The sequence below is a fragment of the Eubalaena glacialis genome, chromosome 6 (genome assembly GCF_028564815.1).
Source record: "Eubalaena glacialis isolate mEubGla1 chromosome 6, mEubGla1.1.hap2.+ XY, whole genome shotgun sequence".
In the NCBI taxonomy this organism is placed as follows: domain Eukaryota; kingdom Metazoa; phylum Chordata; class Mammalia; order Artiodactyla; family Balaenidae; genus Eubalaena; species Eubalaena glacialis.
In genome coordinates this window covers 3,276,283-3,408,206 of record NC_083721.1, presented here as the reverse complement: position 1 = coordinate 3,408,206, position 131,924 = coordinate 3,276,283, and the positions used below count along the sequence as shown (strand labels likewise).

The following is a 131,924-nucleotide window of genomic DNA, read 5'->3' as shown; positions in this document are numbered from 1 at the left end:
CTCCCTGTGGGCAGGTCTTGTGAGGAGTAAAGGCCAGAACCTGGGTCACCTAAAGGTCCTCCCTCCCTGGCCTTGGGGAAGAATGAGGTCCGGGGACATTTGTGCTGACCCCCTCTTCCCACCCCAGTTATTTCTGGGAGCCCGCTGGGGAGCACGGGTGCTCCGGAAGTGATCTGTGGGACACTGCCTTTCTCAGCCCCCAAGTTCAAGAGCCCCTAGTGGCTTTGCCATCCTACCGTCTGGAGGAAGGCACCCACCTAGGGTCACGGCCCTCGCTCCCAGAACTTCCTACACAGAGCCAGGCTGGGGGTCTCATCCTCTCCAAGTCCCTTTGTCACCTGGTCTCGGGGGCTCACAAAGGCCTACAAACAGCCCTAACGGCTCCTCCCACTCCATCAGACCCCCAGATCAGTCCAAGGAGCCGTGGCAGAGGAAGTGGGGAACAGAGGCGTCCCTCCCACCCACATGCAGAGACCCTGTACCCTCTGGCCATGCATCGAAAGCCAGTTGTCAGTACTTGCAGATGCTGGGACCATAAGCCTGGAACCCCAAGAAATGGACTGAAATCCTCGTACCCCAGGAAGAGAATTCATCAACATGGCTGAGCTCATGGGTAAGTTCAAACATCAATAGCTTTTGTTTAGGGCCACATCCTTAGGAGATATGACACAGAGAATGTCCCGTTTGCATGGCCATGACAGCACAACATGAAACGCCTAGGAATGCACTTACAGGACTCATGAGAACTTAACATACCACCGAGGGGCACAGAAGAAGGCTGGAATGGTTGGAAAGGCACGCCATGTTCCCCCATAGAAAGCAAGACTCAACATCACAAGGATGCCGTCTCCTAAATTCAGCCACAGGGTGATCACAATCAAATTCAAATCATGAAAATGACTTTTGAGGGAGAAATGAGTGGATTCTGAAGTTCATGAGGAAAAACAAACTTCCAGGAGGAATAACTAACAAAATCCAAAAGGGAGTGTTGGGATAAAGAGTGGAAGTAACCCCAACAGATATTAAACCCATTATAAAGCTACTGTAGTTAAAACAGTGTGGCAGAAGCGCTGGATTTTAGGCAGAGCGATCAGAGGTATAAATAGAAAGACAGGAAACAGCCCTGAAACATAGGTGTTTATATATGTTAAACTGGGTAATGGAATGACCGGGGTTGGGGGGGGGGCAGATGATTAAGTCAGTGATGTTGGGACAGTAGGGTCACCATCCGGGGAAGAGAAGGTTGGAGTCGTTCCTCACTCATTGCAAAACAAAAGAAAAGAAAAGAAAAGAAAAAAATCAAAGGTTTAAATGTAAAAAGTGAAATTGTAAAAGTACTAGAAGACACCATGTGAGAACTTTTAAAAAGTATCTCAGAGTGGGAGGTGGGGGAAGGCCTTTGTAACCATGACACAGAAATCTGGAACCATAAAAGGAAAAATAGATAAATTCAACTAAAATATTTTTCAAATCTGCTTTAAAAAGCACCTTAAACAAAGTTTAAAAGTACAAGCTGGGAAAGTACAAAATTTAAAAGTACTACAAGCGTAACCTTACCCCCAGCCCACCCAGCCTCTTCCCTCTGCACCCCAGGGACCCCGATGCCCTTAGCCATGCTCTGCCTCGCTCTGCTGTTTACTGTCACTTGTTTGTGTAGACATTGCTTATTTCAAAGGGTGCAACGGCGACCACGTGCCAAGTTCACCGCAAGCCCAGAACCTGGGCAGGGAGTGGCACCCGGTCACCTCTGTGACCGTGATTCACCTGCAAACCTGCTCCATTTACATGGTCCAGGGTTTCCCACCCTCGGCACTGTTGACACTGGGGAGGGATAATTGTTTCTTGTGGGGGCTGTCCTGTGCATTGTGGGCATCCAGCAGCATCCTTGGTCTGGACCCAGTAAGATGCCAGAAGCACCCCTCCTCCCCATTATGATAACCAGAAATATCTCTGGACATCGCCAAATGTGTCTGGGGGAGGAAAATCACCCCAGTTGAGAACCACTGACGTATCCCCTTCCCAGAGATGCTGAGAGCCTTGTCCCCAGGTGATGACACGTGAAGTCACCCGGGCTCCCCAGGACCTGCACAGGTGTGCCGGTGGAACCCCTGCTGGGTACATGTGCTATTATGGAGACAAATGCCTTAACCAATAGGTCCCTATCTTGAGCTGAGCAGCCTGTGTTGCTCTGAAGGGCAGGGCTTTGTGCATTACAGGACAGAGGAAGCCCGGGGGTACCTGTGAACAGCTGTGTGAGCCTGGGGGGCTGCACTGAGGGGTGGCCAAGACCAACAGGGGAGAGCTCTGTCAAATGGGTCTTTCTGTCCTGGTGGCCGAGACCTGGTGAAAACCCAGCCTTGTTTCTAGTCTTTTAGTCCATTTGACTGAGTCCCCCAACCAAATTCTAGAACTTGAAAGTCTGTTTTTGTTTTTGTTTTTTTTAATTTTTACTTTATATTGGAGTATAGTTGATTTACAATGTTGTGTTAGTTTCAGGTGTACAGCAAAGTGATTCAGTTATACATATACATATATCTATTCTTTTTCAGATTCTTCTCCCATATAGGTTGTTACGGAGTATTGAGTCCCCTGTGCTATACAGTAGATCCTCATTGATTTATCTATTTTATATATAGTAGTTGTGTATGTTAATCCCAACCTCCTAATTTATTCCATCCCCCACCTTTCCCCTTTGGTAACCATCAGTTTTGTTCTTAAGTCTGTTTGTTTTGTAAATAAGCTCCTTTGTATCATTTTTTTAGATTCCACGTATAAGTGATACTATATGAAAGTCTGCCATGAACACCCAATGGCTGTAGAGTCTTTGGACACAGTGCATGGTCCCAAATCAGAGTAATCTTCTCCTCAATCCCTATCCCGTACTTCCTCCCTCCCCCAGACCCCAAGGGCCAGCAGACAATGGATACACAAAAAGTAAATAGAATTGCAAGAAATAGTTTCCAATAATGAAGGAGACATTAATTATTCAACGTCACCACCAGCATTGTCCAAAGGAATTAAATTGGGTTTGGGAGACCTGGGTTTGAGCTCCAATTCTGTCCTTTACTCATGTGACCTCGGGTACCATTTCTGTGTGTTTTGGGTGTGCCACTGTGACCTGGCGTTCGGTAACAGCATCCTACCCTCTATTCTGGAGGAAATGTCACCCTCTTAGCAGTGAGCACTGGGGGGCTGAGCTGGGGTGTCTGTGGCATTTGCCAATTTCCATGATGCAAATGCTCCTCCCACCGTGGCTGATTCTGAGCCATCAACGTTTTAACAGTTGATTTACAAAATGCCTGAGCATTTCAAAAGCCGCTCTCCTGAGCTGGTGTGAGCCGGCTCCAGCCCACCACTGCTCTGTGGGGAGAGGTCAGGTTTAGTGAGAGGGGCTTTGACTGGCCTGCGGGCACCATCGCAGCCATGTGCTTCGGGCTGGTGCCCACTTCCTGCTAAAGAAAACAAGCCTCTTTCACAAAGAGGGGGAAGGGCAGGAGGAGGGGGCCAGATCAGGAGAGTGAGGAGACCATGGCCTTGGGCTGGGAGGAAAGACTTGGCAGAAGAGCCGGTCCAGGAGGTATCAAGTGAGATGCTGTGTGCTGGGCTCTGGACAGACGTTTGGCTCCTACGATCCCTCCAAGGTTGTGTCTCTTCCAGGTTCTGGGTCCAACCAGCGACTCTGGCGCCTGGACCCTGCCTGGAGGGAGCCCCACCGCTTGCCTGTACCCAGTCTCCCTGTTCAACTGGGCACCACCTGCTTCCACCCCCTCCTGACCTGCTGCTCCCCCCCACACACACACGAGAAAACCACACACTTCCTCCAAGGCAAGACAAAGCCTGCACACTCCATCCACTGAGTGAAGTCTGGGGGGTGGAGGTGGCAAACTACCAAGCTGAACTTGACTTTTACAGACTTCACAGATTTTACAGGATGCTCCATCACAAAGGGTAATAAGAACTCAGCTGTGTCGAAAGGTCTTTGCAAGTTCCCGCAGAAAATTTCCAGAATCCTTAGCTTCTCATCCCTGTTTGGTTCCAAGTAAATGCCACTTCCAGCTGTTGAATACCATTTGCTTCTAAAGCTGAAGCCCCCAAAAAAGCTAAGAATTAGACACACACACACATACACACACATGATCTTCTCAGTGAAGCAAAGACGTTCTTGAAGAAATCATTCCAAAAATGAATGATCTGGAAATGTCAGATTTCTCCTTCTCCCTCCAAAAGTGTTTCTTTCAACTAGTAACTCATTACCTTTCATTCTGTTCCACTCACAATAAGATGAGAATCTGCTAGTGCAATAAGCCAAAGTGTTTTCCAAAGAAGCTACAGCACATAAATCCCAAAGGAGAAATGCTCTGAGTGAGCTGCAGGTAGGCTCTCCCCCAAAACCCTTCCCAGAAAGGCAGTCCATCTGATTTTAGTGGTTGATTCTGGAAAGTCCACGTTTTACTGCCTTCAGTGATTCTTGGACCATTTTGCTCTCCTTGCTCGGGGTGCTGACGGAAGGGTGGACCCTGTACCTTGGCTCACGTTGACATTATTAAAAATGAGGGTCCCAGAGCTTATTATCTGGGAAAACACAACCAGCCTTTGAGGAAAAGCAAGGAACCCTGAATAAGCCATCTATCAGCTTGCTTCTCAAACATGCAGTGGGATGGGCATCACCTGGGAGCGTGTTAGAAATGCAGAGTCTCAGGCCCCTCACTCACCTGCTGGGTCAGAAGCTGCATTTTGACTCAGTCACCAGCGGGTCTGCATGAAGTGAACGTGAAGAGGTGCTGTCTGCCTTGAAGAATATATATTATGTCACGTGCCATGAGAAGATGAAGAGGGACACAGCAGAGATGGTGACACAGTGTTTGTGATAGAAATGTGCCACCATCCCCACGTCCTGACCCTCTGAGGTCCCAGTTGACTACTCTAACATCTTCCTAACTAGTTCTCTTCCTTTGTTTATTCCTTAAGATAAGTGAACCCAAAGAAGATGTGGTGCATGTACACAATGGAATACTACTCAGTCACAAAAAAGAATGAAATAATGCCATTTGCAGCAACATGGATGGACCTGGAGATGATCATACTAAGTGAAGTAAGTCAGACAGAGAAAGACAAATATCATGTGATATCACTTATATGTGGAATCTAAAAAAACGATACAAATGAACTTATTTACAGAACAGAAAGAGACTCACAGACATAGAAAACAAGCGTATGGTTACCAAAGGGGAAAGGGGTGGAGGGATAAATTAGGAGTTTAGGATTAGCAGATACACACTACTATATATAAAATAAATAAACAACAAGGACCCACTGTGTAGCACGGGGAACTATATTCAATATCTTGTAATAACCCACAACGGAAAAGAATCTGAAAAGAATATATGTATAACTGAATCACTTTGCTGTACACCTGAAACTAACACAACATTGTAAATCAACTATACTTCAATAAAAAAAAAAGATAAGTGAACCCATATTTTACCACTAGAGGGAAAGCTTTCTTCCGCCCTTAAGACCTCCTCGGAAGCCTCAGAGTTTATGTGAGATGAACATGGGCATCATCTACATGGGCAGCTGGAGGCCCTGGAGACAGAATTTTAGACTCAGTCCCCGCCCCGCAGAAGCTCCTGCCGTGCGCAGGACATGCGTGGGTGAGCGAGCTATGGGACATAGTCGGGGAGTGCGGGGGTCTGGGGAGCCCCAAGGAGACCGCCTCACCTGATCAAGTCTGCCTTCATCTCCAGTGCCCATTCACTGTCACATAAACGCCATCCCGGTCGTGTCCTCTGGCTCTGCAGCCCAGCCCCACCAAGGAGGCCTGAGAAGCAGCGGGAAGATGGCCAACCACGAGGCTGAGAGAAAACACTGGTCACTTCATATGAGCTAGAGATGAAATGAAGCTCAAAAAGAGAGTCGGCCCCCAAATTGAACCCCGGTGAACTGAGTACAGCTGTCCCCCCCAGGGGTTATAAAGAAAGAAAAATGGACCAAGCAGTCCTTGTTCACAGCAGACTGGCTCTCGACTCAGGATGTAAACCCAACCTGGTCCTGGGCCCTGCTGGGTGGATGGACTCATCTTTCAGGAGCAGTGCAGGGGGCGGGGGCTTGGTTATAACACCTGACAGTTGCCTGTAGAGGCTCAGGAAGAAGGACACACTGGAATCTGTGGGCTGGGTGGGTGGATGAGCTGGGCCAGGCCTGCTCCGGGGCTGGAGCGCTCACCCTGGGCTCTCACCCCGCAACAATCCAGGCCACCAGTCACCCTGCCAGCAGGCCTAGGGGACAAGGGAGGGAAGCAGAGCCACGGCCCGGCCAGGACCTCGTCTGGGGAGGACATAAATCATCTTGCCATGTCTATGCTTCTTGATTTTCCCGTTCCATCTGGCTTGTATAGAGCATGGAGCAGGACACTGGAGCTGGGGAACCTCTGTGGACTGTTTGCAGCCGTGATTGGTGTGGGTGACGTCAGAGCATGTGAAGTGGCCCAATCTGGTCTTTAGGTCGCTGTGGTGCAGAGGAGCTAAAAAGAGCACACGTTTCAAGTCAGAAAACTCTGAGTTAAGCCCAGACTCGACACTCACCTACTTTGTGACCTGGAGTCATTTAATTCTCTAAACTTCTATTTTCTCACCTAAAAAATGGACATATGTTAGTACCTCCTTCATAGGATTGTTGGGAGGTGAAGCTAACCAATGTTCTTTACATAAAATATTTAGCATAATGCCTAGAACACAGTGATCTCAATTTGTGTTGGAAGCCCTGTTATTTTTTATATTGTAGCTTTGATTACCAATAAAACCATTCAGGTTTTTTCTAGATTCCCTCCTCCACTTGGGTCCTGTGAGCATAGATGTGGAGTGTTTAAGGGATATTTACATGGGGTATTGTGAACGGAGAGGGAAGCAGGACCTAGAACTTGAGAAAATTGATTTAAATCAATTTTTCTATGCACTTGGATTTAAAAGAATTATATACAAAAAGGTAAAGTAGTAATTTGTTGTAATCAGAAAGTTAGAGCAATTTAGAAGAGAAAAGCAATTTGAAAAATGGCTCCTGAAAAGAGCCAGATGCCAAATAACAGTAGCTTCTACAGAATGCTTTTTATTTTCTTGAATCATTTTCTATTCTTTCAGTTTATGCTTTTAACACTTTATAAGAGGAGTGAGTAATACCATCTCAGTATTAGTGAAAAGGTGTGGCTTCTCAAGTCAAATACCCTGTAAGTGATGGAGCCCAGGTGAGAAGAGATGGGTCCAGGTTTAGAAACATTTAGATCCAGTATCAAAAGTGAAATTGGGTCCTGGAAGTAATTGCTATGGCACTTGCCTTCTGACCATGAACAATTAGAAAGCTCATCAAAAATATATGAAACAGGTTTTTTTCAGATGTTGGACAATGGGCAGTGCAACAACTGTCCATCTTACTGCCTGAAGAAAGGGTTTCCAGGTCAGAGTACAGAGAGGGAGAACCTAGGTAAGCCCAGTAGGCTGCCTGAGTAGGCGAGGAGGGGTGAGAATTTGTAGAGACAAGGCAGCAGGGATTCACCAGTACCAGACAAGAGAGTGGCACAGAAAGAGCTCCAGGGACATGTGGATGGTAAACTTCAATTATTCAGCAGAGCACTTACTTAAATCAAATTTCTTGAGATGAAAACTATAATGACTGAGACTTAAAAACACACTGGATAGAACTGCAGAAGAAAAGATTGGTGAATATGAGCACATAACAATAAAAACTAACCAAATTGAAACAGAGAGAAAAATGACTGACAATGAAATAAACAAAACATCGTGACTTGTAGGAAAATATTGAGCAGGCTAGTACATGAAGAACTGGAGTCCCTGAAAGGGATGGGGGAAGAAAAAATATTTTTGAAAAGCAATAGCCAAAACGTTTTTAAATCTGATGAAAACTACAAACCCACAGCCAAGAATCTCAACAAACTCCAAGCACAAGAAATAGAATGAAAATTACATGAGAAAAAATATAATCAGATTGTTCAAAACCAGGAATTACGAGAAATCTTAAAAGCAGAGAGAGTAAAAATATACAGAACATACAGAGACACAAATTTAAGAATAACAGCAGACTTTTTGTCAGAAACAATACAAGTCATGTGGAGCAACATCTTTAAGTACTGAAGGAAAAAACTGCCAACATAAAGTTCTATACCCAGGTAAAATGTGCATCAAAAATAAAAGTGAAACAGAAACTTTTTCAAGTATAAAAAGCTAAATAAATTTATCACCAGCAAATTCACATTACAAGAAATATTAAGAAAATCCTTCATCAGAAGGAAAATGATGCCAGATGGAAATCTGAAAGTACACAAAGGAATAAAGAGCATCTACAATGTTAACTGCATGGATAAGTATATAATATTTATTCTTATTGTTATTTTTAAGAGACCACGGGATATATACACAAAAATAATAACAATGTAGGATGGGGTTTGGTGTATCTGTAAATTAAAATATAGGACAACAGTAGCCTGGGAACAGAGAAATAGAAATAGGGTTCTTATACTACACAAGAACTGGTATACTATCACTTGAAAGCAGAGTGTGAAGAACTAAATATGTGTACTATAGACCCTAAAACAATTACTAAAAAATAAGACAAAGATTTATATCTAATAATCCAAGAACAGAGATAAAGGGAACCATAAAAACAATCTAAAAGAAGACAAAAAGGAGGGAGAGGGTAATAAAATAACAGTTGGTATTTAAACCTAGTCATATCGATGATACCATTAAATATCAGTAGTCTAAACATACCTATTAAACAGCATAGATCAACAGATAAGATAAATAATCAAGACCTAACTGTATGCTACCTACTTGAAACCTCTTTTGCCTATTTTTTAAAATTATTAGAAGTAAAAGAATGGAGAAAGATATACCCTGCTAACTCTATTTAGAATAAAGCTGGAATGGCTATATTGATGTTAAACATTTCAGAGCAAAGATTATTGCCAGAGATAAAGAAGTTATTTCATCATCATAATTAATGAGTCAACTCATCCAAAGAATATAGCAACCCCAAACATTCGTGCTCCAAATAACAGAGCTTCCAAAACATGAAGCAAAAACTGATAGAACTGCAACTGTGGAAAAATCCGCAATTCCAGTCATGGATTTCAATCTCTCTCAAAATAATTGATAAAAACTAGTAGACAGAAAATAAGTAAGTACATAGAAGTTTGACAACATTATCAACCAACTTGGCCTAATCAATATTTACAGAACACTCCACCAAAGCAACAGCAGAATTCACATTTTTTTCAAGTGTGCATATGGGCCATTTACTAAGATAGACCATACTCTAGGCTAAAACACAAGTCTTGGTAAATTTAAAAGTACTCAAGTCATTAAATGTATGTTTCCTTACCAAAAAGGAATTAAATGGAAATTGATAACAGTAAAATATCTACAATATTTGGAAACTAAATAACACATCTCTAAATAATGCATGGATTAAAGATGAAATCAAAAGGGTAATTGGAAAGTTTTGAACTGAGTTAGAATGAGAATACAAGGTATCACAACTTGTTAGATGCCATTAAGGCACAATTTGGAAAGAAATTGATAGCACATTGAATGCCGTTATTAGAAGAGAAGTAAAGTCTAAAAGCTATGAGCTTAGCTTCCACCCTAAAAACTAGAAATATAAGAGCAAATTAAACCCAACATAAGCAAAAGAAAGGAAATGATAAAGATCCAAGGATTTATCAATGAAATAGAAAACGGGAAAACTAATAGAATCAATGAAACCAAAAGCTGGCTCTTTGAACACATTCAAGAAAATGTATAAGCCTCCAACAGACTAACCAGAGGGAAAAAAAGAGAAAGAAAAGACAAATTACCTGTATCAGGAGAGGTGACATCACTACTGAGTTGGCAGATATTAAAAGACAACATTATGAACAACTTTGTGCCAACAGTTTCAAAAACTTAAATAGAAAATTTCTTAAAGATGCAAACTATCAAAGCTCAATCAAGAAAAAATAATCTGAACAGTCTTATATCTAATAACAAAATTGAATTTGTAGTTAAAAACCTTTCCACAAGGAAAAGTACAGGTCCAGAAGACTTCACTCGTGAATTCTACCAAACAATGAAGGAAGAAATAATACCAATTCTAAACAAACCCTTCCAGAAAATTGAAGAGAAGGGAATGCTTACCAACATATTCTATGAGGCCAGCATTACCTTGATAACAAAACTAGAGAAAGACAGTTCAAAAACAGAAAACTACAAATAAATATCCCTCATAAACATAGTTGCAAAACGTATTAACAAAATTTTAGCAAATCAAGTATAACCATATATAAAAAGGTGATATATCCTGACCAAGTGAGGTTTATCCCAGAAACTGCAAATATTCAAAAATAAAAATCTATAACTCACCATGTGAACAACTTAAAAAGAAAAACTGTATGATCATCTCAATAGAGAAGGAAACAAATTTTCAACAAAAATGCAACATCCTTATATGCCAAGAGCTCTGAGCAAACTGAGAAGGGAATTTATCAACTTGATAAAGGACATCTACAAAAAACCCTAGAGCTGTCACAATACTTGATGATGAAATACTAAATGCTCTTCCCATAAGATCAGGAACAATATGCAACATGGGACAGGAGATTCTAGCCAGTTCAATATGGCAAGAAAAATAATAATAAAAGGCATTCAGATTAGAAAGGAAGTAGTAAGATTTACTCTATTCATAGATGAAATAATCATCTGTGTAGAAAATCCAATGGAATCCACCAAAAAATCTCTTAGGATTAATAAGTGAGTTTAGCAAGGTTGAAGAATATAAGATCAATAATCAAAAATCAGTTATATTTCTATATACTAGCAATGAATAATAAGTAGTTAAAAATAATATCACTTAGCATTAAGAAAAAATGGAATACTTAGAGACTGTTGACTGAAAAAAAAATGCACGACCTCAAAGTTGAAAGTTATGTTTTATTCAGCAGACTTACTGAGGACTTAAGCCCAGGGGACAGGATCTCAGATAGCTCTGAGGGACTGTTCTGAAGAGGTCAGGGAGGACCAAGGGTATATAGGAATTTCTGCAACAAAAACCAGGCAGTCAGAACATCAAAAGATTACTGCTAATTAAAGAAAGCCAGACATCTCAAGTTATCGAATTTAGCACTTTTCTATGTATGGGAAGGTGCAAGAGTCGGGGCTCATGGAAATCATTCCTTTGATATGCACCTTAACCATCTAGGGCCAGTATCCTGCTTTTCTCCATCCTGAATCCCCTCAGGATGCACAGTCTCCGGTGGCTGCGGTGGCTGATGGTTTGATGGCCACAACATCCTTTGTTTACTAGTATGGCAGGGGACATTCTTCATTCACAAGACAAATCTGACAAAAAACATGCAAGACCTGTCTGTATACTGCAACTGCAAAACAGTGCTCAGGGAAATTTTAGAAGACCTAACTAAATGGATAAATATGCCATATTCATTGGCTGTAAGACTCAATATTGATAAAATGTCAATTCTTCCCAACTTGTTCTGTAGATTTAAAGCAATCCCAATCAAATTGCCAGCAGGGCTCTTGTATGTGTGTGCAGAAATTGACAAGATGATCCTAAGACTCATGAAAATGTGAAGGACCTAGAACATCCAAAACAACTTTGAAAGAGAAAAACAAAGTTGAGGGACTTAACGCTGCCTGAGTTCAAGATGTATTATAAAGCTGTGGTAATTGAGATACTTTGTTGGCACCCAATTAGAGAAACAGAAAAATGGAACAAAATAGCTAGTCCAGAAATTACCCACACACGCATTTGGAAAACTGATTTTTCACAAAGGTATAAGGCAATCCATTGGAGAAAAGATAGTCTTTTCAACAAATGGTGCTGAAAAAAATTGAATATCCATATGGGAAAAGATAAGACTTCAATCCATACTTTATTCAAAATTGCCCCAAACTGGAAACAACCCAAATGTCCATCAACATGTGAACAGAGAAGCAAAAAGTTGTAAAAGTTTTATATACAATGAAATACTACTGGCCCAGCAGCAGAAAGGAAAGAACCACTGACACGCACAATGATGTGAATGAAAACATTACGCTGAGCTAAAGAAGCCAAATCGATATATACCTCCTGATTCCATTTATATAAAACTTTAGAAAACATAAATCTAATCTACGGTGACAGAAAGCAGAACAGTGTCTGTGTGGGGCTCTGGGTGAGGGGGAAACTGACTGCTAATGGTCGTGAAACCTTTTTGGGGTAACGAAAATATTCTGTATGTTCACTGCAGTGGGGGTCACATGGTTGTGTACATTTCTCAAAGCTCATTGAACTGTTCACTTAAAATGGGTGTATTTTATTTTCTATAAAATATACCTCAAGGAAGCTGATATCAAATATTTTAATTTTTTAAAATGAAATTGGGATACATGTTAGGGTAAGGACTTGTAGTAACAGCCCCAAGGGCTAACCCTGGGCCAAGCAGGGTGCAGCTCTTGTCACACAGCTCCGAGCTGCCCTCTGGGGAAGGTGCAGAGAGGTTAGCGCTCCCTGATGGAGCCGTGTGCCTTGGGTCTTTAGGGCGATTACAGTATTCGCATGATTTTCTCTCTTTCTGAGGTGTCTATTTGGACAGCAGTTGGGAGCGACACTGTCTCCAGGTGTCCACAATGTAGGAACCAGATTCCGGAGTGGCACCAGGAGTCCAGGTTGTAATCACCTGAGCTCCAGGTGGGTTACTCCATCCTCAGCCCACCCCTCAACAGCCCCTCGGCCACCACCCACCCCTTGCTCTCCAGCCCCACTTGCACACACCCCGCTTCACTCTACGCCTTAGGGTTATTCTGACACGTGTACACATCGCTGTCACGTGGTAGGGGTGGACACGAGCCACCCACCCTTGCTGCGTCCACCACCCGCCCCCACTCCTGCCCAAGCCCTACTCCGAGCAATGTTTTGATCCCAGACTCTGTTCCATAAATCGTGGTCACACAAAAAACGAATAAAAGAATCCCCGGAGTAAAATGGCTTATAATTTTATTTCAGTAGCTGTTTATACTGTGGTGATAAACCTAACACAGCCCAGTTATAATACAGTTTATGACTTTAACATATCCTGTGACTTGTCAAAGTTCATAACTTTGTGGGATTTATGAAAAATATATTTATATTGCACTTGCAAAAGGCAATACAATCCAGTAATTTAGTGTAATCTGTTTTACATACTCTTAATAATCCAAATTCTAAATATTGTTTTCAAATAAATCTATTTTATTCTTCAGATGTGTTCTGAATCACTGGTGTAAAAAAGGAATTTGAGTGGACTTAATCACACAGCAGCAGTAAGCACCGTCCATCACTGTACATAACTACATTACCTACATTATCTCATTCAATCCTCAAGGCAACGCTCTGAGATCTACAATGAAGAAATGACATAACGTGCAGCAATCACGAAACGAGCTGGCTGCGAAGCTAGTGCCTGAATCCTGGCACGTGGGACTCATCCACCTTCGGTCCTGACCACGGTGACTCGGAGCCGTGGTATAAGTGCTCCAAGCCAGCGATTCTCAAAGCGCGGTTCCTGCACCAGCAGCACCTGCAATCCCTGGGAACTTATGACAAATGCACGCACTGGGGTCCCACCCTAGACTCACTGGATCAGAAACTCTACCGTGGAGCCCAGCAACCTGTTTCCACAGGCCCTCCAGGTGATCCTCCAGGACATGCTCAAGTTTGAGAACCACTGCTGTAAAGGAACTGAGCTTTGTAAAGGAATCGCACTGCAAGTCCATTAGGAAGGATGGCCCTTTGAAGTTGGTGATCAGCTGTTCTTTTCAGGATTGCTCAAAGGCAGGACACCCATAGGAGAGGAAGATGATCCCATGACTTTATGCATTCATTGCTGTATGCATAAATATGTATGTATCTTCTCCTTCTTACAATTTTGATGAAGAAATAGCAAGTCCTTCACTACACAGAAATTGAGAAACCCACACACCACCTTGCAGTCTGAGGCTCTGCATAGCAGTGACCCTCTCCCCACAACAGCTCCTGGGACCCCATCCTTTACGGGGGCTCCTGACTGTTTTGGGGCTCTGCCCGGGAGCTCACTAAGGACTCTGAGCGGTAAGTTCTTGTTGCCAAAATTCAGCTGTGGGAAAATAAACCACAGAATTCCCCAGAGGCAACATGGGAATTGCAAAAGCAGTGTTTGGTGAACACCTCTGCCTGCAGGTGGCCTGCTCGGCCATGTGGTCACGGTCTTGGCGGCAGGCCCCTCGGGGACTTCCCACATGTGGAGGTGCGGGGTGCAGAGCTTTCTGCTCCCGGAAGGGACTCCCAGGGGCGCAATGGAAAGGGGGGCTGCTTCGGTGGGGTCCTGAGCAAACCACTTATTCCTTTTTTTTTTTTTTTTTTTTTAAGCTCTCGGCAAAGTCAGACCCTGCATTTAGGGAAGCTAGAGGCATAGATAGCATTTCAACTAATGGTCATTTTCTTATCGTCCTCCAGATGGCGGGAGAAGAAGACAGCAGGACAGATGCCCGTCCAGGGCGGGGCTCAAGCAGCAGCACGGAGCCCGAAGAGCGCATGCGCAGCACAGCTTTGGGGGCCGGGCCTGGGTGGTGTGGCGCGTGCGCGATGGGGCTCCTAAAACTGGCAATACTTGCCCAAACCTCACCTTCCGGAAGTGTTCTTTTAAGGCTCATTGTTGCGTGCCCACATGGTGCCAGGCTCTGTGCTGAGGGCTGGGTGCGCAGGGATCGAGCTGGGTGTCTTTGATTGCCCCCTGTCCCCAGGCTGACCTGTGTGGACCCCACAGGAGGGTCCCCTCCCCTTCCTCTCCCCTCCTCTCCTTTCTCCGCCCTCTACCCCTCCCTTCCTTTCTCCTCCACTCCTCCCCCTGCCTCCTGCAAGGAAACCAACCTCTGTTATAAAAGTCTTTCAACACCTGCTCCCGAGGAAGTGGCCTCGTGATCTGATGCCCGTTCTGCCCAGGACCCACCCACCTCTCACCGCTCCAGCCCCAGAAGAGAGCTGAGACCAGCAGAGTCCAGGGAATGAGGCAGAAGACCCCCTCCCCCCAGGAGATGGCGCCCCCAGGGAGAGGATTACAGGTGCACCCGGTGCCACCAGCAGAGCCTGAGGGCAACGTGGGAGGGGATTCCAGGACTACTAGACCGAATGGATGGGAAAAAATCTAGATTCGGCTGAAATTTCTGACATAGGTGCTCTCACCTGGGGTTTACATTTGGCTCAAGCCCTGAGAGGGTGGTTAATAATCTACCAGGTTGACTCATGGAAGCCTGAACAACGATGGTTTAGAATTAATGAGGTGAAACTGCTTGAAATCCCTGGCCTGCTGTACAGGACAGAGGTCAAAGACTCAGGGAAATAGAACCGTAGAAATGGGTCTGCTGTTTGCAGCTGACACGGCCACCCCCTAATCACAGCCCTCTCCCCGGAGGGGGGCCAGACGACAGTAAAATTGCATCAGTGGGTCCTTAAGGAGCTCTGGGGGACTGTCCTCTCAGGGCTGAAGGTGAAGTTGGGGGCTCAGCACTGGTACTGAATTCCCCATCTCGGTGGGAATGATGGGACCCGAGAGGGGGAGTAGAGCCCAACCACCGGGGGCGAGGCCCAGGTGTCCCTGGACAGGGAAAGAGCCGTTTGCTGTCTCCTTGCTCATGGGGTGCCTGGACAGGGAAGAGATGCCTACTAAGCGCTGCTCGGCAGATTAAGCTGTGGAAATCCCACGTCTGCTACGAAGGAACCTGGCTCGCGGCTGCTGCCGGGTTCCCAGCCCTAAGCCACTTCCCTGCACCCCTCAAGATACTTCTTCATTAAGTTTGCCCTTGAATTCCCCTGTTTTGAAAGAACAATCTGTTTCTCACTGGCATCCTGATCTCAGAGGGCAGTGCACACATGGGCCTTTCATCTCTGTGGGGCCGATGGTCATTACACAGGCAGTTATTTTTAAATTCATCAGGAAGTTCTCCTGACCACAAAGACAATCCAGTTAAAATGGAAACCAAAATTCAAGTAAAGAGTGAAAAAGATAGGGTTTGATTTGGACTCTGGCTTGATAAACTAAAAATTATGAACATGAGTTAGTTTCATCTGGTTTTTACCAAAAGGTAAATTATGCAAAATTGCATTTCTGCTCAAATTCTTGGAATAAAGAATAAACCAGTGCTAATGATGGCAGTGGAGTTCTCATAATGTTTCTGGCAAAGTTTTATGAGAGCATCATGGGACATCATAGATCTCATGGTTGACCTACACAGTACGTGCACCAAGGTGATCGTTTTCGCAGGAATATTCATGGCCTGTAATTTTCGCAAGAACTCTTCATAGTCCTTTGAATTAAGCTGCTGTGTTTTGAAGCCCTTGTTATGTCTCCTTTGTTGACGTTCTTATACCCTATTGTTATTCAGTCTAACTTTGCCAGAACCTCTCCCAGTAGCTTTGTATGTGATTTGAGCAGTCATTCAACATAAATTTAATCAATTCCATGAAATCCTACATCTTTTGCAAGATTCAAATTTTCACTTTGCCATCTGTTGGTAATAGACTTGTATTGTACTGTGGAAAATTTGACAATCAGAAAAACTGATTGCCAGAAGTGTGGGCATGATGGTCAAGGACAGAAAGATGCCAGCACTGACCAGGGCTGGGTGTTGAGTGAGGATGCGTTCTGGAAGTGGCCAGTGCAGTGGCAAATGCGGTCAAGGAAGCCAGACCCCTTTTGCTTCACTGTGTAACAGGGGGTCCTAGGAACAAGCATCCCACTCTAAGCCCCACCTCCAACACACTACCTGGCAAGCAGCTGGCTTTCAGGAAGTATTTGTTGAATGAATGAATTGAAAATTATGAGAAATGGCATAAAGAAAAACAAAAGAGTGCTAGGAGATAGGACATTAGGAGGGGCCTAAAAGAGACTGGGTCAAAGAAGGCTTTTGTGAAGAGGTGAAAGGTAAGGGTGGTGTGAAATAATAGAAAATATATAAATTGGTCTCTGCTCCTGGCACAGAGCTCCTGAAACCCTAGTCATTTTCTAGGTGATAAGACAAGTTGAATTTGTTGACAGTTTGTAAGACAATTAGAATTTGTTCTTATATTTGGTCTTTGACCCCAGAGCTCCTAAATCCCTTGGAATTTCCTGGGTGATAGGAGTGTCTTTTGTTATAATGAGGTGACTCTGGGCTCCTGAATGGGGGCTGGTCTCACCAGAAAGACCAAGCCATGATTAGAACCTCGGAATTTTCAGCCCCTTCTCCCCAACATTCTCCAGAGATGGGACCGGGGCTGGAAATGGAGTTAATAATTGATCATGCCTTTGTGAGGAAGCCTCCATAAAATCCCCACAGTGTGAGGTTTGAGGAGCTTCCAGTTGGTGCATTTGGAGGGTGATGCACCCCAGTTCCATGGGGACAGAAGCTTCTGCACTCAGGAACCTCCCAGACCTCGCCTTTGTACCTCTTCATCTGGGTGTTCATCCGTATCCCCTACCTCATCCTTTAATAAACTGGTAAATGTAAATAAGTGTTTCCCTGAGTTCTATGAGTTGTTCTTGCAAATTACTGCATCCAAGAGGGAGGCAGTCATGGGAACCTCCGATTTGTAGCCAAGTCGGACAGAAGTTGTGGGTCACCTGGGGACCCACTCCTTGCCATTGGCGTCTGAAGTGTGGGGGGCAGTCTCGTGGGACTGAGCCCTTAGCCTGTGGGATCTGATGCCACCTCCAGGTAGGTAGCGTCAGAACTGAGTTCAGTAGTAGGACACCCAGCTGGGGTCACAGAAGTGCCGGGTGTGGAGAAACCCACACATCTGTGTCAGAAGTGCTGTGAGTGTGGCAGTCATGGAGAGTAAAGGAGAAATGCAGGAGGTAGATGGAGCTTTTCCTAACACGTGTGGCTTCAGAGGGGGCGCGGCAGGGGCTGAAGGGTCAAGATTCAGCGGGTACGAAGGGGAGACGGGAGGCTCAGGCTCCACTGGCGAGGTACCCCGGTGGCGTTTGTCTCTGTAACTCGCATGATGGCAGAGGAGACAGGGAACAAACACGTTGCACCCTCTGAACCAGCCCCGCACCCGTGGGTTCACATGCTGCCCGAGGAGAGTGGCTGAAAGATCATGCAGCATCCAGGGTCTGCAACCTTGCTGGAGGGTTTCCAGAATTCCGGTGCTGCATGCTCTTTTTAGGTACAGAAATAGATGCTTTTTGCTGGTGAGATTCCATTACTTTAGACATCCAGCAGCAGCTCCATTCACCCTCCATGCCTCTCTTTCTCCAATCCTTTCCACCCTCTTTCCCTTCTCTGCTTCCTGCTCATTCACAACAGCCTTGCTGGAGGCCCTCCTCTTCCCCTGTCCCCCTGCCTGCCCACCCCAAACCGGGGCCAAACCAAATCAACAGCCAAGAACCAGTGTGCAGGCACCTGGCAGGAGAGCCCGGGAAGCTGGACCCCCGGCTAGAGAGGAGAGGTGAGCTAGCATCCAGACCACCCCTCTGGGTTGGCGGAGAGAAGAATGGGTAGAGTGGAGGGCCTTCTCTGAGGTGGGCTCCCAGACACCTCACTCAGGAAGGCAATTATGCAGGGAAGGGTCAGAGCCCCGGGATGGGCTCCAGCAGAGGGGGCAGCTCTGAGGAGGTGCCCTGGGCTGAGGCCCAGGACACCAGAACCCATGGAGCTGGCCGAGGCCGGGGACAGCCCCGGGTGTCAGAAATCCTGAAATACGAATCACTCACATCTTGAGATCAAGATGAATGTCTTACTCATTTCATTTATGGTAAAGACATTTGGTGAACAAAACTCTCCTCTACCCAGCATTATGCACTGAAGGTTCCAAATTCGGTAAGCTCCTTCCAGACCTAGCCCTCCTGCAAATAACAGGAGATAAACTCTGGAGAAGTTACAAAACAACTATCTGATGCCAGAGGAGTGAACAAAAAGTGGCCAGGACCTGACAGAGAGCTGACACCTGGAGAAGAGATATAAGGGTGAGTTTCCATGATTATAACTTTAGCCTGGGGCAGTGGTAGCCACACAGAGTGACTAGATGCCGATAGAAAATGGCACGTCTGTGATCTGAAGAGCCAGAGGACCGGGTTCAGGGCCACCACAGCTGCTGGAAAGTGAGCAGAAAATCCAGGAGCAGAAAAAGCCAGAAAGGAGGAGCCTCAAATTCTGTGGATAAATCTGCCCAAATTATGTCATCAGAATTTCAAACTTCTTCTCGTCAAGGACACTGTCAAGAAAAGAGACAAGCCACAGATGGAAAGCAAACATGTGTCTGATGAAGGAATTACATCCAGAAGAGATCGAGAACTTCTACAAATCAAAAAATAAGGCAAGCCAGTTAAAAACTAGAAAAAATATTGAACAAACATTTCACAAAGAATGTTATGTAAATATCCAATAAGCACACGAATAAATGCCCAGAGTCATTTAATATTAGCTAAAAAGGACATTAAGGGGAAAATTGATGAAATTTACATAAGGAGTGGGGATTGGGGGAATCATATCAAATTACATCAAGGTGAAGTTTCCTGATTTGGATAATTATACTGGGGTTATGTAAGAGAATGTCCTTGTTTCTAAAAAATACACTGAAAAACTCAGACATATCTTACATTCAAATGGTTCTGAAGAAATAGTGTATATATATACTATATATGTATATATACTATATACATAGTATGTATATATACATGTATACATGTATATATATACACATGTATATAGTATATATCCAAATAATAGTATATAATATACTATAATATACTATTATATTATTAATATACTATTATATATATAATATATACTATATATAATATATATAATAGTATGTATATATATATAAACTAGTATGTGTATAGATATATATAGTATATCTATAGTATATATACTATAGTATATAGTATATATACTATATAGATACTATACATACTATTCTCTCTCCTCTTCTGTCTCTAAAGCAAATGGGGCAAAGATGTAAGTAACTAAGTAATTGCTGAGCCTGGTTAAGGAGTATAGGGGAGTTCCTTTTACTATTCTTGCAATGTTTTTGTAAATTTGAAATTATATAAAAATAAATTATAAAAACACTGAGGAAGATGTAATGAAATTTTCAAGGACTAACAGAGTTGTGCCCAAAGGACCAGACGCTAGCATGAAGAGCTACCACTGGCCAAAGTTGTGTCTGTTTCAGCATGATAAAGAATAAGAATTGTAGTGGATTAAAACACATGGAGTCAATGAAAATCCATGAGTCCATGATGACTGCTCAAAAAAGAGAGGTCCAGAACAAACTAATCTGTTACCATTTGAAGCATTTATTGAACTAATGTCTTGCTTTTAAAATTGGTAATTCAAAGGAAGGAATTAAGTATTTACCCTGGCTTCCCAGGAGGACTGTATTTCATGGAAACCAAATAAACGCATATTTTACAGCCTGATAAATGCAGAAGGAACAGTAGTTAGAAAAACCATTTTTTTAAACCGTAATTGTAGTGGGCTGAATGGTGGCCCCAAAGATAGCAGGTCCTAATCCCTGGAACCTGTGAATGTTACCTCATTCGGAAAAAGGATCTCTGCGGATGTGATTAAAGATTTTGAGATTATCCTGGATCATCCAGGAGAGCCCTAAACCTAATCACACGTGTCCTTGTAAGAGAGACAGAGGGAGGTTTGATACAGACGTAAAAGGAGGCATCGATGCGGTGACATGGCCACGAGTCAAGGGACATGGGAGCCACCAGAAGCTGAAGCGGCAGGAAGGATCCTCCCCGGGAGCCTCTGAGGGAGCACGGCCCTGCCGAGACCTCAGTTTTGAATGTCTGGCCTCCAGAACTGTGGGAGAATAAGTTTTAGTTGTTTAAAGCCACCCGGTTTGTGGTAATTTGTACAGCAGCCCTAGGAAGCCAAGACAATAATGAAATTAACTCAGACAAAGGTTATCAACTAGCGTTGAAACTGTCAGGTGAGTGACTGATGGGAACTGGACATGCACACAGAGCCAGAATCACACCAGGCACATAACTTTGAGCAGCAAGGGGACCAGAGAGGTAAGGGGACCAGAGAGGTAAGGGGACCAGAGAGGTAAGGGGACCAGAGAGGTATCGGCCAGTGTGCTAGACCGGGGTCGGCCATGACCGTGGTCAACCAGGTTCACCACACCTTCTGATCAATGAAGTGGGGAGTACACACGACCACAAACGGTGAATCATCACGCCTTTAGCTGTAACTTCTAGAACATAAGAAATACGGGGACAGAAGAACAAGCTAAGAGAATCCAGACACATGGAGAAGGTCAGATATTCTGCCAGGGAGTGGCTCAGTGTCTTCAAAACCAGTGATGCTAAAAAAAAATTATAAAAAACAAAACCAAAAAACCCCAGTGATGTGAGAGGGACTGTACAAAATAGAGTGTGAAGGGCAGAGGGGATTTATCATGAAGCTCACCAACCTGGGCCCTTCCGAGACCCTGACTGCATTCATGTGGTGACTTTTTTTGTGTAGTTGCGGAAGCGAAGTATTTTAACCAACATCTCCTGCGTCCTCCGTCTCTTTTCTCCCGGCTCATTCAGACACGTCCTCACGATGGGGTCACTTGAACAATCAGGGGCATTTTTAGAATCCATTTAAGGGAGCATTGAGTGAGCTGAATTAAGGATAGACTTAGGAGTTTGGGTTTGGTAGAATATATGTATCTGTGACAGGTTTGCAGTAACTTCCATGTGTAGTTCTGTCATTGCTAGCTGTTCTGGAAAAGCTTCCAGAAACACTCCTGCCAGCCATTTTGATAACTTACCCAGGCTTCTGACACCCCAGGGCGTGGAGTCAAAGGTCAAGTCTCAGTCTGAACTTGTCTGGTGAGTCCAGCACCATAGATGTGGGAGTGGAGAAGGAGTACAGGCTCCAGGCTATGGAAAATTATTTCAATCATCAGATGTGCAAAGCTATAAGGGAGGTTATTACTGATGCCAGATCAAAACAGAGTATCTCCTGTGGGGAATATGATGATACAATGTATACACTTTATTTTTTTTTATTGAAGTATTGGTAATTTACAATGTTGTGCTAGTTTCAAGTATACAGCAAACTGATTCAGTGATATATATATATATATGTTCTTTTTCAGATTCTTTTCCTTTGTAGGTTATTACAAAATATTGACTATGGTTCCCTGTGCTATACAGCAGGTCCTTGTTGTTTACCTATTTTATGTATAGTAGTGTATGTATGTTAATCGCAACGTATACAATTTTTGAGGGACTCACATGCAATGGGGTTTATCAGAGTGCTTGTTTGAAATGACAAGTTGGAGCAATTTCGTGAGCAGCAACGTGCCCGCAGGGGAAGATAAGTGTTTTGTGCCCCTCAACCACTGGTATTTCATAAACCACACTCAAGGAACAACTAATTTTCTTGCTAATGTCCCTATAGAAAACCTTACAAAATTACTGTCGTAAGAAGAGGCAATCAAAGAACATGCTGGCGAAAAAAATGTAGGAAAAGAAATACTAGAGAATTGTATTAGGCAATGAATTAGTAGCAATAGTCTGACAGTTTCCTAGTTGTGCTATATGTGGATTTGCCACCTTTTAGCTTATAATCATTTTGAAATTTCTCATTCTGAATAAATATTTGCTTCATGTAACTTTATACCCATAGTGCTGTGTGCTTTTTCTTACAGAGGCCCCAAGTTCAGGGGCATAACCACCAGATGCAGTGCATGACCTGGGGTTGGGCAGACCGGCTCCCAAGGACATTTTGGGGTGAGCTGGAGACCCTTGCCCTCTGAGTGACTCTGGGAACAGGGGAGGATGGGTGAAGCCGAGCTGGAGAAATGGGAGGCGGGGGCTCCTCCGGAGTTCATGATTTCAGAGCAGTGGGGCCTGAACTGGTGCTGGGAGAGAAAGGCGGGGCCGGGAGGGACCAACGCAGGCAGACCTCAGAGAGACTGCAGGTTTGGTTCCAGATGACAGCAATAAAGCGAACATCGAGGTAAAGCTGGTCACGTGAATTTTTGGTTTCCCAGTGCATATGAAAGTTACGTTTACACTATACTGCAGTCTATTAAGTGTGCCATAGCCCTAGAAAAACAATTTATGTTGGTGGGAATGTAAATTGGCACAAACATTATGGAGAACAGTACGGAGTTTCCTTAAAAAACTAATATTAGCAATCCCACACCTGGGCGTATATCCAGAGAAAACTATAATTTGAAAAGATACATGCACTCCAGTGTTCATTGCAGCACTATTTACAATAGCCTGGACATGGAAGCAACCTAAATGTCCATCAAAGGAGGAATGGATAAAGTAGATGTGGTACATATATACAATGGAATATTACTCAGCCATAAAAAAAGAACGAATAATGCCATTTGCAGCAACATGGATGGACCTAGAGATTGTCATACTGAGTGAAGTAAGCCAGACAAAGACAAATATGATATGCTTATATCTGGAATCGAAAAAAACTGGTACAAATGAACTTATTTACAGAACAGAAATAGAGTCACAGATGTGAAAAACAAACTTATGGTTACTGGGGGGGAAGGTGGGGGAGAGGGGCAGGGAGGGATAAACTGGGAGGTTGGGATTGACATATACACACCACTACATATAAAACAGGTAAGTAATAAGGACACTGATTATACCACAGGGAACCAGGGTCAACCATGTAGAGCACAGGGAACTCTACTCCATACTCTGTAATGAGCTATATGGGAAAAGAATCTAAAAAAGAGTGGATACATGTATGTGTATAACTGACTTACTTTGCTGTACAGCAGAAACGAACACAACGTTGTAAATCAACTCTACTCCAATAAAAAATTTAAAAAAAATTTTTTTTTTAAAATGTGTGTACGTACCTTAATTTTAAAATATTTTATTGCTAACCGTCATCTGAGCCTTCCACGAGTCAAAATCTTGTTGCTGGTGGAGGGTCTTGCTTGGATGTTGAAGGCTGCTGGCTGATCGGGGTGGCGGCTGCTGAAATTTGGAGCAGCTGTGGCAGTTTTTAAAGTAAGACACCAATGACGTTTGCCACGTCAGTTGACTCTTCCTTTCACGAATGATTTCTCTGTAGCAGCAGTGCTGTGTGATAGCATTTTGCCCACAGTAGAACTTCTTTCAAAGTTGGAGTCAGTCCTCTCAAATCCTGCAGCTGCCTTATCAACCAAGTTTATGTAACATTCTAAATCCTTTGTTGTCGTTTCAACAGTCTTCACAGCATCTTCACCAGGAGTAAGATTCCATCTCAAGGAACCACTTTCTTTGCTCATCCATAAGAAGCAACTCCTCGACTGATTAAGTTCTATCATGAAATTGCAGCAATTCAGTCCCATCTTCAGGCTCCACTTCTAATTCTACTTCTCTTGCTGTTTCCACCACATCTGCAGTTACTTCGTCCACTGAGGTCTTGAACTCCTCAAAGTCATCCATGAGGGTTGGAATCAACTTCTTCCAAACTCCTGTTAATGTTGATGCTTTGACCTCTTCCCATGAATCACGAATGTTATTAATGGCATCTAGGATGGTGAACCCTTTCCAGAAGGTTTTCGATTTCCTTTGCCCAGATCCATCAGAGGAACTACCATCTATGGCAACTACAGCCTTCCGAAATGTATTTCTTAAATAGTAAGACTTGAAAGCTGAAATTACTCCTTAATCCATGGACTGCAGAATGGATGTTGTTAGTAGTCATGAAAACAACACTAATCTCATTGTCCATCTCCATCAGAGCTCTCGGGTGACCAGGTGCCTTGTCAATGAGCAGTAATATTTTGAAAGGAATCTTTTTCTCTGAGCAGTAGGTCTCAACAGTGGGCTTAAAATATTCGGTAACCCATGTTGTAAATATATGTGCTGTCATCCAGGTTTTGTCGTTGCATTTACAGAGCACAGGCGGAGTAGATTTAGCATAATTCTTAAGGGTCCTAGGATTATCAGAATGTGAAACAAGCAATGGCTTCAACTGCAAGTCACTAACTGCATTAGCCCCTAACGAGAGAGTCAGCCTGTCCTCTGAAGATTCGAAGCCGGTCACTGACTTCTCCTCTCTAGTATGAAACTCCTAGATGGCATCCTCTTCCAATGCAGGCTGTTCTGTCTACGCTGGATAACAGATGTAGCCGCCTTCATTGATTACTTAGCTAGACCTTCTGGATAACCTGCTGCAGCTTCCACATCAGCACTTGCTGCTTTATCTCCTACTTCTATGTCAGGAGACGGCTTCTTCCTTAAACCTCATGAACCAACCTCTGCTGGCTTCAGACTTTTCTTCTGCAGCTTGCTCACTTCTTTTAGCCTTCACAGAATGGAAGAGAGTTAGGGCCTGGCTCTAGATTAGGCTCTGGCTTAAGGGAATATTGTGGCTGGTTTGATCTTCTATCCAGACGAGTAAAACTTTCTCCATACCGGCAATAAAGCTGTTTCGCTTTCTCATCATTCGTGTGTTCACTGGGGCAGCACTTTTCATCTCCTCCAAGAACTTTTCCTTTGCATCCACCACTTGGCTGTTTGGTGCAAGAGATCTAGCTTTTGGCCTGTCTCGGCTTTCAACATGCCTTCCTCACTAAGCATCATCATTTCTAGCTTTTGATTTAAAGTGAGAGACATGTGACTCTTATTTCTCTTGAACACTTAGAGGCCACTGTAGGGTTATTAAATGGCCTAATTTCAATATTGTTGTGTCTCAGGGAACAGGGAGGCCCAAAGAGAGGGAGGGATGGGACGAAAGCTGGTCAGTGGAGCAGTCAGAACACACACAGCATTGATCCATTTAGTTGGCCGTCTTACATGGGTGCAGCTCATGGTGTCCCAAAACAATGGCAATAGTCATGTCAGAGATCACTGATCACTGGAACTATCACTCAGCCATAAGAAAAGAATGAAATCATGCCATTTGTAGCAATGGATGGACCTAGAGCTTATCATACTAAGTGAAGTAAGTCAGACAGAGAAAGACAAATATCATATGATATTGCTTATATGTGGAATCCAAAAAAAAAAAGATACAAATGAATTTATTTACAAAACAGAAATAGACTCCTCACGGACATACAAAACAAACTGATGGTTACCAAAGGGGAAAGGTGGAGGGAGGGATAAATTAGGAGTGTGGGCTTAGCAGATACACACTGCTATATATAAAATAGGTAACCAACAAGGACCTACTGTAGAGCACAGGGAACTCTACTCAATATTTTGTAATAAGCTATATGGGAAAAGAATTTGAAAAAGCATGTGTATATATATATATATATATATATATATATATCTGAATCACTTTGCTGTACCCCTGAAACTGACATGATATTGTAAATCAACTATACTTCATTTAAAAAAAAAAAAGATCACAGATCACCACAACAAATATAAAAATAATGAAAAAGTTTGAAATATTGTGAGAATTACCAAAATGTGACCCAGAGACCTGAAGTGAGCCAATGCTCTTGGAAAGATGGTGCCAGTAGACTTGCTTGACACAGGGTTGCCCCAAACCTTCAATCTGTAAAAAAACACAGTATCTGCAAAATGCAATAAGGCAAAACACAATAAAACAAGCTGGGCCCGTACTCAAGGAACTTGGATGTGACCTAGGTGTCAGCCCCCAGCCCACCAGGAGGCCTGAAGAGTGTACACACAGGCCAAAGCCACCCCTGTGGTCAGCCCTGCCCCTCAGCCTTTTGCGGGGACCTCCCGGCAGGGAGCCCCAAAGCCCACTCCGAGATGCCAAAGGCGCAGAACGGACGGGAGTGCCCCCTCCAGCGGCACCTGAGGGTTTCTTACCCAAGCCTGACATGCATTTATTATGTTGTGTTTTATGAGCATTGCACACAGGAATTCTTATTTTCTAGGTGTTTTCCTGGCTCCCTTGAGGGTAATTTGAGAGAGGGACTTCACTATCTAGTCACTCAGCTAACTTAGCCAGAATCCATTTCCATTAACCATCTTCAGCAGAGTTACAGTTGTATGATATTTTTCTTTCTCCTAGGAGAAAACAGCACTAAAAAAATCATGGCAAAATAACCTGGTAACTTTTTTTTTTTTTGGCTGCGTTGGGTCTTCATTGCTGCACACGGCCTTTCTCTAGTTGCGGCTAGCAGGGGCTGGTGGCTTCTCTTGTTGTGGAGCACGGGCTCTAGGCACGCGGGCTTCATTAGTTGTGGCACGCGGGCTCAGTAGTTGTGGCACACAGGCTTAGTTGCTCCACAGCATGTGGGATCTTCCCGGACAAGGGCTCGAACCCGTGTCCCCTGCATTGGCAGGCAGATTCTTTACCACTGTGCCACCAGGGAAATCCCAACCTGGTAACTTTTAAAGAACTGGAAGCAGAGGCTATTTCATAAACAAAGGATAATGAAGAAATTTATTTGCAATTGTAAAACATCTTAACAAACAACCAAGTAACAAAGATTAGTGATAGATTAGTAATAACTACCCTGGTAACAGAAGCATCTTTAAGACTCAATCTCCTACCATTCTGGCTTTTGCTTCATTTTAATCCAGCAGTTCTGGCTGTCTGACTTCCTCTTCTTCAAAACTAACGTTTCCTGGGAAGAAAAAGGAAATGTGAGTGTATTACCTTTTTTCTATTTAAAAATGCATGATTTGCTAGCAGATCTTTTGCAATAGGTATTATAAATATTAAACATTTCTATTTATCAGCCAAAATCACGGAATGTTAAATTTTATCTTATACAGACTTTTATAGTTTTTCTTTTGGTGCCAGTAATAAACTAAGCAAAAGGTTTATTCAGAGTAAATGCTAAGACAAAGAATATCCATGTAAGTGAGAGTAAGGTCCAGCATTATCTTTTGCCTGCGCACACTGATCAGTAAATTAAATTGCTGGGCTATAATTTATAAGTAACACTGTTGAAACTCTGATCTCTATGGAAGCTGTACTCCACGCTTCCCACCCTCCTCCCACACCCCCGTAAGAGCATTTGTGTGTATTAATGCTGAAAAATTAAATGGTAAAAGGGTTTAAATTTTGAAGGTGTTTGCTCTATATTATTATACATGCATTATTATAAAGCATTATAAAGGTGAAAAACATGTAGTAAAATGAAGCCATGGGATCAATCGACTGGGACCTGCAGCCCGAGGCGTGCCGTATTGGTGAAATGCAGATTAGCAAGGACCGAGTTAGAGAGAACATGCATCGCACGGCTGTCCCTACCAGGACACCTAAGAAGGAGGACATTCCCAGGGTGGGTCCTCTGAGACGTCCCATCCCTCAGGCCTGGCCCAAGGACGGCCTCGGTCAAAGGCAGAGAAAACCCTGCGCCCACCCCGGTGTGCCTGGTGCCTCCCTCCCGCCCGCCATCCGGGCCCCCAGAGCGCAGGCTCACCCTGGTCTAAGCTGTCGTAGCGGAATTCCTCTCCATCCTCCCTGCTGGTGTCTCCCTCCTCCTCTCCGGGCTGCATTGAATCTAATTCCCCCTCTGACACGTCGGTCAGAGGCTGGACCTCCTCGGCCGGCTCTCCCCCGCCTGAGATGGAACAAAGGGAAACGGTATCAGCAGGCGCCTTGCCGCACCCACCCTGCTGACAGCAGTGCCCGCTTCTCCATCAGGGGACCACCCCCCAACTCAGAGTCACAGCTCCACCCAGGCCTGGCATCTGCTCCCTCATCCCCATCACAGTGATAGGTTCAGGGATGGGCATCACTGGTCTGGAACGCTAATTCCCAAGGGCTTGTTATTTTAAGTGTACAATATATATCCCAAGGTTTTGATGAGCACGTGGAGAAAGAAGCTCTCTGTTCCCAGGGTTCTTGAGCGGATTGGGTGGCAATCTGATAAAGTCACCGAGCTTTGGTCACCAAAGGGAAGAGGGTGCTGGCAGGCAGAGCCAGTGCACAGGAGAGTGGAGATCTGAGCGTGGAGGCCTGATCCAGCCACACCTGAGGCTGTCTCACCCCCACCGCTCCAGTTGTATGAACCAATGAATCAGTATCAGTATTTTTCCACTTAGGCCAATTGGAATTGGTCTTCAATCACTTGCAACAGAAGGGCTCCTGCCCAGTGTAACCTTCGACACTCCATGGCCCCCTGAGGACTTCTTAGGAAGTCCCCGGTGAGGGTCACAGAGAAATGCTGACCAGATCCCCTTTAGGAAGGACCTGTCACCCCAGCTGCTGTCGGAGCCTTGCCCAGGTCACACCCATGGCCAATCACTGACCAAGGGGAGGGACTCAGAGCCTGCTTCCCAGGGAAAGCAGCCTGCTTCTCCATCTGCCCCCCAGGGCCTCCATACCTTCAGCTCCTGGAGCGTCCCCCTGGCCTGGTCCATCCACAGCGGGCTGCTCCTGAGGGAGGGTTGGGGTCCACAAGGCCAATTCTGTGATTTTGGTCACTTTCCATTTTGGAACAACAGTTACCAGTGTCTCCTCCTCCTCTTCCTCTTCTCCTCTTTCCTAAGTTAAAAAATGTAACTTGACCAACATGCATGGGATACTTAAAGTGAGGGGAGACGGGACAGGTTTTGAATTGCACTTGGGCATTTTTATAACAGGATTCAGTGATCAGAGTAATTGCCAACTCTCCATAGTATAATCCAAGGGCTGAAAATGAATCTTGAAAGAACGAGGATGAGACACGAAGGTGAGGGCAACACAGCTCCTGTACTCATTCCACTGATGGCACAAAAGGCTTTCAGACGTACGCTTCCCAGTTAAGAAATGACCAGGACTAAGTGCCCTTTGCAACCGCTCAGACACATTTCAGCTCTAAGCTTCTTTAAACATAACAAAGCAAACATTGAAACTGAGCAGGACCTTGTGGGGCTCCTGGACACGAAAGCCTTTCTGTGTCCCCCGTTTCTTGTTTTAGGGAATAGGCCCCAGCCTCCATGACCTTCCCTGAGTTCCAAAGGGCAGGTTCCAGCAGTTACTAATCAGGAAAGGGAGGGGATGCAGAGATAAGGGGGGAGGAGCCAAGAAACAGTGGTGCAGCCTTGGGGCAGGGTCCTCTTCTGCCTCAAGGGATACACAAAACAATGTCTTTGAGCTCTTCTGCAGAACTAAAACCCCCAAGAAATGGAAGATGTTAACTACTTGATGAAACATTGTTCATTCCAGAGAGAAGGTCACAGTTTGATAACCTTGAGAAGCTCATCAGGAGACCACCTGAGGCCAGATTAAAGGAGTGCAGGCCCTGCACACACCCTGATCCTTATCAGCAACCCCACCCTTGAACCATTGCTATAAAACTCCTCACCAAACTCCAGCAGGTTGGAACACACAGTTTTGAGGGCATTAGCCCACTGTGTCCCCCTTTGCCTGGCAAAGCAGTAAAGCTATTCTTTTCTGCTTCACCCAAAACTCTGTCTCTGAGATTCGATTCAGCACAGGTGTACAGAGGCCAAGTTTCGGTATCAACATCATTGTAAGAAAAGGCCTAAAAACACCCAAAGACATCCATGTAATGACATGGAAGGGCATAAACCCTGAAGCTCTAGTCTCAAGGATTATGCAGAAAAAAATAAAATGCAGTGAAAGTAGACAAAGTTAATCAGTTCCAAATGTGGAATAATTTATAATAATGAATAATTCCGACACAGGTTAACAGCCAACACGTGTCAATCTTACCAAGCATATTGGTCTACTTCTCAGTTTTGTAACTATCACAAAACTCCCAAGATTGAACATCAATCTATAAATATGGAAAACTTCACTGTCGCAAAGATGATAATACCTGTGACAAAGAGTGACAGACCCCTGCCTATTACTTCCGTTGAGTCACTCAGAAATACACTGCTCTCCTCCGTGTCCAAATGTCTGAGTTTCTCCAGGACAGTGGTGCTCAAACTTGAACTGCACCAGAATCCCCTGGAGGGGTTGTTGAAGTCCAGATCGCTGGCCCCAGCCTGAGTTTCTGATTCAGGAAGAATGGGGTGGGGCCCAAAACTCTGCATTTCAAACAGATTCCCAGGTAGGGCCAAAGCTGCGTGCCAGGGCTGCTCTTTGAGAACCGTCCCCAGGGGTGTCTGCTCTCTCATTGGCTCCTGTGTGATCACGTGATCTCCCACGCCACCCCCCCCCCCCAACAGGCACTCACTCCTCCAGCTGCTGGGGGTGTTGGCAGCTGGTGCTCATAACAGAGTTCCTCCCAGGAACTGCCCTCCATCAAAGGAGGCCACATCGTCCAGGTTTCATGCCCCTGTCCACGGGCAGCCCACAGCCGGTGACTGGTCCACATGCGGGTCAAAGGTCCTGGCCTCCACTCAGGACACTTTGAAGGGTCATCCCATTTCAGAGCTCCCATGGGGTCCCGTCAGAACCCAGCTTCCCCTTCTGCCCAACCCCCTTTCCTATACTCCCCTAGGGCAATTGGTCCTGACACAGAACTGTAGGATCAGTATCACCGAGCAGCTCATTTGCCTGTGAACGTAGGAGTGATATAGACTCTGCAACCTACCACGTCTGTTAAGTGATATTCCCCGTGCTGTTCACAGCCAATATCAAACACGTACTTTCCAGGGCCAACGGGCTACGAGCAAAGAGAAACCAAGAAATACTTCACTCTTGAGCGTCAACACCCAGTAGAAAGTACAAAATGCTTTATAAATGTGACTTTCATAAAACCTACCCCAAATCATGGAACTGGGGAAAATTCAGTATGGATTAAAGATGCTATTGTGAACTAATGGCTAATGGAATGCAAAGTATAGGTCCCCTTTCGTTTGTTTTAAAAAAAAACTTTAACTACATTTTATCTCTTTATAAAAGTAATGTATTTATGACAAAAATTTCACTTAGTTGACCCTCACAGTCAAACTAGCTAAAAATAGTACTACTGATATTTTTAAAATTTTTATCTAAATATAGTTGATTTACAATATTGTGTTAGAACTACTAATATTTTGATGTAGTCTCTGTAACCTTATTTATAATACAGAGATTTTTTTAAAAAAATAAAAATCTGACTGTAACTACACGTGCTGACGCTTATTCTATTTTTACTTAGAAATAGGGCATGAATGACCTCCCATATCACAGATATTCTTCCATAGCATCAGTTGTCAATCTGGTATGTTATTTCATCAAAGAATTATAATCTGTTTTACTCACTTACTATTGTTGATATTTGGTATGCTGATACTTTGACAAAAAATGCTATGGTAAACATATTCTGAGTTAAATCTTTAGGTCCACCCTTGACATTTTCCTCCGGGTAAATTTTCAGAAGTTGAATTTCTGGACAAAAGTATGTGTTTTATATATACATATATATATACATTTTTTAACCAGAATAAGGCTCTAATAATTTTCTTTCCCACAACAGCACTTAAGAGCCTCTTGTCCGCAAACCCTTATTTTTTCTGGGCTTAACATTTGTTATACTTTTACATTTTTTATATATATGTAAAAAACAGGATCTCATCATTTTAAGTCACATCTTTTAAGTTATTAGTAAGGCTGAATTTTTTTTTCAACATTTTTGAAATTTAAATCACGTTGATTAAGTGCTTTACAAATTAAATGTTACAAATATCCCAACCCCATTTGTCAGATATCTTTTAAATGTTCTTTATGGTGTTCTCTAATCTATATTGGATTATTTTTATCAAGTGAAATCTCTTGGTTTTTCCTTTCTATTTCTGTATAGAAAGTCCTCTTCCTCATTCCAAAGGTCATAAATATTCTTCTATCTGTGACTTTCTTGTTTGCATTTAAATCTTTATTTATTCTAGTATCTTCATCTACATGCTGGAGGACAAACTTTGGTTTTATTTTTTCTCCCAAATGGTCATCAAGCTGTCCCAGCACCATTTCTTGACTTCTCCCCACCATTCCTTTTAACTGGAAATGACATCCTTTCAAGTGCTGAATTATTTTATATACTTTGATCTGTCTGTGGACTCTCTAACCTGCTTCACTGATCTATATTTCTCTATCCTAGTATCACACTGTTTTCATTATTGAAGCTTTATAGTGTGTTTTCATAACTTGTCAGCAAGGATGTGAACAGGTAATTGTCTGAAGGAAGAAAGTCAAACCAGCAATAAAAGTGTGTAAAGGTGCTGGGCCTCACCAGGAATCAGGGAATTGCACATTAAAACTATGAGATAACATTTTTTACCCATCAGATTTGAAAAGAAAATGTTAAAGACTAATACTATCCAATGTTGATGGAAGAAGTGATGAAGAGACTCCCACATCCTGCTGACCAGAGTATAAACTGGCTTAGCTTTTCAGGACAATTGGAGTATCAATCATCATTTAAAATATCAATACCTGTAGATTTCGCAATTCCAGTAACTAACCTATATAAAAACTTCTGAATGCACAAAAAGATAGCTGTTTCTTGTGGTATATTTTTGTGTCCTGATATAGTGTGGTTCTATTTATGTAATTAAAATCCCCATGCTGTAATTCTGTATAAATTGTACGTATAAGTCTGTGCCTTCGCGATGCTTGAGCTGGGCGGGGAGGATCCAGAGTCAGGGCGTTTCACAGTTGGAAGCTCTTGCACAACTTTAAAGTCTTTTTCTAACTAGCAGAACGAAGCCCCACTTCTGCTCTTATTCCTCAGATGAGTCTAGCTTCACAACATTCATTGGTTCCTCCCAATTAACTCGCATCAAATTCTCTTTCTTCCACCCACCTCCGTGTGCTGAAAAATATCTCATGAGATTTTGCTGGGAATGACATAGTCCATGTACAGATTTAAGGAGAACGTGCCTACACTTACAAAGACTAAAAGTAGAGTCTGCAATTAGGGCGTGAATTATATGGAAATGAAAACTGAGTTTTAAGGGTCTGAGGCTACTTTATTAAATCAGTTAAATGTTCCTCTGTCAAACTCTTAACACCTTTCATTTGCTCAGCAAACTCTTTCTTCGGGGAAAGTTTCTGCTCAACCCCTGATCAAGGCTACATGGCAAATGCAGGGTGGTAGGTAGGCTCCAAATTATTCAGGGTTTCTCTGCATCCCGTCAGGGCTCGGACAAGAAGGACAAGCAAGGCCAGAGAGTCCTCCAAACAGAAATGACCCATCACGGGTACTGCGAACCGGAAACCTTCAGACCCAAGGCCTCCAATCCCACCACCGCCTGGAGCAGGTGGGTGGGCGTGGGGCTCCAGGGGGAGCTGGTGGGTCTTCCTCCCTGCGGCTCCGGCTGCGGGCCTCCCAGGGGAAAGAAAGTCAAAACACCCACAGGCTCAACTGCAGGAAATGCTCAGTCGTTCCAGACAAATACGTATTTCATATCCGATTTACTCCTGAGACCAAGGTCAAGATGCCCCCAGTGCTATAATGATTCCCGCTGCTAGGAGAGAGCATGGATATTACGGAGATGCAGAGAAACTGGCTGAACTTCCCCCGCCCCCGCCCTGCCCTCTGTGGGTATCCGTGAGGCTCGGAGCTCAGCACGGCTGCCCTGTTTCCCTGTCTGGAGGGGGTGGGAGGGTTTGCCTGGGTTTGTCCTATTTTCTGCTCACACATTTACACAGGCTCAGGAAGGACGGTATTGCTTATTTCATGGGCAAACTTCGCTGCCCGTTGACTTACATTTTTGTTCAAGAACTTGCCCTGGTACCTGTGGTTCAGGTGGATGAGCTCGGCCACGCCCTTCTGCTGGCCGTTCACCCAGGTACCCACGTACTTGCTGCCCGTCTCCGCGTAGAAGTAGGTGCCTTGCCCGTGCCTGGTGAAGATGAGGAGTGCGATGCACTTGGTTCCGCTGCAGTGAAAACCCTTCCAGGTTTATGAGACACACATTTAAATCAAGGGGGGCCTAGGCTGAGGCCCGCTCACAAGTGGCTTCTATATCTGGGCCCAATCGAAGCACACCTCCTGCTCATGGCCCAAGCTGAGAACAGGCTTCCCTGCTGGACAGCGGCGGCCTCCTGCCTATCAGCTGGTTGGCTCGGGGAAAAGGCAGGGCTCCTGGGAGCTGCAACTCAGCCCCCAGAAGGTTCTCCTGTGCCCTCCGTGGCCTGGGGCCCTTGGGTGGGTTCCCGGGAATCTGCACCTGCGCAGCAGTACGTTGCTCCCACGCTGGCTGTAAAGCCATGAGCCGCAGGGCAGAGCTGGCCAGTAGGCTCTCCGGTCATGATTCTACTGTTTAGTCACCGTCATGTGCTCATGACATGAACTGATCTGTGGGCCCAGGGAGAGAACCGAACCTTTGGTGAGCAAACCACTCCCCGGTGTAGCTGTCATTGTTGACGTAGTAGTACACGCCGTGGCCATGCCTCAGGTCGTCCGCCCACTCCCCTGGAAGGACCACACGAAAGCAGCGGTCAGGAGGAGACAGCTCCGCCCTTCACCGCTGCCCTGCCCACTCTGACCCCACTCCGTCCCTGCCTCTTGGCCGGACCGATGGACACATGGAGCAGGGAGCCGGCGGAGGGAGGCTGAGCCGGGCCTCCCGGGGGACGGGCTGGCAGGTGTATGTACTGGGCCACTGTCGCCTGCACGTGCTAACAGCAGCTTTCCCACCTGGCCGGCGGCACAGCAAGGCTTCAAGCCAGGGTTTGCTGCCCTAAGGACAGTGGTCCCAGCTCCACACTCCTGCTGCCTTGCGTGCGTTCAGTGATCCAGCAACAACCTGGAGTCTCGGTGGTCTATTCTCAGCCACTTGCCAGCATCTCAGTCTGTTTCCCACCTGCACCTGCTCCAGCGCCTGGGGCCGCCCCACCTGCACACCTGTGCTGAGCATCCTCACCAAGCGGCCGGGAGCCGGTCTGCGCCCCTTTCGGCCAAAGCAGTGGCGAAGAAGTCCCATGTTAACTTGGGCTTTGGGCTGGAAGACCGTTGACTTACTGAGCTAAAATGGGTACTTAGCCTCCGACCTCGGAGAAGAAATCCCTGGGCAGTGACTGCGCCCTGCACCCATTAAGATACAAAACCATAAGGAGACACGACAACTTACAACAGCCTCCAAAGAAGTTTTATATGTTAACTAACCTTCACAGTAAAAATTCCTTCAATCCCCTATTCTGAGTGTGTATATATGTATCTCCCCATATGCATATATCTTATCATACATAACATATATAAAATATATAAATATATATGTTGTTCAAATTAGATTAACATCTACACTGAAATCAAAATGACAATAATGAGATTAGGTTCATCAGAATCTGGAAAGAATTAACTCCTAAATTAGATTGTATCAAGTTGATTTAAAAAGCAGATGGGTCCTACGTCTGGAGCCAGGCTTCTAAGATTTATGAAACAAAACCAAAGAGAAATTCCATCTCTAGTAGGAACAACAGTGACACTGCCCACCCAGGTGTCGGATTCCAGCAGAAGCCCTGTTTGAGGCTGCCTCGGTTCTGGTTTTATGTGGCCACCGGACAGGCAGCTCCAGCCCACACCCTCAGAGCGTGGAATCCGTGCTCAGAAGCGCTGCTATCACACAAGCTACGTTGTCGCCCGCCGACATTTACTGAACACACACGATCCATCCGGTCTGGTTCTGAGCATCTCACGTGTGTCCACTCCTCTGATCCTTGCACTGCAAGGGCGAAGGCTGAGGCAAGGGGGGATGGGGTCCCTTGAACCAGGTCACACCTACTGTCACACCAGTTCCAGGGTTGGGCTCACAGACCTTTTTGGAAATCTGATGAAAACTAGATAACTTCTTCCCAGAAAAGCAGCCCAGAACATAACCTTTGCACACCGTTTGTGAGGCTCACAACCCACCGCTGCTCGTCTCTCTCCCTGGGTTAGGAACTGCCTTCACCGGTCTTTGGGGTGAGACGTCACACTGTCGTCACACCAGGTGACAATGGTGGGTGGGGCGGCAGTGTGGTTCTTGGAAATAAGGGGACAAGAATCTTCCTGAGCCATAACGTTGGCACGTAACGCACCGCGGCAGAGGCAAGAATGCCAGTGTAACGAGGCAGAACGCCTCCCAGATCAGAAGCCTTCAGTGAAGGAACCACCATCTAAACCAACAGTGTGTTCATCAGAAGAGGGGCTGGTCAGAAATGGAAGAGAGCAAGAACAGTTCCAAGGAGGAGAACAGCACTGAGTACCAGTTGACCCGGGTCCAACCCACTCCCCGAGGTCCGGGCTCGCCCAGCAGCCTCTCTCAGCACACGGGCCCCCAGGAGGGAATGTGCGGGTCACAGGGACAGTCACGTGTCCCCCTGTGGATCAGTTCACTAATTACAAGGCTTTCTGGTTTCTGCATCAACCCTGTGAACACAGGAACATAGTTCGTATTTGTTGAATGACTGGGGAACTTGAAGCTTTCATGTGTGTCTCAGCATCCACAGAGAAGTTCCATCCCCAAGTCCTCCACAACACAGAAGTCTGCTTTGTGGTAATATTTTACCTTCATATCTTGATCCATCTGGATAGATAAAAGTGCCTTGACCGTGTTTTTTATTTTTAACATATTCTCCAATGTACCGCGCACCACTTTTAAATTTGTAGGTCCCCTGAAACACATTGATTATATAATTCATATCAATCCTGAATTTAATAATTGCTAACAGAGTATTAAATTGGGTAAACCACCCACTCAAGTCACCGATTCTGACCTGGCCGTGTCTTTTACCATGCTCGTATTTCCCTTCATACGTGTCCCCATTGGGCAGTCTCGCTTTCCCGTGTCCATGCCGCTCACCGGCCTCGTTCCGCTCCCCTTCGTATTCCTGGACCGAAGAAAACAAGATGATCACAGTTACCATTTATTAAGCACTAACCAGGGACCTCCCTGGTGGTCCAGTGGGTAAGACTCTGCGCTCCCAAAGCAGGGGACCCGGGTTTGAACCCTGGTTGGGGAACTAGATCCTGCATGCTGCAACTAAAGATCCCGCACGCTGCAAGGAAGAAGATCCCACGTGCCAAAACGAAGACGCAGCACAGCTAAAATAAATTTTTTTTAAAATGAATAAAATAAATAAAAGCACTAACTATGTGTTAGGCATTTTATAAATAGTATTCCATTGCATCCTCCCAATCCTTGACCTTGTATTACAGGTGAGGTAGGTACCAGACCTGGGTGACATGGACCATCAGTCCAAGGTCACACAGCTGGTACGTGTCCATGGTGGGACTTTCACTCTCCCTCCAATTTATTATGATTATGATAATCCTCTACGCTGTAAACAAAACTGACCATTTTGAGGAAAATGCGAGGTGCTCCAAGTTGAGTTCTTTATAGGAACACGTTTTAAGTAGCATTTGCGGGTGGAACATGTCCTAAACCCACCTTCCTCCAATAATACAGAACTTAAAATGCAAATCATCCCTGGGGTGTCTGTGGCCTGAAGACAGCTTTGACCTTCAAGGAGGCTCAGATGGTGGGAGAGGAGCAGGGGGAACTGAGGAATAAACTGGGCTCAGTTGTCAACTTGAGTCTCCTAACTCAATTTAGTTTATCTTATTTTTAAACTCCTTATCAAGAGACTTAAGGTTCTAACACTCATAGCTAAGATCGATAATTAATCTACCTTAACAGTAAATCAATAAAAAACATAATACAAGCTATTTTCTCGATCCTTCATAAAATAAACGTTTCTCAAGCACCTAATACATGAGTGTAGAGTGCAGATAATGAATAATGAAATGGCGAGGGCATAGAGCAATGATTTGACATGGCGTTGGATCTGGATAGACATTACACACAAGCTCAGACACATTAAGTCAAGGGCTTCAGAAACAAACATTTTTGCAGTTCTTGTGCCTTTTCTAGCACTGTTTGGCTCAGAAATTCATGCTCAGATTATAAGGCAGAATTTTATAACCTTACAGACTTGTTTCAGGGTTGCTCTAAATCAAAATGTACAAAAGGCTCTTCCTCCTGCCCCAAAGACCTCTCAATACACCCAACACTGAGATGCTGGGGTGCCTGAACAGGAAGAGAACCCTTGAAAATGACCCCAACTGTGAATCGAACCTGAAAATTATGGGCACTAAAAAGTTACAGATCAGTAGGGCCATTTGAGGGGACGAACTAGAAAGCTTACTGCGAAGGTGATGTAGCTTGGATTCCCCAGAAGCAGACCTTGGAGAGAGATTTTTTTTTTTAAGTGCTCCCAGGAGAAACCAGCAAAGGGGGTGCGAAAACAGATGTGAAAGAGGCGGCCGCCAAGCATGGGTGATGTCGGGTGATGTCCCAGACTCAGCCTCATCGCACAGGGGGTTCTGGAGTGTAGATCACTGCAGTTTGTCCTGCCTTTTAGCACTAGCTGCTGGCTGTCCCGGGATGCATACATCCCAGGCACTTCCGCTGCTCCCTACTGGCCAGGTGGCTCCAGTGCACAGAGGTGCTTGTCTTGAGCAGCAAACCAATCAGGCAGAAGCTGGAAGATGGGTGTGCAGAGCTAGTAAAAAGGTCTGAGCAAGCACATCTATCTCAGCGGGGGTGCTAGATTTTTCAGGTAATTCTGAAACTATTTCAACTCTGTACACTGCACACACACAGCAGATGAGGTTCCCAACCTGCCAGCCAGGCAACAGTCACGCTCTGGCTTCGGGCAGTACAAATATGCCCACGGAGCCCAGCTCACATCACTGAACGTGCCTCCCTTATCTCCTCTCTGCTGTCTAAACCAGGAAATATTTCCAACGACCCGGGTCAGTTCCAGCAAGAGTGAAGAAAGCACATGTGATTACAGGCCTGTATGGTAATACTTCAGGAAGCCTTCGCTGAGCCTGGGACCTCCTTAGCATTTCTTGAAGGCTGCCAGGAAGCAGCTTTCCCTCATCTTCCTTTAATCCTGAGGAGCCAAGCTCCATTACAGAAATAGTTTCAGAATAATATACAAAATACATTCAAGAATAGTATGGTAGCTTGGGATGACCCAGCCACCCAAGGAAACTGCCTCGATGGAGGGTAACAGCCGTGAGGAGGACGCTCCCAAAGCCTTGGATTTGGAAATCTTTGCCTTTAGCGAGAGGAAGAATTGGTGGAGTGGGGAGCGAGAAGGGATTCGGCAGGGGGACGTCATAACGTTTCACCTTTCACAGCCATCTTGCAGGACGCAGCGCCCGCTGTGGCCTGCGTGGTCCTTGCTCTTGGCTGGGCCTCCCAGTGGGACTGTGGCTGGCCTCCAGGCCACCCCACTCTCCGAAACCGGCTTCCAAGGGTCTGCGCACCCCCTGGGAGCCCCTCCCTTACCCGGAGCTCTCACCCCAAGCTCATTCTCTCCCTCCTCCTCCAACTCTTCCGAGCCCAGGTCCGACATGATCCCGCCCCAGTCTGGATCCCGGCTGCCGCCTGAGCCTTTCTAGTCGGTAGGTACCAGCTGCCTGCACCGCGTCCGCCGTAGCCATGGAGACGCGGCCAAGCCCGCCTCCCTCTCAACGTAGGGAGGCGTAGAAGCCGGAAGGCGGGGGTAGGAGTCACTGTTAACCGTCGCATGCTGTCATAGCAACGGGATGCATCCACCAATCGCCGCTTGGGACGGGAGAGAGGCGGGGCCTGGGGCGGGAAGGCGTGGGGAGAAGCCAATGGCAGCCTTCGGGGCTGTCATAGCAACGAGAAGGGGCGTCTCGGCCAATCGTCGCGCAAGAGGAGGGAGGGGGCGGGGCCTGAGGCGTACTGGGTACCCACTTGCTCGCTAACCTGGACACCACGTGGCTGGCCCCCCTTAACCAGCTGCTGGGTGATGCTGCAACGAGGAGAGGTGCAGGAAGCGCGTCGGGCCAGTTCTCTTGAGGCCTTCACCCCTGCCTAGAGCTGGGCACTGCCCTTTCCCAGCCCCGGCCACTGGTTCCTCGGGTCCCTCGGCAGGCCCTTCCCGCCCCTCCTCACCTTTCTGGGCTCTTCTGATCCTTCGGTGTTGGCGATCCACAGAGATGTGTTCTTCGAGATCTTTTCTCATGTTTGTAAACATCTCCTCCTGACTCAAGGAGTCAGCTCCGACCTATTAGCAGATGCAGTCTACCCTGATGCCCATCAGGGTTTGACGTCTCTCCTCCACCCTGGGTGTGAGTCCAGCCCCCTGGGGTTCCCATATGGAGCTCGCTCCCTCACACACGCCTAGACAGTCACTCACACGCGCGCGTGCACACATACACCTGCACATTCACACTCACTCCCACTCGTTAATGGGCCCCTCCTCCTAGCTTCCCTCCGGTCATCTGACCCTCGGCCTGCCCAGGGCCCCTCATGATCTCCTTCCCAACTTGTCTGTCACCAGCCCTGATCCCAGCCTGTAAGCTCTAGCAATGGCCTCTAATTCAGCCTCTCTATCTCCAGCCTTTGGTACTCTTAGCCACCTCACGTTCTCTTCTACTCCGAAGCCCAAATGCAGACCAGCCTTATCCACTGGCGTTCAGTCCCTCCATGTTCAAGCCCTAAGTCATCCTCTCAGCCTCACGGCCCACCATCCCCTTCCTATACTGGTTTAGATGCTTCAGACAAAAGAAAACCACACGCACTTGCCCCAGTACATCCTTCACTTCCCCACTTCTATGCCTTTGCCTGTGCCAGACTCTCTCCCTGGAAAGTCTTCCTTCCCCCAGCCTTGCCTATCAAAAGTCATAGCCACTCATCAAAGACTGGATAAGAGACCACTTCCAGAAAAAGCTCCAAATTCATGGTAAGGATGCCCTCGTGGAGGAAGAGGGGAATGGGGCTTAGAGAAAGAGGAAAGGACTTCAGCTCTCTGTATCATCTATCTGGCTATCATCCATCCATCTATCTATATATTTTAAAGGTCTGAGTGTGACAACACGCAAAATTTAATTTTAAGTAGTGAGTTGTTATTAGTATATATTAACCATATTTCTCTGTATTTTTAATTTTTTGCTCTAAATGTTGGACACCTCCCTCCTGCAGTTTCTATTGATCCTTCAAGTTAGCTGTGCTCACTGTCTCTCTCTTAATTCCCATCGTACCTTTAACCATCTTCATCAAATACACAAGACAAGTTCTGTCTCATGTGACAGTCATCTGGGTGGCTGTCTGATTTCTGGGTATCAGGAGCCATGCCGCCCTCATCTTCGTTCCCCCCTCAGCACCTCATGTTCTGCACACAGTGGATGCTCAACCAAGCCAAGGAAATCCAGTCCATATGCGCCTTTCGATCCCCTGGTGAGATGGAAGTATGTTTTTCCTTTATCATTTTTACTTAAAAGAATCTCTATTTTGTGTGTGGAAATTAACAAAGACCACCCAATGAGAACAAGCAAAGACTATTTATTCGCAGCTTGCTATAGCAAGGGATTCAGCCACCATCACTTGCATTTTGGCAGAGACTCAAAGGCAGGCAGAGGAGTGGGAAAGCTTTATAGTGGGAAAAAGGAAAGGGGTTGGTGCCCTGATCGCAGGCTGTGGGTGTGGGAAAGCTGCCAGAGGGCTCAGGAGAACCGAGACAGCCCATGTGTTTGGTTACGGTAAAAACTCAGCTTTCTCTGGTTGGTCCTAAGGGGGAAGGGGGGGCAAAAATTAGGGTGCCTCTCAGTTATAATCAAGTCCTGGCCATTTGGAGCCGATTGTTAAAGGGGTTATTGTTTGTTCCTGGATCAGTTAGTAGAGCTAGCAACTGACTTCCTGCCAGTCTGGCCCACAGTAGGCTGGCTTCTTGTGATGGCTACTGTAGATAGTGGGTTGGTTTCCTGGGCTTGTTGCTGCAACTTGTGGGTCAGAGTTCTATTTCTATATATGGTTTGGCAACCGTACATTTGTATATCCAATTTTAATGTGTTTTTGCAAATTATACAAATAACTGTGTTTCATCTTAAATCTAAATATTGCATGGTACTCTTAGTTGCTTTTGAGATTTAATACCTTCAACAATAATAATAACCCCAACTTTTTATTTATTTAAATCTAATATTTAAGTATTTTTAAAAATTGATCTAAATGGAGGGAAAACAGGTCTTAAAGTCATCATCATTTAGTGGAAATATTACTCACCTAGAGCCAGAATGCCCAACTTCAAATTCTGGGTTCCCATGGCCTATTAGTTTTGGTGACCTCAGGCAACTCACCTACCCTGAGCCTCAGTTTCCTATTCTGTAAACTGAGGGGAATAAACCCTTCCAAACTCAAAGAGCTGCCCTGGGGATCAAAAATGGTATTTTATTAATGTATTGTTATTTATTATGATAGCTATATAATGCCATCAATGAAGATCTAACAAAGAAATCACATATCATTAGTAGAAAGTTCTCCTCACACCCACCCACCCCCCTCCCAGGTGTGTTGTGTGATGTTGCTGGGGGATGGGGAGATGGGGGAGGGTAGCAGTGCCTGAGTAAACACAAAGGCCAAATCCATGAGGTGAATAGCTGAATAATCGACAGATCTTCCAGAACACATAGCATGCCAACCTTTCCCTCTGAAACAATAGCATAATGGAAGGTTGCAATCTTAACCACATCTCAGGCCCAAATCCATCACTTACTGAAAAAATAAACAATGTACAAGCAAATTAACACACAAGACCCTACAATTCTATTGTTTGTTAGTTGCAAAGATAAAAAGATTGTAAACACCCCAAATTAACAATTTTCCTTGTGGGAAAAAGTGGGGACTTTAGAAGGACATATGACTATGATTTTCTTCTTTATACTTGTCAGTTGCCACATTTACTACAATGGAGTGTGTCTTTTTATAATAATACCTCAAAATATGTTAAATATTAGAGACCTGGAGTGGTAATACCATCAAGAATATGCAACCAGATGTTAGCTTTTTTGCATATAAAAATAAATGTCAGAAATTCAACTTTCAAATTTTCTCTAAAAATGCCAGTGAGTAATGTTTGCTAAGTTCTGACTCTGTGCTGGCAGTGTTTGAAGAGTTTTATATATGAATTATCTTAACAAATCCTGTCATTTCTCCATTGTACAGCTAAGGAAAGGGAGCCACAGAGAGGTAAAGACATTGCTCAAAATCACACAGCCAGTGGGATTCAAACCATGCCATCTGACTCAAGCTATTGCTGTAAATCACTACACTCTACTGCCCCCCAGATCTCTGATTTAAAGGAATAACTATGCTTTTCTGGGAGTGACTTTAACCATCTACCAAGCAGAGAACCACTGGCTCAAAGAGCCTTCGATTAAAAGACTGAGAAAGTGGTTTAAGCACACCCTGCCCTGGATCACATCATAAGCAGCTGGGTGCCTAGCCATTGAATTATTAGATCCTAAAATTTACAACTTGATTTATGGCTTATGCAAATTAGTCAGAATCCTCCCCACCCACCCAAATCTTTCAGTCAATCTATAGTAATTTCACTACCCTGCAGGTTTAGCAATCGTCCAAATAAGGCAAGATCAGGTAAACATCAGGACCGGCCTCCCAGCCTCCTGCAGCAAAGAGCCCAGAAACTCCTTCCAGAAAGAGGCTGCTCCCCGCTCAGGGCAAGTAGAAAGCCCCACCTACCCTCTCCCTATGAGACCTGCGTAGTCCAGAAAGACCTCATTAGGCCAACCTGAGGCGGGGCAGCCCCAAACTCCCTGACCCTTAAGCCCCACGTGACACGCAAGTACTTGGTGATCACAGAAGCAGCGATTTCAAAATCCGAAGGCCTGCGAAACTGCGGCATAGCTCATCCTCCTCCTTCCCCAGAGACAAAAAGGTGAGGCCTCACTAGGAGGAGTTTCTTCACTGGAAAAAGGAGGAAATCCTACTTCCCAACCTTGACAGGGAGGCACTTCCCCTAATCCCCCAGCCTGCCCCTCCCATCACCCCCCGGGAGGGGGTTCCCATCCTCTCCCCTCCCCCTCCCTCTCCCCCTCCCCCCACCGCAGGGAGCGTGCGCAGATAAGCCCTCCGTGGAGAAGGGAGGGGCGAGGCGGCAGGGCTTCAGGTGAGCGGAGGAGGTGAAGGACCACGGTTCCTCCCAGCTCCATTCCCCCAGGCAGAAATTATCTTCTTGCTTTTCTTAAATATAAATGAGACCCTCCTCTCTCTACTTCTCCCACCCCCGCCAGAAGAAGGAGTGAAGGTTCTGCCCAGAGGGGCTGGGGATCGTGGCTTCGGCTTCTATGGTGGGACCGCCCCGGGGGAGGAAGGTGACTTGGAGGCCTCCTGGGGGTCCGCTTTCCGTGTTCCACACCTTTCTGACCCACCTCCGAGCTGGGTCGGGGCTGCCTGGCAGTTGCCATGGCGACTGGCTGAGGCCCTGAGCCTGACCCTTCTGGACCGTGGAGGACAAGGCGGAGGGGAGTCGGCAAAATGCAAACAGGGTTGTTTCTGTGTTTGTTTACAAACTGCTCAGATAAAAAGCAGGGACTTTCAACAAAATGAATTCAGGCCCATCTTCAGGGTGGAAATGTGTGGTTGTTTATTAAAATACTTGTGTTCTTGAGAATTGAACTATTATATATATATATATATATATGCACATTTATAAACATACGCTTTTAGGTATATCTATAGGTAGATATAAAAACACAGACCTTGTAACTTCTTTTTTAAAATGGAGTTTTTATGGCATTTAGTGGGTAGGAGTCAGACCCAGGTTTGAAATCCTTGCTCTGTTTGCTTCTTTCTGAAGCCAATTTACCCATCTGTAAAACGGAGGTAATAGTTCACTGCCCTTTTAGGGCTGTTGTGAGGTCTAAATAAGATGTCTATAATGAGCTTAGCACGGGCCTAGCACACAGTAAAACACCTAGTAAATATCAGCTATTATTATTAATAATTGTATTATTGTTACTCAGCACTTAGTAAATGTTAGCTATTATTGTTAATAATTACACTGTGGTTACTCATATAGTAACCAAGCACGTTCTGTCTATCCATGGGTCTTTGGGGAAGTTCTGACTTCAGGTTGTCTTGGTCATTTTCAATTGTGTCTTCCCGGAGAGGATCAAACTGCCAAAGATGGTTCAACCAAGTAATCATGACAATCAGAAGTTAGTCTGTGAAAAACAGATTATGTTTAATGCTTATATCCATTAGCACTGATACACATGAGGGTGGGAAGAGACCGAAGTTTCTAGAAAGATATAGACGAGTAGATTCTTACGTAAAAGGAACTCTTTTAACTGTTTGAGGTTATGTCTCTTATAAAAGTGACAACTGACAAGGAGGAAATAAACAGATACACACACACCCCTACGTGAGGTATGCGGTTTCATGGAAGGATATTGAGAATGCTGTAGTCCAGAAAGGAAGTAAATTCTTTTCCATCCAGGTAGGGGGATTATTCAGTAATTCATCATCAGCAGTGGGCGGATGGGTTCATGCACTCAGACAGGTGGAGCCAAGAGACATCAGGAAGTTGGGCCGGCTCGCGTTCATGTTGGGCAACAACTTGAGGGCACAGACTGCGCTCACCTGTGCTCCCCTCACCCCCCCCCCCGCCCCCCGTAGCAGTGCCTGGCACATAGTAAGCCCTCAATCAAAGAAGCTTGTGATAGTGGTGTTAGGTAGCATTTTGTAACAGAGTTGTACTTTATGCAACACTTGGGAAAGAAAAAAAAAGGTAAAGTATATCAATTTCTCATTCTCTTTTTCTTCTAGCTCATATCTTGTTTTTCTTATTCTCCTTAAATCAGATTCCATTTTCCAGGGGCTCTCTCAGTATGTCAGTTAAATAACTATGGCTTAGTGTGTGCTGGGTCCCTGGTCATATACTGGGGGTTATGAGGAAATGAGGGAAGAAAAAGTATAGACCCATTTGGGGCAAATTTGACATTAATCCATGCTATTCAAAAAATTACCAAAACTATGATATCTGATGGCTACATGTTAGTGCCTCAACCTAGAATGGATGTCCTTTCCGACTAGTGGGTAGGAAGTTTGCTTCTATGTTTGATATTACCTGTCACCTTGCTCTGGCCAGTGGTAGTGGTGGTGGGAAATCCCATGGTACAAGGGGCTGCACCTTCTAGGCCTAAGGATAGATCAGTCTCTCTGAGCAAGGAGCAGGAGAGGAGGCTGCAGGCTGAGTGACACATCCACTCTTCCCAGAATCAGCCTTACCCTACCCAACCTGCAGGAGGTCGTAAGGATCAAATAAGACGGTGAGAATGAGAATGCTCTGGAAACGCCAGATGCTGGAGAAATGTAATGTGTAAGTTTAACTCACATTTTTAATTCACTGATTGTACAATATTTGATGCATACAGAAGAATACATATTCATATGTGTCAGTGATGTAGCAAAGTCACACACAAATACCTGGGAACCTACTTCCCCAAATAAAGAAATGAATGAAGACATAAAGAGAATCACCATGGACATCTGAGTGCAGAGATCTCTGTGCACATCTCAAATCCGACTCTGTAGAATTTGGTTATAGAGAATGAAGAGCTACTGGGCCGGTGGGAAGGAACCTTAAGACTAAATACCTACTACCACATTGCCTTTTAGAACGGCCGGCCTGGGCCCGCTCTTGCCAGCAGAGTGACTGTTTCCTGCTGCTTCCTGGTCTGCTGTAAGTCATTTCTCTTCTTTGCTAATTTGCTGGGCAAAACAGCATCTCCTGGTGCCTTTACTTTGTACTTCCTTGATTATTTGTGAAGATAAGCACTTTCCCCTAAGGCTTATTCTCCATCTACATTAGCTGTTGTTAACTATTTAGATCACATTTCTCCAGGACACCCTCAGAGATCCGTGTATGTCGTTCTCTCTTTCTGAAATGCAAGGCCTACCTGGGTCTTGTTTCTCTACCTGGGGGATAGTTCTTCAATTTTAATACCTTACCCAGATGTCACCTCCTGGGGATGCCTTTCCCGACTGCTTCAGGCCCCTTCTGACCACCCCTCTGGCTGTGCCTGTTGCCCTCCTTGCATAGTTGTGACTTGTGTTTCGGGGTCAGCCTCCCTAAGGGCCCCAGGGCCTTGACCCCTGCAGTCTAGCGCAGAGCCTAGGCTCGGATTATTAAAAATTACTAAACGCTCTTGGCAAATTGGGGAAATACAGTAAAGTGTAAAGAAGAAAGTAAAGACGACCACTAACCCCGCCTCCCAGAGAGAGATGCCACTGCTGGCATCTGGTGCGCGCCCTCCCAGGCTTTTTGAATGGGTATATATAATGTTTGTACTTAATTGAAGTCGTTTTATTTATCACTTGCCATTATCACTTACCATTATGGGGTGACATGTCCAAACTTCTTCAAAAGTGTTTAAAAGACTGAAAAGTATGTCACCTTAAGGATATACCAAAATTATCTTGACTCAATCAAGATTTGATAAAAGAATGAATTGGGAATGTTTAATACAAGTTTGAAGGATGTAGGGGGCATTACTTAAGGAAATTGTACTCCATTGTGTTACTAAGAAAATACTGTTTCAGGTGTCTTTTCTGGGTACCTCATTCCCCCCTGCTCTGGGATGACCCCCAAAAGCCCTTTCTCAGCTCTGGGTGCTGGCCTCTCCTCTATGGCTCTGGCATTCCTGCTTGTCTGTATGTCTTCCTCTCCTCCCCAGGCCCAGTTTTTGAGGCTCTAGCTGCTAGGACAAGCCTCTAGGCAATTGAGGACCAAACACAGTCATCAGGAGAGATGAAGAAGTCATTTCCTTCCCCCTCTACAGAGAGGAGAGTCAGGAAGGTCATAAACCAGGCTGGTAGTTTCAGGTTTCCTAGACTGGCATCCACGCCAGCTAAGCACCGAGATCCAGCACCAAAAAGAACCTGGCTGGGATCCACTTTGGACCACAATAGGCCCCTGGCCACCACCGCCAGACAGTGCTGGAACTCATCGTCTAGAGCTGCTCACCTATCACACTGGGTACAGGGTCTCTGTGCAGGGACCCTGAAAGTTTCCCCATCGAAAAGAATGGAAATGTAAAAATATGCGTTTGTTAAGCAAAATCAGTTAGGTAAAGATCATTTCACCACTGCATTCCTTTGATTTGTTCCTTTATGTTCAAAATATTGTTCGGTTCACAAAAATTATAAAAGCATGATTTTTTTCCCCAAGTTTTTAAATTGTTGTTTAAGTTAAAACCAGAAAAGTTGTGACCTGTTAAGGATTTGGGGGGATTTTCAGGTTCTGTGGCTTGAGGTTCTCCGTGGTTTTGTACCAACTTGATAGTGAGCTCCCGGGACCATCCTGGTCATCTTTGTAACAGCGACAGCGTCTTACAGGTTGGAGGACTCAGTGCCACGACATTAGAGGAAGAGCATTCCTGATGTGACACACCTCGTAGCGCCAGCGTGGGCACAGCCGCGGCCGCAGACAGGCCAGGGATTCTGCCATCCACGTGCGGGGGGCACATGGCCGCTGGGGGCTGGGCTCCACTTTGACTCTCCCGGGTACAGAAGCAGCACTATGTCCTCCCACCGAGGCTCCTGCTTTGCCGGCAGAAGGATGGCTGTGAAGTGATCCACAGGAACTTTGAAGGCATATTTGGCTTAGAACCTCTATTAACTTTATGCCACATAACCAAACCTTAACCGGATTCATATTGAAGATGAGGAAGCGGTGAAACAAACTCCCATTTCTTTAGGACAAAATGGCAAATCAACAAATTAAGCTGAGGAAAGGGACTCTGTACTTCTCTCTCACCCTCAACCCCCAACCTATGTCCTCGAATGATAATTATTCACACTACTTTGCTGTGCTGCCGCAGCTTCTGTGCTCTGACTCACACTTGTGACTCGTCATTCAACAGCCAAGGTTTATTGAGTGTCTTTGCTGTGCCAGGTGTTCTAGGTGATAAGGATTCACTGTTGGGCAAAAAAGGTAAAAAATCTCTGCCTTCGTGGAGCCCACATCCTAACACATGACCTCCTTCACCCTCAAGTCAGCCCCGGGAAGTCCTGGGTGCAGTGGTGTCCCCAGGGTCCCCCAGCACTACGTGTGGAGTCAAGATTTGCAGCTGCATCTTCAGATTCCAGAGCCCCAGATTCCAGATTCCTGCCAGGCCACCGTACACTGCAGGATCATGGCTGGTGTTCAGAAAGATGATCCCGAGTGACAGTAAAGAAAAAATACCATAGCCAATAAATTGCATTTATGATTGAGTTACATGAGTCTATTTTTAGAAAGGATTTTGATTATAAAGATTAAAAACTAATGGTTTCAACCGTAGGAGTTAAACAATGGGTGAACTAGAAAATGTAGCAACTGGAGGAGCCCAGGGCCAAGCCTTCCTGTGACCACAGCAAGAGCCGAGGTCATTAGTGGAGGTCACCCCCTGTCTACCCCCCAGTAGACTCAGCTGACTGGGCAAAGACCCTCGCCGTGCAAGGTCGGACTTTCCCAGGCTCCATGTTGGCTGGGAAAAGATGGGTAGGCCAGACCGCTAAGGTTTGGTAGAGAGAACAGGAGTACAATTGTCCCTCGGTTTCTGTTGGGGTTCCGGTACCCTCCCCCCCATGCCCACCCCGCAGATACCAAACTCCAAGGATGCTCAAGTTCCTTATATAAAATGGCCTATTTGCATATAACCTACACACATCCTCCCGTATACTTTGAATCATCTCTAGATGACTTCTAATACCTAATACAATGTCAGTGCTGTGTCAAAAGTCGTTGGTGTGCGGCAACTTCAAGTTTTGCTTTCTGGAGCTTTCTGGAATTTTTTTTTTCCGAATGTTTTCCATCCACGGTTGGTTGAATCCACAGATGCAGAACCCAAGGATACAGAGGGCCCACTGTAATTGCATTCTCCCACCAGGCTGTTAACGTATTGTTTCACGTAAAAGTACCCTCTCTGCGTAAAGCACCAAATACAGGCCCAGAGGAAGCTTTAAAGTACAGCCCCTTGGTTTATAACACGTATTTTACCAAACCACACCTAGGCTGAAAGGTATTGAGCCTTGCTGAAGACCTTATAAAAATATTCCAACTTGGTTATCCTATTTATCTGCACTAGCTCAGCTGAGGGGTGACTCCCTAGTTGATGGACCAGCTTCCTATTTCCCTGTCCCTGACCTGTTACGACGTTATAGGCGTAAAACTAGGAGGAATTTACAGCGGATGGGCTCGGGCAACACGTGAGCGCCAGAGGGGCGCTCCACTGCCAGGAACACTTGGCTGATGGAAGCGAAAGTCCCTGCGTTCAGTGCAAGCCTCTCTAGGAGCCCCGCTGGAGTCAGGGTCCAGCTACGCCCAAGGCACTCAGGCATCTTCCAGCGACCACTCCCCTCACCCCAATACAGAAGAAAAGCAAGAAAGCTCTCAACTAGGAAAAACTGCCAGGGCCCTGGAAGCAGGGACATTTGCCCACCTGTCTTACACGAGCAGTTTACCAAGGACCGCCCTTGCAAATGGCAGTTGCCTCAAGTGTTAGGTGTTATCATAGGACTTACAAAGCTCCTCTCCCCCAGATGCGTCCTAACTCGGGTATCACGGGGTCTAAAATCCTAGCGCTAACAAGCCATTGCCTAGGCTAAGCACATCGTTTTGTTTTTGTTTTTAACATTAATGTTTATTTTTATTCTGTTTGTTTGAAAATACACGGCTTTGTCCTTCTTGCGCCTCTTCTCACAGCCCAGAGGCAACTGCTTTCCACTCTTAGCCTTTTCTCCACGTTTCTAAAGACGACGAGTACACTGCGACTTTACTGTCCAGCTTAGACCTCTTGCTTTGCAGATGAGATCTAGCTCTCTGACATCCCCGAGGATAATTCTAAGTGCTGTTAAGGCTGCTGCCTGGGCTTTTCCCATCCAGGAGGAGAGCCTTGGGTGGGGACAGAAGGGGTGACTCACAGAATACGTGAGTCAACTAGGGTCGAATCAAGAGATCTGCAGCCCCAGGCGGTCGGAGGCCTGGCCGTCTCCTCTCTGGGCCCCTGGGGACCCGGCAGACCTGCTCCTCCATTCTTGGTCAGGCTACGGCTCCTTGGCGTGTGGACTCTTCTGCCTGGAATACAAGACGTGCTTCTAGTGGGAGGCTCTTCATTCTGTTCTTTACCAACATTAGCAATGGAACCAAAAATCTCCCCGGCTCACCGGTTGAGCGCCCCGTACTGCTAAAATTCTTGCTTTTTGATCAGTGGAGATAAAATGAAACTCCTTCACGGTCAGGAAACAGGTTGTTTCCTTATCTCTCTAATAATATTTCATGCTTTTCTGCTTTCTAAGCTGGAGGCATTTTCACGAGCTCTGAAGCCCAGTATCCTCAAAGCTCCCTACAGGGAGCCCTCGGCCCGCTTCCGCCCTCCCCAGGCAATGTCTGCTCCTCCCTGGATGCACACGCCTCGTGCTTTCCCTGCAGAGACAGAGCTTCTGGGCAGAAGGTCCTTTTTTCCAGTCTTATTTCTCCTTGCAACGCCCACTAGTAGCACAGAGCTTGTTTTGCACATAGTAGGTTTGCATTCCTAGTGCCTCTCTACCATGGATGACCCAACCCTCCAGCAGGTGTCAGAGTTACCTCTTTCTTAAGACCAGGGAAAAGGAGTGAGTCTTCCCTGCGAGTTGGGGGCGGCGAAAGCCGACCCTTCCAAGTGGAGCTGTCCACCTGTCTGTCCTCTCTCAGCGCCGCTGGGGCTCACGGACACGCTTGCACCACCTCTCAGATCGGCGCTCAGAGAGGTTCATTGTCTCGTGACCTTCCGTCTCGTCTCTGGGCCACACCTGCTGTCCCCTCCCCAGGGTTCCCAATGGTTCCCTGGAACCTTCTCGATTTCCCCAAAACACCTCCCTCTTCACTTTCACAACTGACCCCCTTCTGCGACAAAGGGGACAGAGGGAAGAACCCTCCCCTCGTGCCTGCCCACCCACAAAGTGATGGCTCTCTGCCCTTTTTCCATCGTCTCTTCTCCAACCCGAAGCTCATTCCTCCTCACATATTCTGGATTCCTTGTCTTTCCGCCTCTGGAGGGACATGTGTCATTCAAGAACGCAGCTCCCTTTCCTGGACGTATCCACGCCCACCCTCCCTTCTGGCTGCTCTGGGACCTGGGCCTCCCGGGAGAAGGGCCTGATTTCCAGGTCTGGGGCAGGAGGTGCATGGGCTGAGCTTGTGAGGACATCTTGTCACCCTAGAAAGCAAGGACACTATCAAAGGTACCCAGGTCATGTCAGAAGGACTCCCTGGCCAACGCGATTCAACAAGGAGAGTAACTGGAATGGATGCAAATACAGCAACTGTGGCTCAGCCCACTAGTGCGGAGAATAAAAAAAGCAGAACAAAGGAAAACTCATGGCTAACTTTTGAAGAATAGTAGAAAGCCAGCTCATTATTTTGACAAGTGGCAAATAAAGGAATTCCACATGTATCCTGCCTTTTCTATATGAACTGTGCTTCAGGGTTAACTAAATAACTGATGTGGGGAAGTTTCTCTTTATAGAAGTAGGCTAGCAAATAAAAAAGAAACAATGGAATTATGATGTCACCATTTCACAACTATGAATTCTACTTCTAATGAATTAATGAACTTAGGCAAGGAACGTCTAAGTACGGCAGAAGATGACCAGATGCCAGATGCCTCACTGGCTTGAATCGACCCGAATCTGATCAAGCCTCGGGAGCTCCTTGCCAATTTCAGGTAGTACACAGGAAGTACATAAAGAATATGTTCGACCATATCATAAAGATGGGGTCAGCACAATGCAGAGTCTAGGAAACTCTGCAAGAAGAATGGCCTGGCCTCCGTGACAACAGCAAGAAATTGCTTAGGACAAAGATGCAGGGGAATCTCCAGATGGAGAGACCTAGGAGACACATCAGACAATACACGTGTGGACTGTTTGGGTCCCCATCTGAAAATAAACTGACAGAGTGAGACCATTTATAGGGCACTCAGGGGAGTGAGAACACGGGCTGGGTATTTGATGCTATTATCGAATTATTCTTGCTTGGGGAGCCCTGATGACGGTAGAGTGATTATGTTTAAAACCGTATCTTTTAGAGATACACACTGAAACTTTACAGGTGAAATATAACGTCTGGGATTTTCTGCAAAATATCCTGGGGCAGGAAGTGGGTCAAGACAGAGAGGAAACAAAATTGGTGGTGCATTGATCATTGATGAAGCCAGGCGATGGGTACCTGGGGCTTCATTATTATGTTCTCTCGACTTCTGTCTACGCTTGAAAATGTCCATGCACTTCCCTGGTGGTCCAGTGGGTAAGACTCCGCACTCGCAGTGCAGGGGGCCTGGGTTCAATCCCTGGAGGGGGAACTAGATCCCACATGCACGCCGCAACAAAGACCCGGCAAAGCCGAAATAAAGAAAGAAATATTAAAACAAAAAAACAAAAAACAAAAAGAAAAAGAAAATGTCCTTGCGTTTAAGAAATGTCCTTCCTCCCCGCTGAGTCCTTCTCCAGCTTTGGGCCCTTCTCTTCTCCCCAGTGCAGCCAACCTTCCTGAAATGGTTTTCTGCTCTCCTTCCTCACCACCACCCAGGCCTCCGCCCGCACCACCCCCCCCTCCCTGCCCCCCGGCCCAGGAAGCTTCAGTCACAACCTTCACAACCTTTCCCTCTGCTCTATCCACAGCTTCCAGCCCCTCCTTCCTGCCTGGCCCTTAGATACTGGCTCCGCTGGGGGCTCAGCCCTAGTCTCCGGCCCCGGGCAAGCTTTCTCCTCCCCTGCTGTCTGTACCAGGCCTCTCTCACCCACCTAGGATTCTTCCAGAGACTCCAGACTCACACATCCAACCCCAGTCAACAGCCCCACTGAGACACCCCACGGAAACCAAACGCTCAACAAGTATAAATTAATTCCTTGCCCGCACCCTGCCCCTCAAGTCTGTCTGTCCTTTGTCTGTCGCCTCTCTCCACGAAGATGCCGCCATCCAGTAGCTGCCCAAGCCAGACAGCTGGGCGTCATCCCAGCTCCTTCTTCTGCTTTATCTCGCCTCTTGGGCCTTCCTTAAGTCTGCGCTCCCAGACAACCATCATCTCGGGCCCAGATTGCTGCCAGGGCCCTCAGCCCTCCCCGCTCCCTTTCCCTGCTCCATCCCCGCTCCCCATACTGGCCTGCGGGCGCACAGACCATGTCCCTTCTCTTCCCTGAGCGCTTGGCCAACTCCTTGTATGCTGCTGAGATGTCACCTCCTGTGACCATCAAGCCTGGGTCAGGTGACCCTCTTTTGCACCCCGTGTCCCCTACTGCACTGTGTGACACAGCGTTGTGATGATCGCTGGTGACCTGTCGTCTGACCTCTCCACTAGCTGGGAGCTCCTGGCGGGGAAGGACCACATCTGTCCTGGGCTGCACTGCGTCAGGGGGGCTCCCCCGGCCTCCGCCCCCCTCCTAGATCAGGGCAGTTGGAGGGCAGGAGGGGAAGTGGGGCTGTGGACTCCCTGCTTCTTCCCCGCTGCTGCGCCTCTACCAAAGCGCCGCCCTGGTCCAGGGGGTCCCTCTACAGTCTCAGCGCCCTGGGTTCCAGTAATGGCTCACTCCCCTGGCCTCTTCAGGCCTCGGGTGCCAACTTCCTGATGCCACTGGCCTGGGAGTGCCTTCTCTACCACCTGCTCAGACTTATTTAGCCTTGTAGTGGGTTAAAAAATGTCCCCCTCCTGCCCCGCCCCACAAACTCAGGTCCCTCCCTGAAGCTCTGAACGTGACCTTACTTGGAAATAGGATCACTGCGGATACAGTCAGTTCCGTTGAAGTCCTCCCGGAGTAGGGTACAGCCTAAATCCAACATGACTGGTGTCCTTACAAGAGGGGGGACACAGAGACACAGACACACGGAGAGGAGATGATGTGAACACAGACAGGCCAGGTGACAACAGAGGCCGATTAGAGCGATGCACCTACAAGCTAAGAAACACCCAGGATTGCCAGCGACGCCGCAAGCTGAGAGAAGGGCATGAAACCCATTCTCCCCTGGAGCCTTCAGAAGGAGCATGGCCCCGCCAGCATCTTGATCTAGACCTGTGGCCTCCAGACCTGTGAGACCATAAACGTCCATTGTCTTAAGCCCCCCAGTCTGAGGTCTTTTGTTATGGCCGCCCCAGGAAATGAACCCAAGTCCCTTCCTCATGCTGGCATCAGCGACCGCCCGCTCTTGCCGCAAGCCTCTTGCTCTGTGGATTCTGCAAAGGCAAGGCCCCTGTTGACTGAGGCCTCAGTGCCTGGCATGCTCTCGCCCCGGTAGGCACCCAAGACACATCTGTTGGATAAGAGTGAATGTGCCTCTCATTTGGTCTGTTCCTCTTGTTCTGAAATAAAATTCAAAATAAATTCAAAGCAAGCGTGGAAGTCTCGAGTTAAAGCAGAGGCCCGGCCAGGCAGGTGTGTTGAGCGGGCAGCCCCAGGTCTGGGCACCCTGGACTCATCTCTCTGGAAGCCTGGCCATGGGCTGTGGCAGTGGCAGCCTAAGGGCACACCGCCACCGGTCCCCAGGCTGTGTCATGAGTTCGAAATGCTGGATACGAAAAGTTCAACTGGGTTGGAAATTCATTTATTGATTCGCACAAGAAATGTCAATATTACATGTAGAAAGAAAAGGAAGAGTGTCAGATTCTTAAAAATAATTTCAACTTTTGTGAAATTTGTGTGATTGTAAAAAAGACTTTAAAGTTATCATCTACCTGCACCAAGAAAGTGTCTCCAGGGTGACATCCCAGCTGTGCCCCCGTCCTGAGCTTGTGTGCAGCCATTTCAAGCATAACACCTGATATGATCATCAAAGCAATCACACGTTTTCGTTTCAAAATGTGAACTGTTTTATTTGGAGATTTCATACAAATTTACTAACTTCCCTAATCCATTTTTAAGTGTTTCTTACAATCATACAAAAGATTAATATAGAAATTAATATTTTCTAAAAGATTAATATTTTAATCTTTGTAAAATTAATAGATGAATGTTTTCGGCAAATATTATACAGACCACCTCAGGTCCGCCTGGTTTCCCCCAGTGCGCCATACAAACATCGTCATTTTCTAGGTGAGAAATGGTGTGGAAACGTTGAGCATCCCTGTGCTGAGTCCTTCCGCACCCGTGCATGCAGTTGGCAAACGTGGATGAGACCTTCTGAGTCGGGCAGGGCCCCGAGAACCCCTCCAGTCCCAGGCTAGGGGCCAGGAGATGGATTTAGAAATAACCAGTACCAGTTTGTTGTGCTAAGTCAGGAGCAAGAGGTATCTACAGTGCCCTGGGAAAGCAGTGAAGATGGCCTGAGAGCACAGACAAACACTTGACCTGGGTCTCGAAGTTTGAGCTCACTAGGAAGAGCCAGGGGTCTGGAGGGCTAAGGCAGGAATAGCCACTCAACGTGTGAGAAAGTCCTGGAAACTAAAAGAGCAGTCCTGAGCTTTGCTTGTGAAGTCAAGAGTGGGTTAGGGTCTTGTTTTCCAGCCAGTAAGGACTGAGGCTCTTTCCTGATCCGGAGGGGGATCTTGAAGGGTTCCCATCAGGAACGCCAGGGTCCCATCTGCTTTAGGAGGGCAATTTGAAGGGCTGGAGGAGTGGATTTGGGGAGGGAGCGCTTGCAGGCAGGGAGGCTGATGCACAAGCTCAGGCAGAGAGCAGGAGCCCGGAGCAGAGCCTGGGGCGGGTGCAGAGCAGGGTGATTTGGAGAGAGAGGTGTGCCAGGCTGGGCAGACTTGGATCACCATGAATGGAGAGGTAGGGAAGGGAGGAGGACTGTCTGAGAGAGGAGGTCTGCGGAAAGAGACCCCGCCAAGGGGAGGGAGAAATCAGGAGGCACAGGCCACCTCCCTTGCAGGATGAGGGGCCAGCAGCCATCCTGCGACTGAACCTCAGGGCTACAGTGCGGCTGGCCGGTCTCCTTCCTGCACTCAGAACGCTTCTCAGAGGCCTACAGAAGCGATGCATTCGACACCCAACTCAGCCAACGGGAAAGGACAGCAGGGTGTCCCCAAACACAGCAGGGCCCCGGGGGACACTGGAAGGCCTGGCAGGGGAGGCGGGTACTTGCCAGGAGGCTGTGTGCGCTCTCCTTCTGACCTCTTTGGGCAGTTACTGCCGGGCCTTGGATTGGTTTTATATATTTATTTATTTATTTATTAACATCTTTATCGGAGTATAATTGCTTCACAATGGTGTGTTAGTTTCTGCTGTATAACAAAGTGAATCAGCTATACATATACATATATCCCCATATCTCTTCCCTCTTGCGTCTCCCTCCCACCCTCCCTATCCCACCCTCCCTATCCCACCCCTCTAGGTGGTCACAAGGCACCGAGCTGATCTCCCTGTGCTATGCGGCTGCTTCCCACTAGCTATCTATTTTACATTTGGTAGTGTATATATGTCCATGACACTCTCTCACTTCGTCCCAGCTTACCCTTGCTCCTCCCCGTGTCCTCAAGTCCATCTCTACGTCTGCGTCTTTATTCCTGCTTGGATTGGTTTTAACTTTAAGCATTGTTTTAACCAGGGGGAGACTTCTTCCTGGAATTTCTTCTGCAAAACATGCTTTCTGCCTCACTGGGCCCTTCCAGGGAGGTGCTTTCCTGGGAGCTGGGCACCTGGGCTGGATTTAGATGCCATGTGTCTACCGCGGGTGCTTTGCAGGTACCCCAGGAAAATAATCAGGCTTGTGGGGGGCGGTGCCCGAGGTCAATTTTTGGCAAGAAGTGAGCGTGGGATTCGCAGAACACTGTTCCTGGGTGAGGTGGGAAGCCTGTTATGGCGCCGGGGAGGGTCCGTCTGGTTCAGGTGACTGAGACCCAGTGAGGTTCTCCAGCACAGCCACATGAGGGGCGTGTCACACACACACACACACACACAGGTGTGATCAAAGATGGTTCACCACAGCCGATCGTGGGCCCCATTTTCACTTAATACGAGGCTAGTCTCACGAGTCTGACCCCTGAGAGGAGGTAATAAGAATAATGTCCAGGAGACCAAGGCTGGCCCCCTTTAGTGCCGGTCCTTTCTCGGGAAGCCCGGCTCCGCTGCTGTCGGGGAGGACTTACCTTGAGGACAAAGGGGCCTTGGGGAGCTCCTCTTTGGTCAGTTTCGAACTCAAGCCCGGGCGCCCGCAGGCAGGTGCAAGGAGCGGGGACCGCGGGGAGGACTCCTGAGCGGCGGTGGCCCGGGGTCTCCTCGTGGGGGCGTCCCCGCCCGGCCTCCCCGGGGCTGGCTGGGCCCCCGGGTGCGCTCCGGGGCCGCGGGAGGACCGGGGAGGGGATGAGTCGGAGGGGGAGGGGCCGAGCCGCCGCCGCCATCGCCCGGCCGGGCGCCCCGCGGCCTCAGGAAAGTGAAAGAGCTGCCGGGGCCTCAGCGCGCCGCTCCAGGAAGTCGCGAGCAGGAAGCGCCGGCGGCGGCCGGGCCGGGCGGCGGGGCGCGGGCCTGGGGGCGCAGGTGAGACGCGGGGACCGGGACGGGGCTGGGGGGGGAGCGGGCGGCGCGGGGACCCCCTCCCCACCGCCCGCGCCGGCCGGGCCGCGGGACTCGGGCGCCGCGGCTGAGCGACACCTGCCAGCGCGGGCGACGGGCGGGGAGGCCGGGGGTCCCTGCGCCGGGCGCGCGTCTTTGTGCTCGTCCGGGGCGGAGGCGTCCGGCGGGCTCCGGGCCCGGGGCGGCCCTTGCAGCGGGCGGGGGGCGGGGCTGGAGGAGCGGCCGGGCGCCCCGGGACCCGGCGAGCGGAGCCGGGGGAGCCGGTGCCGGGCCGGCAGCCGCCCGCCGGAGCCCCGGGCGGGGGCGAGCCCAGCCGTCCTCCGGGCCCTCTCCCCGGCCCGCGCGGCCGCGGTGACAGCCCAGCCCCGGGCTCGAGAGGGGAGCCCCGCGCGGGGTGGGCGGCGCGGCGGGACGTGGGTGTGCCCGCCAGTCTCCTCCCGGACGGGCCGCCGGGGAGGAGCCGACGCCCAAGCCCGCGGGGGGTGCGGGAGGCTCGGAGCGCCGCTCCCTGGGCCTTCGGGTTGTTCGTCTGAGCAGCTGGTTCCCGGAGCCGGTGAGCCTCCTGGAGGGATTTTACTGGACTCAAAGCTCCGGAAAGTCACCCGGCCTCGGGGCCCCAACCGTCAGGCTCTTTTTTCCAACTCCCCGCACCCGCCGGCCCTCCCAGCCTCTGCAGCCACGCTGCTGACCCTGGGGACCTGGCGACCTAGGGCTGCGACCAGGATCCTGGAAGGCCCCTCTGCACACCGCCAGGTTTGAATTTCTCCGGGTGGAATTCCAAAGCCCGCCTTTCCTTTAGTCTCCCTGAGCTTTCTGTCTGGCAAGTGCCCACCTGCCCTTGAATCTGAATTGTGTGAGGGTGTTCGAGTTGGTTACCAGGTTAGACCTCCCCCTCCCCCCATTGCTCCTTCTTTAATGTCTTTTAAGGTCAACCTTGAGAACCCAGGGCTCTAGACCTCCAGTGTCTCACCATGTGGTTTTGGAACGGCATTTGCCGGTTCTGTGTTGTACCCGCCACCTTGAGGTTCTGTTTGTTGGTGGAAGAAAGTGAGTGGTACAGATAGAGGATTCCTTTTTGTATTTAAGCCCAGGAAAGAAATACTGGCTATTGTCATTAATTTTTAATATTGCTTACAGCCTTTAAAGCACAGACCATAGAAAGTGTTTTCTCTGAAAAGGAAGTTGTGTGTTTCTCTCTCTCTCTCTTAAAAGAAAAATGTCTGAAAACTTGTTTGGGGGACATGCCCCCTGCCTTTGCCCCCGCCCCCTGCATTTGCCTTAAAATAAGATCTACTTTAAAAAACCTTGCCTTTAAGTAGATTCTTTAAGATGCGCCTGGGGCTGCTTTGATTACTGACCACAGCGCTTCAGTTGTGGGAAGACCCTTTCTGTGTTTTGCACATCATTGCTTTTGAGACTCATTTTCGTCTCCAGCGAGTACACGGAACTGTTCCCCAGGTAGTGCGTCTGAGGGCAGGGCTCCAGAATGCGTATTGCCCTCAGGTCATCCCATTTTATAGTTATGTAGTTTATAGACTAGGTTGGGCACTTCCGGAACATGGGTATAAAAATGTGCATTTTAGATAGTAAGAGAGATGCTCTAATGGGGTGTTTCTGAAGTTGCTGTCTTTGACTGTAGAATGAAACTGGGTATTCTGACACTTTTCCCTACTGGAGTGGTGAGTTCCAAGGGTGCCTATTAAGAGCCATTTTTTTAAAAGTACGTTTTCTTTTTTATGTGCTTGGATGATGTGCCAAAAACGGGGCTTAAACCAAGTGATCTGCTCCAGTTCTGCCGCCCTCTCTTTGGAGGAGACCTGCCGGGAGGAAGCAGGTTGGAGGGAGGAGGGGACTGAGGGAAACTGGACCAACCTGAATTTGCCCCACAGCGTCCAGCCAACCCGGACCAGCCTCCGGGCCTCTTCCTCGACAAGGCAGTGGGGCTCACAGGAGAGCACGGAATTTGTCACTGATGACCTTGGAGGTCTTGACCGGCTCTCGCTGGAATGATTTTCAGTGGGCACCGTCCAGGCTTTGGAGGAAGGGGCCTCATTAAATCGAGCTCTTAATGTCCTATGGGTAAAATCTCTATGTTTACACATCTTAATTGCACTTACGGTGAAAACTTATGGCACTTGAGTTCACCCATTTTACAGAGGTAAGAACCATGGTTTTAAAAGGAAATCAAGATTTTATTTTTTTCCTGCTGACTTTTCCAATGTCTTCTGGATTTTTTTTTTTTTTTGACATTACAGGTTTTACCAGAATTGAATTGAGGTTTATTGATTAGTTGATGTAATAGGTGGCAATAGAATATTTCCAGATGAGCTGTAGGTACCTAGAGAAGCAGCGTCTGGACAGAGGAGGGAACTTGACTCTGACCATCCATTTCCAGGTGCTGTAAAACTTAGACCAAATCCTTTACTCTAAAGGAATCACTCAAAGATTGTTTCTCACAGTATATTTAGGCCCAAACAGGAGCCCACTCATTTTGAGCAGAATTTTAGTAAAACGGTTTTTTTAAATCTAGAGATTTGAGCAGAAACACTGCGAAGCACTTGTGGAGCTTGGTTCAGCGCATCTCTTGACCGCTTGCTCTGTGCTGGGTTCTGAACCAAGGGATGGGGACGGGGTGGCTGCCTGCAGCCCTGGGCCTTCCTCCCCTGATTTCTACTGAGAACGATACCAGCTGCTGTTTACTGAGCATCTCCTCCGCGCTGAGGGCTGTCCTTGGGTCACTCATTTCATCTTTATAACAACACTAAGTAGATGCCATCATCCCTATTTTTTAGCTGGGGAAGGTGAGGGAGGAGAAAGTTTGTGGCATGCCTGGGACTACCCAGCCCAGGGTCAGCTGTCGGGGCAGGTGGCAGTCTGGTGGGATGGAGAGCTGAGGCTGTGTCATCGTTAGGGCCCCAGGTGGGGTGTGGGTGCAGGCCGAGTGGCCAGGCTGGCTCTCGGGAGCAAAGGTGTAGCTCCCCTGGCTGGAGCAGAGGGGCCTCAGTGCCTCACTGAGAGGAGACGGGGGGAGTGGGGAGGGTACGAAAGCTTGGCAAGGTGCATTTTGAAAACTCACTCTGGAGGGAGAGCGGGAATGAACATGGGGAACCTCTTTTAATTGGGAAGACGCAGGCACTGAGGAATAGTTTAGGTCTTCTAAATCGGAACTATTTGCTATTACTTATCTGTTATCTCAAGGAAGTTGTTTAAAGACACTGAATACATTTCAGCTTTAAATCGAGATTAATGTTTAGTCAAAAGTAGCTTTCTTTAAAAACGTTATATAACCTGTGACTTTTCGATAAGTATTAAGGTAGAACAGTGAATGCTCCTGCATGCACTGTGTACTGTATGATTTAATGCATGGGTCCCAAAGATTCCTCGTCACCGAACATAGGAGAAAAACTGAAAAACAGCACAGGTCGTGAGGTTGGCTTTGGGACAGAAGACCAGGCCTCCCTGCGCCTTCCTTCCCATCTGGCTCTGCCTTCAGCCCTGACTGCAGAATGGGGCCATTTTCCAAGGCCTCTGAGGTGACCACAGGTGTGAGAAATGAGGTGGCACAGACGAGCTGAAGTTCATTCCCACGGCATTACGTGCGTTTAGACTCCATTGCAAAGCCACAGTCAAATGATGGGCTTGATGACCTGCCTCCTTGTCCAGGCCTGTGTTCCTCTCTGTTACTGTGGCTCAGATGTAGCCCGGGACACAGCTTGGGGGAACGGAGCACGGCCAGTTCCCTGGTGCTCTGGTGATTGGGCACCTGGTGCGGCCCCTGGGCACTTATGAGTCACCTGTGAGTGTCAGTGTTAGCTCTGCAGAGTATTGTGATCGAGAGTGAACAGGTTGATCTCAGGAGGGCTTCCAGGTAAAGAGGAGTTCAGCGGTTTTTCTTACACATCCTCAGAACAACATGTGAAGTTCATTTCAGTGACCTTTGAACAAGCTGCCCCCCACCCCCACCCCAGGACGGATGCTCTACCCCTACCTGGTGGCTCTCGTGGTGGGAGCGTCCTGTTGCAGGGAAGTCCAGCTCTGCTCTGGGCTGGGTGACCACACCACGTGCGGTTACTTCTGCCAGGGCCTCCGACGGTGCCATTGTCAGCACACTTGACCTTTCCACCCCTCCTTCTCCTTGTAGAGAGCCGAGCCTCTGCTGGAAGGAAGAGGGGAGCCGAGACCCCACAGGACACCCCTGCGTGCTTCCCAGGATCAAGAACCTATTTATGAAGCATCTTATTTCGTGACCGAAGCTCCACGGTCAGTGAGACGTAAATGGCCCGACTTCCCCCCGGCATTCGCTTCATCGTCTCGTTCTCCAGGGATCAGTGGTAAGTCCTTGGGCACGGGGCCTCCGTGCAGCCAGTGCCCCCTGCCCCCAGTTTCATGATAAAACGCACGTGGATGACCAGCCTCCCCATAAGTGTTGAATGGTTTATTGGTGGTGGAAGCAGTGACCAGGAACACGGCCAAGTTGTCCATCTTTGGTTCTGGCAGTGACAGACAGACTGAAAACCTTCGAGGTTTTCCATGGTTTCTGGTCCACTGAAGATAATCCTGGTCCCCACCCACAGAAAAATGACCACTGGCTACCGGCAGGACGATCAAATGGCTGTGGGTGAAATAAGTATGTTGACTCTGAGCTTAGCGAGTGGCCTCGCTGGGTCAGGACTTTCAGAGAGAAAATGAGATCTGAACAAGTTAAACGCAGATGCCTTTCTGTTCTGAGAGCACCTGGTGTGCTCTGAGAATCTTTCTCACAGGAGATTCGTGAGCCCCACACTCCTTGGAGCAGGCGGGTGGTGAGGGCGGAGTGCAGAGCTGGGCTGTCTAGTCTCTAACCCACGCTCTCAGTGGGTTTTCTCCCCCGCTGATCTCTGTTGGGAAGGAAGAGTTGTTCCTCTACCCTCTTAGGTTGAATGATTGGGGGCATGTGAATTAAACTGTCAAAAAACAGATTGACAAGAGAAAAGACAGATTTAACCGCGTATGTGTGGGAGTTCACAGAAAAACGTGACTCCAGGGGGCCTTAGAATTTGGGGATCGTATACCATCTTAGTAGGGGAAGAGGAACAAGGGAAGGGCACTTTTGGGAAAACAGGTAACTTTTTGGAAAGGTAAATGGGCCCTTAGGAGACTAGTTGGGAGCTAGGATACCGTCGTGACAATGTCTGTTTAGGTGTGATGTGGGCACATCCCGTTTCTGGTATTAAGACTCAGTCTCTCCTGGCTGCTCCCAGGGGAGGATTTATGACAGCTGAGTTCTTTCTCAGAGGCTCTGCTTTCAGGCAGATAAGAGATTTCAGGACTCACGTGCCTTCCGCTCAAAATAACATTGATGCCGCAGCATCAACGTGTTCTGAATGCCTTCAGCTCCGTCTCACCAGGGCACTCTTGGCCTCCGCACCTTTTGCAGCTTCTCAGGCCCAGGCTGGTGGGTGGAGCGCCCACAGGGTCTCAGGTGTGACTTCAGACATCTGGCTCTCTCCACAGCAGTTCGCTTGTCCACTCATCTCCTGTCTACTGCTAATCTAACCACAAGTGGTTCCCTTTTATTTAATGGGTGTTTATCTTTCCCTTGTTTTGAAACTTTATTTTGATACAATTTCAAAGGCACAGAAGAAAATAAGAATGTTACCAGGAGCTCCTGTAGAACTCTTATAATCAGAAATTCTATATATTTTTTTTTTTTAAGGTTGAGCCCTACAGAGGTAGAACAGTGCTTCTCTCACTTTAGTGTGCATGGGAATCACCTGAAACTTGTAAAAATGCAGATTCTGACTCAGTAGATCTGGGTGGTGCCTGAGAGTCTGCATTTCCCAGGTGATGCGGTGCTTTGCGTCCATGGACCACACTGTGAGTTGCAAGGAGATAGCATATTTGTCTTCATTTCTATTCCATCTCTACCTCAAACTTGCTCTTTGACCTTGAAAGGTGATTTAACCTTTCTAGATCTCGGCTTCCTTAGCTGTAAAAGAAGAGAATTAGCTTTTCTTCTAACATTCCTGCGAAGGACATTTTTTATGTTTTTCTACCCAGCATGCGTTGCCTCTTCCTTTGGGGAATTGACTTCCCTCCTTCGTGTGCAGGTGTGATAGGTAGGTGAGTCTCAGGATTTTCCATCCCGTTATGGCAGCCCTGTGACCTTCCGCCATAGCCCAGGTCCAGCAGGAGGCAGGAGAGGACCTAAGGTGGGCTACGGGCCTCTCTCTCCTGGGACTTTCCGTCTTGAGTTGAGTGAACCTAGGGCAGAGGAAATGGTGAATCGCCTCTGGTCCAGCCGTGGGGGGCCAGGTTCAACTGGCAGACAAATTCTTAACATTTGTCCTCATTTGCTTCTCCCCCTACCTTCTCTCATCTGTGTGTGTGTGTGTGTGTGTGTGTGTGTAGATGTACGTATACACGCACACACATTTTTTTCCTGAACCATTTGAAAGCAAGTTAAAGACATTATGCCCTTTTATTTCTAAATACTTCAGTATGTGCTTCCTGTGAACAAGACATTTTCATACAACTGCACACAAAGATCAAAATAAGCAAGTTTAACACAGATATAATGCTATTATCTAATCCACAGTCCATACTCAAAATTATATCAAATGTCCAATAATGTCTTTTATAGATTTTTTTTCCCTGAGCCAGGATCTAGTCTGGGGCCACACTTTGCATTTAGTTGTCCTGTGGGTTTAGTCTCCTTTAATTTGGAACTGTTTCTTGGCCTTTCTTTGTCTTTCATGAGCTTGCCATTTTTGAAGGATACAAGCCATTTGTTTTATAGACTGTCCCTTGTTTTTGTGTGTGTCTGGTATTTCTTCATGGTTAGATTCAGATTATGCATCTTTGTCAGGAATAACACAGAAGAGAGACAGCTTCTCGCTGATGGTAAAGGAGTTACGAATATTGGTGGCGGGGGGAGGAGGGACAGAATGAATCACGTGGTGTTGGGTTGGAATTAAAGATATCAAGAAGAACTGGAGAGGAAGCAGGGGGAGAAATATGTGTGTGTGTGTGACATGTGTGTAGTTAGTGGGTGTGTGTGTGTGTTGTGTATGTATGGGTCGTGTGCACGTGTGTGTAAAATGCCCTCTCTCTGCCCGCTGACGGGCCCTGGGAATAGTGACACCCCGCAGCAGTGAGCACACCCGCTGCTGGATCTCAGTTTCTACGTAACGTTTTCCACTGAAGGAGCCAGTCAGGCATCCTTGGAGGCTGGGTCAGCACTGGGCAGGGAAAGTGAGATGAGCCTGGAATATCTTGTGCCCAAAAATAAGGAAGTGCTTAAAAATGAAGGGGCGCTCACTGGCCCAATCTGGGATGAGATTTTAAATAAACGATGCCAGTAATGGATTATAGCCCATTGAATAAAACAAGAATCCAGTGAGTCCATTCTGCTATAACTAACTAATGCATAAATGGGAGGCAGGAAAGCTCTCTCCCGCAGTAGAATGCCAGCCACTAAGTAGAGCAGGAGTGTCCAAGCTGGAACATCGCCGTCCGAAACCATCAGGGATGCTTGGTTCAGGCAAGGATCATCAATGGACACACACGATGTGGGGAAGGTTGGAGGAACAGGATATCTGTGTAACCTCAAAGTACGTTCCCACAAACTCCTGATTGACTACTAGAGGGAAAAACTGTAGCTTCTCTGAGGGACGACCAGGCAGAAAGCCCCTAAACCAAGCGGTCAGTGATAACGTCACTGATATCGTGGCCCTCCTTTAGGGTGCTCTGGAGAGGCTCATGTCACAGTATGCCTCGTTTCCTTGTTCCTAAATTAGGGATGTCTTCTTACTAATTTCTGTGCCAAATGATACTGTTCAGTAACTCTCGTCTAAAGAATTTTTTACTTCTTATTTACATATGACTGAGATAAATAACACTCAAATAAGGAAAAGATATTCTCCCTTGAGCCTCTGAATTGTCTGGGAATGCCTGTGGCATTCTAGAACATTTCTGAGGAAGCTTTGAAGGCGCCTTGCTGAGATAGGCTTTTTTTGCCAGAAACTCGGGGTTAACTCAAACACTATTTTTGTAGTATTGGTGGATACAGAGAATGCTATCTATTTGTTACAGAAAGTAAGTGGAACACTGATGAAGTAAAGGTTTAAATAATTCATTTTTAATTGTATTTACTTAATATTCACAAGCCTAAATGTAACACAAAGCAGAAATTAAAGTATCGGATTATATTCGTTTCCTGGGGCTGCTTATAACAAGTCCACAAACTGGGTGGCTTAAAAGAACAGAAATTAATTTTCTCATGGTTCTGGAAGTCAGGCGTCTGAGATCAAGGTGTCGGTAGGGCCGGGTTCCCACAGAAGGCTCGAGGGAAGCACGCTTCCTTGCCTCTTTCCGTTTCTGGCGGCTGCTGGCTCTCCTAGCGTTCCTTGTCCTGCTCTACCTGCATCACCACGTGGCCTTCCTCCCTGTCTGTCTCTGTGTCTCCCCATGGCCTTTTATAAGGACACGGAGCTGGATTTAGGATCTTAGTGGATTGTAGGTCATACGTGAGTTAAGTATGACTTCAACGTAACTAATTACATCTGCAAGACCCGATTTCCAAATGAGGCCACATTCTAAGATTTAAAGTGGACATCAATTTTGGGGGGGACAGTATTCAACCCACTACAAGATGGATAAAAGGAAACAAATATTTATCCAAAGTCCTTGCTTCACAAGTGATAAAGGAAGAAGGTGGACGAGGACAGAATTACAAAATGGGAAAGGACTTCCGGAGGATTGTTTAATCCCCACAACCCAGGATAATCCTGCAGAAGTAAAAAGTCTGCTTGCTCTCCAGGACGGGGGTATTGCCATGGCCACTAGGAAGGCACCAGTCCCACAGTGGTTTAAAAGTACCAGTGGGGCTGTGTTTAGACCTTCCAGAAGTGGAAAACTCAGCCTCTAGCTGCTGGCTCTTCCCCTCTCCTCAAATCCTACGTAATAAGATGAGGAAAGAGAGAGGAAGGATTTGAAAACAGAGGGAGTAGGGTTGGCCTGATACTGGCGAAATGAAAGATCAGGTTCCTCTTTAGGAGACATACGTTCTGTGTCTAGGAAACTCCCGGTTTGCAGGCTAGGTTGACCCTTTGCCCTGATTCTGCAGAGCAGGTTCCCTCCGAGAGCCCTGCTAACCTGCAGGCCGGTACTCTTCCCAAAGGGGCTGATTCATCAAGGTGTTTCACCTCCACCCAAAACTGAACTGAAAATGTCTGGAGGCAAGTTCTCCACTCTGTAGCCCTCGGTGTTCTCGGGGCTTCCGTGGCTGTGCTCCAGCGTGGCATCCCCCAGCACGGGGCGGTCATGGGAACTACTTCCGCCCCTGCAGGCTCTGTGCAGGTGAGCATCACATGCAAGACCGCCCGCTAGAGAAGAAGGCAAGGGCCCAGGAATGGCTGCTGGGTTCCAATAACCTGGACAGCTCGACAGCCTAGGAATGAATGCAGGTGTGTTAGGGCCCCAGGGCTCTTCAGACCTGATCGAGGCATGCGGACGAGCTCTTTATTTCTGGGTTTATTTATTCTATTTAATAAGTATATTAAATGCACTTAATAAAACTAGAATATTTATAAGTGGAATGTTCTGGGTTGAGAGTGGAGACCATGAACCCAAGGCCCATTTTCTTTTTTAATTTATTTATTTTATTTATTTTATTTTTGGCTGCGTTGGGTCTTTGTTGCTGCGCATGGGCTTTCTGTAGTTGTGGCGAGCGGGGGCTACTCTTCGTTGTGGTGCGCGGGCTTCTCATCGCGGTGGCTTCTGTTGTTGCGGAGCACGGGCTCTAGGCACGCGGGCTTCAGTAGTTGTGGCTCTCGGGTTCTAGAGCCCTGGCTCAGTAGTTGTGGCGCACGGGCTCAGTTGCTCCGTGGCATGTGGGATCTTCCCGGACCAGGGCTCGAACCCGTGTCCCCTGCATTGGCAGGTGGATTCTTAACCACTGTGCCACCAGGGAAGCCCCCCAAGGCCCATTTAAGTAGACCTGCTCTTTCCAAATCCTTCTGAGCTGGGTGATGATGAAATTCAGAGTCTCCTGGCCGATGGCACACCTGTAAGCTGGTTGTATGTAGCATCCTTGAGGGCTCCAAATCCTTCTCTCAGACTCTGACTTGGGAGGGGCTGGAGGTAGCTCAGACTGAGAATATTTTCTTACTCCTTGTGGAGATGGGAAAAGGGAGCTCTGTACCCAGATGGGGGCCGATCGGGGTCCCCTACAGTCCACACTAGCCCTAACAAGTGGGCATCAGCAACCAATGAGTCTAGCTATGTGCTGGAAATTCTGGTGTTGAAAGTTCCAGTGGCCTAGAACCTTCATAAGCTGGTGCAGAGGAGCAGGGTGTGGGATGCGGAGAGCTTCCGGCAAGGAATTGAGAGACCTCCACCCCCTACCAAAACGGATGACTTTCAGAAACACAAGGACAAAGGCCTAGACTTTTGTCACAGGTCCACTGTACTTGCATAGTCTGTGTTCTTTGCAATAGATGACACACTCACTTGTTTATAGTTTCACTTTTTTCCTACCTGCTCATTGGCAGGGGCTCGAAGAGCAAAGAATCCTAGGAAAACCATCAGTAAATGTTTCCTTGATGAAGTCAGTGTGGTGCGCCCTCGCTAAGCGCGGGTGTTCCAGAGGTTGAAGGTTTGAGTCCCACGGTACTACCAAGCCTTTTTTCCCACCTGAAATATGACCTTTTGTTAAAAAGCTGGAAATATTTATTTGACTCCTGCCTTTTCTGGTGGCCAGGGAGGCAGACACCCTCAGGAGTCTTCGTGTTAGTCCAGAAAGCTACCCTTGAGAAGTAAATCACAACATTGGAAATGTGGGTGGGAGACAGGAGGAAGGTCCCCTCCTCATCGAGGGCCTTGAATGAGCCGCCTCCCCGGGGGCCGTGGCCCCCCTGCAGCCCCTCTCTGTTCTGTCACCCCTGCCTCTGCCTTGGGTCATTACGAGTTCAAGCCCGCACGCAGTTGGAAGGTCATTGGCCTTTCCAGACCAGAACAGGACGGGTTCTTCAGGGTTAGGGGCCGGGCCTCAGGATGCAGACAGAGGGCCTGCCTTCCTGCTGGGTACTCCTTGTCATCATCTCTTGCCAAGGACTTTTTCCTCCTGACCCGTTGTCTTCCCCGAAGGGCCGCTTTTCTATAGGGTGGTTCAAACATTTAGAACCACATTTCGACCTGAATGAACTTTCATCTTCTTGCTAAAGTATCTTCTTTTTTTTTTTTTTTTTTTTTTAAGCAAGGTATTTTCTTTTTTTTTTTTTTAATGGTTTTTTTGGGTTTGTTTTTTGTTTTTACTTAACCATATTTGCTTATTTATTTATTTATTTATTTTTATTTTATGGCTGTGTTGGGTCTTCGTTTCTGTGCGAGGGCTTTCTCTAGTTGTGGCAAGTGGGGGCCACTCTTCATCGCGGTGCGCGGGCCTCTCACTATCGCGGCCTCTCTTGCAGACCACACGCTCCAGACGCGCAGGCTCAGTAATTGTGGTTCACGGGCCTAGTTGCTCCGCGGCATGTGGGATCTTCCCAGACCAGGGCTCGAACCCGTGTCCCCTGCATTGGCAGGGAGATTCTCAACCACTGCACCACCAGGGAAGCCCTAAAGTATCTTCTTGTCTGTAGTCTCCATACACCTCAGCACTTCCTCTCGAACTGCTTTTCTCATATACCAAGAACAGCAGCAGGGCTTTGGGCCAATAGTTTTTATGTCATTGGCCTTATTCATAGCTTGTCAGCAACACTGAGTTGTTCTCACTGAGGCTGGTGAAATAGTTATATTTCTGCCTTGCTTGTGTCCTTCTAAAAAGTAAAAAATAAATATGATCTTAAATGCCCAGGGTAGCAGGCTTATAAGTCACTTGCAGTTAATTTCGTTACAAACTAAATCATCATTTCTTTTTGTCTGCTTTGTAAACCCATGTGTACATCTGTGTCCCAGGTTTCTCTTTGATTAGTTTTTCTCATGATGGTTTAAATAGTTTCAATGAACAAAGTGAAAGTGGCACATTTTTAAAATATTGTAGTGGTGTTATAAACAGGATTGATCTTTGATGTAGGACTGAGTAAAAAAACATACAGCATAAGGAAATTTAAGAATACCTTTGTAATGGATTCTTAATGCACCTTTTTTTTTTATTGAAGTATGGTTGATTTACAACGTTGTGTTTAATTTCTGCTGTACAGCAAAGTGATACATGTATATGTTTGTTATACATATATATGTTCGTTTTCATACTCTTTTCCATTATGGATTATCACAGGATATTGAATATAGTTCCCTGTGCTATACAGTAGGACCTTGTTGTTTATCCATCCTCTACGTAATAGTTTGCATCTGCTGACCCCAAACTCCCCGTCCATCCCTCCCCCCAGCTTCCCTCCCCTTTGGCAACCACAAGTCTGTTCTCTATGTCTGTGAGTCTGTTTCTGTTTTGCAGATAGGTTCATTTGTATCGTATTTTAGATTCCACATATAAGTGATATCATATGGTATTTGTCTTTCTCTTTCTGACTTACTTCACTTAGTATGATCATCTCTAGGCCCATCCATGTTGCTGCAAATGGCATTATTACATTCTTTCTTATGGATGAGTAATATTCCATTGCATGTATGTACCACATCTTGTTTATCCATTCATCTGTCGATGGACGTTTAGGCTGTTTCCATGTCTTGGCTATTGTAACTAGTGCTGCTATGAACATAAGGGGCACGCATCTTTTCGAATTATGGTTTTGTCTGGGTGTATGCCCGGGAGTGGGATTGCTGGATCATATGGCATCTTATATTATTTTATGTCATCCCTGCCACTGTTTTGTGTTTCAGGTACAGAGCCTTCATTTTTATTTTGACATTTTTGCTGTATGCAAGTTTTCACTTATCTCGAAAGCCTATCAGCATAGTTAAGGTAAGAAATCATTGAAAGCACTCGATTTCATTTCCTGCCTGTAATCTCTGTAAGGAACTAGTAAGCCGGTTGGGGGGAAGGGGAGTTTGGGGGAGAGCAGTAAGATAAATGGAGAAAATGGATTGTTGAGAAGCAAGGTATTTTGCTGCTTTGGTTTTTAGTTTCTCTTTTCTGAAATTAATAACTTTAAAATGGTTTTAGGATTTGTAATTTCAGAGATAGTATACTTTCGGTTATATTCGTTGACTGTTCCAGAATTCTAAAGCTTAATTAAATATCTATTCTGTCTTGTGTGAACTTTCCCTCTGAATATATCCAGTCTAAAAATGTTCCCCAAATTGCTTCTACGGCCATTAGGCTTTGATCCTGAGTCTGGCAGTGGTGGTGTTTCTCCATTATTCTCAGAACACTGAGTTTCTGTGTGAGTGATGGGTGCGCAGGAAGTTATTCAGCAGGCATTTAACTCGACTTGGGGAAAAGAAGATTAAAGGAGACAATCCTACGAAATAGCCAGTTGTAACCCGGGAAAAAGCAGAGTAGTTTTCTTACCCTCACTGGAATGACATCATTTTGCGTGCTGTCTGTCAACTGGCTTGAATGGCTGCTGAGCCTTTATTATAGAAGGGACGAGGAAATCGTCCAGGGCCAAAGGTAGCTCATTTACAGCCCGACTGCCCCTCCCTCACTTTCTCCTCATTGGCAGGGATGCAGGTCCAGGACTGTAATTCCGTTGACCTTTGTAGTTCCGCTTCCTCTGCCCACCGGGTCGGGGGGAGGAGGGGCCGAGTGCTGGACAGCTGTCCTCTCGGGCTCCCGGCCGGTGGCAGAGGCAGTGCCGAGGCTGTTGCTTCTCTGGACGGTTCTGTGTTCCCCGGTCTCCAGCAATTCCTCCTTGACCCCTAGGAAGCAGGAATTTCCCCCCGCCCTTCAAGTCGCTTGTAACATTCTCCCTTTTTTGATGTACGAAGTTTGAATAACTATGGCAATCTTTGCAGACCTTTTATAATGCAGTTTTCAAAAAAGAGAAAAGGATGGGACAGGAGAGGGTGGGCCTTCATCCACTTGACCAGTGTCTCTAATATCAGTACCAAGGACCAACCCGCCCCTGTCAACTTAAATACTACTAATTCCTGTCTTCCTGGTTAGGAAAATACACATATGGCTCAAGAAAAAGGCAAGTTATAAAAAGGGAAGAGACCGTTGAAGGGACCTTAGAGAGTGCCTAGAACTGAAGGAGCCAGCGGGGTTGGGAGCCTTCCTGAGGCTCCGATGGATCCTGGAAGGCCAGATGTGGATCCTGGGGCCAATCCTGGCCTGCTGGGGGCGTCGCAGTTCAGCAGCAGCCTGACAGGCGCAGGGCCCGTGTTGGGACCGAGGCAGCATGCTGAGGGGGGCTGGCCACTGGAGCGTCTCCTTCTGGTGGTCACGAGGGTCCCCATTTAGCCAGGAAGGGATGCGGCATTGTTCCAGGCCACTCTCCCGGCTTCCCCGTCGGGGGCTTGGGGCTTAGTGACAAGGGGCCCGGCTCTTAGTTAAATTTTCATCAGTCACGGTGACTGCCACTGGCTGAGCCCCGCGCCTGACAAGGTGCACGCCTCCCTTATTTAATATCATTGTCACGGCAGTCCTGTGAGTGTCCTTTTGAGGAAACTGAGACTCAGGAACCTAATTCCTCTATGCAGGCCAAGGCCACCTCAGGTGAATTCCACGGGGTCGGGCTGACTCCAGGGTCCCTGCCCTTACCCTCCCTGCCACAGGGTCTCTAGGGCAGGTGTAAGAAGCTGGGCACAGTCACAGCATCACACCCAGATTTTCTTCAACACGCAGATTGTCTGACTTAGCGCCTTAGACGTGCCTGGATGTAGATTGGCCTAACGCAGAACCCCGGGGCTTCTTCGCCTTTTGAGATAGATAAGATGTCACACTACATATGATAACTTACTTTGTAATGCCTTACAAGGCTTTCACGTGCTTTATTTAGCTCATCTTATTTATAAAACTAGAAGTAGTAACGGTGCTGTTGACTCAAGGAACAGTCTGAATTATCTATAACCTATATTTATTAGCACATTATGAGCAAAACAAAATTAAAATATATTTGCATACCTGGAATTGATCACCAGGGGTGGTGAATCATAAAATGATTCATATTCTTTAATGTCACTTACAGTGACGTGACATGTCGTGGTGGCGTGAGGCTACTCTGTTTAGACTTAGTTTAACCACTGATGAAACCTTTCATTTTTCTCTGATTTTAGTATATAGCAAAAAGGAAAAATAAGTGATAGTGATGAAAACAGGGCTGGGAGGAGGTGGGGTTACAACCTCGCTCTCTTCTGAGAGCTGCTCCAGCGCTAGCCCTGCCTCTTAACTGGAGGCCGATGGACATGTGGGGCCTGCACGCTGCCCGAGGGACACTCTGGGGGCCTCTTCCCTGCCCCCCCACCCCCGGGCTGGGCCACAACAAAAGCCTGAAAGCAGAGGGTTCTCGGGGAGAGCCTGAGCTGCAGGGGATCCAAGGTCCCCGAGGGGAGCCGTCACATTGACCGGTCTGAGTGTGAATGTCCAGCCCTCTCTGCACACACGGGACCCAGGAAAGGAAAGCCGTGAAATCCTCAGCGGCGGACAGAAAACAAAGCCTGAAAGGCTGGAAGTGCATACCTTGGCTTTGGGTGGGAAACTTGCTATCTGGAAAGTTCTACTGTTCCCAGTATTCGTATTTAAATAAGACACAACTCCAATGAAAATCTCAGCAATGTCTTTTTTAACTGAATGAAATAATCTTAGAGTTTATGTGAAAAGAATGACCAAGAATTAATTACCAAGGAAAGTGTGGAAAAGGGAACATTTTTTAAGCCACTATAATCAAATTATTATGGTATTGCATGAGGATAGACAAAGAGGTCAGTAGAAAAGTATAGAAAATACTGTGGAAACATACAGTAGAATGACTGACAGAGGTGATGGGAAAAGTATAGTTCATCTAATAAATGGTGTTGACACAACTGCAGATTCATCTGGAAGAAATAAAGTTGAACCCCTATCTTATAAAGAATAGATAGATGGATTAAAGATTTAAATGTAAAAAATAAAAAGTAAAAATCCAAGAACAAGATGATGTCCATCTTAAGGGTGTGAAGTTGGGAAATCCAAAGGAATGATGGATGGAGGGGGTGAAGAGGCAGTTCACAGACAAGGGCTATACCTCTTTATACCCACCAAGTGGCAAAACACCTAAAAGAGTAATAGCCCCTGGGCTTCCCTGGTGGCGCAGTGGTTGAGAATCTGCCTGCTAATGCAGGGGACACGGGTTTGAGCCCTGGTCTGGGAAGAGCCCACATGCCGCGGAGCAACTAGGCCCGTGCGCCACAACTACTGAGCCTGCGCGTCTGGAGCCTGTGCTCCGCAGCAAGAGAGGCCGCGATAGTGAGAGGCCCGTGCACCGCGATGAAGAGTGGCCCCCGCTTGCCGCAACTAGAGAAAGCCCTAGCACAGAAACGAAGACCCAACATAGCAATCAATCAATCAATAAATAAATCTTTAAAAAAAAAAAAAGAGTAATAGCCCCTGTTGCTGGCTGTGATGGTGGGAGAAGACTTTCAGGTATGGGTGATAGAGATGTGAAGTGTTACAGCCTTTTGGAAAGCATCTGGGTAACACCTGTTGAAATTAAAAATGCTTGTCCTTCAGTCCTGCTTCTGGGAATCTTGTCCATAAAAATGAAAGCTCCAGCACTTAGGAGTATTTGCATAAGCATCTTTTTTGTAGCATTGTCTGCAATTTTTTTTTTTAAAGGAAAAAAAAAAAAAACCTGGCTATTATGTGAACTTAATCAGCAGCTGAAAGTTTGAATAAATTATGGCACATCCATATTCTGATATGTGCAACTACTTAAAAGAATTAATTGGAGCCAAACCAGTTGACTCAGAAAGATTCCCAGCAGGTATTTTTGAGTAAGAAGAGTCAAGGTGGACATAAGTCCATGTAGAATGATCCCATTTAAAAAAATAGCTTCCCTATGTATTTCTGTACACCTTTGTGAGTGGGTGTACCTTTGCATATGCAGATGTGTGTTTGGTCCATTTTCATGTGGCTCCTGTGAACTGACCACCTCCAGGTGCTGTTGTAAATGGGGCCCAGGTAGTCTGTTCTTCCTGTTTTGAGCACTGTCTCATCTGCTCTTGCTGCTACAACAAAATACCATGGACTGGGTGGCTGTAGACAGCAGACATTTGTTGCTCACAGTTCTGAAGGCTGGACATCCCAGATCAGGGTGGGTGCCAGCATGGTCAGTTTCTGGTGAGGGCCGCCTCCTTGTAGCTTCACTTGGTGGAAGGTTGAGGAGCTCTCTGGGGTCCTTTTAAAAGAGCATTAATCCCGTTCACGAGGGCTCTACCCTCATGACCTAATCACCTGCTAAAGGCCCCACCTCCTAATACCGTCACCTCAGGGGTTAGGTTTCAACATATGAATTTGGTGGGAACACCAGCATTCAGAGCATAGCAGGCACCAGAACTTTCGTTTCTCTTCTAGGACTTCTTTTGCATAATGCTTTGGAGAGTTCTTTTAACCCAGAGCTTCATAAAAGGAGTCTAAAGGACTAGTTAAAATAAATGGACCCACACAACCTAATGAACCCTAGAAAATTTACTAAACATATACACTCTGTATAGATTATGTACACACTCACATGGACACACGCGTGCACGTACGTGCGCACACACTAAACTCCGTGTGTCGTTCAAAGGTGAAGTGAAGCTGACACAACCCCTCTCCTCCTGATGAGGCCCGAATCCCCTGCTCTCAGTCTCCTGCCCCTCTCCCTGTCACCTCCCAGCATCTTCTGGACCCCTTCCCCATTCCCACCGGGCTATCTCCTCCAGTACAGACAACGAGCAGCTCGCTGTAGCCTTGGCCAGAGAACCGAAGAGCCCGTGTTTTTGGAATGAATGAGCGAATAAAGAGTTTCTCAGGGTGAAGCTGCTCAAGTTCAGAGTTCAGCGCGTAGAGTCTTCATTAATGTACATTTATATAAAAACATTGGTGCCTAAGTGACTGCACGGGCCGGTGTGTGTGGAGCTTACGGGGAACATGTCTGCTGCAGCTCCTGCTGCCCAGTGCTGGGGGTGGCGGGGGCTAGAGAGGGGATCTGTAGATGGGAGGTAAGTGCACACCCCCGTGTCCCTGCCCCTCCCCCCCACATGGTGCTTCGTGACGTCATGGCCGTTTTCTGCATCCTTCCATCATGTCCACACCTGTCTTCCCTCACTCCCCGCCCCCCCGCCCACCTTCCAGTCACTCTGGAGTCTTGCAGTTTATTGTGTTCTTGCCATTCCTTTGTGTATTACACAGACATTTTTAAACACGTATGAGCCCCATGCACCTGGAACGTTCCATTCTGCTCTTCCCCCCTTGGCGTTTCACAACCGTATTTCTCGGCTGCCACATTGTCTTTTGATTGATCGACTTTTAGTCACTGCCTGGTGTATTTTGATTAATTTTATGTGTTATCTGTTGAAAGGCACGTGTGTAAGAAATTTGCAAAGGAGACTGCTTTTATGAAAGCAAAGGACTAGCTCCCCACCCCCGAAATGATTTTATAACATGGTAAGAATCAGTTCACCTGGTGACTTTTTTTTTCTGACAAACTAAGTTTATCTTAGTTTCATTAATCCTTAGTTTTCCTGCAAACACCAGGTTTGGGGAATAAAACTCATTGAAAAGTTAAAATATGGCAGTCTTATTAAAAGCTAACGTGGTCATTTAAATATCCTCAGAACTCTTTTTTTTTTTTTTTTTTATAAATTCATTCATTAATGACAAATTCCTTTATTTTTATTATTTATTTATTTATTTATTTATTTTTGGCTGTGTTGGGTCTTCATTTCTGTGCGAGGGCTTTCTCTAGTTGCGGCGAGCGGGGGCCACTCTTCATCGCGGTGCGCGGGCCTCTCACTATCGCGGCCTCTCTTGTTGCGGAGCACAGGCTCCAAACACGCAGGCTCAGTAGTTGTGGCTCACGGGCCCAGTTGCTCCGCGGCATGTGGGATCTTCCCAGACCGGGGCTCGAACCCGTGTCCCCTGCATTGGCAGGCAGATTCTCAACCACTGAGCCACCAGGGAAGCCCCACCTCAGAACTCTTTACGCTCAAGTAATGTTAAGTCTTGTATTGCTTTTGCTTCAGCTTTTCAGCGGGGTGGGCTGGAGATTGCATTTCTCATATGAAGGAGGAGGGCTGGGGAGAGAAGGGAGCTGAGTGAGATTAGGGCCAGCTGGAGGCCCTGGGGTGCCCCTGTGTGGGTGGACCTCAAACACACAGCTGCCAGTCGCCGAGCCTTTCTGAGGGCTGGGGACCCGGATGGGAGCTCTCTGCACACACCTGCACGTGCTCATCTTCACGGCAGCGCCAGACGGGCCGTGCCGTGCTGGCTTCTTAAGGGACCGTGGGGAGTCCCCGTGAGTTGGCCGAGGCTGGAAACCGGCACAGCAGCACCAGAATCCCGGCTCAGAGCCCGCGCCCCTGACCGGCACCTCTCATCCCGGGACAAACCGAAGCAGAAAACCTCTTCTGCTTGTTTATGAAACAAAAAGGGATGCTTTCTAATCCTTTATATCCCCCGTGGCTGGTGAAGGAGGACGTGGACCTGCCGGTGGGAGCCGCGTCTATAACGGTCCTCTTCCCGGGCTTCCGTGTAAGGCGTGTGTTAGGAACCCCCACGCCGGCCCCGCTCGAGGGTCCCCCTCAGCCCATGGGGGTCCCTGCGTCCTGCCTGTGGCTCCCTTATTGAAAGGTGAATAGACAGCATCAGTGGTGCCTCCGGGCCCGGCTGGCTTCCAAGAGAAGCAGCAGAGAAAGGTGGGCGGACACACCTGACTTCTGAAGCAAAGAGGGAGGGAAATTATCACATCAGGCGGGTGGCGAAGTGCTGGGAATCCAGCTTCATGCAGAAAGGCAGGGCTCCCCCGTGTCCCTGTCCCAAATTCACAGCCGCGTCCACAGTTTCTCAGGCGGGCAGGGAAGGGGCTCCAAGCATCCCAGGATGACAGCGCCCGGCCTCCACCACTGGGGAGCGTGAGCTCGGCTGAGGAAAGCTATTTGCAAAGTGTTACTTTGAGTTTGGAAAGCGGAACCTTGGCTAGTTTTAGCGGAACCTTGTGTTTAAATTACAGCAGAGCAGCCCAGTGATGATGACAAAGCCACGTGACCACAGAGTAGCTGGGTCCCGTGTGCCAGGCCAGGTCTCAGGGGCGTGTGTCCATGTAAAATCAGCTGTCCCGCCGTGGCTGACCACAGCCCTAGCAAGGCGGCCTTTTAAAGGAGATCAGCTTCTTTAGTGACCCCCCTCCTGAAGAGGCGGGGTACCCACAAAGCGAAGGTGGTGGACAGGCCTCCTGGCTGCCCCCCACCTGAGGGACTGGGGTGCAGCTCCCTGCCCGCTGCCCTGTGTCTTGACCCCGGGGTAGATGCTCCTGCCAGGGCCAGCCTTCCCCTCAGCCCCCCAGGCCCAGCCTCTCTCAGGCCGCAGCTCACTAAAGGACACCCCTTCAGGACCTCTGCTCCCCCTGAGGGCCACCTCCTTGACCTTGAGGACGCCTCCTTTCTGCCCTCACTCACACCTGATGGATTGGTTCATCTGAGCCCCGTGTAGCGGAAACCCCAGAAAGCGCCCAGCAGGGGAGAGGTGGGAGCCGGGGCCACCTGGGAGGGGACACGTGTGACCCCCAGGTGGCACCGCAGGCGCATGGAGTCCTGTCTGCTGCCCCTTGTGTTTTAAGGAACAAGTCACCTGTGACTCAGGTCCCCATAACAGGGCGGCCCCGGCTGCCCTGCGGCACTTTTCTGGAAGTGTGGACGCCTCCTTAAGGAGCACCTTGAGGTAGTTTTAGGGGGGGGTTGACGTATGATTTGCACATAGTAAAGTGCACGGATCTGCGGTGTCTAGCCTGGCAAGTATTTACATGCTCACCCAGGAAATCATCACCTAGGTTAAGGTCTGGCCCCTGTCCAGCTCCCAGCGGGCTCCCTGTGCCTGGTCCCCATCATTGTTCCCCTTCTCTAGGTGACCACCATTCTCACCAATGTCACCTGGATTTACTTCCCTCCTCCTGAGCTCTGTAAACGAAGTCCTCCCATTTGTGCTCCTTCGTGTCAGGCTTATTTTGTTTCGAGATTCATCCTCGTCCTTGTGCGGACCTGTAACTTGTAGTCAGTGATGTAAATCCAGCAAGATGAATCCATTCTTCCGTTCTAGGCAGCTGGTCCCCCATGCCGCCCGGCTGCTCTGAGCAGTCATCTCTGGGCGGCCCGGTACAGGCTGTGTCGGCTGTGTCTGTGCTTAGGAGGGGACGGCTGCTAGGGAGCTCGAGAAACCGTCCTTATAGGCAGGCACTCTGTGGGTCCCCTGGACACACCGCCCCAGAGGTGCCGTATCCCCCTAGGACGCAGTCACCCTAGGACGGCTGTAAGGAGAGGGGCGGCTGAGCCCCACCTGAGTGCACTCTCTCTCTCTCTGTGGCTTCTGTCCTCCCCATGGATGTCCCAGGGTGAGCTGCACGGAGACTGCACAGCTTCATATGAGCGGGAGGTCAGATTCAACAGCCAGAGCCAAAAAGCCGGGGACACCCCCGCTCACCAGCTCCCAGACAACGGGACCGACTGCGGCTGGGCCCCATTTGGTGAGTTCTCCGTCCGTCCCCCTGCTTTCGTCCCGTGGCTGAAGCTGGCCATCCCTGCAGGCCTCCTCCACAGGTGGCAGTCCCCGAGCCGGCTGGCTGATCTCAGCAGCGGTGACGATGCTGTCAGATGCAGCTGCGCCTCCAGGTGCAAACTAACCTCTCCTCCCAGCAAACCAGCCTCACACCTTCAGCTGCTGCACGTTTCCCGTGCCCGTGTGCAGAGGTGTCGCTCAGTGGTCAGACCTGCTGAAGGTCATTTGCAGGTTGCATTTGTCCAAGCTGGACGTTAGGACTTACAGAGCGTAAGCTGTGGGTGGAAAGAAGAGAGCAATCTCAGAGCTGTGGTGTGGGGCTGGCCTGGGGGGCCCGAACCAAAGCCGGTGTAACAGGTGAAGCAGAACAGAACCCACAAGCTCACAGCCAGCGATGGGGATTTGACCTGATGGGAGTGATGTTTATGTAGCGATTACTGGAAACATGGTGACTTGATTTCCAGTTGCTGTATTTTCTGTGTTCCCTTCTGAGGACACCGCCCAGACGTAGAGGGCAGAGGTCTCGTATGTCATTGTACCTCTCCCGGACATACATTGGTATTTAGTGAAAAGTGAACAATGCTCTCCCTTTCCTGTTGCTTCTCGCCCCGTGTAGATGAGGGCAACTACCAGCAGCTGCTCGGCGCCCTGGACTACTCCTTCCTGTGTGCGTACGCTGTCGGCATGTACCTCAGGTATGTCTGGCTGAGACTGCAAGACCCAGGCGGTCCGCTGGGCGCAGAGCGCAGCTCCGGTACGCTGAAGACGCCGCCCCGCCCGCAGGCGGCTGCTCCTCCGGTCTCTCCTCAGAGACAGGGATGAGGTGGACGCCCGCACAAGGCCCGGGTGTCCTGCTGACTGGGCAGGCTGTCCTCGGACGGCTTTCCCAGCCCCGGTGTTGGATGCACCGTGAGCCCTGCCGGAACCCGGTCACTCAGGAGCAGGGCCCTGGCCGCTCCCCACCCGGTGAGCACGGCAGAGCATCCTCTTCGCTGGTTTCAGGGGCCGCCGTCTCTTTCCTAACCCCGCCTGGCATCAGAGCAGTTCACACAGCGGGTACTGGGCGTGTCCACCTGGATGCCCCGCTAGGCCGGAACAGAGCCTCCGCTGAGTGCCAGAGGCCGTCCTGCCTGGCGGTGGGGTGGGAGGTGTGGACCCCAGAGGCACGTTGCTGGGATTTGGTCCCGGCTTGACTGCTCGCTTGGGTGGCTTTGGACAAGTTACCGCACCTCCTTGGGCCTCAGTTTCCCCTTTGCAAAATGGGGGGAACAGTAGTTCTTAACTCACAGGGGTGTGGTGAGGTTTAAATGAGTTAATACATGCAGAATGCTGAGAACAGGGCCTGGCCCGTGCTGTGTTCCCAGCGTCTGTGACATACGATCATTACCCCATTCTTGATCCAGTTCTGAATCGGCCTAGGGAGGTGGTAAATATTAGTGGGTAATAACAGGACATGCAGTTGGCCGGTTAAAAACTGCTATTGTGTCAGTCCAGCCAGGTTTAACAAAAAAACGAAACAAAACTTATAAGGACTAAGGCCTTTAGTCCAAAGAGGGCTTTGTTCAGAGACACAGAGTTTTAGAGCTTTGGGAATCTCTGGAATCCCTGTTAAGTGTTTACCTTCTTCCCTGAGATCCACCCAGACTGTGTTATCACCGAGACCTGGACCCCCTCCCCAGCGCAGGACCGTCTGGGTGTCTGGTACCCAGACAGGCGGTTTCTGCTGATGGAGTGGCTGTCACCCCTTTGTTGAACTTGCACATCTGCATAGAGCTGCAGGGCTTGTCTGAGTGCGGAATGAATAACACGGATGCAGCACAGAACAGGAGCCCAGCTGCGGAGAAGGACGGTGTAAGCCTCAGGCGCCTTAGGGCGTGGGCTGCCAGCCGTATTCCATCTTGGGGTCAAATATTTATGTTCTAAGAACCGCAGTTTTACTGGACACCAATAATCAATAATATAAAAAGACCCCAAGGTTGGAGGGTGTTTTTCTCAGTTACTGGAAAACACTAGTTAAACGTGGTTCCCAGCTGGGAGTGATTTTGTCTCCTAGGAAACAGCAATATCTGGAGACAGTTTTGTTCGTCTCAGCTGGAGAAGGGGGTGCTGCTGGCATCTAGTGGGCAGAGACCGGGGGTGCCGCTAAGTGTGCCACAGGACACAAGACAGCCCCTCGCCACAAAGAATTACCCGGCCCAACGTGCCAAGGGTGCTGAGGCTAAGAAACCTGGTTTGAATAAAGTGGTTTTATTATTGCTTATTTATTGGCAAAGATCATTCTTTATGCAACTCGCCAACGAAGGTTCTTATTAAATAACTTTATTTTATTATGAAATAGTATTATTTATTTCATAATAACCTAACGTGAAATCCACAGTGGACTCGTGACGGGGATGAGGGTATACCCTGCTTCCTTGCATGCTTCCTTGCATGGCCTCTTAGCGACATCATGACACATTGCTAGTGAGATGGATGGTGTTAGTGTAGCAGGTAACTCAGACGTGGTGGCACCTTCGTTAACCCAGGTCATCGCTGGCAGGTTCAAGCAGGTGTGGCGTGGCCTTTATTACCTGTAGGAGCCTGATACGATGTGGAATGCTGTCCATTCCGTTAGGCCTTTTCTTTAAAGCTTTAAAATAGAGACCAAATTGAGTCCCAGTATTGTCTAGCCAGACTAGAGGACATTTGTAAGCCCCAGCCGATGGCAGTAGCTCTCAGGAGGCCCATCTGACTCTGGCACTTACTCCGTGACCTTGGGCAGATCAGCCAGCTCTTCTGGGACGTGTTCCCTCTTCTCTGAAGTGAGCAAGGTGAAGTAGATAATTCCTTTCGCTCTCGAATGCTCTCGAGTTTGTATGTGATCAATTTCTACTCAGCTTAAAATTTGACCTGAATGCTGTTTATAATTTTAAATTACTTCCTCTGCTTTAGTGTTTCATAGGTCATTTGCGTGATACTAGGTTGATCTTTTTTCTTTGGTAAATTCTGAAGGAAGATCTCTCTGGGGTATTTGTTCTTGACATGAAAGACCAGAATTTTGGAGCTGGTTCCTGGGCAGGCAGGCGTCATCCTTCATTACATTTCATATTTATCTGACTCCTAGAATGATTACGTGGAAGAAAACGAGACCCACGGAGTGTATGTAAAGATTGCCAAAGGCTCACAGTCATTTGTGATTGTTCTCCAGGTCTTTATTCACTTAATAAGTGACAGTGTCAAGCTGTTCCGTAGTGACATGTCCTACAAGGCAGTAAAGGACGTATTTCATATGGCACTGGGTAGTGAGGTGTGATGGTGGTAAAGGCCTGTTGAATGTATGTCCCGGTGTGAAACTGGAGATTTTCACCCTCCCCGGCAGCACTGAAGCTGTTTGATAGAGCACCCACTACCTGCCAGGCGCTTAACCGAACTTATCTCGTTTGAGCACCCAGGCGGCTCTAGGAAGCAGTTCTCCAGAGAGATTAGCTCTTTATGGCATCACGTTGCTGTTCAAAGGGAGCGTGGAGGCTTTGCCCCACGTTTCAGACTTTACCTTAAAGACAAGGCTCTGTCTTTAAACCACATCACAGTGCTTGCGGCCAGAGGGTCGTTGGCAAGAGCGCCTCTGGCCTGGCCGCTGATGCAGCGGCTTAATGCCAGCCCGAGGGCCAAGAGATGTGCTCAAGGTCACGGGTGGACCCCTTTTCATATTTGTCTACAGTTCGACAGTTGAAATCTTAAAATACTCTATATATGCACTGGCTGTTGTTTATATAAAACAGGATTAGCTGGCAGGACAAGTTTTTGGTTTTGTTTTTTTAATTGGCAGGCATCATATATGTCAGAGTGTTTCAGTTTTATTATTTGACAGTGACTTTTGTTAGAAGTAGAAAGTCTTAAAAGGTGTTGCCAGTTTCTGGTTAATAAATGCTCCATTGAAAAATAATTGTGATTAAAATTTACTGGAAATTGGAGTGCTTTGAAGTTCTAAAAGCTCAGAGAACAGCATGAAAGCATCCAGAAAGAAATCGCTGGGTCATTTACATTATGGGTGTGTTTGTTTTCTCATATTTGTCTTTCTTTTTTCTCCGTCCTCAGTGGCATAATAGGGGAACGCCTGCCTATTAGGTATTACCTAACTTTCGGAATGGTGGCCAGTGGTGCTTTTACTGCCCTGTTTGGGGTAGGGTATTTCTACAACATCCACAGTTTTGGATTCTACGTGGTGACCCAGGTAAGGTCTGGTCCACGGCTCGCCATGTATGGGATTTCTGTGGTGAGCCAGACGGGGTGTTAATGTCCTGGGTCCCCAGCTCTGCCAAGAGAGAACGTGGCAGGTGGTGGGAGTGGGCACAGAACTGTGTCCTAGCTGAGGTCAGGGTCGGCGCTGGCACATCCAGCCCCTTTTCTCTCCTCTGCTCTGAAATTCCAGCAGCCGTGAAGGGTTTCTTAGTTTCAGGAGTTGCCGCCTAAAGAATCCTATTTGTCGGTACCCCAGCCGGGGGATTGAAGCATGAAGCCCTTCTGAGTCCTTCTGCCTTAATTTGGGTGCATTTGAGATGTTCTGTCTTGTGTCAGACTTCACCGCTCTGGCGTTGGGGGGATGAGGGGCGTGGTGTGGGGGAGGAGGTTGAGGGGACTTGGGGATGGTCGACAGTCGGGCAGGGTTGGGGGCAGTCAGCGGGGGGGGAAAGGCGAGGGCCTAAGGGTGCTGCAGGGGAGTGAGGGCCAGACGAGCATGCGGCCCGGCCCTTCCAGCGGGGCCCAGTGCTTCCCGGAACTCTTGGCTCTGCCCCTCCCCACAGCCCGGTGGATAATATTGGCTAGAAATGGAAAATGATTTGAAACAATGATGCTCAGCTTCCGAGGCTCTCCAGACAGCCCAGGGAGATGTCGCAAGGTCATCAGGACAAATCATGTGTAATTTGCTTTTAAAATTTTCACCATAGGACTTGAAAGAGTTTGGCTGTTTTAGTTACCAAAGCGATGCGTACTTTATGGTAATACAGAAAATCAGAGAGAAGGAAAAACCTATTTCCCAGAGTCCCAGCACGTTCCTGGAGGGAAGGCTGAGCCTGGCTGGCCCTGAGGCTGGACCAGCGTCTCCCAGGCCGCCTCTGGAGGCTGGTCCTTCCCGGCGGCAGTTGGAGGAGGCTGCCCCTGAGACTAAAGCAGAGCCAGCTGCTGATACGCTTCCTAAATCCCTTCTTCAGACACAAGCTCAGGGCACGCTTGGCAAGTTGGAGAAGTCATTTCTCTAGGCACTAGGTCAAGGTTCTGCTCCCTTCGGTGAATGGTTAGCAACAGTACCTTCTTCACGACATAAGAAGGGAAAACGTGCAATTTACAAGCCACCCTTACGGTATCATCACAGTTCTATAAAAAGGAGAGGGTTTTTCTCTTTTTATAAAGTTTTAGCTTGGAGAGAGAGTGGACAGCTTGGCCCCAAGCTGTTAACAGTAGTTCATCTCCGAGCAAGAGATTTTCTTTTCTTTTTTTTCTCTACTTACTCTAAAATTTTCACAATAGGCATGTACGACTCTCGTGGTAAGATATATGCGTATATTGTTAAAATGAACGTCTGGCTGCCGAGGGTCATATCGCATCGGGTTCTGCCCCTTCCTTTTGTGAGAGTCCCCGCTGGGCGCCCAAACCCCTGAGGCCAGGCTCCCAGATGTGGGTGTCCCCCCCTCAGCGGTCTCTTCCTTTGCCCTCTGTCACAGATCGTCAACGGACTGGTACAGACCACCGGCTGGCCCAGCGTCGTCACCTGCCTCGGCAACTGGTTTGGAAAAGGGAGGTGAGGAAGGCAGCCCTGCTTCCAGCAGCGTTCGTTTTCAGAAGATTCTGATAAAAACCAGACCGCTTTATGTTTAGTTTTTCTTTAGATTCGTTACAGAAAAAAACACATCAGTCTACTGTATGAAATAAGATGACTGAAACCTCTGGGTCTTGAGGGTCTAAAATTCAGGCGGGCCTCTGTCCCAGGAGATGCCCCTCCGTTGTGGGCAGGGTGGAGTCTGGGTCATCTGCGCAGCCATCCAGCAGCCTGGGCCTCACCTGGCCTCCTGGGAACCTGGGAGAAATGCAGTCAGGGCCTTGCCCCAGGCCTTTCGAAGCAGAAGCTACATTTTCACAGGACTGAAAGGCACAGGGAAGTGTGACCTGTCCAGGTCACCCAGCGCCTGCTAGCAGAGCTGTACCCAGCCTCTGGTGACCTGACTGCGGTCAGATTCCATCGTAACGTCTGTGTGACAGGCAGCACGGCCAGGCCCACAGTTAGGAAGTGGTCGAAGATGCTGGACAAGATGGGGAAACTAAAACAGGAAACCCACTCATCCAGTCTTATTTAGCCCCGTTCATCTGGCAGGTTCTTCAACGTGAACTTTGGTTAATGGGATATTCCATCAAATGATTGTATTTAGATTGCAAAGGCACAAATTTAAATTTGGGGCCTTCCAAGAATTCTAGGAAAAGGCCTCTTTCTTCTTTTACTCATAGAATGAGTAAGCTCAGAGAGATGTAATTAGGCAGCCAGAGGTAAGTGACGATACTGTCCTCTTGTAAACACCCCTGGTCCCAAGCCCCGCAGAGGTGGTGTGTTGCACTGCCTGTTTATTTCTACACCAGCTCTCATGCTGTGCAGGCACTGTGTGACCTCACGTACTGATCCATGTAAGCCCCGAGACATCATTTGCCACCTTGTGTTTTGCTGTGTTGCAGGCGAGGTTTGATTATGGGGGTCTGGAATTCCCACACCTCTGTGGGCAACATTCTGGGATCCTTGATCGCTGGCTACTGGGTGTCCACATGCTGGGGCCTGTCCTTCATCGTGCCTGGGGCCATCGTGGCAGCCATGGGGATAGTGTGCTTTCTCTTTCTCATTGAACGTAAGTACTGGTGGATGATGACCTCTCACCGGGAGGGCTTTGCGGGGGGGGGCGAGTTTAGAAGAGGCTGCTGCTGCTTCGTCCCAGGCAGGGGTGGGGTTGTCCAGCTCTCCCTTGCCGGGAAGACTTCCTTCTTAGGTATGATGAGCCATTGCTCTCCTGGTCATGCTGGATTTTCTGCTGTTCCCTGATTTCTGGAGTGACCAGTGTTGAAACTCCTCCCGCCCTGTCCTCTGGCCCCGCGGCATTGGGCATGCGTGGTCTTCTGCCACGTTGCTCACTGCCCAGCCCATGTGGCTGCACCTGCCCACCCCAATCTTGCTGCCACAAACTGAAATGTGCCTCACCAGCTTGTCTGCCTTCTGATAAGATATATCCTTGACAATGTTTTAAAACCATGACATGACTTAAGATCATATACCTTAATTAGGTAAACAGTGTTCTACCGGAAAATCCAAGCCTTTGTTCCATCCTAGACTCAATCCCAGACTTTTGTTTTAATTGAATTTTAAATTAGTTTTTTAAATGGAGATAGGCAGGACAAGCATTCCTAACAATTACACTAATGATAGAAGAGCAGGTGCTGCTTTAGCTGTTATGTGTCAGGGTGCTCTAATCCCACGAGCTATTCTGATGAGTTATATTTCGCGTTTACCTCTTTGATTTGGCTTAAAGCAAAATAAAATCATATGGTACCAGATAGCTCCCCACTGTCAGCTCCCAGGTAGGGATGCTTGGGAGTCAGATGACTTCATCCCTGGTGAGCGTTAACTGTAGCTTCAGCTTTGCATTCGGAGTTGCCGGTTTTATCATCCAAAAGGTTAAGGCACGTGAAGTTTCTCACTTCTTTTTTCTTGTTGCTAATGCTAACCTTTTCATTTTTAAAATAACCGCCACTTAGTGGAGCACACGTGAGGCTCTCAGGCCAGCGTTGTCCTGTCAGTGAAGAAGGAAGCCAAGGTTAGATGAGAAATCAGACGCCCCCCTCCCCTGGGTGTGAGCAGAGGCCGCGGGGCTGCTCAGCTCCCATCTTCACCGTTTTCTCCAGGGGCCCAGTAAGCTTTTAGCAACATCTCGAAATGGCCCAAACAAGTGAATTGTTAAACAGATGGGGGCGTGGTGGGGAGGGTGGGTATTGTGACTTCCTTGCCAACATGCCGACCTGTGGCATTAACTGTCGCTTGTGTGTCACCGGAGTTCCGGGAAGGATCATCGCGTCACCTGGACTCTCCACAGCATCACCTGGACACCGACGCGCTTCCTCTATGTTAGTGCTGGGACCCCACCCCCCCCACCCCCTACCCCCTACCCGGGCCACCGCGTGCCTTCGGCCCGAGGTCCAGAGTCCCCGGTGGCTTTTATTCTCTTCCTCAACTGATGAAGGGGCGGCTCTGGGGAAAGGGGCGGAGTGACAAAGAACGGAGGGCGTGGCAGTGGACGGGAGCTTGTTTGCTGGCCTGGCCAGGGCGCTCGGTCATCCTGGGCGGGGCAGGATTTCCAAGAACGAGGAAGCCCTGGTTTGGTCCTTTTATGATAAAATGAAGAGCATCCGCCCCGCTGAGCCGCCGCTCTGTAGCTTCCGAGGGGGCGGCGAGGCTGGGGGCTCTCCTGGAGCTGCTTTCCCACCGCTGGCCATCCTCTCACCCCCTCTCCTGTTTCCATGGTGACCGTGGGGCTCTGCCTCCCCCCCACCACCACCACCTGCCCCGCCGCCCCGCCCCGGCCCACTCTGGGATGAAATGCACTCGCTCAGCTTCCCCCAGGCCTGTAAGGGAGATGTACTGGTACCGACCTCAGGGGACAGATGAGCACTCATGCCCCCTCCTTGGCCTGTGGGGAGGCGACCTCAGCGGGCACTGAGGACAGACGGGGTCCTGGGGGGCCGCGGGCCGCGGGGAGGGCGCTGCGGGCTGAACTCCGGGCCACAGAGGCCGTTCTCCCCTCCTCCCTCTGCTGTCACATTCCTCTGGGCCGTGCTGGTTCTTTTTACCTGGAGTCTTAGCCTTTAGCCGTTAGGTGTTCAAGGTAAATATGTTCAGGGTTGTGCAAGATCGTCTGTTGAGTTCCGTGTCCCCGTTCTTCATGAGGCCACCAGATTTCCTCTCGCTGGTCCTCCTTTCCTGCCCTCACACCTGCCCCCTCCTCCCGCTCTCCCCATGGCCGGGGCAGGGTGCTCTGGTCTCCTGCGAGCATCGCCCAGTCACCTGGTCCTTGCTCTCTCTGCCTTGGGCCGGTCACCTCTCCCCGGGACTGGCCGGCTTTGTCCCACCGCCCTCGGCTGCTCCTTCTCTCCTTGCCTGGCCTCCGCCCAGGTCACCGGGGCCCAGCTTGTGCGGCCTGGGGCACCTTCTGGACTTGGCGTTTCTCCACCTTCCCGCCGAACGTCTTCCTCTTGAGCTCACTTGAGCTCACTCCTCTTGAGACACTGCTCAGCGCACATGGCTTTGACAGGACGCCGGCCGACCGTGCCAATGACACTTCCCTTTGGGGGCAGCTCCTGCAGCCGGCCTCACGGGAGGAGGCATTTCTGTGGCCCCCTAACCCTCCCACGCTGGGACCCGGCACCCAGGGCGGCCCCGTGTCCACGAGTGTCTCCGCGAACAGAGAGAAGCCGGTTCGCAGGCTCGGACGCCCTTACTCCTCCTCCTCGCTCAGCCCGAGCCAGGCCCTTGTGAACAAGGCCTCTCCTCCTGGGCCCGACGCCGCCTGTCAGCCTGAGTCCCCTGTAGGCACAGGCCTGTTGCTCTCACAGAGGCCCTCCATGGCAGAACGAGAATCAGACCGGCGGGCTCTTTCTGCTGAGGGAATTGGTACCTATTCTGCCCCTGGTGACAAGGAGGTGGCGTCTGTATGAGTGATGATGAAAGCCAGCTGCAAGCAGTGACCAGCAAGTCCTGTGTCCAAGGGCGGAACACCGCAGAGAGGAGAGACCGGATCCACGTGCATCTTGGTGGTTTATTTCTGCTCCCTCCCGGTCCCTAATCCTCTACTGCAGGGTGGGCGGGAAGGTCCCAGGAGCGCCCCTTCTCGTGACCAGCAGCGAGGGACTGGCTCACCCCTGTTCCTCCTTCCTGCCGGGGCTGGGCCCAAGGGACAGGGCACCCCATCCACAGGCCCCTCCAAGGCTGCCTGGGGAGCTGCCCTCAGACGTGTCCCAGCCAAGGGTCACTGGTACTAATGTCCTGCAGGGTGAAAGCCCAGGAAAAGCCATGTCCTGGGGACCAGCCACACCCCATCGAGACTGACCCTGGGACTCACAGCACAGCTGGGGAAAGCCACGGGCGGGGGAACTGCTGATGTCACTGCACATCCCCAGGGCCATCGGGACCATCAGGGCTCCCCAGGCTCACCCTCCGCAGAGGGCAGCGGGGAGGAGCCTCCAGCCCAGGAGCACATGTGGTCCAGGGGCCCCTCCGCGGTGTCACCCTCTGTATCTCGCGGGAGGGAACGCCGCTGTGGGAAGTTTAAAGCCCTGTGGCTCGGTTTGTGTTTCAGGGCAGTTAAACTGTCTTACCAAAAATTATAAAAAAGACCCAGGTTCTGGGTGATGGGGAAGGAGCAAAGTTGTGAAAAGATGGCTGTCTAGATTCTCAAGAAGTGGAGTTTGCTTGCCAGGGCTACTCGTGGCCCTAAGCCCGGCTCTCGTTCCCGGGTCACACCAGCGTGATTTTAAAGTACGAAGATGAAAAAAGCCTAGCTCCCGGTTTTGTTCGCTTCCACATGTCCTTCCCTCTGTCGGCAAAAAGTTAAGCAGTGGATCTAAGAAAAAATTGGGAGATTTTATTCAAGCCAAATTTGAGGATTCTAACCCAGGAAGAGCATCTGAGAAAGCTCTGAGGACTGTTCTGCCCATTAGAAGTCAAGACACAGTTATATAAGTTTTTTGAGACAGAGGAATTATTGACAGTTTACATAATCCAGGTCTAAGTGGCATCGTGGTGGGTCATGTGACCCCTTACAAGATCAGGAAGGAATGTTATCTTTAAGGAGTTGTCTTGTGGATGCTGGGAGAATGTTACTCCTCTTGGCTGCGCGGGTATTCGTGCTCATGGGGGAGGTCTGGTTGATGCCTAACGCGGGTACATGATGCACGGTGCGGGGGAGAGGGTGCCAAAGGGCAGAGAATCATTTTTATGTGTAAGTTTTTCTTGTCTTGCCGTAAAACATGAATTTTATTTCACACCTCCTTGCATTTAGGTAAAAGGCATTTTGTTCTATTTCAAGGTAGATGTTTTGTGCCCGCTAATTTTACTTCTAGTTAATTCCATAACATTAAATGACTCATCCCAAATGTTATTCGGAACCCCGCTACTCTGATCTACTGGTCATGTTTTTCTAGTTCCTTCTGATACTTTTCCTTTAAATGTATCTCACATGGCCTGTCACCATAGTGTACTTATGCTCTGCTTATTATTATTTGTAAACTATTTTCCATATTGCAAAGCATGCTTCATATTCGTGACGATTTGCGTTTGTCGGTGCTGGTTTCGTACTCTCCCAGCTTCAGCGCGTGGGGATCAGGCAGTCACAGGGCCCGAGGGAGGGAAGGGGCGCGTGTGGGTTCTTGCGAGGGTGGCCAAGCTGCGCCCTCACCCCACCAAACATGCTGCCTTGTGCATTGTCTTTTTTCTTAAATTGTTGCTAATTTAGTAAAAGTATCAGAGGGTGCCTTGTTTTGGTTTACTTTCTTGTGTCGGAAGAAACACCCAGCCCTGGTTCACACTGTTCCTTGTTTGGTGTTTCAGATCCGAAGGACATCGCCTGTTCTTCCTCCCTGGCCATGGTAAGGATGTGCTCCCTGCTTCTTGTGTCTTCAGTATGGTGTGCCGTCTGCCAGGTGTCTGATGACTGTCACCAGCCTGGCCCTGTCTGTCCTGTCAGTGGGTAACAAAGTATGGACACAGGTCCTGCCCTCAAAATATCGGCAGTTTTAGAAAAAGATTAATCATAATGATAACAACCGAAACCAGACGAGAAGCTTGGTGCGGTCTGGGTTAGGGACTCAGAGAGCGACCAGGGGCTGGGGACCGGCCGGGCCTCACAAGGAGCGGGGACATCATACCTTTCCTGGGCAGGTGTCGTGGTGTGACTACAGGATGACGCAAAGCTAAGCTGGCTGACGTCACTTGAAACTGGTGTCCACACCTGGCAGGTGGCCCATTAGGACCGCCCAGCACCAAGACCACATTCCCTGGGTCATTGTCACTGCTCACCGCCACCCCTTTCCTGACCTGCTCACGCCCAGCTGGGGAGCGACCCTGCGGTCTTCGCGGCCCTGGAAGGGTGCTTGCCCCGCCGGCGTCCGCAGAGGTCTCTGCCTACCCACAGGTAACAGTAACTCTGGGAGCTGCCCAGGCCAGCTCCCCTCCCCTGGCCTCAGGGCCTTGCTCCTGCAGTCCCCTCCCCTGGCCTTCGGCTTGCCCTCTCTCCTCTGTCGCTCCCAGCAGGGGTGTCGCCCTCGCACCCGGTTTCCTGCTTACCTTAGAGTAGACCCCCCGAGTCGTGCTCCCTGACTTCCCTCGCCCGGCTCCCCTCCTGTCCTCCGGCCTCCACCGCTCTGCCAAAGCCGCCCGCCAGGGCCCCCAGCAGCATGGTCTGGCCGCATGTGGTCAGCGCTCTGGCCTCACCCCTGACCTGTCACCAGCGTGTGACGTGGTTGTCTCCTCCCTCCATGAGATGCTCCCTTTGGGGGCTTGTAACACGCTCTCCTGCTTCTCTGGTAACGTGCAGAGCGCTTTGCTGGCCCTCCTCTGCCAGACCCCCAGACGTGGGAGCCCCCCGGCCTGGTCCTTGGCCCCTTCTCTCCTCGTTCCTGCTCTCACCATAGGAGATCCTGCGCGGGCCTGGGGCTTTCAGCATCCTCACAGCACCTCTGTGTGCGTTGATGTGGAGTCCCCAGCATGGTCCTCTCCCCTGAGCTCCGTGGTCATAGGTCACACCGCCCACCCGACATCCCCATAGAGGCGTCTGGGTGTCTTCCCAGACTTAACACGACCAGAATGTTCTCTTTATTTCACCCCATAAACTTGCTAGGCCCCTGGCATTCCCCGTGTCAGTTGGGGAACCGCTCTCCGCCCCTTGGACAGGCTGGATCCAGAGGACTCATCCCAACTCCGCCTTCCATCAGCCCATGGCCCATCCGTCACCAGGCCCGTCAGCTCTGTGTGTGTGTGTGTGTGTGTGTGTGTGCGTGTGCACGTGCACATGTGTGTATGGAATCATCCTTGTGCACAGCTTCAGACGTACGGGAAAGCGTACCTGTGCTAGAGGCGTTCCTGCACTTGTGTGTGTGTGACCCGGGGCCCAAGCTGTGTCATCTTCCCCTGCTGAATCCTCCCTGACAGCTCACTGAGCCTCCCCAGGATACATGGGGCAGGGTGGCCCACGGAGTTGGGGCTCCTCTTCCTCTTTCTTCCTCTCAGGGGTCGGTCAGAGGGAGAGGTTGGACTGATTTCTGGGGGCGTTTCATCAGCTTCTGCCACAGCCCCAAAGTTCTCTTTCCCACAGGAACTCTACTCACTTCCTGTAGGGCCCTGGAGAGACCAGTGTCACAGGGCCTTCTCGAGGGGCCCCAGAGCCTGGGGAACTGAGGGCAAGCTTGGCTGGTTCTCTATCTGCTCTGTCCTTTTGCACCTTCCCCTTATCATAAGCAGAGCTTCTGTGCAAAGCCGGATGCACTTGCAAGACGTTTCACAGGTGCTGACTTCTAAGTAGAGCCGTGTCCTGGGAATTTCCCATCTGAAGGTGTTATTTTCAGCATCAAGTTCTTATTTTTTCCAGTTCTTTAAAGTTTTCATTATGGAAATTTTAAAACACGTAAAAAGGTAAAAAGAATAGTATCATGAACCCGCATGTACCCACCACCCTGCCAGTCTTATTTCATCAGTACCCCTTCTAATACTCCCTCCTTCTCCTCATGATTTATTTTGTAAGCAAATACCAATCATCATATTATTTTGTCTCCGACTATTTCAGTATATGTTTCTAAACTCTAAGGACTCTTTTATTAAAAACAAACAAACAAAAAACATTACTATACCATTAGCACACCTAAAGACCAACAGTAAAGAATAGAAAAAAAAAATAGAGATAATCAATTAAGCCTGACAACTGAAAAAACACACAACCTAAAAGTTGTGAGTAATGTTTATTCAGGGACCTTACTGAGGACTGTAGCCCAGGAGACAGCCTCTCAGTAGCTCTGAGGAACCGTTCCAAAGAGGTAAGGTAGGAGCCAGGATACATAGGAGGTTTTACTGAAGAAAAAAGCCGTGTAGTCAAACATCAAAAGATTACTGTTAATCATAAACAGCAGACATCTCAAGTTAATGATTTTATTGCTTGTCTCTGTATGGGAAGATGCAGGGGTCTGGGCTCATTGAAATTATTCCTTAGATATGCGTCTTAACTATCTAGGGCCAGTCTCCTGTTTCTCTCCTTCCAGAATTCCCCTCGGGGCACACAGTTGGGAGGGGCTGAGGTGGGGACTGCAGTGGCTGATAGCTTGGTGGCGGCAGCATTCTTTGTTTACTGAAACAGCACAGACAACATTTTTTGTCCACAAGCCAAAATTTGTTCTTCGAAAAGATGAACAAAATTGACAATCCTTTAGACTGACCAGAAAAAAAAGATTCAAATTACCAAAATCTGGAATGAGAGAGGGGACGTTACTACCAACTTCATAGAAAGAAAAAGAATTATAAAGGAATACTATGAACAACTGTATGCTAACAAGTTAGATAACTTAGAATAAATGGGAAAATTCCTAGAAAGATATAAACTACCAAAACTGACTCAAGACATAGAAAATCTGAATACACCTATAACAAGGAAATAAACTGAATTATTAATTTAAAAATTGACTACAAAGAAAATCCCAGGACTAGATGGCTTCATTGGTGAATTCTATCAGACACTTAAAGAAAAACTAGTACCAACTATTCACCAACTCTTCCAAAAAATAAGAGAACACTCCCCATTCACTCTCTGAGGTACTATCCTGATAACGTAAGGAGACATCAAAAGAAAACGATAGACCAAGCTCTCTTATGAATGTACATTGCAAAACTCAACAAAATACTAATCCAGCAACATATAAAAAGGATTAAATATCATGATCAAATGCGATTTATTCCAGGAATATACAGTTGGTTTAACATCTGAAAATCAATTAATGTAATACTCCACATGAGTAGAATACAGGACAAAAACCATAGGGTCATTTCAATAGAAGCAGAAAAGGCATTCGACAAAATCCAACACCCCTTCATAATGAAACACTCAACAAACTAGGAATAGAAAGGAACTGCCTCAACCAGATAAAGAATATCTATAAAAAGCCACAGCTAACATCATACTTAATGGTGAAAGCTCGGATGCTTTCCCCGTAACATCAGGAACAAGACAAAGATACCTGCTCTCACCATTTCTATTTAACGTTGTACAGGAGGTTCTAGCCAGAGCACTTAGGCAAGAAAGTGAAATAAAAGACATGCAGATTGGACAAGAAGAAGTAAAAGCGCCTCTATTTGCAGATGACATGATTTTGTATATAGAAAATCCCAAGGAATCCACCAAAAACCTATTCGAGCTAATTTAAAAGTTAGCAAGGTTGCAGGATACAAGATCAGTATATAAAAATCAATTATATTTCTATACATTAGCCATGAACAATCCAAAAATGAAAATTAAAAATCTTCATTAACAGCAGCATCAAAAGGAATAAAAAACTCAGGAATAAATTTAACCAAGGAAGTACAAGACTGATACATTGCAAACTACAAAACATTGTTGAAGAAGTTAAAGAAGACCTAAATAAATGAACAGACAGCCTGTGTTCACTGACAGGAAGATTTAATACTGTCAAGATGGCAATATTGCCCAAAATTGATCTACGGATTCAGTGTAATCTGTATCAAAACCCCAGCTGGCTTCTTGGCAGAAATTGACAAGCTGATCCTTGATTCATATGAAAATTTAAGGAATCCAGAGTAGCCAAAAGAATCCTGAAAAAGAACAAAGTTGGATGCACACTTCCCAGTTTCAAAACTTATTACAAAGCTGCAGTATTCAAGACTCTATTACTATCATAAGGGTAGACATACAGATCAATGGAATAGAACTGAACTCAGAAATTAAACCCTCATACTTATGGTCAATTGTTTTTTGACAAGGCGCTAGGACCATTCAGTGGGGAAAGGATAATCTTTTTAACATGTGGTGCTGGGACAGCTGGGTATCCACAGGCAAAGAGTGAATTTGGACCTGTTTGTCACGGCCTACACAACATTTAAATGCATCAAAGACCTAAATGTGAGAGCTAAAACTATAAAACTCCTAGAAGAAAATATAGGAGGACATCTTCATGACCTTGGATTAAGCAAAGCCTTCTTAGATATGACACCAAAAGCACAAGGGGTGGAAGGAAAAATAGATAAATTGGACTTCACTGAATTTAAAACTTTTATGCTTCAAAGGATACCATCAAGAAAGTGAAAATACAACCCAAAGAATGGGAGACAATATGTGCAAATCATATATCTGATGAAAGACTTGTATCGAGAATACATAAAGAACACTTAGAACTCGGTAATAAAAAGACAAGCTAGTTTAAAAAGGGGCAAAGGATCTGAAGAAGACATTTTGCCAGAGAAGATAAATAAATGGCCAGTAAGCACATGAAAAGGTGTTTAATATCATTAGCCATCAGGGAAATGTAATCAAAATCACAATGAGATACCACTTCAGACCCACTAAGATGGCTAGAATCAAAAAGACAGATAATCATAAACTGGAACCCTCATACACTGCTGGTGAGGATGTTAAAATGGTGCAACCACTGTGGAAAACAGTCTGGCAATTCCTCAAAAGGTTAAGCATAGAGTCACCATATGACCCAGCGATTTCACTCCTAGGTATATCCAAGAGAAATTAAAACGTGTTCATTGTACAGACAAACACACACAAACACACACACACACCCCGTGTTCCCCAGTGGTCGAGCTCTGATTGTCCGGCAAGCCATGCTCTCTTTCTATGTGGAAGGTGTTTTCTTCCTTCTGAATCAATCTGCTGCTGTAGGAAGGGATTCTGTTTTTCACTGGTTAGAGGAAAAGTCGTTTAGAAATGTCAAAGCCGTCAAGGAAAGTTATGTTCCCTTAATCGGCATTTTTACGTTTCTTTATTCCTCTGTCTTGGATTATTCTTCAGGAAAGGATTTTATTTTCACCCTCTGTTATCTGAGGGTCTGAAGCCTTGAGATTAAACTGATTAGCCTTTGTTTTGTTTTAATCATTTATCTTATTTTCCCTTGATAGCATTTTTGTGAAGATACTTAGTGTGCTTGCTGCAGTGAGTTGAGGTGTAATTTCTGTCCGTTGATTCGGTAATTGCTCTAAATGTTTTTCTCCCAGCACCCAAAAGGCTACGAGAATGGCACGCACAGATTTCGGCTGCAGAAGCAAGTGCTAGCCGAGGAGAGGAACAAACCTCTGGTGAGTTGCACACGAGGCCGCTTGGCAGGAAGGCAGAGTCCTGCCCCAGTGACATCTGTCACAGACATCCAGGGTCTTGTATTCCTTCAGTTTGCCTTTGTTAGTTTGTAAATCGTATTTGTAAGCTATTCATTCATCCGACAACTGTCTGCAGCATTCAGGGTTGCAGCACCTGTGCCACGGACATGAGTCCCAGTGTCCTGTGGAACTCACTCACATCCTGGGGCGGGACGAGTGTGGGGTACAGAGAGAAAACCAGCAGACAGAGCCGTCCAGAGAGGACTGAGCAGGCACTAATTCAGGCCTGGTCTTGGGAGCTTCCCTAAGCTGGTGGCTTTGTGTGGAGCCGTCAAGGAGTTGAGGAGTGAGTCTGCACGCACGTGGCCCAAGGGGGTTTCAGGTGGAGAGAGCATAGGGTGGTCTGGGAATAAGAGGAGCGACCCAAAGGCAACAGAGAAAGTCGACTTCCAGCCCTCCGCCCCTTCACTGCCCCTCCGTTATACAGAAGAGGAAGTTGAGGCACGGAGGTGCTCAGTTCTCTGCCTGGTCCCCTTCACAAGTGGGGAGGCCAGGATGCAGTCCAGGGCCCTTCCCCAGCGCTGGGCTCACCCTCCCCTCTCCTGTCAAGATGCAGTCAGACTCCGTATCCACAGATGCGAAACCCGCCCATACAAGGGCTGACTGTACTAAGCCATTGTACGTAAGGGACTTGAGCATCTGCAGGTTTTGGTCGCCGCGGGGGATCCCTGGGACCAATCCCCGACAGATCCCGGGTACCAAGGGATGACTGTCCTTCCAAGAAATTCCTCCCATTGCTTCTGCCTGGCTGACCACATGGGGCCGCAAGGGCATTTTAGATTTGGTTTTAATTCTTGAAAGTATAAGATATTCTCTTTTCTTTTTAAATCAGTTAGCTTAAAGGATAAATGTACTAAACAGGCTTCTTACTTTTTTTCTTTATTGCCGAAGGAAGTTATTTCTGGTGGTTGAAATAATGGAAGAGGGAAAAATGGTGTCTCATACATCTTGGTTCTTAGATCTTAGTGAAATTCAACTGAAATGCTTTAAAATCTCTACTCACTTCTGAGTTTACATCAGAAGCAGGTGTCTTAGATTGGGCTGCTGTAACAAAAATACCCTAGACTCTGTGGCTTAAACAGTAAACATTTATTTCTCACATTTCAAACCTTTGTTTCTGGAGGCTGGGAAGTCCCAGATCAAGGCACCAGCGGGTCTGATGTCTGGTGAGAGCCTTCTTCCTGGCTGGTAGGCAGCCGCCTTCTCTGTGGATTCTCAGGTGGCGGAGCACGGAGAGAAGCAAGTTCTCTGCTGTCTCTTCCTATAAGGGTACTAAGCCCATCATGCGGGCTCCACCCTCATGGCCTCATTACCTCCCAAAGACCCCACCTCCTAATACCATCATATTAGAGATGGGGGTTCAACATACAGATTTTGGGGGAACACAGATATCAGTCCATAGCATCAGGTCTTAATCAATGTCCAAATGGCTATAATTCCTCTCCACTTGTTACTGAAGACTTATCTTTTCCTTGAGGCAAGAGCCAGGCCCTGTGTTCTACTGTAGTTACTGACCAGTAAAGCTAGCTCTGTCTTCTGAGCATAACTTCCCTCTTCCTTTTTTCTGTTCCTTCTATTAAAGTCTATTTACTAACATGTCACCAAAGAGACAGTTACATATTTAGCAGCCCCCGTACGTCCTGTTTCAGGCCTGGCCACACCACAGGCTGACTTTGATGTGGACATGACCGAGCAGGTGTTGGCCGCAGTGGATGGGTGTCCCCTTTCAGCTGGCCCCTGTGCGCTAACCAGGCTTTGTTTGGTCCCCGCCCATCCGTAGCGTGGAGAGCTCACGTGCTGGAGGTGGCTCTTGGGTCAGCAGGCAGGATGTCCCACACGTTTGGCAAGACACACTGGTGTCACCTTTCCCAGAGTGACCTGGCTCAGATCCATGGGCTTGGAGTGGACCCTTACACAGGACCCTGATCACGACTGCTTTTCAGCTGGGACTGCTTAATTCCCTTCTACGCCAGGCATGGTTCTTAGACTTCGTGAGGAAATACATAAAGAAGGGGGTGGGCAAGGAAGAGAATGTGAACAAAGAGAAAGAGGCTCCGGGGTCTCTTGCCACAAGGCGGACCTGCGTCCAGCCCTCGTGGGTGTTTATCATGTCGTCTTGGGGATGTCGACCTCTGTCGTCCTTGTAGTCACATGTCCTTCATGTCATCTTTGGCTTCTCTGAGGGTCTTTTTAAATTTTTTTTCTTTTTAAATTCTTTCCATTTTGTGTTCTTTTTTTTAATTTTTATTTATTTTTGTTTATCTTTTTTTAAAATTTATTTTCTTTGACATATAGTTGAATTACAACGTCGTGTTAGTTTCTGCTGTACGGCAAAGTGACTCAGTTATACATGCATATATATTCTTTTTCATATTCTTTTCCATTATGGCTTATCACAGGATATTGACTAGATACCCTGTGCTCTACAGGAGGACCTTGTTGTTTATCCGTTCTCTATATACCAGTTTCCACCTGCTAACCCCAACCTCCCAATCCAACCCTCTCCCACCCCTCTGAGGGCCTTTCTGATTGGCTGTGGCTCAGCGGCCACTAAAGAGCGCTGAGTGGGTGTTTTGATGCTAAAGGTTCAACACCCAGCGTGCCACTGCGACTCCGTCTGAGGCCAGCACGCGGTGAGGCAGGGCTAAGCCGTCATTCGTGCAAACTCCCCGTGTCCGTTTGCTCTCGTCACACGGAGCCCTTTCACTCTGTGCATGTATAAACCTCAGAGGAGGGTCCCCAGCTGAATAAGCCCCCAGCCCACTGAGGGCTCCCCATCCCAGCAGATCCCCTGGGGGCTCCAGGCACACCGCTTCCCCTGCCCTGTCCTCCCAGCAGGTCTCTGTTGGCTCCGAGGAAGAGGCAGCGTTGCTCTCCTGATTTGCTTTGGAAAACCCGCCATGACCTTACGCATCCCTCTGTCTCCTCCAGACACTGCAAAATGCTGGACTTGGGTGGCTGGGACGGCCCCCACCCCCCAGACTGTGCATAAAGGAGGAGCGGGTGTGGGCAGGAGGCCCATCCTCAACGAAGACAGGGCCTTCCCTGCCCGCCTTGAGGGGCTGCTCGTGGCTTAGAGCAGAGGGGCTGGACCAAGGCTTTAAACCAGCCCAGTTTACAGAACAGGGAAGGTGCTGACCCCGGGCTGTAACCAGGTGGGTTTCTGTGCTGGACCTGCAATTACTACTGTCCTGGCTGAGCAGAGTCTTTTTTTTTTTTTTTTTTAACTTTTTTTGGGTTTATTTATTTATTTATGGCTGTGTTGGGTCTTCGTTTCTGTGCGAGGGCTTTCTCTAGTTGTGGCAAGCGGGGGCCACTCTTCATCGCGGTGCGCGGGCCTCTCACTATCGCGGCCTCTCTCGTTGCGGAGCACAGGCTCCAGACGCGCAGGCTCAGTAGTTGTGGCTCACGGGCCTAGTTGCTCCGCGGCATGTGGGATCTTCCCAGACCGGGGCTCGAACCCGTGTCCCCTGCATTGGCAGGCAGATTCTCAACCACTGCGCCACCAGGGAAGCCCTGAGCAGAGTCTTTTAACTTTCTTTTTTCTCTTTATCTGGCTGCATTTCATGGTCCACCAGTCGAACCACTTAGTGTTAAAAAAAGTCTGTCCTGTGGTTCTCAGCCTTGACTACACATCGGGCTCTCCTGGGGCCTGCCCCTGAGACTGCTGTATTCGGTCTGGGGCACAGCCTAGGCACCGGGGTCTCTCAGAGCCCCCAGGAGATGCCAGGGTTGAGAACTAAAGATTTCGTCTCCTACACTGGACAGCCGGCGTAATTCACAAGAGAAACCTTTATTTCCAAACTCAAATCATAATTCTCTGTTTTCATGTACCTTTGCGGAATTGTCGTCAGGAGGATGTTCTGCTTCCACACGGGGGTTTGTCGTCTGCATCCTGAAACATCAGAGCACGTGGTTACCTGCGACCACGTTCACCAAAGGCCGGTTCTCGACGCCTGAGTCATGGTGGGCGCTGGGCTTCTCGGTGATGCAGCCCTTGCTGCCCGAGAGGTGAAGCGCTGGGTGCTCAGTGCCCCCAGGGCTGCAGTTGCTGCAACCTGCCACCCCGTTTCCCAATTTCTGTCTTTCACCGGAAGAGAATTCTAGTATCAAGAGTGGGATACCGCAATGCATTGTCATTTTTTTTAAATTTAACTGCATTTTTTAATCTAACTCGCATAGATTATAGTGAGATAAATACAATAAAACCTATTTGGTTTTGTGGGAAGTCCAACATACATAGAAACATTTCTTTTTCAATCCTTGACCTATAGAGTGCCCTCATGAAGGACACTTTTAGTTTATCCTTGCTCTGACTTGATATCACCCCCCAGAGTTGAGGACCACTGTTCTTTGTTTTAATGAAGATAAACTTTGTCCTTTAGGGATGTCCGGAATCAGAATTTATGAAAGAGTGGAATTGGTTTATGAATTTTAAAATAATATTGTTTTTGATCATGTATGTCCTTTGTGAACTCCTTAAAAAATACAGGATCATGGAAAGAATTTATCGACATTTCATACAAATTACATGTAATTCTACCATTCAGTGATAACCATTGTCGGTTTAGAATTTAGCTTCTTTTTTCCTATAAATAGATCCTTTAGTTACCTACTTACATAGGTACGTATTTAAACATTCTTTGAGATCATAATGAAAATGCACTTTTGAATGATGTCTTATTACTTAAGGTATCGTAAGCACCTTCCCATGTCATCAAATCTCACAAACTTTTTTTTTTACAACTGCAAGATATTTATATGGATGTACTTTAGCAATTTTTCTCAATGATGGTGTGACATTAATTTTATCATACAAGTATTTTTCCACTTCCCAAATTATTTTTCAGAGGCCTAGAATTGTTGGGTCAAAGGATAGGATTTTGTGTGTTTTTAGTTAGTATTTCCCAAAACCACGTGAATGTTAATGGTCATAAAGCAATGGCCACAGTGAGGATGTTATCCAAGGCGTTCCCCAAGACCTTTAGTGGAGCAGCTTACCACACCTCAACCAAATAGACTACCTGGTGACACCTTTTCTTTTCTTTTCTTTTCTTTTATCTTTTCAACGGGATCTGTCTCCAGGACCCAGAGATGCAGTGCTTACTGCTGTCGGATGGAAAGCGCTCCGGCCACCAGAACCACGTGGTCATTCTCCCGGCAGACGGCGGGGGCGGCATCGCGGCCATCAGCTTCGTAGGGGCCTTGAAAATTCCCGTGAGTACACGTGCCCAGGAGAGTTTCAAAAGGGGGCATTCATGCTTACTATGAAGAGAAACTGGCCTGTTGATAATCAAGCTTAAAAAAGAGAAATCCGTGATTCTCCGGATCACGTAATCCATAAATTAGAAATCCATAGCATGAACCAGAAGTTGCAGACAGATCAGCTCAGGAATGAATAAGGCTGCAGAGCTGTGTTAGCCTCTTAACAGTTATAACATATATTATATAGGTATATTATGTATATGAAATTCATGGGCTCCCTCAGCAGAGCATCTGGGGAGCTATGCAGAGGACTGTGTTCTTCTAACGGGGAGCCGTGGAGGGTGATGAAGGCAGAGCCAAGAACAGAGGCAGGAGGAGAGGAGAGAGCACACCCTGCCCCTGGGGGCCGGGATGGACGGCCCCATGGTCCACACTCAGAAACACCTGGGCTCCTGCCCTTGGGTTCTATTCAGGGGAACAGACGTGGGTCTCATGCAGCAAGACCGCTTCCCTCACGCTGGCCTCGGGGAGAACCAGCAGAGAGAACCCAGAGGCTCCGTAGCGACCATGTGGGAGCTGGAAACTAAACAGTGCACCCAGAGCCTTCGAATCATGGCCCAGAAATGAAAGAACTGAGAACTTTGGCTTTAGAACAGAAACTTCTGTCAGCGCCCAGATGAAACTGGGCTGTGGAGGGCCCTGTTGCCAGTCTCCTGCCAGAAGAGAATGTTGAAGGCCAGGCCTGGACTCCTGGGGTCACTAAAAAAGATCTCTGTGGGCTGGCCAGAGGACATGCTGGTTCTAAATTAAAAAGTTATTTTTTAAATGTTGCTAATAACAACAAGTAACTTTTCGGTTGTACCTTATTGTGTAGCCACCTCAAATACTTCTGCTAAAATGTAGGGTGCACACTATAAATAGAAGTGGGGTGGCGGAGAGAACAGGCTTCAGAGCCCTGGCCTGGCCTGACCTGGCCCTGCTGCAGATGAGCTGGGTGTGCCTGGCAAGGGTGTTAACCACTCTGGGCCTCCATTTCCTCACTGTAATACAGGCTCAGGGCCTGAATTACTACTTAATGCTGTTCTGAGGATCAAATGAGATCATTAACTACACAATAAGCACAATGCCAGGCACATGGTAAGCATGCAGTACATCACCCACACACACCCTCATACTGGGTCTGACTGTGAAAACATAACTTGCTTAATTTCAAAGACGCTGACATGAATTGCATATTGTGTGCTTTGCCTAGTGTTGAGGGGTGTTCGTAACTCTGCAGTGTAACCTGGGAGGAGCAGGGGAGGGGGTCAGTACCTTAGTGTTATCCGATTTCTCACGCAGATTTCCCAAGTGATATCCTGACTTATTGTCTCACAAGGGCCACCTCTTTCTAAACGCAGACATAAGATGGAACACAAACAAGCATTTCACAGTAGCCGTGAGACTCCAGACCTCAGTGTCCTTCCTCATCAAGGTCTACGTTTCCCTTTTGGGCATTACCAAACTCAGGACCTGCTGCTCTCCCTCGAGAATCAATACTCGAGAGGCAAGTGTTGGTTAGAAGGGAAAGCCGCTTTAATCAGAAAAGCTGACAACTTGGGGAGAAGGCGGGCTCATGTCCCCAAAACCAACTCCAAAGACTCTGCTCGGCCATGAACGTTGTTAAAGGGAAAAAGAGAAGAAATCTCAGTTAATCATTGAGATAAGGGGTCAGAGTTGTCACCGTCCCCCAGTGTGTGCAGGCTTGTGTGCAGGCTTGTTGACTTCTTGTGATCTTTCTTTAGATGCTGTCTTGTTCACACAATTTGTTCACAGCCTTACTGACAGGGAGGCTAAGGAAGAGATCTGGTCATCCATTGATATTAATTCCTTATTCTTCATTTTTACTTCTTTGATCTAGGAAAGAACCAACAGGTTAGGCAAGGTAATGTGTAATCAAAAGATTTGACAGGTGTGCTTAGGCCAGAGACGCGTAGACCATGGGGGTGCCTGGTTTAAGGTTAGTTACAGTACAGCTCTGCTAAAGTGACAAGAGAGAAGGGGCATCTCCTGCAGAGAGCTCTTTCCTTCCAAAAGCTGCTGACAGATCCCCCTTGTCAGAACATCATCCCATTTCTATGGGTTCATGGCGGAAGGTCCATCTTCTATAACTTCTTCATGCAGACATAGGATGCCATATTCTCAGAGTGGGAGAAGTTGACATGGGGCACCTCTTTGCTGACAATTTTAGTTGCCTGCTTATGTACATGGGCAGAACAAGCTACAATTATTGGGTTGGCCAAAAAGTTCGTTCAGGTTTTTCCATAACATCTTACGGAAAGACCCAAATGAATTGTTTGGTCAACCCCATATTTTGATGCCCACAAAGACATAGATTATTATGTGCAATCGTGTTAATCCCATTCTCTGGAGGCCAGTTCTTGGAACTGTGCTAACCATAGATCCAGTACTGCTGAAGATGAAGCAGCTTATGTCATGGCTACAGTCTGGTCATCATGCAGTCAGCTTTTTCCTCTGGTGGCAGTTACAGTGTCTGTAAAACAATTCAGGAATGTGCATCAGATACTGAAGGATTCGGTGACTCTGTTATCCTAGTTATTAACTGCTGCAGCCTACTCCCTCGTGACTCAGGGCGGCCTGGGGGACTTCAGCCTCTCTACCAACAAGAGGCAGGGGCATGGAGGGGCCTTTGTACTTGGAGGCGGAGGGGGCGTTGCAGGGTTCTGCCTGCTTCCTTGGGTGTTTCCCCAACACCCACTAGTCTGCTTAGTCCCAGGCACGTGGAGGTAGCCTGTGTATCTTACAGAATGGTCGGAATTGTTTGTGCTGTGTGTTTCCAGATCTCTGTATCCTTTGCAGTGATTTCAGTTTTAGGGGAAAAAGAAATAGCCAGTAAATACTCAGTAACTAGATGACTCTGCACAACATCTGTGCCCTTTGAGAACCCCTTTAATAGCTAAGTTTCAGAGAGATGTGGTGTGAGAATTAAACCAGCAGTATTTTTATTGACTCTGATCTGATGTAAAGACATTGAATTTCAACCTTAAAAGGTAAGAGTCCGTATCGGTCAGTTCTCCAGTTACCTCACGTCCTCCACAGCGATACAGTATCCGTGCATCTGGAGGTGCTAAACCCAGACCCAAGATGTGGGCTGTTTTCACGGGAATGAAGTGCTGTGTAATTCTATTGCATATTTCAGCAAACCTGCTGAGTCCACTTTCGGGGTGAACCCCCGCTCTGTCTCTCTTTCAGGGCGTGATAGAGTTCTCTCTGTGTCTACTGTTTGCCAAGTTGGTCAGCTATACCTTCCTCTTCTGGCTTCCACTGTACATCACAAATGTAGGTGAGTACCTGTTACTAGCGTCACAGCTGGGAAGTTCTGCGCAGGGGCTGTGGTCGGGACTCCCTTTTATCCACTGGTGTCTACAGTCTTGGAAAGGAAAGGGACACGTGATGCTTTTGAATCAAACAACATGATTAGTAGAAATGTACAGACCAAAAGAATTCAGACAGCAACGTTTTACTGCCATAATGATAACCTGGATGGGGTTTAAAGGGTTGACACGGTATATCCCAGCTGTGGCTACAAATCCCACGGGGTTCTTCCTATCTGGGGCAGCCTGCTTTTAAATGTAGGCTGCATCGGACTTTGGGTCACAGCAGCTGGTGAGCAGGAGAAGAGGCCTGTGGGATCTGTGATAATAACGGCTGAATAACTGACCTGGAAACGGCTTCTTGGAGATGAGCTCTAACTCTGGGGAGTGGACAGTTGGTCTCGCATTTCCAAAGTCCAGCAGGGGCTGAAGCTGTAGATTGTGACAGAGCAGACTTGCCCCGTAGTAACGCCCGCTCCCTGTCCTGTGCGTGACCACGCGGGAAGATGGGCAGGGACCAGCGGCTCCTCAGGGGAGAGGTCCTGTGCAGGGGCTGCAGCCGCGGCTAAAGGGACAGGGATGGTCAAGGAGGGCCCCGAGCTCTGGGCCCCGGGGTCAGGGATTGTGAGGACAAAGCAAAGAAACCAGGGTCCCCGGGAGGAGCGGGCTGTAGCGAACGTGGAAAGAGGAGACATTTGGGACACGGGGGCTCCAGAGTACAGACCAGTAATTCCTGGCGGTGACGTGGGACCCGCAGAGGTGGATGGGAGCCCCAGGCCGGAGGGCTGAGTTTCTCGGGGATGGAGGTTGAGGAGGCGGTGAGGGGACCACCCTATGTTAGCAGGGACCCGGTCTAGGCGGGGCTTCGGAGCTTCTTTCCCGGGCTAGCGACCTCCACTCATTACCGCAGGCAAGGCGCACGCAGTGTAGACAGGTGGGCCCTTGATAGGCCAGCCCTGCACCTTCCACCCCAGCGGTCTCCTGTGACTGCGAAGGGCTCACATCATGAGTTACCGGCATTTACCATCTGAGGGATTGTTTGAAAAGAGCAGAGTTCCCGGTCTGTGCCATTCGGGCCTCTAGGAAGGGCAGGACCTGATTCACAGTCCGGAGGCTCCCAAACCTCCAGGCGCTGGCCAGCCGGAATCCAGCTTAAAGCTCAGGGTTTGTGCTAAGTCCAGAGACGGATCCTGAGCTGAGCGTGAGGAGACCTCGGTCCCCTCCTCTGGAGGAGAAGGTTCCAGCCCCCCCCCAGCCTGAAAGCTGGGGGTCGTATGGTCCGTGTCCAGGGCGCTCCTGCGGGCCAGCCCCTTCCCCAGGTGGTGCCCCACAGGCTCTGCCTCGCCTTCGGGCGGTGTCTGACTTCACGGCTGCCCCGAGGGGGCCACAGAGCAAAGGCGGGGTGATGCTCAGACTGTGCCAGGGGGATCCTCACCTTTCCGTTAGCAGTGTTCCGTTTTCATCCTTTCTGTGTGTCTGCCCACAGAGTGGACTCTTTTTCTTCCTTCTCCTCTGATAATTACTACCTTGATACGAATCTGATAATGGATCTAATAACTGCTGCTTGGTTTAAATCGTGCTTCTGAAACAAAAGAATGTTGTGTGCGGCTCGCAGGCTGCTGCGACTTGCTTGCGGTGACGCTCTGCTGTCACGTTAATAGATCACCTTGATGTCAAGAAGGCCGGGGAGCTCTCCACCTTGTTTGATGTGGGCGGGATCTTCGGTGAGTTCATTTTTGTTCCACTTTGACTAAAACCTTCGCCACCGTGGCGCTGCGTGAACGCCCGTGGCCCACACGCTCTTTGAGTGGACTTCCAACTGGGAGGCCCCCGAGCCGGGCCTCTGAGGGCAGGTCCCTCCCCATCCTGGGCCGTGAGCTGGTGCTCCCTGGGGACCAGGGCACGCCTCACGTGGGCGACAGATGGGCGGCGTTAGGACCCTCACAGGCAAAGGGGCTTTGAGGCCAGCCTGAAAGCCGACCCCTAGACCTAGGTGCCCTCGGGTCGCGGGTCGGCAGCGCTGGGGCAGCTTCCTGCTCACGGGCTGCGGAAACGGGTCTGGAGAGGAGGTCGTTCTCTTCTTGCCGCTGCTGCAGCGAGGGTCCTGCTTCCTCTCCACGGGGTCCTGCCCTGGCCACACACGCCCCTCAGGACCCTCCCTCTCCCTTGCAGGTGGGATCCTGGCGGGTGTGATCTCCGATCGACTGGAGAAAAGGGCCTCCACCTGCGGCCTGATGCTGCTGCTTGCAGCCCCGACGGTGAGACCAGCCCCCACCTCGTCAGGGCCCCTGCGCCTCCGGAAACAGCTTCTCTGTCTTCCCCCAGCACACACACCAGCTGCCCGGGCCCCCTCCTCTCAGGGCTCTGGTTTCTGGGAACTGGCATCACCTCAACCCCAATCAGTGCCCCCCCGCCCCCACTCACTCTCCCCCTCCCCCATGCACACTGCTCACTGCACACTGCACACTGCACATTCTCCTTGCACACTGCTCCCTGCACACTGCACACTCTCACTGCACACTGCTCACTGCACACTCTCCCTGCTCACTGCACATTCTCCTTGCACACTGCTCCCTGCACACTGCACACTGCTCACTGCACACTGCTCACTGCTCCCTGCACACTGCACACTGCACACTGCACATTCTCCTTGCTCACTGCACACTGCTCCCTGCACACTGCACACTGCTCCCTGCACACTGCACACGTGCAGCAACGCTGCTTCTCACTCATCCCTGGCTTCACGTGTGCCGTGTGGACTGTTCCCTTTGGGACACCCTTCCCCCTTTCCCTTCCCCTCCCCCAACAGGCTCCTGCTCATTTTTAGGGTCCCTGCTGCAGCTGTCCTACCCGCCTCCCCAGGCAGCGTCAACCCTCCCATCATAATACAGGTTCCACTGCTTTTCGAGTGTTTAGTAGTGCATGACCTTGGGCGGCTGACTTTCCCTCTGAGCCTCAGTTTCCTCATCTGAAAAATGAGGACGACAGTAGCACCACCTCACAGTGTGAACGTGAGGATCAAGGGGAGCATCGTTATACCATCACTGTTTTCACAAACAGCAACATCGTACATAGTATTATTACTTGTCAACCTGCACTCTACTTATTTGCCCATCTGCCACTCCACTGGGCTGTGACCGTCCCCAGAACAAAGCCCAGTCTTCAGTCGTCCTGGGGTCTTGGACACTGCCCAGCACAGACACTCAAAGAACCTTGACTCAGAAGTGCTGAGTGTGGCCCCCTCGCCACCCAGGCCCTGGTGTTCGGGACAGACAGCCTGGGAGGGGACATGGAGCTCAGGCGGAGCTGTCCCAAACCCAGGCCCCTCCCCTGGGAGCTCAGAGTGGGGACACCCGCCTGGGTTCCCAGCTCACAGGGTGATCAGACCCTGTGTGTCTGGGACAAGCCTGGGGACAGTTTGCCGAACACTCTGGATGCCTGTCTTTGGGTAGCCTGCCAGGGCGGCGTGGCCTTCCTTCCTTTCTAGGGGTTTCCACTGTCTGGTTGGCTGCCTGAGAGTCACCTTTTCAGAAATACAGATTCCTGGGTAATCTCTCAGCTAGTCGTAGTAAACCTGTGTCTTTCTCTGGTTTTGACATCGTTCACAGCTCTACGTATTCTCTGCCATCAGCAAAATGGGTCTAGAAGCCACCATCGGTGAGTCTTTGAGGCCTTTCTTTTCTTTCACACACATTTTTTTTTTTTGTCCACACAGGTTTGTGAAATGAAATTTAAAAATCAACAAAGAAGCATGCAGTTTGTGCGATGTGGCTAAAATTGTCCCCGTGTCCCTCTTTGGGGGATGGGGGGGCAGATGGGAGGGGCCCATAGAGACTCCTGCTCCCAGACCTGAGGCCTCAGGTTTAAGGGCCAGCGTGGGAGGGTGCAGGCCCCTGGGCTGGGGCGGTGAGAAGCTCTGGGTGCCCAGTGCAGGAGGCACTCAGAGAAGCCGCACATCCCCTGGAAGGCAGCAGGCGGGGCTGCAGAGACCTGCACCCCCAGCATCACCAACCCAGGGGCACCGTCCCCTCTTAGCTGCTCTGTCAGCTGCCATTCTGGGCACAGTTGCTATTTTTAACTTCCTGCAAGGAGCGCTATCAAATTATGGCTCTGACACTGAGTAAATACTTCTTCTGTTGTCATGTGACAGCAGTGGGGATTGGTAGGGATCCCATTAAAAGTTATCCAGAGGGCAGGTTCCTGATTCAAGGAGACCATGGAGTTTCCTGGGACCCCTCGGTCCAGAAGCTTCCGCACAGAGGAATGTGAACCAGAGGATGGTCTGGGAAAGTGAGCCCAGGGGACAAGTTATGAGCTCGGTGGTCCCGCCCATGCGGCGCTGGGCTGTGCAGCTGTGGGTGCAGAGAGGAAGCCCTGTCTGCTACAGGCGAGGCTGTGGCTGGTGGTGGCATCCAGGCGCTCCCCCGCGTCACGTCTGTGGTCCCGTCTGTGGTCCCGTCTGTGCCCGGGCGCCGGGGCTCTCAGTTTCTCTTGGCTTTTGACAACAGCTGCTGCCCATCAGGGTTGAGCAGGCGGGGACCAGGTCCTCTGAGCAGAGCTTGGGTCTTTGGGAAAGTGTGGTTGGACTTAGAGAAACCTCAGGGCAAGTTTGAAGGAAGATGTTTGTGACGCTTGCCCCAGCAGCGGCCACTCCCCGCACCGGCCTGCGTGCCGACCCATGTGTGATTCCGGGATGCCCACCTAGGGAGTAGCTAAGACGGTAGAGGCTCTCCCGCAGGGCCCTGTCCTGCTGGCTGAATCCCCCCTCCCGGTTTCCGTTTCCCACAGCCATGCTGCTCCTCAGCGGGGCCCTGGTCAGCGGGCCGTATGCACTGATCACAACCGCCGTCTCCGCCGACCTGGTGAGTGCGGGCAGCTCAGCGCAGAGCCGGGGCCAGGTGCTGCCCGGGGTGGCCACCCCTTCCATCATGACGCAGTGGTCTCTGTTAGTAAGACGGTCTGTTTCTGTAAGCACTCTTTTGCAGATGACCAGTAAGGATGCCAAGAGTCTTCTGAAGCAAATAAGGGGACATGGCAGTCCCGTCCCATAAACGAGTGGACCGAGATGGTCTGAGGCCCGAGGTCCGAAGCCAGCATCTGGCTCGCTCCTCTGAGCTGCCCTGGCAGCCGCGGAGGCTGGTGGCCGTGTGCCCCAGAGCCCCTCCTCGGGGCCTCAGCAGAGTCCAGCCCACCCCGGGTGCCCCCTCTGTGCCCAGCCCCCTGCTGGTCTTGGGGACTTCAGGGACAAGCCCAGTGGGGTCCTGGCCCTGGGAGGACATACTCCAGGTAGGAGGCCAACATGGTAAAGAAATGGTTCATGTACAGGGTGGTGAATGCCACGGCAGGGCCACCCAGGGCCTTGGAATCCACGGGGGCTCCTGACCAGTTCTCCTTGGAGGGGAGGCTTCTTACAGATGATATTTGACTCTTGCCCTTAGGGACCCTGAGAGAGCAGGGCTGTCTCATCCACCTGATAGGAAAGACAGTCATTTCGTGCAGTGGCCATGTGCGGACATCTGAAGGATGCACTGCACTGAAATACAAAATCCCCTGTTAGAAGGTGGTTTCCATAAATAAACGGGAGAGAAGAGGCAAGTGTCTTGCACAGAAGGGTTTATGCAGGTCCTCTGCCCTGGGGGAGGGAGAACACCCCCCCTTTCCTAAGGGGCAGGCTGTGCACAGGGATGTCCTCCCACAGAGGGCAGCGTGGGGAGGGGGAAATAGAGTAACTTCTCAGGGGAGAAACCTGACAGCCCCACCTCCGCCAGGGGTCACCACCAACACCAGCAGGGATGCATTGATGCACGGATGCCGGGTAAGAGGTGATGAGCATGGCCCTTCACCTCCGTGGTCCCCCTCCCAGAACCCACACCCCATCCAATCACAAGAAACAAGGAAAGTCCCAGAAATAAAGTCTGAGAAGCTGTCACAGCCAAGAGGAGCCCCAGGAGACACAACGACTAAATGTTATTCAGTGTTCTGGGTGGGATCCTGGGACAGAGAGAGATTAAATTAGACACTAGGTAAAAACCCAGGGGGTCTGAATACAGTGTAGACTTTCGTGAGTACTGCATCGGTAGTGGGTCATTCATCGTGATGAACACAGCGTAAAGGTGTAAGATGTTAACACAGGGGAAAGTGGGAGCAGGGTTTACCACACTCTGCTCTCTCTTTGCAAATTTTCCGTGACTCTAAGACTATTCTAAAATTAAAAGCTTATTTAAAATCATGAGCAGTTCCCCAGAACTGGTTTACAGACTTGTGGGCAGGGCGGCCAGGCCTCTCAGCCATCTGGTCCTGCATCCCCTCCCCCAGCCAGCTCCCGAGTGCCCTTGAACTTTCCTGCCAGCTCCAGTGGCCCCCTCTTCACTTCGGCATCTCTCAGGTCCTTTCTGCACCAGACCCAGAACCCACCAGCCGCCAGCTCACTCTCCTGTTTGGAAACCACAGCAAGCCCATGCCTCTGCAGTCCCCACGCCTGCTCCCGTGTCCCCTTCTCTTAGGGCCGCGGGCAGTGCGTCTGCCTGGCCCTCGGCCCTCTTAGAGCCACCAGCCTGCCCTCTGCACTGTCTTCGGCATCCCAGGCTCTTTTCTTCCGGGCAGAACCAGAAGTCCTGCCCTGACAGGTCAGCCGAGAGCAGAAGAGGAGGGAGGAGTGGGAGGGGGTGCTTTTCTCTTCCGCGTCCCCACGAGGGCTCTGGCCCCCCCTCACGTCGACAGACTGCTCCTAAAACTGCCTTTACAAAGCGTGTCCAAGCTCCTGTCTGTGTGAGCACAGAACATTCTGGAAGGGTGTACACCAGACCAGCAGCGTGTTCGCCCTCATGGAGTTAGAGGACGGAGGAGGGACTTTCACAGATTCCGGAAAACGTGGATTCTGGGGGATTAACTCTTCGTGTGTGTGCTTTATTTTATACTATAGATGTATGTATACACACACAAGCACTTGTTGTATTTTACAAGCTTTGGTTTATTTGTATAGTTTTAGGTTTCCAGGCACTATTTTTCCTGCTTTATTTTTTCCTTTTATTGTCCTCAGTTTGAGATTTTTTTCCCCAAAACCTATATGTGTGGCTTTTTGAAAACCAGAGGTCCTGTTGGTTTTTTATTTAGGACTTGTGCCCCCTACATTGGTTTCTTGGGTCCTGCCCTCTTACCCGTCCCCGGGCATTTGCCATTAATTAGATACTGCAGAGCCATCTCACCCACGACACAGAAAGCCCCAGGCAGACGCATGGACGTGGGCATCAGCAGTGGCACAGCTTAGGGACCAGACGAACACCATTCATCTTTTCATTTTCCACGCTGGCTGATACGGTACCTCGGTGATTGTGCCGAGGAAAGATTTGTTTATTGAAGAGAATTCTAAGAACTTTTTTCAAACTTGAATATATTTGGACAAGTATTTCTGATGAGTTCTTACTATTAAAAGCACTTGAAACTTTGCATCTTTTTCCAAGGTGAGTTTGGGATGGAATCGAACTTAAATTTTCTGATGGAAATACCCCACATTTTGCTTTGCAAAATGATTTGGGTGAATTGTCATATAGGAGGTGTAGGTTTATTTCTGCCTCTGCTGTTGCTGGGACGTGTTTCACATTTGTGTTTCCCTCTCTTCTAGGGGACTCATAAAAGTCTGAAGGGAAACTCCCACGCCCTGGCCACCGTGACCGCCATCATTGACGGAACTGGGTCTGTAGGTACGTGGATGCTTTTAGCCCATCAGTGTGGCCCTAGGGGAGACACATCGTCACATCCTAGTTAACAGACGCCCAGGATTCCAGTTGCCTTGGTGATATTAGGATCAGCTGGCCTTCTTAAAATGTGAGCAGATCAAAAGCACATGCAAACCCAGAGCAAAGAGGTGGCTGGCCCTGCCTATCCTCTTTGGTCGGATGGTTCCAGAGGAGACCTGCGCATGTGGCTGGCAAAACAAGGTTTCCTCGGTCTGAAAGGAGGTGGGCCCAGGTTTTCTTCCAAGCCGGTGGTGGGCAGACTATGGCCTACGGGCCACTGGGCCACTGACTGTTTATCACAGTCGTTTCAAGGGAGATAGAATCTTATTTCAATATAAATGGCAGGTGAACCGGTGGGTCCCATGGCACACAAGACTCCGAGTGTTACCAGCCCCGTTAAGGATCTTGGGGAGAATGCAGTAGCATATTCTAGAGGGAAAGAGGAGCAAAATAAACAACTCACCGCTCTGAGCTGGGCAGATGGGAGCTGGTAAACAGCAAGCCTGTCCTGATCCGTGAGTCAGAAGGCTGACAGCAACGTCCTTGACCTTTGTTGAGCCTCTTGGGAGGAGCACACAGACCGGGACCCCTCCTGCCAAGACCCCAGAGCTGCCTGCCCCGGGCTCCTGCGTCGGCGAGGGCCCCTTTCTGGAGGCGCGGGAACTGAAGCTGGGAGGTGGGCTGGAGTGGCCCCCACGGCTGCTGCGGAGGATCTCGGTTGCATCCTGATGTGTCACCTACTGCCCCAGGCCCCTGAAGTGGGGGGACAATGAGAGAGAGGGCAGGCCAGGTGGGGAGGGGCCCTGGTGGGTCTGGAACACCCCTGTAACAGTAAACCAAGCGCTTGCCGGACCAAAGCGGCTCTGTAAGCACAGTTCCACCCAATACTGGCCTCTCCGTGGGCCCTCCTCGGTCCACCCTGTCTGGGGCGTGCGGACCCTCCCTGCCCAGGCTCAGGGCCTCTCCCCGCTGGCCCGCCCTCCTCTGGAGCACCGTCCACCTGTCTACTCTGTACGGTCCTCTCTCCCTGCACCTGAATGGAAGCCCCAGGAGGACAGGAGTTTGTTTCGTTCTCGGTTGTACTCTGAGCCCCGAGACGGTGCCTGGGACGGAGCAGGCACTCAGTAAGTGGGTGAGGAAGGAATTGCCCGGTGGCTGTAAGACGGGAGATCGCAGGCGGGCCGGGCGGTCTCCCATCCAGGCTGTCGGGTTCGAAGATGAGGGGCCGGGTAGCAGAGGCCCCGGGCCCCCCTCAGCCTGCACGGCTCACTGGGACAGGGCCTCCCCAGTCCCTGCTCGTGCCGCACTGTGATAGCGGCCGCCACTCTGGTGTTCTCGGTGAGACCATCCCCTCGGGGGCACCTCTTGGGAACCGGGGTACAGGTCTGGGGTTAGGGAGGTAGGGCGGGGGGCCGTGCTGTGTGACGGGTGTCCGCGGCCTGCCAGCACGCCCCGCCCCGGGCTCACGTGGCCCCTGAGAAGTTTCGCACGGCCTGGAAGATGCGCCGTGGGGAGACTCCTGGGCTGAGCACGGCTCTGAGGGGCTGTGTGGCCCGGCAGCATCCTCTCCACCTTCTGTCCACAGAGGACTCCATCTGAGTCAGTCCAGCGCCCACTGTGACACCCTTTTCTGAAAGCAAATTGGGAGCCTGGCCGGCAGCCCTGATTGCATTTTAAAGCAGAAGATGGGGGGTTAAAAAGAAGGAAATTATGAAGTAGCCTAAAGAACACATTTTTCTTGATATCCTCCTCAAAACAAGAGGGAAGCAGAAGTCCTCGGCCCAGGGTAGAGACTCTGCGTCTCTAATCGGGGGCAGGCTCTGAGCTGCAGGACGAACCAAAGCCCAGCTCTGAACACCTGTCACCCCTCACAGAAGGAGGGCAGAGGCTAACTCAGACCATCCCTGACCTCTGCAGTCCTCTGCACTAAAAGCTGATCGTCCGGAGTCATCACACCCACCTGATGGCTGCAGGTCCTGCACCCGGGGTCTGGCTGAGACTCGGACTCCATGGGCTCTGGTAGCCCCAGTGCACCAGGACAGAGGAGGTGGTCGCCATGGAAACGGCATGCAGGCACGTCCACCACTGTGTCTCCCCCACTGTTTCTCTGCTTCAGTGCTGCCCAAGTAGATGGAAGCAAAGCAAGGCTCAAGTGGAAATTCACACTGTTCCAGCAGAAATTCTGTTCACAAGGGCGTTTACCCTGATGTATTTATTAAATGTTGGTTCCGACGGAGACAGAGCTTGACTAATTGTGGACAAGCTGGTGCCTTCTCGCAATTCACCAGAGCCAGACGGTTGCAGGGACACCAGTTCATGTGTTTGGTGCGTTCACAGGGTTGAGAACTGCATCCCAGTGGGCTGCAAGGCTGGCTGTTTCTATATGTTTATGCAGAGCGATTAAATAGAGCCCTGAGTTTCTTCAAGTTAATTTTTATTTTCTCAAAGTAACACACAGTGTTACTTTAGAAACCAGATAGTAGTCTTAGAAACTTATTATAATGCAAAATGACAGTCGCCTGCCCACGCCCCCTCCTCCCCCTCTTTCTAGAAGCCATCACTTTCGACCATTCTTTCCGGTCTTCCCCACATATACATTTACACGTTTCTTGATCCATCACCTTTTGACCTTCTCTCCTGTCCTCCTGGTGAGGAAGCTGGGGAACCTGCTCCCCACAGCCCCTCCTCTCATCCTCCCCAACCATCCTGACTGCTTAACATCACTCACTCTTGAGCCCAGAAATAAACTTTAACTATATACATCCTTAATATGCACATTTTTGTTTTTCCCCAAAGTAACAAATGTCCCGTTTTCCCTTTTGTTTACATTTCTGTCTCGGCTGTTCCTTCCTCTCCAGCATGGCCGGCAGCCTGCGAGGGGCCCTGCAGCCACGTGACCCCTGTGCTCTGCCTAGGACACGGCTCTCATCCCAGAGCTGCTTGTACTGCCCTCCTGCAAGCCCCTTTCATGTCTTGCCCACGGTGGACCCATTTCCTAGATCCCGTGTTTACTTCTCCTCTTTGGTGGAAAACGTCTCCTAGTAGCTTCCAAGGAATAGTTCGCAGGAGGCAGATTTGAGAGCTCGGGAGTCTGTGGGGTCTGGATTCAGTTCTCTCCCTTGATGGATAGTCTGTCTGGGTATAGAATTCTAGCTGAGAGTCCTTTTTCTCCAGAATTCTGGTGTCTTCTAGCTCCCGTTGTCACCACAGAGAAGCCCGTTGTCACCCTTTGCCCAGGCCTCCACCTCTGACCTCTGGTCTTTCCTCTTGGAGGCCCCCGGGCTCCCTTTACCTCTGCAGCCTCTTTGCATCCCCCGTGTCCTGGGCACCTGGGGCCCACCCAGTCTGGAAACACATGCCCTGCCTCCCTGGGAAAGTGTGCTGTGTTTTCTCTTTGACAAGTCTCTACTGTTTTTGTCTTCCTAGAAAACCTATTGGATGTTTAACTTTCTGGATTCATCCTTCAATTTTCTTTTGTCCTTGCCTGACGATGTCTTTATTGTTTTCCTCTACTTTCTCAGAGATGTTCTTGGCTTTCCTTTCCAACTTCCGTACTGAACTTTTTATTTCAGGCATCACAATGCTATATTCATTAGTGTCATTCTGCCCTTTTAGTGCATCCTGTTCTTACTTCTTGGATGCAGTATTGTGAGATTGAATCCTGTGAAATTGCTGACGTTGGATGGTTTTCAGACACAAAAGTGGGAGTTTCGCATGATTCAACTTCTTTTTCTGTTAGTTCTCGGAGGGTATGACATTTTCCTGGGAATGTTCTTCTCCACAGTTTCTTTATTTCCTCCAGATTCCCCCTCCTCCCAGCTTGTTTGCTTTCACGTTGAGGCTTTCCTCTGACACGGGTGAACCTTGGCCATCCCATCATATATTCATATTTAAGACGGAGCCACTAAGAACTCGTCAGAAGCCCTTTCTGCATGGGGGGCATGTCAACTGCTGGTCTTTGGGGTCCAACTGGGGTCTGGAGGAGGAGACCCCTCCCCCACCAGGACCCACAGGGGTGTGACCTCACTGCCAGCATTCTTGCCACTGGGAGGCAAGGTTAAGCTTCTGCTCTCCTGGGGGGTGGGTGTGGGGAGTGATCACTGAGTAGTGATGCTGAGGAGGAGAAACCTGGGATCAGAGGGGCTGGAGGGTCGTATCTAACAGTTCATTATAGAAGAGTCTCAGCCAGATCCCGTCTTCTCCTACTGCCCCCCCTCCCCTGCCTCGTGCACTTGGGCAGTCTGGCTCTGAGCTGGGAGTCCCCGGCCCCTTCTCGCGAGCAAGGAAAACCGTGCCAGTCACGCCCTTTAAATCCCATCCTCAAAAGCACTGCCTTCTCTCATCCACCCGTCTCCTTGTGGGTTTTAATCTTTTTTAACTCAGTTATGGTTCATCCTGGGGTGTTCGGGAGGGAAGAGATAAGCACATGTGAACAATCCACCACGTCTACCTGGAGTCCTTCTGTGACTTTAAAAAAACACAATTGCTTCTCCGATTATAAAAATAGTAAGCCCTCTTTGTGAACACTTAAAACAACATTAGCACGTCTAACGTAGGAAAGACCCTCTTCATCCTATCTCTCAGAGGTTAAATCTCAGTCAGTAACTTGGTGTGAATTCTCCATGCTTCTTCCTGTTCCAAGCCACTGAACCATCCTACACGCGTTTCATAACTTATTCCAGTCTCTCTTAGGAAAATAACAACTGCTGCAACAAACATTCTTAAACCGATATCTTTGGATATTTTGAGGAATATTTGCTTTCTTTTGTTTTATCGTTTTTAAAAAATTATTTTGACGTAATTTGAGACTTACAAAAAGGTTTCAAAAATAGTACAAAGAAATCACATTTGCTTTATCATTCCCTCTTCTTCCCTCTCTCTCTCTTTTCTCTGTCTCTCTCTATACATACACACCCACACACGGGCGCATATGTACACACACATGCGTGTATACTTATGAATATACACGTGAATGTTTCTTCCCAAACCACTTAAGAGTAAATTGCAGACATGCTGCCCGTTTTACCAATAGCTATGTATTAACGTGTATTCCCCCAAAACAAGGAATTCCTGGTATAACCACAGTACAGAGGTCAGAATCAGGAAGTTAACAGTGATACAGTATTAACACCTACAAACCTTATTCATATTTAACCAAATATTTTTATAGCATAAGAATATCTAAGGTTGTGCATTAGGTTCTGACTACTTTATAATAATTTTTAATGGGATTGCTTTGTCAAAAGAATGGATATTGTAAAGTGAAGACATACTTTTAGATTTGCTTCCAAAAAAAGCTTGTACCAATCCTGCCCTCACCAGTACGAGTACCAGGCTTTTTTATCCCTTATCCATCTGACAGGTGAGAGTGAAATTTTAGCGTTTAATGTGGTTTTTCTTTTTTTTGGCCACGCTTCGTGGCTTGCGGGATATTAGTTCCCCAACCAGGGATCAAACCCATGCCCCCTGAAGTGGAGGCTTGGCGTCTTAACCACTGGACCGCCAGGGAAGTCCCCTTAACGTGCTTTTTTAAGTTAGGAGTAAGGTGTTGAGCACCTTCCTGTATATTTACTGGGCCTGGGTATTTTGGGTAGTCACGTTCCAGAGTTTTCTGCACACAGCACCACGCGTGTCCCTTTGCCTCGTTCCAGGAGCAGCACTGGGCCCATTGCTGGCCGGGCTCCTCTCCCCGTCGGGATGGAACAACGTGTTCTACATGCTGATGTTTGCAGACGCCTGTGCCTTAGTGGTGAGTCATCCTGCTTTTCACCCAAGTAGCTTTCACGAGTGTCTCTGTGGCTGTCAGCCAAACACTGGTGGCGCTTTTTCCTGCGGACTCCTGCGGCTCTTGGCGGAGTTTGGGCCGGTGACAGACCCCTAAATGTTCGTGGTCCTAGGCCCTTTCTCTGGTTTAAACGGATGTCCGAAGCAGCAGCAGGTGGTTTGCAGCAGGATGGGAGAGAGGCTGAGAGGGGGCTCGTGTGTGCCTCGGGTGGGTTCTTGAACCCCTCTGCTACGAAGCGTCCACCTGTGAAGTGGGCAGAATAACAGCACCAGGGACGGGATTACCGTGGGGATTAAAGGGGACGGTGCACCGAGCTGGCCTCCCACCCGGTGCCACGACTGTTCCCACGCCCCTCCTGCCCCCAGTCGGCCGCACTGGGGAAGCAGCTGGTTCCCACACCCAAAGGGCTGGAGTTCAGAAGAGGAGCCGGGGCCGCCCACGCAGCGCTGAGCACTCCGGTCTCTGCGCCCCGCGTCTGTCCCCTCCTGCATGCGAAGGTCGGAGGCTTTCCCTGGGATGGAGAAGGCCGGTCCCGACGGCACAGCCCTGCAGTGGCCACCTGCAAGAGTGGCCACCGCGCCCCCCGACTGGTCACCCCGCGCAGGGGCCCAGACCTGAAGCCACCGTCTCCTCTCGCGTCACCCGGAAAACCGAATGTTGATCCCCTTACAAATGAGTTGAGGATCTTGGAAATATCAACTCCATCAATTAAATGAAACTTTTATATTTTCATTCCCGGAAGCCCTAAGACACAGCTCCCCCCATTTCATACAGAATCAAATACCGACTCTCAACTTATGAACCTGTTAGGTGTTAAAAGCAGTTCCTCAATTAAGTCCCCAGATCATTTCTGCCAAGCAGCAGTGAAACTTCCATCGTTATGGCTGTTTAAGACTGAAAACACTTCAGTTTCAGAAATACCAGGTAATATATACACTAAACTTCCTTTTAAAGCACAGCTAAACTCGTAAGGAAGGAAAGGATATCCCCAGGACCCCAGAATGTAAAGATAACTAAACTAAGCACCCAAGCTGATGCTGGAGCAGCCAGGGTGAGTCGTCAGCCTCAGGAATTGAGGGGCTGGGTGGTCATGCCTCCCCTCCCACACCGCTGGGACTCAGAGGCGAGGTGCTGGGCGGGCCCAGGATGCGGAGCTGGAAGTGGAGACCCCTCATCAAGCCCGGACCGTCGGGGGTCCCTGCGTGTAGTGAAAGCACGTACGTCTGCACACTGGTACAGAAGACACCCAGGATCTGTGCCGTCTTGGTCCGCTCACCAGATTGGGGGGAAGTCTTCCCTGAGAACTTTTAGCCATGGACCTGCTTACAGTAACCTTCAGTTTTTTAACTTAACATTATGTAAATATTACATAACACCCACAGAAAATTAAGTAAAGCTGGTTCTGGGGCGGTGATACACCTGGTTCTTCGGTAGAAGCACATCTCAAACCACGTGAGCGGGACAGACCTCACCCCCGCTGCATGGGGTCTCGAACACCCAGCTGCCGCTGAGCTCACAGTCCCAAATCAGGAAACAGCAGGAAACGGCCCACTGCAATGAAGCGACAGGCACAAGAAACAGACCCCCAAACAGCAGGTAAAAGGGTTATCGGATAAACTGTAAAAATAAACACTTGTAACATTACTAAGATGATCATACTGAGTGAAGTAAGTCGGAAAGGGAAAGACAAATACCATATGATATCACCTATATGTGGAATCTAAAATATGGCACAAATGAACCTATCTGCAAAACAGAAACAAACTCACAGACATAGAGAACAGACTGTGGTTGCCAAGGGGGAGGGGGAGTGGGGGAGGGAAGGATTGGGAGTTTGGGGTCAGCAGATGCCAACTATTATACAGAGGATGGATAAGCAACAAGGACCTACTGTAGCGCACAGGGAACTATATCCAATCTCCAGGGATAAACCATAATGGAAAAGAATATAAAAAAAGATTGTCTATATGTGTATAACTGAGTCACTTTGCTGACAGCAGAGATTGCCACCACATTGTAAATCAACTAGACTCCAATTAAAAAAAGATGAAAAGAAAATTACCAAAGATGGCAAAGAAGGAACTGAATTCATGAGCAAAGAACAAGAACTAAAAAAGACAGAGCTGGTGAGATACAGGTATAAGGAAATCATCCAGAATGCAGCCCAGAAAGAGAAAGATGGAAAATACTAGGGAGCAGATAGAGATTGGAGGCTCAGATGAGACGGCCCAGCACCGTCCAGGAGGAGTCCCAGAGGAAGAAACTGGAGAACCTGAGGTCAAAGCAGTCGTTGAAGAGAAAAGAGCTGGGTGTGAGGGGCGTGGGAGAGGATCCAGGCGGATCTGCAGTCACCGGCGGATGGCAGACCGGCTTGGAAACCCCGACTCCAGTTACTTACAGGAAGCACACCTGAAATGTCAGAAAGGACGAAAGGGAAAGAAAGGGAAAACACATAACAGGCAAACAATAACTGCGAGGCCGAGGGACCGGCTAGATTAAATGAGAGGCTACAGCCAAAATCGCTGCAGGAGAGAGAGCGAGAAGGACGGTCAGCAGACGGCTCGGTGGTTCCACTGAGGACAGTCTTTTCAGCCTTAAAGACCAGACACGCCTCTTCTCTTCTGGGGTCAGTAGGCCAGTTTCACCTCCTTCCGCGTCTGAGGCTGGACCTCCACGAACCCACAGGTGACCCTGGGGGCCTGCGGACTGTCCAGCTGTGATCACGCCTGGGGGCCTGCTCTCCGAGCCCCGGGCCTTCTCCTCTCCCTCTGACCCCCGTCACACGGGGCTTCAGCCACCTGGGCGGGCTCTGGGGCCAAGAGGCCCTCTCCCAGCTGGGTAGTGCATACAGACGGCCGCTTTTGTCACGTCTGAGCAGTTGGTGGGGCGACCAGCAGGCCCTGAGGCGGCAGGGCCGGGGCTCTCGCAGAAGCCGCCCCATGAAACAGGGCTGCTCCCAGGATGGCCGGGCAGCCTCCGGTGCCGCTGGCTGCGGACACTCGCCTGGTCCTCAGAGTCACCCTATCTCCCCCGGTGTCACCGTGACCATGGGTCACCTTGTCCTCACTCTCTGTCTTTTTCCCATTTGGACACTTTATGATTGGACTGGTTTCATTTTAAACAGACATCCTTCTGGCTGGAATCTGTCCTAAGGGCTTTATTCCCAGGAGCACGGCCTCCGCAGTGACACAGGGGACTCGGTGCCCAGCAGCCCTGCCCTGGAACCTGGCCCGTGGGCGGCTGTGCGGGGCACTCCCGCCGCTCTGCTTGAGGCTTTTAAGTTCTTTACGTTCTGAGGAAGAGGCGCCTCCGTGGGCAGCCGCCTCCCCAGTGCCCCACGGGAGAGCCGCAGACACAGTGAACTTGAGCGCCAAGCTGGGTTGGGCTCCCGGGGGGCGGGGCTGTTCCGGCACCTTCCCGGTGACAGCAGGGCACCACCCCCAGGGTCTCCTGGCAGTAACCGTGGCCTTGTCTTTGCTCTGGGTGCAGTTCCTGCTCCGCCTCATACACAAGGAGCTGAGCTGCCCGGGGTCGGCGACGGGAAACCAAGCTCTGTAAGTGCGCCCTGCCCCCTGCGCCCCTCAGCCTCTGAGCGCCAGCCCGGCCTGTCTGCTGCCACGCCTGCTTCTCCTAAAAGACCACACCTCCCCCGTGGTCCCTGGCACTGCACGCCTCATGCACGCTCATTTTTCCTTTCCTAATAAATACCTGGTGTGGATACGATCCCGGCAATCTCTCCTCAAAATGGAGTGAAAAAATGTGCGGGAAATTTGCCTCCTTTGCTCTGCTCTCTGAGCTGCAGCTTTCCGACAAACATTGCAGCTCCCAGGCTCAGCCTGGCTCTGCTCCCCCTTCCTGTGTCCTCTCCCCTTTTCTGTCCCCAAGGCCTCAGGGCAGGAAGGGAGACGCTCCATGCTCTGCGCTTTGGGCGTGAATTGAGCGCTGCAGGCTGGGTGACCAGCTGCTGTTTCATCCTCCTCTTGCAGGTTTAAGGAGCACTGACCCCTCGAGTCTTGTGGAGGGAGGCTGGGCCAGTCCTTCACAAACTGTCTTTCAAGGAAGAGTTCAAATAAAGGATCCTGTGTTGAAAAGAGTGATTTACCCTTGCCTTTTGCACATGCACCTGGGAAAGACACACAAGCCACCTTGAGAAATCCTGGTACTATGTCAGCCGGGCCGTGGAGCTCCGGCAGTGGTGGAGCAGCTCGTGGGCAGTGCTGGCTGCCGCCCGCTGAGCCCCACGAGCTGGCACCTCGGCGCACCGGGTGGCCCCTCCGCATCCTGAGTGACAGCGGCCGGGGCTGGTGTGCGGCGCCCAGAGGAGCCTCGGTCTCTCTCAGGTGTTTCAGCGCGGGATGTCGGAGCGGGTGGAGCTCAGGTGGCAGGAACGTGCCAGGGGACAGTCAGGATGCTGCAGGCAGTCGGGGTGCAGACAGCAGAGATGCCTCTGCGAGGACAGAGCCGACACCTGCATCAAAACCAAGACAGAGCTCAGACTCATCGTGTCACCCAAAAGATGTCCCCAGCACTTCCCCCTGCTCTGCACCCACCCGGAAACGGTCCAGGGTGGACTGCGGTGAAGCCGTCAAAGCCTGTGGACAGTCTGGAGGACAGACAGCCGCCCCGGAACCCCGGGGGTTCCCGTCACCGGAGCCCCAAGGGCCCCGAAGCCACTGGCCCCGGGTGGGGTCGTGGGGAGGACGCGGCGAGGCCGGGCCCCCAGCCCAGCCCTCTGTCTCCCCCATGATGCCACGCACAGACCTGGGCCTGTCCTTGGTGACACAGCACTGGAGCGGATTTATTTATTGAAATGGGTAATGTGTTACAGGAGCTTAGGGAACAGACGTGGCATCTTGTTATTGATTCAGACAAACTCCGATTGTTCTCTAGCCACTTGTTTCCTCGGGTGTTGCCTCTCGGTTGTTGACCTTTGAAATAAAATGTTTAAAAACAAAAAAAACTCAGGCAAAATGTTGGTTATTTCTGCTCACGTCTCCATTACGTTCAAAAAAGAAAACTTCCCAATAGAGCCTCGTGCTCTTGGCTTTCTCGGGGTCGGACACGGTCCGTGGTTTTGCAGCTGGAAGCAGAGACCGTTTCTAGCAGAGAGGGGGTCACCTGCTTGTGGACAAGTCCCCAGTCTACACAGAAGGTCGTGCCCAGGCCCCAGCAAACCCAGCGGCTGGATGTTTTGTAAATCATGTGATGCAAGGAATACCCCAAGGTTTGTCCTTGACGATGAAATGTCACACACCGGGAGGAGCAGGGCTGCCCTTGAACACTGCACAGTTCAGGGCAGGCTTTCAGACGTCCTTCTTAGAACAGGCATCTTCTAAGATGACACACGTCTTTGTCAGACAGGGTGCCGAGTGTTGACACCTGTGCACTGAAAGGAAGGCTGTCCCCGGGGCCGTGGTCAGGGTCTGGCCGTAGATCACGGTCGTCCTGTCGTCCCCGCTCTCCAGTGGAGGGCAGGCGAGGTGCGGGCTCTTCTGAACACAGTGGTCTTCACAGGGAGCTTGCTTTTTTATTAACCAAAGTTACTTACACACTTAGAAAGTTTCCTCTTACTGAAGATAAAATTTCCATCGACGCTAAGTGGATTCCATACAGTTTCGCACACACAGTTCACTCAGCCTCATCCTTCTGTCCCTCCGGCATCCTGTGTTTCATCCTCTGCCTCTGGCCCACACGTCCTTCTCATTCTCCCTCCCTGCCCTTGGCTGTAAGCATCCTTCTCGCCTGGCCCCCAGGGATCGCGGTGGCCTGAGTTTGTCTGTGCCCTGCAGGCTGCGGCCCCCTTGCTACCATACAGCCTCTGTCCTTCTTTCGTTACTAAATTGCATCAACAAGGGCAGGAAAAGACTCAGAGCTCCCGCCTCAAGAGTGCAGTTCTGTCTGGGGCCTGAGCTGGTCAGATGCCCAGGTGAGGTCTTGAGTTGACCCACTTCAATTTTGCACCTTCCCCGAAGAATAGCTACCCTCTGTTGTGGTTCAGCAACAGAAAGCTTTTTAGGAGGTGATCGTTGTTTTTCCCAACCCAGGGCACTAAGGTATTAGAAGAAAATCTTCCACAACTCACAGAGGAAGAAGGGCAGCCGTCCTGAGCCTGCAGAGGGACTGCAGACAACGCCCTTGAAGGGGAGAGTGGACCCCTTTAGAAAAGGAGGCTCACACACAGCTATTTTTTAAAGCAGCTTGGCTGAAGCATTCTCTATCCATGAATGGAAGGAAGATTTCATCCTGACTTTTAAGGAAAAAAGTATATGATTTCAGTATAAAAATACATCATCGTTTCATCCCGTGCAGTAGCTGGGATAATATCCTTCTGCAAATAGCCAGCCGTGGTGCCTGCATGCTTGTATTCATATGGGAATGTAACTCTGCCCTTCTTGAATTTATATGTCAGTAAGGTTTTCCTATTCAAATCCATAAAAAATGCCCAGGATGATTGAAATGCAAGCTTGTGACAGGGGCAGTGAAGGAGCCAAGGGCGGGGCTACAGCCCTCCAATCACAAAGGAAAGAGAAACTGGTCCTAGAAACTTGCCAGAATAAAGAGCCCCCTCAAAGTCAAAAACCAGAACCCCCTCCGATCACCAGCTTGTAAAATCCAATAAAAATAAATTACTAGAAAAAATGAACTGGAAAAAGAATACAAGTCATAATTTTTTATCATTAGATTCAATACACATACAACCGCTCTGCCACATTGCTGTAGAAGTTTGTGAATGCTTACTCCCCTCTCTGCTTACGCTTTTTAAAAAATTTTATTGGAGTAGAGTTGATTTACAACGTTGTGTTAGTTTCAGGTGTACAGCAAAGTGATCCAGTTATACATACACATACATTCATGCTTCTTCAGGTTCTTTTCCCATATAGGTTATTACAGAATATTGAGTAGAGTTCCCTGTGCTCTACAGTAGGTCCTTGTTGATTACCTATTTTATATATAGTCGCGTGTGTATGTGAATCCCAAACTCCTAACTCATCCCTCCCCCCCAACCCACGTTTCCCCTTCGGTAACCATCCATTTGTTTTCGAAATCTGCTCATCTTACCGTGAACTGTGACCAGGGACCCACCAGACACACCTGGAATAGGAGGGAAACTTGCAGGGGACGGAGCTGCGTGGAGGTGTGGCTGGCCTCCCCCCCCAGGGGATGGGGGCTCCAGGGTGGATGGCTTGGAGGCTGGCTGTGGAGGTGCAGGGGCTGCTGTGAGTGAGCCACACTGTGTGCCACGTGGAGTGTCCCCAAGGAGCCTCAGCAGCCTGGCTTCCAGGGCGCCCCAGGTCCGCCAGGCTGGGAAGTGCCGGCAGCTCCTCTGCTGACTGGCCGGGCTGGCGGGCTTCTGTCTCTCCAGCCAGAGCCCAGTGTCAAACGAACACATGGGTCCCTTGTTCAAAAGTCAGAAAAAGTGCTGTTCAAAGTACTAGAATATAAAACGTTTTCCCTCTTCCCTGGGAAGGGGCGGTAGGAGACAGGATCACGGGACCGCTCAGGATCCAGTCCTACAGCCCCTTAACACTGCCCCACCGGACTTCACTGCAAACCACAGCTCCGGAGAGAACATCCTGCAGGACTGAACACAGCAACAGCAGAGCAGTAAACCCCAGCACAAGGCCCCTGACTGCGGCGGCTGTGGCCCGTGAAGCCATCACGGCGACGCCGCTGCTCCTCCCAGGCTTGGACAGGACCTGCAGGCCAGACGGGGAGCCCACTGGTCCTAAGGTTCCCGGGGCCAGAGTCAGCCGGAGGGGGCTCGCGTGATCTCCCTGCCGCTGTGCGGCTCCCGCACGTCATGCAGCCCGTTCGGGTTAGGGTGGCCTGTGGGCGTCCTCCTCTAGGGTGTCTGAAATGTCCCACCCCACCCCCCCAGGAACAGACACGGGTTCGGGGCTTGTCTTGTTACCGACCAGGGTTCTTGGCCTCCTTAACCAATAGAGGTTGATCAGAGGCCAGACAAGAAATTCAGGCGGGGCTTTACTGGGGCCCCTGCTGCAGCAGGCGGGATGGGAACAAACCACAGGTCCCCTTGCTTGACCGCTCCCTGAGGGGGGCGAGCTGGCTCCTTACATGGGGTGAGGGTAGGGGTGTGTCCAGGGGTCGGGCCGGAGGGGCGGCTTAGGTGGTCTGCCCACCCCTTAGGGGGTGTGGGGTGCCGGGGGCATGTGCAGCGCCCTGCTTTTGCTCCTGGCTCTTCAGAAGTGGCAGTTGGGTTTTGGTCTTTTTGTACCTTGCTGTCATTAATTTGCCCCAGCTGTGCCTGCACGCAGTTATTTTTAGTCCCTTATAGTTTCTTTGTATTTTGTTGCTGGAGAAGACGTTTGTCCAGGTGCCAGCACTGCAGCAAAGGGTCCCAGGTCCCAGCCTTCCAGGTCCCGGGCCGGCCTGGCTCTCCAGCTGAGCCAGTCCGTTCCTTCCAAGTCACCCTTTCGCCAGTCAGCCTGGTGTCACTGTCCCCTGAAGGCTCAGACTTCCTGATATGCTGCTAAGGAAGTGTGGTTAAGTGCCCCCATCCCCGGCCTGTTCCCACCCGGCCACTGCCGAGGGTGCTAACTGACCGGGGCCACTTTACCAAGGCCCATGGGAGCGGGGCTCCAAGGGCAGTGACACCGCCACGGGGAAGGGGTTCCACGCCAGGAGCCAGACTTCCCCCCACCCCGAATAAAGCACAGGAGCTGGCACCCTAGACCCACACAAAGCCTGACCCTGAAACTGGTGAGTCACCATCCCAACTGAGATGCTTCCGTGACAGGGCAGGGGCGTCACCTCCAAACTCACTGCGAGCCAACTGGGGACGCTGTGACATCTTGACAGAGGGTCCTGGCCCCGCTGAGCCATTGCAGGGGGTACCCCGCGGGCAGAGCCGGGCCGTGTCCCGCAGCTCAGAAGACAGGCAGGCTGCTAGAGGTTTGCCCCTTTTGATGGGCTCGTCCCGCCTTTCCTTTTCAGCCGGATGCCTCGGTACCTGTGTCCTAAACACCATTTCCTCTCCTCTTCCCGCTGGTTTTACTTATTGATGATTTCCCAGTAGCACCAAATGGCTTACTGTCCGGCCGGGACACATCACACGTGCGTGTAAGTGTGCACGGGTCCACCAGTGTTTAAAGTGGATCGATTTAGACTATTTTTACTACTTTGAGTCAAACTAAACTTACAACCAAAAACAGATAACCCTAGCCAAAACATATCTTTGTGTGTCGAAGTCGATGTGACTGAGGTCCCCACGTGGGTTGCATTTGCACCGGAAAAGCCGGGTGCTTTGGGGGCCGCAGGAGAAGCAGGTGGCTTGCTCCAGAGGGCAAGGGCTACAGCATTCTCTCCACAAACGTGTCTGACCCCAAAAGGCTGAGGCCGGTACTGCCTTCCCTGTACCCCCTAACTGAGAACCAGCCCCATTCCAGGGGAGCCCCTCACCCCTTCACGTACAACTGATCAATGATTGTAACTTCACAGCCATGTAGCAGGGATCCAGGGCAAAAGGTAGAAGGTTACCCCTACCCTGGAAAGGGCCCCGGGCCTCCCTGCCCTTAAAAGTCAACATTATTCTGACCTTACCAGTTTTCCTGTACTGCAGCGAGTGAGAGTGTGTTTCCTGTCATGTGTCGGCAGCCCCCGGGCACCTGCGCCGACCTCTTGAGAGCTTTTGCCAGTTTTCCTGTTGGGCTGCTGGCCTTTTTCTTTCTGCCTGGCGGAGTACCTCCTGGAGCTGGTCCCCGTCTCTGATGGTTGGTTTTCCGCTTGGCTGGTGTGTGTCTGTGTGTGGGTGTGCATGTGTAGTGCCCTACTGGTTCTGTGTGTCTGTTGGAACCCTGACTTGTACAATGTCTTCCTCTATTGTCTTCAGGTTTTAAGGGGACATGTCTTATTTTCATAATCAGAACAAGTAATAAAGTTAATTTTGAAAGTAGGGGTAACACTAGAGAGAAAGTAAAGACCACTGTTTTGGGTTGTGGTCTCCCGGGCCAGTTGTGTTTCAGCACGTTCTCCCAGGGGCTGCAGCAGCAGGGCTGTGGAGCCTAGGACCCTGCCACACCCTCAGGGACATCAGATGTCACCAACTGCACAAACGCTGCGTTCAGAACCCCCGGCCAGGAAGCCACACCCGTGAAGACACCTCTCGGGTGCCTGGAGTCATAACTGCAAACCTGATCGGTAGACTGGTGTCATTCTTTCATCCAACACACGTGTCTCCCGGTGCTGGAGAAAACCAGTGACACACAGGGTGAGTGCAGCCCCTGCCTCGTGGGGTTGATTCTGTGGGACAGACCAGCAGTGCCGCATCAGGGGGCCAGTTCTAGGAGAAACTGAACCAGCGTGAGGGGACGGGAGGGAAGAGGTTATTTGACATCAGATGGTCGTCTTTGAGGAAGGGGTAGCTGAGCAGAGGACTCAGTGACGGGACGGAGTGAACCATCCAGGGACCCGGGCAAGCTGGCAGGACGGTCAGCGGGCACCATCCACAGTGGACGCCGCCTTAACCAGGACTGGCAGGGCCAGGGAAGGGAGGGATGGAGGTGCAGGGGGAGGCGGGAAGGGGGACGGGATCCCCGGTGGGTGACGGGGCGGGTGGCAGGGGGACTGAGGACCTGATGGAGGGACAGTACTGCACGGTCCGGACGGGCAGAGGAGGTGGTCAGCGGGCCTCAGAGCAGAGACTCGGGAGATGGTGCCGATCCTGTCCACAGCAAGGCTGAGGTTGTGATGGCGGAAACGGGGGCTGACATGGGGGAAGGCGGGCCAAGCTGGGCAGTTGCTGATCGGGAGACAAGGGTTAGAGACGGAGAGGCCAGAAGGAAAGCCGATGTGGGTGAAGAGTAGCAGGCTTGATGTGGGCACAGATCACAAGCTCAGAGCTGACAGAGGTCACATGACGATGGAGGACACTGAGACCCAAAGAGAGGCCCCGTGGAGACCAGCCCAGGCCTGCCGGCCACTGGTCTGAGCTTTGCCCACCGTCCCTTATAAATGCCGAGTCAAGCTGACCTCTGATCGCCAGTACCCCTGGAGACGCCCTTGTCTTTACAGCGCTCCTTCCGGCTACCGTGACTCATGCCTCCCAACCCATGGGACCGCCCACGCTCCAGGGATCCCGGCCACTGACAGACCACCAGGGGCTCCCCCTCAGCCAAGGGGCTGGAGGGCTCATGGGACCCGCAAGCCTGAGGGTCTGAAAGGCCAAGACCCCTGTTATGTGTTTTCTTTTGTTCTGATTTAATAGAACCCGGATCTTTTGCTGCCACCAGAGGGCCTCCCTGCGCTGAGTCACAGAAGGACCTGGGGAAGGACGGCCACGTCCCTGGGGGGCTCCTCTGCAGGGGCTCCCTGGGCCCCCAGCCAACCCCCCAGGCTTCCTTCAAGGGCTGGGTTTTCAGAGGGTCCCTTTGCTTTGCTGTCACATTTAATGTGGTACAAGAAACCGAAGGGCAGGCGCCGTGTGTCAGATGGCCAGCCTGGCAAGGGGAAAGTTGGACCTGCAGGCGGCGGGAAGGGGGTGGGCCCAGTGCAGCCGGGGGAGGGGGGCGGAGGGGGGCCTGGGAGGCAGGGGGATGGGGCCAGGGGAGGCACCGACCTTGTCAAGCTCAGCTCCACCGCGGGGGGACGCTCCATCACGTTCAGTCACCACCCCCTCCTCCCAAC

At 49.1% G+C, this 131,924-nt stretch overlaps 2 protein-coding genes and 1 long non-coding RNA gene across 8 annotated transcripts; 2 read left to right on the top strand and 1 right to left on the bottom strand.

The window, feature by feature from the left end:
- Positions 1–27,432: 27,432 nt before the first annotated feature.
- Positions 27,433–40,246, bottom strand: RSPH1 (radial spoke head component 1). Its single transcript, XM_061192835.1, has 9 exons — positions 40,134–40,246; positions 37,536–37,649; positions 37,328–37,433; positions 35,163–35,253; positions 34,546–34,681; positions 31,450–31,521; positions 29,288–29,447; positions 28,381–28,521; positions 27,433–27,576 (listed from the first exon to the last, which is right to left on the bottom strand). Exons 1-9 carry the CDS (start codon positions 40,185–40,187, stop codon positions 27,524–27,526), a joined length of 927 nt encoding a protein of 308 aa, XP_061048818.1. The 5' UTR covers positions 40,188–40,246; the 3' UTR covers positions 27,433–27,523.
- Positions 40,247–44,422: 4,176 nt separating this feature from the next.
- Positions 44,423–49,873, top strand: LOC133093833 (uncharacterized). Of its 2 annotated transcripts, none has more exons than XR_009701317.1 (3): positions 44,423–44,537; positions 47,282–47,345; positions 49,001–49,873. It is a non-coding gene; the product is annotated as an uncharacterized LOC133093833 (long non-coding RNA). The 2 variants fall into 2 exon arrangements; XR_009701316.1 differs by lacking the exon at positions 49,001–49,873 and adding an exon at positions 48,948–48,995.
- A 9,075-nt stretch (positions 49,874–58,948) lies between these two features.
- SLC37A1 (solute carrier family 37 member 1) lies at positions 58,949–127,802 on the top strand. Of its 5 annotated transcripts, XM_061193878.1 has the most exons (20): positions 58,949–59,092; positions 63,270–63,459; positions 71,951–72,032; positions 80,577–80,709; positions 81,358–81,436; positions 84,819–84,954; positions 86,444–86,520; positions 87,444–87,610; positions 92,356–92,393; positions 98,023–98,103; positions 103,267–103,398; positions 106,639–106,729; positions 108,422–108,484; positions 108,933–109,018; positions 110,369–110,417; positions 111,549–111,622; positions 114,382–114,460; positions 120,148–120,245; positions 123,771–123,835; positions 124,268–124,358. In XM_061193878.1, the coding sequence occupies exons 2-20, from the start codon at positions 63,404–63,406 to the stop codon at positions 124,281–124,283; spliced, it is 1,602 nt and encodes a 533-aa protein (XP_061049861.1). In that variant the 5' UTR covers positions 58,949–59,092; positions 63,270–63,403; the 3' UTR covers positions 124,284–124,358. The 5 variants fall into 5 exon arrangements, 4 of the variants coding, with proteins under 4 accessions (XP_061049861.1, XP_061049862.1, XP_061049863.1 ...); XM_061193879.1 differs by lacking the exons at positions 123,771–123,835; positions 124,268–124,358 and adding an exon at positions 127,750–127,802; XR_009701315.1 differs by lacking the exons at positions 120,148–120,245; positions 123,771–123,835; positions 124,268–124,358 and adding an exon at positions 113,146–113,386 and having other exon boundaries at positions 114,382–114,461.
- The last annotated feature ends 4,122 nt before the right edge of the window (positions 127,803–131,924 follow it).

Coding starts and splice junctions, on each gene's coding strand:
- RSPH1 (XM_061192835.1), bottom strand. CDS start 40,187: ATGTCGGACCTGGGCTCGGAAGAGTTGGAGGAGGAGGGAGAGAATGAG. Junction 37,434..37,535: donor ATGGTAAAAGACACGGCCAG/GTCAGAATCGGT, acceptor AATGTGTTTCAG/GGGACCTACAAATTTAAAAG. Junction 28,522..29,287: donor GGACGCTCCAGGAGCTGAAG/GTATGGAGGCCC, acceptor GTTCCATCTCAG/GCGGGGGAGAGCCGGCCGAG.
- SLC37A1 (XM_061193878.1), top strand. CDS start 63,404: ATGGCCCGACTTCCCCCCGGCATTCGCTTCATCGTCTCGTTCTCCAGG. Junction 63,460..71,950: donor TCGTTCTCCAGGGATCAGTG/GTAAGTCCTTGG, acceptor TTTGTGTTTCAG/GTACAGAGCCTTCATTTTTA. Junction 80,710..81,357: donor CTGCGGCTGGGCCCCATTTG/GTGAGTTCTCCG, acceptor CGCCCCGTGTAG/ATGAGGGCAACTACCAGCAG.